Genomic DNA, 142,525 nt, shown 5'->3' with positions numbered 1-142,525 from the left:
TATAATTTAAGAGTCAAAGTTATAATTTTGTAGATTTGGGTTCCATTGGTTTGATCGTAGATGACAATTTTGATTTGAGGAAGGAGATAGTTTCTCTTTTAATTTGATCATATTCATTTTGTAGGCGAGGGCTTACGGATGATCTCGGGGCGGAGACTTTGATGATGGAAGCCTTGGAGAGAGTGGAGAAGGAAATCAAGAAGCCACTTCTGAGGTCCGACAAGAAGGGAATGGCTCTTCTCTCTACCGAATTCGATAAGATTAACAAAAAGTAAGTTCAAGTTAACATGTGCCTCTTTTTTCATGCATTAGATATTTCATGCAATCATGGTCGATGTACTCATGTATGGCAATGGAAAAATAAACGATAACAGGCTGGGGATATCCAAGGCGAAGCTGCCGAAGTACGAGGAAGAACTGGAGCTGAAGATAGCCAAAGAGCAGTTGCAGGAACTGAAGAAGGATGCGGTTGAGGCCATGGAAACCCAGCTTAAAAGGTCTGTTCTATGTTTCTTATAATAATCATCATCATCATCATCTTGGTTTATTCATCTTGATCATGATCAGAAACTTGTTTCTCACGTGTGATTTGCCAGGGAAGAGTTCAAGGACGAGCAGATTGTGGATGCCAAGTCTCTGGACATCCGGAACTTCATCTGATCCCATCACCATTTAACAAAAACCCCAGAGGAACTGGACATCTCCATGTCTCTCTCTTTGATTTTCCATCTCTTATCTCTCTCTCTTCCGGTGCACTGTAATAAAGAAATGACATGTGCATGCCATTTGGATCTTTTTCCACACATGACATGGATTTTCTTTCTGGTTTATTCTCCCCATGCATGATCACTCAGTTATGTACATAAAAGAAGATAATAATAATTAACCAAAGTCGAATCATCTAGATAACTCACTTCAGATCCAAGCGTTGACCGTTGTACCAGGATGGTCAACACTTGAAGCCTTTGCAGGCTATCAGCCATAAGATGATGATCAGAGCAACGGCGGCGGCCGCAAGCATTAGCTTCATTCGAAGGTTCTGTAGCCACATCTTTCGCCGGAGCTGCCTCCCCTGCCTTTGAAAGCTATCTGCCTGCTCATTGTAAAGTAATTAACAACTTCATTAGCTGATTAACTTATTAAATAACCCACAACTTCACTAAAAACCTCATCTTTTGCTTGCTTAATCGCTTAATTTTATAAAGTGAATTTTTTTCTTTAATGAGTTTGCAAATAATTATGATGATTTCTCAAGGATTTTTTGGTGGGGAATTTCAGAAAGAATTCTAACCTGAAACTGAAGACTCTCTGTCTTGTCCACCAGTAACTCTATCTTTTCCCCCCGATCTAGAACCTGAAAATGATAGAAACATGAATTACTGAGACCGCAGAGTATTTTTAAAGAATATAGATTTCCAGTGGCAAACTATATTACCTTCTCAATATTGTCCATCATGATCCCCTTCACCTCCGTGATCTGAGCTTTCAACTTCGATAATTTGTTCATTTCTTCGGGGTGAGAGATGCAGTAGCTCATGTGCTCCTTTAGTCTCGGTCTGTTCCAAAAATACAAATGTCTCATTATCTTCAATACAAAATGAAATAGTTTTGGAACCAACAAGCACAAATTCTAATGTATTTTTCAAAAAAAAAAATTATTCATGTGTTAGGTTGCCATGTACCCGAATTCCCTGTCAAGATTATAGGCAATACTGAATCGATCTTCAAACAGATCGTCATCATCATCTGCAAGTGGGTGAGACTCTTCATCGTTGATACTTGTCCCGTAGCGTTGCATGAAATCCTCCTTGACTCTATCAAGAAACACAAAAGGTATGCTCCTCCCAGCTATTTCTTCCGCCACAACCAAGAAAACTATAGAGAGATACCCAGGAAAAAATAAGAAAAAAATCTTCTCATCAAATTACACAGAACAGGTATCGATGTTGGAAGACGGAAAAAAGGGCGTACCGAATCGATTCTCCACGAGGAAGTTGAAAGTGTATCCATCACAGGAATATGTGAATTTAGAGCTGTTTGATGGTAATTTTTGAAGGCATTGGACAGCCAATGTGCTGAAATTCCCGGAAAATAACGTATGCTCCGCAAGCACAATTGTGCCATTTGCCACAAAGCTGTAGACAAGCGGTTGTTTGCTCATGGCTGTTTCCGAGGAGCAACCTTTCTGATGTTCTTCTCTCAGAATTCTGGACAAATAAAATATTTTCAATATACTTTTGCTCAAGTTAATGTAAAACTGGTTGACATTTCTGATAAAAATAGACAATCAATTTCGATAGAGAGGAATAAACATTCCGCCAAAAGCTAAAAGTGTAGGCCAGCAACGAAACTGGAAAATCAAAATCCTTTTTCTAATACAAAAAAATTCACGCCCTTCCAGTTGAATAGACGACCACAAACATGTAAATCCCCCCAAAAAACAAACCAGAAATGCGAAGAAATGTCAAGGGATCCGAACAACATTAAACGAATTATTTCAGATGAATATTAGCACATCCAAAAAAACGCGCAGGGGATCATGTTCAACCAATTTCTTCAAAAGAGACGAACATGCTTGAATCATCAACATGCGAACAGGAGAGAAGAAATCTGTCAGTAAAACAGACTGAATAGAATCTTAACGAATATCGACAAATATCACAAAATTCATATCCAAATCAAATTAAATATCACAAATCGGAGCCTGAATCATACCTCCTTCGTGGCCAAGGTTCCCCTCCCCAACTTTCTCCACCGTTAACTCGCGAACAATGCCTGTTTTTCTCCCAAATCTAATTCACCACGTAACGGAGAACAACGACCATTCTGGACCGTATTTATTGCAAAGCTTCTGAGACGTTCTCCGTTCCGTTCAGCCCCTTTGACGGGAGCGGAACGTAACTGAAGACTCGCCCCGTCCCGTCCCGTCCGTCTTCGGGCTAACACGAGTGCTAGCCCGTTAGGTAATGGGCCGATTGAGAAAGGGCCCACAAGGATTCTGAAAACCGCTTCCGACGACCCACGGTTTAGCTCGATCGTTATCCGGTTTACCGAGTTCCTATATAAACCGGATGGTTTTCCCCCCGGATTCAGAGAAATTCAAAAACCAGTGCAACAGACAGTTGTCAAGCGAGAGAGATGGCGATGAGATGTGCGATCCGGAGGATGATCGGTCGGTCAACGTCTTCTTCCACGGCGTTGACTTCTGTTCGGCGATGGCTCAGCGGACAGGGGAAGATTCTGAGCGAGGAGGAGATGGCGAAGGAGAACGTTTACATTAAGGTTTGCCGTTTTCGCATCTCCGTAATTCTTCTTTTAATCGGTTTCTAAACTGTCTTTTGCGATGTCTGGATGCTGATCTGATCATTTTTGCCTCTGCGAAATTTCCTGCGAAGAAAATGGAGCGGGAGAGGATGGAGCGGTTGAAGAAAAAATTGGAAATGAATAAGGCGGAGGCGGAGAAGTTGACGGGAAAGTCATCGGCCACTGAGGTATCGGATCATCCGCTCAATATCTCAATTTTTTTGTTCTCTGTCTGTGGAATATTAATCTATCGTTGTCATTTTGTTTCCAACGAAGAAAAATTATCATAGTCTCTGGTATTCTCGCTAGTTTGTTTCGGTAATTCTTTACTTCATAATTTATTCTCTCCGCGATCAGATCTATCCTTTTCTCCCTTACTAGCGTCCGATGACGGATCGTCACTTATGCTATGCCAGAAAACTGGAGCTCGCAATGTCTAAGCGCAAACGAGAAGATCAACTTGTGCGTTGAAGTAGATCTTATGCCTGTACATTTCTGTAGAAGAAGAAATCCTCCTCTATCTGTATGATCTCAACTGTAATTTACGAGAAATAAAAAATCATGTGCTTGCCCGGAATCGTTTGGAAGACTAGTCTGCTAATTTAGAAATTTCTACTTTGACGTTGATTATTCATCGTCCGTTTGTGGGGTGATGTAAAAATTTAAAATTTCAACGTCGTTTTCAAAATGTTTCAACATCTGCGATTATGGTTTTAATCATTTTTTAATGTTTTAATAGTTTAGAAAAGATTTATTCCTATAACCCTCCTCATGTCGCTCTCAATCGGGACTGGTTTCATTACAACTTATAATATAAAATTGTATTGATTATCTTATAATATAGGGATAACGAACTTATCTTCATCGTTATCTTAATATAGGAAGATAACTATCATCGTCGAGGATCGCGATTAGCCGCATCCGGATGATCGTTAATTGGCATCGTCCTATCATGACCGTTGAGACGAAATCGTAGTTGGAGAATTAACCTAATTTAAATAGTCGACTTAATTAACTCGAGTCAATTTAAATACCATTCAAATAGCTAACTAATTTGTCCCCTGAAATTACATTATGGAGGGGGAATGAATGTTGGGAAAAACTCCGATGAAATAGAGAAGCGTTATACCAGCCACTCAAAGACCAGAACACCTGCCACAGAAAGCCAAAAAAATAAAATTTAGACCCTTTAGAATTTTCATCTGATTTCAGAATTTGTTTCTTCTCATGCAATAAAACTTTAGAAAACGCCGACGCTTTTTTAAAAATTCTGGCTAAATTCAAATTTAAATCTAAATTTAATCTAAACAGGGAAAGTTCAGTCCTGACGACGAAAGAAAATATTTTAAAGAGAGAAATTAAATTAATTTTTTTAAAAGAGAAGAAAAAGGAGAAACAGGGGCAAAATCGCAGATGATTGAAAAAAAGTAAGAAAAAGAAAAAGAAATGAATATCTAGAAAAGAAAATCTCACCCATCAGGGTAGCTGCGACCAATAAAAATAGGCTATGACGCAGAGGAAGACCCCGAAGTCTCTCCCATCCTTTTGATAAGGGCTCAATTAGTTTAACAGCAAGTGAAGCAGGTCTCTGATTAAAACAAAATTAAATCGCATATTAGTATGATCTCAATTTTTTTTCTAATTTTGTGTAAAAATTTCAGCCTTTTCCAACAAAGTTTTGGCAGAGCGGCAAATTTAGAAACTAGGAAGAAAACTATTCTGATGATAGCCAATTTGAGCATATCACCAAAAGTATTAAGTGATTTTAAAAAAATTAAATAATGTGACGAGAAAATCTTAGCTTAAACTTTCAATAAATGAAGGATGATAAATATTATGATCATTCAGCAGAGAATGTACCTTTCCTCTGGCGGAGGAATTATCTGCGATTTCACCATCTTTTCTCCTCTTCGTAAATGTTCTTGAATGCATGTATCTCTCCAAATGCCAAATCCTGTTCAACGCTCCTGATAAACACCATGAATTTCCTCCATGACCGGTTGACTTCACACCTTCATGGATGCTTTCCGGAATGCTATCATCTATACCATGATCATCTATCTCTCTCTCATACCCATTTTCCAGGAAAAATAAAGGCCTGGAATCCGTTTCATTCACTTCCAAGAGCGTTTCGACAGGTTCGATCTCTGTGATTTCATCTCCTGACCCTGTTGAACCAAAGAAATTAGCCATGATCTGATTCTGAGGATCATCCCCAGAGAGGAATCTTGCCAACCCTTCGATTGTATCAGATTCATTATGAACCGTCGATTGAAAACTCCTAGCAACTCCTTCTCCAGGCAGATCCTCCACAGCTTTCTGCATGGCTAGAACTTGTTCTCTAAGTGCACTGATGAACTGATAATGACCCCTCGAGGCGGCTTGATCGGTTACGGCGTGGACGGCTCTCTCAAAGTCCTCCAGCTATGAGGAAAGATGGCCTAAGTTGAACCCAAAGTTTATCATTTGGAGAAAGAGTCGATGAATTACCTGCCATTTTGTTGTTTCAAGTGCAGTGACGAGGTTGCGCTTATGAAATTTAAGGGAAATTGGCAATTTATGAACTTTACTGTGATCTTCACTGGCAATATCCAACTCATGAATCAGCAATCGATAGAGTGACTCCATCCTGCCACATGAATGCAGCTAAAGAGAGCTACAAAAAGCAAGAAAATCTTAAAAGTAATGCATCCTCGTATGTTTAAAATTGTGAAACTATGAGAAAAGTGGAGTGAGCTCGTGCTCTGTTAGATGTTCTTCAGAGTTTATCAGTAAACTAAATTGTTTTAAGACGACAATAAAGGGATGGGTTGGAGTATGCTACAGCATCCATCAACGGGGATTAAGAGATTGAAAGAAATTCCAAATAAAATTCAACTATAATGAGCACCTTCTCTTGGTGTGAAATAAGGAAAGGCTGAATCCCAATCTGTCAGGAACGAAGCAAGAAATCTATAATTTCGTAGGTGGAAATGCATAGGATTAAGGGGAATACAAAACACAAAGAACCACATAACTCCAGCTAAAGAGATCTACAAAAACCAAGAAAAACCTACAACTGATGAATCTTTGCACGTCAAAAACTGTGACAATATGAGAAAAGTGGAGCGATCTCATGGTATGTTACATGTTCTTCAGAGTTCATCCACAAACTCTATTAACACATGACAAAATTAAAAGGAGGGATTGGAGTATGCGGCACAAGGGATCAACGGAAATTAAGAGATATAAATAATCATCAAAAGGAATTTAACCATAACCAGCATGAACCGAGGACAAGATGAATTCTTCAATTTCGTGGGAGGAAATTGATTAGATTTTGAGGAAAATAAAACAGAAATAACGACGATTGTAGAGGAGATTTTAAAGCGCGCACCTGTCGGCGGAATCCTGCACGACCTCGGCGGCCGATAACAGCGGATCGGTCTCCCATCTGGACGGCTTCACCGTCATCAAGCTTGATCGAGGAGTCGGGAATCAAGTGCAGGCGAGAATCAAAAGCCGAAATCGATTATAATTGTCGATCTTAGGGCTCGCTCTCTAAGATCGACATCGCAGGCGACTCTGGAAATTCTCCTATCTTGATCCCGAAGATGATCAATCAATCAACCACGTCATATCGGATTTTCAGCTGTATCTGATGAAAAATAAATAAATAATAAATTCAGTGAGGGAGGAAACCAGGGTATATGCTGTCGATTTTGGATTAATATAGAGCTTAGGTTGGATTAATATATTACAATTTTGCTTTTGGTCATATATTTCTTAAGAGTTCAAAAAAGTTCTGACTAGTACTGTGAGTGGTTAACAGTCCTGTCTAGTATGGGGAAGTAGGGCAGTGAAGTCTAGCAGAATTGGGTTAGTAAATGACTCAAAGAGCAGAAGTGAGTTTGGGAAGACAACAAAAAATGTGATAGCATATCTATGGTGCTGCTGCTTGATCTAGAGGGAGAAGCATATCTATGGTGCAAGAATGTGTCAAGTGATTTTTCTTCGTAACCACTGGGTTTGAGAGCTGTGTGACGGGGGGCTATCCTGCACAGATTGGAGAGCACTTGTATGTAGTCTGCACTAGTGAATTGAACTCCTGACAAAAAAGAAACAGCTCTTCCTTTGTTCCATTGACTTTAATTATTTTAGCAAAATGATGTGTCAAGAAGCCAATCTGAGATCAAATTTCAGTTCAAAGTGTCCTCATATTAAAAGATCATCTAACTTTTCTCTTGGTAGATGTATCATTCCATATTTTCCCATAAGGACGTCCATTCATTTATTTCTTCCTCGTCGAGAACTAAGGCTGAAATGACACAAAAAATCAACACCTAGAAAGGGGAGGGGCCCGTGGTGGGCATTTGGGAAAGTCGTCAAAAATACCAGTTCTAAGGTGTGACTTAAGGAGGGGCAGCTTATTAACTATAAGAGATTTTAATATATTGTCTAGAATGAGATTTAACCGTTCTCAAGAAAAGCTCTTATTCACTCTTAGAGAATTTCATAGATATTTAGTTTTGATTGTGTCCTATTAAGAGAATAGGTCCCATGTGGCCCATCATTCTTCATCTATAGCAGCAGCCACACATGGCTCCATAATAACGTTTTATGTGTCCTTAGAAGCATAACACACCATCACCTACAACCCTTTCCTCTGTCGGGGACTTCCACCAAAACATGAGTCATTATAGTACACCTGACATTAGTTGCCCTACTCTCAAAGTACTCCCATATAGCCAATTTATCATCCATCAGGGCTTGGCTTTTTTATTTCATCGATTTGCACCAAGACCATTGTGCTCAAGTCTGAGTGTTTGCTAGTCATTCAGGCTGTTGAGTTACATTTCTGCTCACTGTAGTAATCCATGGGTTCTTCACACTTGGATAGCACCAAGACCCTTGTGCTATGGACTGCACTATCCACCCTATAGAAACAAATCAACATTATGACTGAAGATGGGCATTCCTAATGATGAGGTCCCCTCCTATTGGTTCCCAAGCCGAGTTAGGAGAACATATAGGAGATTGCATTTGTGCATTCAAATGTGCTCACTTGGCTCACAATAAGAGTAAGAGTAATATAAACTTCATAAAATACCATTTGAGCTCCAAATCATAATACTCCTTGAAAGACATATTTTGAAGACTAAGGAGTGAAATTTCTGAAGGTTAAAAAGTAATTCACCAGCCCCTTTTTACACTGCTTGATCGATCTGACAGTGAATTACGATGGGATTATAATACATAAATCGCTTGTTTTTAAGCATGTTTTCTTAATATTCATATTCAATGGATACTCGGGAAGGACATCAAAGTATCTGTATATTATAGCACTATCTATTCTCACTCATATGATGAGTATGGGTGGTTATGTAACCATTCACAAGGAAACAATAAGGAGTTCATTAAATTGATCCATATGAATCCACGAATGGTATTATAAAAAAATTGTCAATCAGGTTGATTCATGTCTTGGTTTTGTAAGCTGTAATTAGACTTGAGACATAAGAGATGTATTGTGGATGGACGATTGTGGTTTTATTATGACCTGTGAATACCTATTTATAAAATTACAAACTGTACTATCTCAAGGGCAACAAGAAGTTAACGAAGATGATTGAGTGGTCAAGATGAGATCATCCGCTCTTGCCATAAGATGAGATGATTAACTCAAATTTAGAGTTATAATTATATCTTTGTTAATTTAAGTTTAATCAATAAAATTTATAATCAATACTCATGAAATAATTCTTGTTAGTGGACGAGCACAGATTGCCCCCACATGGAATGGATATTAGGGATTTTTTTATCGGCAGAAAACACGGTGCCGAGTATGCCCAACCCCTAGTGTTGTGCCCATAGACTGATCCAGCCGTGCCTTGGATGCCACCCATGAAGATTTCATTTATTAAATGTAGAGTTCAACTGTATTCATAGGCGTGGAGCAAGCGTACATGTCCCAATTACACATAGACCCTACTCGCCCACGCCCTTGGTGCAGAAAAGAAAAAATAAATGAGTGGTACCTATAAGTAGCCAAGAGAAGGTTGCTCGTCGTTGTAAGTGTGCTGGAGCCTGCAACATGGTAATGCATGGAGTGTGCGCAGTCCCACCCGCCATCAGTAGATGTCAACTTTGTGGTGCAAAACAGGTAGGCCTATCAGTTGAGAGGGCAAGTTCTCATGCCTCTAGCGCTCCATGCAATACGCTAGTCCCGTGGGCCCTCCTTCAACAGTGTGAGATGTGTACGCAGAGCTGGCAAGCCGAAGCGCTTAACGTGATAGCATCCACGAGCTACCCGAGGGAGTTCTTGCCAAGAGAGGAAAAGAGAGGAAGGAGTTTGTGTGCATACAACATGGTTGGGAAGGGCATCCGCTGTCTAGTTGCCCTCGCGCAGCTGGTGACGAACACTAGTTAGGCAAGGGATGCACATCATAATGTCCTGCCTTATGCGGTGCAGCCATCACTAAGAGCATAAACCTGCATGAAGCATGTCAATTAACACCTATGAGTCCAATTCTACGATGATATTGTGAATGTTTTGTTCCTTGCAAAGGTGTAAACCATTCCGTATCACCATAGCCTTGGCTACCGTATTAGTTTGAATGCCATAAAATGATGAAAAAGGAAAGAGAATGATCCCTATATTGTAACGAAGAATACCACCCCCTACGGCTGGCCCCAGGTTCCCTTTGGCCGCACCATCCACATTCATCTTGAGGATGCGGATTGGCGGTGAATGCCAATGGACAAGCTGTAGCCACATGGTGATGGGGGCGAGGGTTACCGAAGTGCCCCAAGTGTGAAGGAGGTCACATGCGAGGGTTAAGCTTCAAGCGAGAGGCGGTATGAGATGGCGGGTACGCTTTATCCATTGCTTGACGCGGTACAGGATATCGAGTGCTCGCATGTGGGTCTCCGCAAAATGAGAAAAAATTCACCCTTTCCAAATCTCCCATAGTAAGTAAGCTATGGTAGTGTGAAGGAATGGGCTCCCCTTAGAGCGTGCTGGTGAGAGAAAAATATTTCCAAAACACGCTACCGGTGTCATAGTAGCGGGGGTACATAGTAGGGGGCGTCAATGGTGTGTGATTTGATGCCAAAGGTCTAGGGCGATTTCACTATAGAAGAAAAGGTGTTCCATAGTCTCAGCCTAGCAACGCGAACTAAGAGAGTGTCCTATACGGGTCACCCGATCATCAGTTGGGAGGCCACGATGCAAAAGTCTTCATAGGAAGAAGGCGATGTGGGGAAGATTGTCGGATGCCAGATATGGTGACCCCATGGCTGAGGGGGGATCTCTCTCAAACATGCTCCTAAGAGGACCGACAAGAGAAGGACCCATCGAGGGTGGGCATCCAAATTGGTCAGTCATGGGAGGTCACTATGGTAGTACTCAAAGCATGTGGTAAAATGTTTGGTGGGAGGCCATGTTGCTCCCAAAGGTGGCCTGTGTTGTCGTGAGCAGCTGAGCCATGGTCAATCGTAGTTGATGAGGGGTGAAGTGGGGGTGGTGGGCTAAAGGCTCATCAGCAGGCCAAGTATCATTGGCATTATATTAATATAATGGACAAGGGGTCAATCGCGCCTCGGCCGACATGCCAACGAATGACATTGACATTATCTTAATATAATGGGTGACTGAAAATATCAAATTTAGGGGTCTAATTTGTAGTTGGTAATTGAGATTATTCAATAAACATTTAACTGTACTTAAGAATACTTAGTTAATGATGAGTACGAATCGTCTCCACAGGGAACGATGATTAAGGAATTAATTTCTTATGATAGTGATGATCAACAAAAGAAGAGATGAAGATGAGAGTAGATGATATGAGCTAGTGATATCGAGTAAAAGGATGTAAGTTATATGTTAATTTAACAACAAATGAATAAACGTTAAGGATACAGTGATGGTCGAGCGCATGGACGATGATAGTGGTTGAATGTAAATGGTGTGATGGATACTATAGTGAATGAATGCACAAACAGAATGATGGCAAAGATAGAGATGAGATAATAAGGGTGTAAGTAAGTGAAATGATAAACAAAAAGTTGATAAAAAGTATAATTATGATAACGATGATGTCGAGAGAGAAACAAAGTACGGCGAATACACTTACCTTAGATCCATACGTTTTGCCAGGATCACGGTGATTTGCGAGTGCCGGTAAGCTCCCCCTCTTCTTTTATGCTTCTTCCCACACACCGAAGACACCAAGAACACACTTGATGGATCTCAAAACTCTCTATCTTTCAATCAGCCCACACAAGTAGGAAGCAAGTTCAAGATGAATTTCACAATGATCCAGGCCTCTATTTATTGAGCAGAAGGTATGAAAATAGGAGGGGAAGATGAAGCAATGCTGAAAATTTCAGCTCAATTGGAGTTGTAGATCAAAAGTTATGGTCGTTTGAAGTTTAACCAATCCTAGCCCTTGATTTCTTTCTCTCTCCTCGTCAGCGTCCTTGTTTTCCATGCCTGTTAAGATGTCAAAGTGCATGATCTTCTGCACTTTTTGTATTCCATGCGGGCGCTGTTCGTATTTCGCACCATGTGTACCTGACTAAGGATGAAGAAAACAAAAGAAAAAGCATTTAAAAAAGTTCTTTTCGAGTGATGACGTGGAGGCGCGTCAGCGTGCTACCTCACCCACTTCTTTTTTCTTTGTTTTAAATGAGTGGATGTGAGCGTGCCACGTCACCCTTTGCGAAAAAAAACAAAAAATACTTCAAAAATTCATATGAAATAAAAATAAAACCCCAAAAAATACGTATAAATATATATTTTGACTTATAAAAATCATAACTTTCTAAATTTAATGTCATAAAATTCCAGAAAAATCATATTTTGTCTCAAAAGTATATTCTTTTAGAATATATCGTTAGAAAAATCCAAAAAATGCAGAAAATTCAGAAAAGCATTCTAAAAATAGATTCAATCACTTTAAGCTTGATAACATGCAAATTTAGTGATTTAATACAAAAATACATGTAAATATAAACCTTATTAAAGCATTGAACATGCATGTTATCAGTGACGCACTAAAAGAACAACATTATATTAATATAATAATATTAATAAATAGGCGAGGCGTGCGATTTGGCGGCAAGTTAGAGCATACCACATCATCACACTTTCTTAAGATCTGTAATTAATGAGTGACCTCGCTGCCGCGTGTACATGTGGCACCACGTGTCCCCTAACATGTCATAAGGCACAACTATTGTTTACCAGTTAGAGATACTTGTAATAAAATAATAAATATTTAAGTACATGCTTCCTCAGTCTCCACGTTGCATCTGTTACAAAAAACCACCTTTTTTAATTAAGCCACACCATCATCTGCAGTAAACAATCATTAGCAAGAAATGGCATTATGGCATCCGTAATCGCAATGACATAACTGTTTCATTCTAATGATTGGCTGATGCCAATGATTAACATGATTTAATGATTGGTTTTTGCCAATCATTTGTAGTGATCATATACTAATCATGTGTTGTTGTTGCACGAATCAAATGACTGACAAAAATAACCCCGAATTACATGAACTATTTATTTAAAATAAAATACAAAGCAAAAAATATACATAAATTTATATTTCAACGTAGAAAAATATATCTTTATGAATCAAAATTTAAGAAAAATCATATCCTACTCAAAAATCAGTTTTTTCATAAAATGATGTCAGAAAAATCCCTAAAAAGCATAAAAATTCACAAAATTCAAAAAATCATTCTAAAAATGCATTTATTCATTTTGGCTTGATAACATCCATTTATAACCAAATTAATTTGAATAAACATGTAAATATTAGCATATTAACCTATTAATGATGTTTGTTATCAAGAGACAAGTCAAATAGGACGATACAATGAACTTCTTGGCCAAGTTATTGGAATATTGAAAAAGAGTTATCAGATTTCCAAACACATCAATACTAACTTGGTCACCTGATTAGGGTTTATCAATTGAATGTAACCTAATTCATCATAGTAGCATCAAGTGGATGAGGGATGACACAAAAACAGTAGCCAAAGATGGAAAGGTTCTAGGAGTGACTCAATACACTCATTTGTATCTTCCAGAGCACGGGTGTAGCTTGGAGCTCCACTGGCTAGAAACTCGGCCAATCAATTGTGTTAAATCTATTGGTGATTAAATAATATGTATGATAATATAGAAATACAATTTATTGGACAATTAGAGTCATGAACTAGATTGATACATAGGCCTAGAGGGTTATATGTAAATGGTATTTTGGATGCTCAATTTATACATAAGTTTAGGGGCTTTATGAAAAATTCCAACTAAGTATAAATAGGGAAAACCCTGATTTTCCTTGTCCAGAATTGTTCAGGTGCCTCACCCTTCTTCTCCCTTCTCCACTTTGCTGCTCTCCACTCCTGATGGAATAGGGACAATGTAACAATGAACCGTGGAGTAATAACGGGGCTTCCCAGGATGAATAAGGAGATTTAACATGCCCAAGATCATGTTAATCCATTAAATCCTGGACATGAAAATAAATAAATCTGTCTCACTTGAGGATCTGAAAAATCATAATTTGATCCATACACAGCTGAGAAATCGCAGATCAATCCGCTATGTTTTCGTTCATAGTCGTTCACAGATCAAGTCCCAAGAAACTAAAAATAAGAAAATAAAAAATGATCTTAATCTAAGATCTAATAAAAGAGAATACCTTGAATTAGAGAATCAGAATAGTATGACAAAAAGCCAAAGAGATATTGGATGAGATAAACAATAAGATATACAAAAACACAGTAAAAAATATGTTAAAAATAAAATGCATAATCAAACATTAAAAATAGAAAGTGAAAAAAATTAAAGAGGAAGAAGGAAGTCATAAAGTGTTTATTAGTAGTAAAAAGATACACATTTTAGAGTTAGTATAAGCATCCTTTTATTAATTTTATTTTTATTTTACTTTAGATTTTCCCTCCATGCATTAATTCTTGAAAAGCTTCAATATCACTATCCTCATTAAAATTCTATCTAATGTTCGAAGGCCATTTTATTTATTCCATTTAGGAAATATTTAGAAATAAAAGGGAGTTTATAAGTGGCCAGCTGAAGGGGGACCTGGCGGCACTCAAGACAGCCACCAGCCAGTGAGCGCACAGAGCTCAATCCAGATAGTAGCTGACAAGCACCGCCATACAAGGAGCCCAATCGCTGGCCAGCTAAGCACACAAGATAGACCGCAAGAGGCCCAACAATAGGCCCACATCGGCCAATGAGAAGTCCTCGCACACACGCGAGAGAGGTCAAGTAATTAAAAGTGTAAGAGAAAATAGATTTATATAGTATTTTTTTTTCTCTGATATGGGATAATGGATGGTTTGTAGTTTTCAGATCCGTATCAGGCCGGGCCTAGAAATAATAAAAATGATCGCAGCCGGGCAATGATCTTAAGAAATGAAAGGAGAAATTGTAATGGGGCTTTAAGCCAACCCCGCCTGCACTCTGTGTAATTTTGGGCCAATTATAAGTGGAGGGACATGATCTCAACCGTTCGATTTTCTTAAGGACGATCAAATGGTTGAATCTTTTTGCAATATCTAATTATTTTCTTATTTCTTTTTCAGGCCTTTCGATTGGCTGTCGTGAGTGACAAGGACAAAGGGTGAATTAGAGCATGGCTGGCTGGCAGGGCAGTTGAAGAGGCAGATGACGAGGCTGAGAAAGTGTACACCATTAAGAATGGGCCCACGACTATGATTTACTCATAGTCGTTGAACCCATTCTAATGGCGGATCGGACGGCGAGGGCAATTCCATCCTTCTTCACCCCCCGCCTTCATCCTCGTCGCCTGGGCGGCCTAGGCCATCTAGGAGGGGACCATGGGCTGATCCAACGACCCCTGGAGAAGCGTTGGACCAATCCTAACTTCTTGAGGGGTCGAGAGAACCTCTGTCGACCCCTTAAAAGAGGGAAATTGAAGGCTTAATAGGTGTCTCTTGTCGCAGGAAGAAACACAGCTGGTGGAGATTCCTTTTGAGGTTGGAAGCATGCAGCGGCATCGTGAAAGCTCTGGCAGCTTGTACACAGCTCAGGGGGTTCAGTGAAGGTGAGGAAGCAAGGATTCTGTGCCAACAAGGAAGATATGAAAGGGGGAAGAAGCACATTGAAGTTCGGCAGTGGTGATCGGCACCCTACCCCCGTTCCTTGATTCAGGGTGGAATCTGGTAACTCTTATGTACTTTATTGTTGCAATTGAGTAAAACAACATATATTTGATTCGAGTGTGTTCAATCACCAAACTAGTTTGATTTGATTAAAAGCCAATATAGTGATTATTTTCAAGCATTTCATCAAGATATTTGAAGATCTTAATCAATTTATAATGATAAAACATTTAAATATATATATATATATAAATATAAAATATATATACCTCCTATTTTGGTTTATTTCGGGCATTCTGTGGAAGACCCTTCGGGTGTGGATAGAACTACCCTTATTTCTCTGATTTTATGCAATATTAAATCTATAAAAAATATAAATACATACATAGCTATATAATAACTAGAATATCTATATATATCTTAGCCTACTATATAATCACATTATTAATCATATATAATCCTTATTACTCTTCTTAGTTTCTTAATTTGCTCTTAATTTCTCTCTCTTCCTGTGTAGCTACTTAGGTATATTATAAATTAGATAATTCCTTCTTCTCTCCCTATATCTCTTAAACTTAATCTTAAATTCTTAGCATATAAAAATACTTATTTAGCTCACTTATCTACTCCTACTTAAATACTTTCTCTCCCTATGTATCAAAATCCTTATGGTATTCTTCAATTTTCTCCTCTCACCTCTGATTACAATAACTATTCTTATTCATTGAGTACTTACATCTCATTACTATAACTCCTTATTATTTATCTGACTAAGGTATTAATATCATTATCTTTATATTCACTTCCTATTCTCATATATCTCATCACTAATTACTTAAATAACCTCTTAGTCTCAATTCATAATATTTTACTATTCTATCTATCTTATTAGTCTTCTCTACCTTTTCCACTACCTACACTATTATCGTCCTTCACTATAATTCTACTAATTCATCTTAATATCCTACTTTAATACTATCTTTAAGATCTATAAAACCTCTAAATAATATCTTATATTTTCTGTATTTGTCTTGTTGTCTTTCTTATCACTTACTATAATCACTATCCTTAATAACTCAACTATTAAATTCACATCTAAAGGCCAGTCCACGTTGAGACAACCTTGCTCTAACTATACGTCTGAGTGAGTTTTATATATTTATCAAATTTATTTGATTTAAAAAAATTAAAATTACAACGATATTATAAATTAGCACACAATTTGCCTTCACTAAGAAGCACACCAAGATTTTGTTTTCTAGAATTTTTTAAATTAAAATGGGATGGCTCTTTGAATAAAGATTGATCAACAATATCAAGGTTTATTGTATGATAATTAATCTAATAAATCCCAAGGACACATCTCTTACATAATTGATAAAAGGGGAGTATTTATTATTGAGACGATATGTATTTCTATATATGGGATTAAGTATTTATTATATAGCAAAATATTGGTATTTGATTGGTCAATATGAGTTAACAACAATCTGAAACTGATAGAAGATATATTAAAAAATATCTTGATAATAATTGTTTTGAGAAATCTGTTTTTACGGTAAGTCTAGTCACATTGGCTATTATACCCTTTGAACATGCTATGGTATTGTTACATCTGAACAAAACGCTACATTATTTGTTTGTCATATAATTTTTAGATGTTTATGGAATTATTAAAACACTTCTGATTCAAAGGTACAAATAGAGGTACACCCTTTGTTTTCCAATCAGGAATGGTTAATGTTTTTCTTAAAGTAGTTGATGATGGGATGTAAAGAGAAGTCATGATAAAAGGTCCCGGTCCTAGATGGGATGTTGCATTATGAGATATTCATAGTAAACATATTCATTTTGGGGCTTTTTTTCTATCCTCACTTTTTTGAAAGGTTAAAGTGATACAATAGGTATATCTATGCAATGAGCTTTACTTGAAAAGATGGAAGGATCATAAATAACATGAGAAAAATTTGAAAAATTACTATGCAAATATTCTACTATAGTATGTGCTGAAGAATCAGTGAGTGAAATTTAAAGAAATTTTATTCAGAAGTAATATGTTAGGCACTATCGTTGACTTTCTTTAGAATGTTTATTTGCTTCGTCCCTTCACTCAGAAGCGCCATTGATTCTGCTCCTAAATTTCTCATAAATTTATCGTTGGAAATTTTAATAGATTTCTAAACTTCTGGAAGATTAATTCATGCATTTTTTATTTGAAAATACAGCATAAATTCAGCCACGCGTATCTGTTGTCCTGCTTTTTTCTCAGTCTGTATCCTATTCTTCTGGTAAAGTTTTGTTGGATCAAAGATCAACATGTGATCTGTCCCTTCTCCTATGTCATGGTTCATTACTTTGTACCTCCCTAGGAGTAGACGTTCCAATGATACAGTTACATTACATTGTTGCCCCCTCATAAAGTTGGCCCTTTGGATAATTTCTTTTCAATAAAAGTTATCTTGAAGATACCATTTAATCTTGAAGTGGCACCTTCAGATAAAATTACCTTCTTTAGGTAACCACTACTGCACCAATCAGGTGGTGATAGAGAAAGAATATCATTCGTAGCCGCAAGTGTCTGCCTCCTCACTTCCACACACACCATGCATTTTTTTCTGAACAGTTTTGATAAGCCAAAGTAGAGGTGAATTTTTCTATATTTTAATCCCTTGTCGTTGTCAATTTCAGCTTATACAATAAAATTTATAAAAAAAAACCTACTGAAGATGTGTAGTGACAAGTAAAGGTATCGTCCAAGGGAAGATAGTAATGAATCCAATTTGATGCTTTGCTTGAGTAATTCAACCCTAATTAGAGTTAATTTGATCATCAATGAAGATCAAATCAACCTGAGAGGTTAGAAAGGGGGGTAGAAGATATGAGAGGAACAGAAGAAATAAGGGGCTCTAGATTGGCTTCTTTGATCCAAAGAGAAGGGTGAAAGGGGTCAATTAGAGAGGTTGAGAGGGAAATTTTGATTTGGTTTGGTTGGTTTTGTAGGTTTGATAATTCAGAAATAACTACACTATTAGATAATAAAAATGGGGAAATTTAATCTCATAGAAATTGAAAATTTTTTATCATTTTTTTAATGTGCACTTGGAATAGCTAGGTAAATCTCTCAATCTCTCCTCTCAATCTCAGTAAGGGCTGGTACATTTCGCTCAAGCCTAGCGATTTAGAAGTTCAGACCAAGATCAAGAAGAACGAAGAAGAAATTTAACTAAAACATCATCCAAAATACACTAAAAGTTCAAATACAAAGAAGAAAAAAGGTACCAAATAGGTTGATCCAAGCTGGATCTCCTCTCTGTCTTGCAGCAGTGATAGAGCACCATCTAGAATGAGCTTCTCCTCTCGAAATTCAGCTTTTACACTTAGGTTACATGGCAAAAATTGTCATTTTACCCCTAGTTAGTAATTAATTTTTATCCATCAATGTAGGCTTAATCTGATTGATTCAACATAAAGTTAGAAAGAGGAGGTCAAGAAGAGAAAATCCATAAAAAATCATATCAGTCAGACTTCAGGATCCGAAGTTATGAATAAATGGATTTAAACCAATTTTAGCCATTGGATTTAAATCCATTTATTTATTAATTCTCGTTTTACACACGCAATGATGTGTCGCGTTTTGATTGGCTGGTGCGGTTTAAATATCTTTTTTTGGGTTGAATTTGCGAACGTCATGTACCCTTAGCGAAAATAAAATCCAAAAGAAAAGATAAAAAATGTGAGTGGTACTTATAACACGCATCTAAAAGTGTGTTCTTCACTGCATGGACGAGTAAGAAAATGCCATGTCACTTCCAGTGCGCGCAAATGGTATGCTCTGCGCGGGCGGTGAACTTACCTCCTTGTGGCCCCCCTCTTCAAGCACCGTCGGATTCTCATCCGACGGCCGAGATGAGGCCACATCGATCACGCGAAAACAACTCTGGTGGTTTTGCGTTAAAGACCTTAAAATGTGAAATTGTGGCCTAACGCCGCCCAAAAATAATTGGGTATATGCCCCTTTTGCGCTCTCTCTTCTCTGATTTTTCCTGAAATTATAAAACATACCATGAAAATTTTCAATTAAATCCCTGCAACTTTTACATAATTGTATATATGGCCCTGCCGAAACGACTGAGAGCCGTTTTTAGAGGTATAATTGCAACACTTATTTCCGAAAATCCCATTGAAGTTTGAAAATTACTTTAACACTCATTTTCCCCTTATAAATATATCCATTTCCTCTTTAAAAATTCATTTCTTCCTCTTATAAATCCCAGAAAAATCCAATAAAATCCTTTAAAATTCCAGAAAATTCTATACAATTCAAATAATCCATCCCCACACTAATTAACCTCAAAAATAAAATTTAAACCTGTCATTTTCATTTAAAAATAATTATTTCAAGCTTAAATAAATCCCAGAAAATTCATAAAATTAACAGAAAATTAGAGAAAATCAGAAATTACTTGGAAACATTAATTACATGTAGATATATGATAACAACCCCATTTTAATCCCGTTAAATGCATAAAATTTTGCCAAATTTCTTGAAATAGAGACCAAATATAGGGTGTTATCAAGTTTCCGTTCCATCCCCCCTTCTTTAAGGAGGGTTAACTCTGCTTCCACTTAGATGGTACAATAGATACTTTTGATGCAACTTAAGGAACATGGTTTTTTTCATCTTCAATAAGAAAAATTGGAGGGGGGCTGATAGCTTATACAAGATAAATATTGACTGTCACAAAATAAAGTGTTATTCGCCAAGCCTCTTGGTCATCTATAGGAAGGAAGATAGGTTCTGAAATAAGGCCTTCACCATCTCCAAAGGATATCATGGCCAATTGTTATTTAGCATGGGGCACCTATATTAAAAGAGCAAGTAATGAAATGGGCGCAACACTTCTTTTTATCTCCATGCCTGCCACTTCATTCAGAAAATCAGAAGTTCCAATCAAAGTCATTAGTTTTATTATTTTAGGATGGGCACTTTATTTTCTCACTTTCTCTCTTCAAAGGCCTGAAACGCTTCACACCCAACATATAAGCTTCACAAAATAACTTTATTTCAATCAAGAAAAAGACGATAATGTGCTCATTAGACACCACTTCCAAGATAAGACACTTCTATTTATACTTTAAAATAGATATTGCAAACTAGCTTCTTGGTGCCAAGAAGCCCATTGCCCCAGAATAATAAGCAAAAATCAACTAAGCTTTATACTTGTTTAGCTACCACTTTCTTTTTTAACACAGAACTGCAAGGATAAATCACTAAGATGGAATGCGTGTACACTATTCTGTGAGGCTGGTCCAGGTGATGGAGGCATTTTAAACTCATATATCTTGTGATATATTATAAGAGATAAGCAATAAATGTGATGGGAGTCCAATACTTTCTTCCATAAGATTGACATACTAATGTATCAATAATTGTGACACATTCTTTGACTTTCGAAAGATCGGAAATAGATGAGGCATGAATTAAGAAGCAAAAGTAGAGAGAGGATTAAATAATGGGTTTCATGTGCAAGGTGGTGCAGCTATAGTGCAGGGACGCGGACGGACAAATTTTTCGTCTTGTAGGACGAAAATCATCCACTGGCTGTGGGACGGGACGATATTCGTCCTATGGGACGAAAAATTTGTCCGTCCGATAGGCTTGGACGGTTGATGGACGAATTTGGACGGTAAAAATTTGAAAAAATGATTATTTAATCCCCGACGAAATGTAAGGTTTATGAATTAAACTAAAATTCCTACTACAGGGTAACTAATTTTTTATTAGAATTGAGTTCATTTCCATTTTATTTAATCAAATTTATTTGGGTAATTTATTAAATCAACATTAATTATAGATATGGAGAAATATTATGTGTATAGGTTCAATTTTAATTGCTTAACTATATATACGGTGAAATTAATTGCAGCATTGCTGAAAAAAATAAGAAATTGCACTATTACTTATTATTGTATTGCTCGACCTGTTAAAATATTATGTTCATGGGTTCAATTTTGATTACTTAAATCAACTAATATTGAAAACCGATACCTAAAAGGGTGGTTCCCTAATAATTTTTATATTGCTCTTTCTTGAGGTTAATCACTCGATCTGAGTATGTAAAACAAAATAAAAATGGCGAACTTTTAATTTTTCAAATTCAAATAAGTTGTAGACATCAACTTAAATGTTCAACAAGAATTTAAAGTATTTTCAGTACGAAGGAAGTAGACGAACAATACAACGCAGTAGGGAACAGAACAATACGCCGCAGAAGGCCGGTAAGCACCAGAGCCGCACCATAGCCACACTGTAGACGCACCGTAGCCACACCATAGCCGCCTCCCCACGACCAAAGGCCAGCCACTTCCTGAAGGTTAATAGAGTGATTGATGTGAGTTATAATTGACTGTTCAATAAGAACCAAAATATATGACAAAATAATTCTCAACCAAAATATATCTCAACGGTTCGGAATGTGTTCATCGGAGGGAAGCACATCGATGGATGCGACAGTAAGCACCATTGGCCCCCCATGTTCTTACGTGCTCGGATCGTTGACTTTGACTCATCTTATTGCATTGCCTTTGACTTGTCTGTAGCTTTGACCACCATACACGGTGGAGGGAAACTTGTGTCCTTCTTGATTGAATCTAGCGCCCCTATCAGTCCACCAGCTTGGGGAAACAAGAACAATATCTTGTTCTCGTTATATTTATATGAATATTGCATGATGATGTGTTCTTTCTATAGATTTTCTGTATTTATGTTGGAGGTCGTTCATTGCAAGGAAAACTGGGTAATTTATTTGAGTGATAAATTCATGCTGGAATATCTCAACGAAAACTCACAGGTCATGGAGTCATGCTGAAAAATATCAACTTTGAGCAATAAGACACATCAACATATCTCAACTAATTGTTCAGAAAAAATTAAACGAAACCTGATTCAATTTTTTCTTAGTCTCCATTTTTTGCCAAGAAATACAGCATTTATCATGATCAATACATTAACGGAAGGAAATTCCACTACTATACACCGTAAGAGCTCAAGAATAATCAGAACATGTCATTGGCAAATTTCGTAGAGCAAAATTTGAGTCAAGTTTATCTTAGTATTTGTTTTTAACCAAAATTGAAATAATAATTGGAGTAGAGAGAGAGAGAGTAAAGAGGAAACAGAACTTACAATGAACGTATGAGTGGATGAGTGAATGGGACAGCGTGATCATATCGTCTCCCCGTTACTCTGTAACATGAAATGTAGAGAGAGTTAGAAAAAGAGAAACCTGTTTCTGAAAAATGGAAAGCGATAGAGCATAACCCACCAGAACCCGAGTTGTCATCATCGTTGGAGTCATCATTGGAGTCGTCGAAGTCCCGCTTACACGACGGAACCATGCGCGAAGCATCATCAACATCTCAATGCTCTCCGCATCGAGCCGTGATCTTCGGTACGTTGTGATGCCTCGGCCGACTAAAAAAGGCCGCTCCACCGGCGTGCTGGTCGGACTCATGGCGAGGAATTGGCAAGCAATTACTGTCAAATTCGGCAAGTACTGCATCCTGATAAGCCAAAAAATCACGTAAAATTACGTGGTCGTTGCGCTTTTTAGACTTATGCAATAAATTTATAATCCCCTTAATTACTAAATAAGAATATAGAGCAAGCAAGGGGTCGATCCGCAAGGAGGCAACAATTCAGAATTTTCAAACAATTTTTATGAATCAAGTCAAGTAATTTTGAATTTTGCAATATTTAATTCAATTAATATTAAATAATATTCTTAAAATAATCAAAATTAAGTAAAACTTAATTTTGATTTCGGTCAGATAATTCCAGATAAGAATATTATTATTATTTTAAGCTCATAAAAATATAAATTATTAATTTCCCAATTTAATAAAATTTATAATAATTTTCAGAATTAAAATTGGGAATTTAATAATCAAGAAAGTGATTTTTGAATTGGAGTTCAAAATGGATGAATTTTCGGTTCAAATTTTATTTTTGGGATTTTATATATTAAATTAAATTCCTAAACAATAAAAACCGAAATCTAGAGAGAGAAACAAATCAAATTAACCTAGAGAGAGAAAGTGAAGATATTGGGAAAGCCCCAATTTGACCCTAAATTAAAAATGTAATGAAGCAGAAATGTCCTAAAATGATTAAGAATTAATTATCAAAAGTCCGATCTCTAATCCAAATCAACAAGAAGTGATGCCGCATTCAAAACATGACTCCAGGGCACGTACATTTCGCCCATGCCACGGCGTTTCCGACTCGTCCTAGAAGATGATCACATACAATTCAGAAACTTACAAATTTGATAAAGAGATCCAGATCTGACGACTTCCAGAATGCCTCCTGTGTCCTTCCTGGCCAATTGCTTGGGGAGAGCCTCCAAAAGTGATTTTCGCCCTTTTCCAGACCTCCATTTAAAGATCCAACCGTCTGGATTGTAGAGGGGGAAAAGACGAACCTACCCTCAAAATTTCAGCCCAATCGGACATGTAGATCTCAAGATATCAAGGTTTTAGTGAGAAAAAATCTGAGCCGTTGGATTTATTTATCTCTCCTCCAATAAGCTTGGGAGTGGCGTTTTGATTGGCTAGCATGATTATTTCTCGTTTTCCGCTTTCTCGGATCACGCCCTGACACGTTGTTGTGCGCGTCGTCCGCCCGCAATCATTGGCAAGTGATTTCGTCATTTGAACGGCTAGGAATTCTCCACGTCACCCTGAAATAATAAAAACAAAAGAAAAGGACAAAAGGTTTTTTTTTTTTTTTAAAAAAATATTTTTTATTCTCTTAGCCGTAATCTTTGACCATTCTTCTCTCTTTTATTTTAAATCATAAGCCGCTATTCTTCTCTCTCTTCTCTCTTTAAATATTTTAAATCATAGCCACTTATGTTGACTATTCTTCTCTCTCTCTTTATTCTTATTTAAATAAATATATCCATTTATTCGCCCGGGCGAATGACGTGGATACTCCTTAGTAAATATTTAAATATATTATAAATGCCAAATAAATAATATATGTGTTATTTAAATATGTAAAAATCATTTCTTGGCTATATAATGGTCAAAAAATTATATAAAAATATGGAAAATTCCAGAAAAATCATGGAAACACTTACCAACCTCTAGCCAAGTATTTAAAACCCTGTAAAAAATATTTCTTCACTGAAATGAAGTTAAATTCCATAAAAAATGATAAAAAATCAGAATTAATAATAAAATGAAAGGTTAAATGATCTATCTTTATTTTAATATGATAACATGGAAATATAGTCATTAAAACACATAAATATAATATAAAATTCATTAATTAATCATGTTAATTTGCAAGTTATCACATCCCAACATCCTTCCACCAACCTAGAGGGTTGTCCTCCTCCTCATTGCATGGGATGTTAAGATACGTATATAGCTCTTGCCTCGGCGTTGAATGTGGTCGTTGACGAGTACACGGACGCGTATATTGCCGCTTGGACGAATATTGCTTTGGACGCCGACTTACCGACAACATTCCCCGCTCTGAGTCACATTCATCTGCTTTAGTCGTAGCTACAGAATCCAATAGACTGCCAAGATAGGAAAGCACACTCTGTCTACATGACGGATCAACCACATCTAATTTTGAGAACGGATCTAATGTCACTACTATAGCGATGGTATTATTGCCCCAAAGTACCGTTGCATACTGCATCAATTTGCTATGCATAGAACCACACGCTGACCGTAGGGCACTCCGTCGATCGGCATCCAATGCTGCCCCTATATTGTTCGTAGCATGCTCAATGTGATTCGTCAGCTCCGTGACTAATGACGTTACTTTAGTTGTTGGCAATTTCTTCGCCGAGCACGCAAAGTCAGTTCCCTGTCATAGTGGCCCAAGGACGCCTTGGTATTCGTCTATCAACTCCCAGTCCTCTTGACATAGGCCGTAATCTCTGGTGGTCATGGAAAGGAACCACATAGCCATTTGGTCCAGGACATCTTTCTTATCAAGAGCACACTCCAACATCGTGAAAGTGGAGTTCCAGCGTGTTGGGCAGTCGATCTTTATCTTGTTCGAATCCGGTAAATCAAACATCTTGCACATATCAACATATTTTTCCATACGCTGTGCGGAGCACTGAATGGCATTCGCGATGGCTCTCACGCGTGAAACAGCTTCCCCCAAAGGTGCATTTAGTGCCGCAATATCTTCCTCGACATTTGAATCAGTTGGGTCTTCCGTGTCCAACGGTGTTACTGGGCGAAGATCTCAGACACGTAGCAAATTTGTTGTATGGGGTTTTGGATTGCAAATGACTTTGAGTCCGGCTTGGACTACGAGGTTCAGTACATTGGCAAAACACGGTACATGTCGGTCCATGGTGAATTGGGGGTTTAGTGTCTTCAATTGATCCACAATGGAAGCAATCATTGTTCTGTTGTTGGACGCATTGTCTGTGGTGATGGCAAGTATCTTCGACTCAATGCCGTAATGATATGCAACTTCCATGATGATCATCGTTAAGTTCGAGCTGCTATGGGGTCCCTTGATCTATCACAGTCCTAGAAGAAGCTCACATAGCTTCCAGTCATTGTCGATCCAGTGGGCTGTGATTCCTAAAAGGGCGATGTTGTTTTGGGATGTCCAAGCATCCATGGTAAGTGATATGCTGGAGACGTCTGCAAACATCTCCACCAGCTTCCCTTGGACATCAGTGTACATCCTTTTAGCCGTCGCCTTGACCGCATCCGAACCAGGGATGTCCCCCACAACCTGTGTCCCATAGAACCACAGTCTTCGGAAAGACTTCTTCTTCACAAGACGCCAAGGAAGATCGTTGTCGTAGATGAACCTAACAAACTCTTCTTTTGTCTGCTCCATGGTGATGCCATGTAAGTATAACTTACATGAGAGTAGTTCGTAGCGAAGAATGGTTCTCTGCTTCAGCTTGTGTCCCCTAATTTTGTCGTGAAATTTGTGGTGCACCTTCTCCAAATGTCTCCAAAATACATTTGTGCTCTTGTCTTTATTCCTCCTGATGACGACCTTACGGATGGGGTTCTCTGCTTGACATAGCGTGCACTGATACTCGTCTGGGCCAGCTTCAACAAAATGATCTAAAACTTTTGACCGATTACGTCTTCTGCTAAGAGTTGATAGGTTGTCATCAACCTCGATTGCGATGTAATCTGTGAACATTGACGGCGTAGCCTTAGCCGTCGATTTTGGGGTAGTAGCAGAAGTGGAATCCGTTACTCTACCTGGCAGTTAACAAGATGCAATCATTTATAAAATACGTGTCAGTGACATTAACGATTAAATTCAGTCGATCAGGAAATTCAGTAAATAATTTCAATCACATGAAATCTTGCAGATATTTTCCTCATACAGAATTACATTTGCAATTTTCATGGTTGCTTCATCAACATTTACAGAAATCCCTACAAATCCTTAACCAAATTCAAACACCGCAATCAATAAAGTCAAATAATATATTCAAGTAAAAAATTCATACAGCCGCAATCCATCAAAGGCAGTAAAGGACCAAAAATACTTGAACAAATTAATCATTATATCATTATCCCAAGAGGTAACTTAATTTAAAACAAACAAAACTCGCCCCACATACAAACCACCATACACCATACGGACCAACAAAGAACGCAAAGAAGAATGCGTATACCTGATTACAAATCAATGTCAATCCTATTGAGGCCCCAAGGATGTGGGGGAAATGAGACTCAGCTTGCTGAAGAGCGTGACCAAGCCCCGGCCATACATGCGAGGGGGTAAGACTGCATGAGACAAAATGAATTGATATATTGAATTGCCACGTGAAGTTTGATATCAATTGAATAGGTCTCTAGAGGATCAAAATCTGAGCTGTCCTCACCTTCAACTCTCCATTCACAGAAAGAAGAAATAGAAAGATAAACCATATGTAGAGAGAGGTCACCCCTTACAGAAACTTGGGATGTAGAAAGAAGGTTGATCAATCGAGTCAGTCTCTCTCTCAATGGAACATTTTAAAAACATTTCAAAGATACAAAATGGGTAGTTAGACAAACGTAATATACGTAACTATTAATGAATGAGAGAGAGAGAGAAACATCACGTCCCAAACACATTTTAGACACAGTTGGACAGAGAAAATTTGATCAGTTTAGTAAGCTACATTATTAATCAGGAAAAATCCATAGAGGATAAAATCCCGGTTCGCCAGTGTGTCCAACATTCCACCCACAGAAAGAGGAGAGAGAGAGAGATGTAGATAGAGACGGAAAGATATAAAGATAGAGAGAAGAGAGAGTGCTAGAGAAGGAGAGGAGAAACGCTAGACAGAAAAAAACCCATTCACTTCAACAACAACTGTGTTCTTCCCCGTTACTGGAGATATTTAAAGAAACAGGATCAGTAAATGTTTTAACCAACTAAGCATGGGGGCTTACAAACGGTTAAGGCCCCCATGGAGAGTCGTAACTCTCGCCGTATGGGACGTATGCGTCACACGCAATACGTCAACTCCCACGGGGTTCAGAAGATTCAACTCCGTTGAAGAAGAGAGTGGCTTTAGTACAGCTTGGTTCTGAACATGTCATGGTCGTTACTCGACTAGCCACCCATTGCCACCGCTATCCGCCAAGGGGGCTGTAGTTGAACGTGAACCCGTGATGACGTGGTCGTCGTGAAAAGGTTGGGCTACCATAGCTCGTACTTGGCTAATCATCTCCTGAGAAAAGTTATGGACTTCCCAAAAAGCTGTATCCTTGAAACAATTTTGGGGTACCTTCTAAGGGGGATCCGGAGCCCCAAAAAGGAAGGGCCGTAAGTGGGAGAGAAGGCGGTGTGCACTTTCAATGATTACCGCGTGCTGCCAGGGCGTGCAATGTGGAAGCAGGACTGTTGGGGACGTAAGGAAAAGTTCAGCCGGTGGCTTCGAGGAAGGCTTCGGGGTGTCAGAGTTCAAATTCGAGGTAATGTCGATGACGTCTTCATTTGGGTGATGATAGGCCAGGCGTTGGAGGAGCAAACGAACACTACGGCATGGAATGCGTTGACTACGACGCAGGGTATCCTCACATGACTCGGCGTGATGCTAGGGTGTCAATGATGATCGAGGCATAGCTGTTGGTGTAGCCCGCGACTCCCGTGTACCTGCAAAGTACTCGTCCCACAAATGGGGAGCAAGTGTTAAAACATCGGCCGTAAACGGTGTGGAGAGACTGGATGCGTTCTGCTAACGATTCCACCGTAAACGATGGCCTGCCCAGTGGCTCAAAATAAATAGTGGGCTACTCCGAGCTCCATACTTACCTGGACGGGGTCTACTGGTGATCAAGAAGGCCTGTGGCCTAGCCGCGTGACCTCCATTGCACTTGGGCGGGGCGCTCGGCTACCATCTCCCCAAGTGGGAGAGTGGACATCATAATTTGTGGTAGCGGGGGCCTGCGTGCGCGTGGCCCCCACCCAACTCAAAACGAAATTGTTGAAGTGTAATTCAGAAATTTAAAATTTATGGGTTTACTGTGGTCTATTCATATGACGGAGAGTTAATACTTTGGAGAGAAGAGGCAATTGGGAGGGAGAGAGTAGTTAGATACTTCTTCTACCACTGGGAATCTAAATATAGTTTCCCTGTTCGATCGGAGAGATAGAAGGTATTGATACTTTCTTTTGTAGGGGAAATAATATTTTATTACCCGGACATATATATAAAAAGATATGTCTTTCTCGTCTGACGTCTCTTTCCACATGACGGTGTTTAAGGCTGGCCTCATATTGTTTCTCATATTTGGCAATGGATTTGCTAAATGAGAGCCCGGCTTCTGGTAAATGAATGCGTTACACAACAGAAAGGCGTTACGCACGACACAAAGGCGATGATGACGACACAAATGCACTTAATGGCGCAAAGGAATGGAATCAATCAAACTAAGAAAAAACGGGATGCAACACAGAAACATTAAAATAAAGCCGTTGAAAGAGAAAGAGATGCGAAGATACCTCGACGTCAAAGAAGCGGCGGAGGAGCGCCCTGCGCCTGGTGGGAGACTTCACGTTTCAATCAGAGTTCCAGAGTTCCCGAGTTCAGACTTCAGAGTTCTTCCTTCTTCCTTCAGAGTTCCACAGGATGCCCTCAATCTGTCGGGCGCGGGAAACTTCAAAGGAAAGCCCTCAATCTTCCGGGCGCGGGAGACTTCTTATTTTAGACTAAAATACTTTCCTACATTATATTTTTTCGTCCGGGACGAAGGTCAGGACGATTTTGGGCCTGGACGGGACAAAAAACTGTCCCGACATTACTGGACGGGACGGTTTTTTTGTCGGCAGACGAAAAACCGTCCCGTCCTTCGTCCTTGCGCGAACAAATGATGTATGACGGGACAAAATTCGTCCTGAACCATCCTCGTCCCGTCCCGTCCACGTCCCTGAACTATAGGTGCAGCTAAGCAAGCATCAAACCTATAACCAAAAGATCAAACCTGGAAAATTCTACTCACAATACATTGATTAATAAGAAGCTCAAAAAGAAGCTCTTTCATCATCAACATCCATTTCATACTAAGGAAAGTCTCGTTTCTTTCAATAGGTTCCAAAGGCATGACTCCAGGAGTGAAGCCAAGAAAGTTTCAAAGATGCAAATTTATGAGCAGAAGCAACAAAGTGAAGGAGCAAACAAAATGCATACTAGAATGCTAGCACCCTATTTTCATGTTTTTTATCTTACTAATTCCTATCAAAGTTTCTCTACTCTAATTTGGGTCTATCCCCTGAAAGATAAGGTTAACTGATTGAGCTAGCTGTAGTCATTTATTAATTCTTTCTTTGAAACCTTAACAAAAGCAGATGAACTTAAATATTTAGAGGTTCAATCAAAACCTTTATTGTTGCTTTGACATATTTACTGATAGAATCTCTATTTCCTCAGTTTTACTTTCTCATACTATGTCGATGGCTAGCTGCCATTGATACCATGTGTACCGTTCACTTTCTGTAACAAAAATTTTCAATGCCCCATTTCTAGCCATGTTAACATAAAAGACTTATTTTTTCACATCTTGCATTCCAATTCTGATGGCAATGCTGATGCTGCCACCTCTAGTCCTCCAAAACCTGCACCTCTGGCCATGGTGTCCTACAATGTTCGCCAATCACATTCCCGATATCGGATGCAAGATCAGGATGGATGCCTTAACAGAAATTGGAAATAGGGAAATCTAATACTCGACTATACTAATATTTGATTCCCTTATCCATCCAGATGTTGGCATCCATCCTCCTCGAAGCCTGATACCCGACTTTACTGATATCTGATACTGTCATCCATCCTTATCGAAGGGGTTGTCGGTATTGGAAATCGGTTTTTTCAGTATCTGACTTATAAATTGAAATATCATTTTAATCATTTATTATATAATTAAGCTATGTCACATTCCTCTACTATTTTTGAATAATTTTAATCATTGTTAAGTTAATTGATCAATGTTCAATTAATTTGATAGGTTCAACTAGTAGGGTCAAGATTCAACAGGAAATTTAATTGCCGGGACCTATAAAATGTTCATTTCCGTGAGTTTTGACTTTTGGTTAGCTGGTTAATAATGCTATCCTCATGTTTCTCAAAGCCAAAGCATTTTAACACCAAGTATTGAGAACAAATTATTTATACCACTCTTTTCCTTCCATTTTTTTCCACATGAAATAATGCCACCCAAAAGAAATTAACCGATATCCAGTACTGTCATCTGCCACCAGCCTTACCCATTCAGTATCTGTCCAATTATCCATTAGGGGCATCTGAAACTGTCTAGATTTCATCCGGGTATCTGATAAAGGACGGGCCTGCCCAATTCAGACAGAAAGGGAGTGGAGCCTTAAACACTGTGACAGACGACTGACCAAAATGCCGTTCCTTCCTGGTCGTATTATTACTACCTTCAACTCAATACAGCCGAGAACGGAAAACCCCCAAAAGATGGTAATTTGCGCTGATACTCCCCAGAAATTGCACATATGCCCCTTAGAGAGACGATCAGGATGATAACATCATGAAGAAGAAGAAGATGATGATGATAACATTAGTCTGATGCCCATTTGCTCACAACATTACCCTTGGCAGAGGGGAGAGAAGACGCAACTGGAGAGGTGGTCTCCATGGAAGAGGACATCGAGCTCGGAGACGAAGTCCTGAGGACTCTGTAGGAGATGAAGTTCATGGCGAGCTCCGCTTGGGTCCGCACTCCTCTCAGCACGAACAGAAGCGAGTTGCAAACCACGGCAAACATCACACTCCCCTTGGCCAGAAGAAGAATCTGAGTTGAAACATTCAAACCTCATCAATTTAAACGAACTGGGCAAAGCCCAGAACAACGGAGCAATCTATAAAATTCTGAACCGAAGAAAGGGAAGAAGCATTTGCAAAAAAAATTTCAAAAACCCAGCCAAACTTCCTGCTTCTTCTCCCTCTCTGCGGCAATGAGTCGAACAGGGGGAAGCCGAGAAAAGAGGAGGAAGAAAAATCTAAAAGAAGAAGCTACGACAATTATTTAAACCCTTTCAATCCGCACCAATTTGACGACCAGGACGAAGTCGAGAACAGAAGAGGAGGAAGAAGTGGATCAATTTGGAAGAATCTAGATGATTCTAGAAGAGGAAACGAGCTGAATGCAACGAAGATTCAAACCTGGCAATCAATATGCTCGTTTTTGGAGAAAATAAAAAAAACAGAGGAAGAAAAAAAAATTTAGAACAATCTTTAAGGGAGTTGAAGAGGAGGAAGATGAAGATTTAAACCCTGTCAAACACTCTGCTGGTTTTGGAGAAAAAAAAAAAGTTGAGGAAGAAGAAAAAGAACACAGAAGAATTTAGAACAATCTTTAAGGGAGTTGAAGGGGAGGAAGAAGAAGAAGATTCAAACCCTGTCAATCACTCTGCAGGTTTTTCGAGAAAATAACAAAACTGAGCAAGAAGAAAAAGAACCCAGAATAATTTAGAACAATCTATAGGAATAGACGAAGAATAAAAACAACCCAGAAGAATTTAGAACAATCTACAAGGGAGTTGAAGAGGAAGAAGAGGAAGACGCACCAATAGCACAATCGCTCCGACGGTTATTCCAGCCTGCTTAGCATCGTCCCAGAAGCGCTCATCACTGGACCAGCCGAACCACCCGCCGCCGCCGCCGAACCATCCTCCCCGGCCCGAATCGCCGCCGCCAGCGGCGGCGCTGCTCTCGCGCTTCTCGATCTCCTTGTTCCACTTCTCGAAATCCGTCTTCTTGCCATCGAGAGCGCTCTCCAGGGCCTTCCTGGCCCGCTCCTACAATCCAGAAAACGAATCCTTTCAGAATTTTATTCCAAAAAACGAATTCTTTCAGAATCCGAGCTCGTCCGAGACGAAAACGAAGAAAGATACCTGCTTTCCGCCATCGAAAAAGAAGCAAGAGTGGCGCCCAAACCCAGAAACCTTTCTCTGCAGCTTTGCCCACTCCTCTCGAGTGCTCTTCGTCGGCGTCGACGCTGGCAAAGCGCAAGAGTTGAAGTTGAGAAGCTGCGCCATCGCCGTTTGCTGGTTAGGAATTCATTGTTTCTTCTCTCAACCCTTCTTGAAGGGGAGTTCACTGGGCCGAATTAAAACAGGCCCATACGTCCTTCATAGCCCTTTCTGTACAAGCAGGAGATGGATGGGTGTTTTATTCAGTAATACATGATTATGATACAAGAGGATAATGACTTGAATAAGCATTTTGTACATGATAGCCACATGGTCTGTGTGAGAAAGAAATGATTTAATATGAATGATCAGATTACTTGTTTACTATGCAAAAGTTTTGTGAACATATCTTGGTTCCTCAATTAGTATAGTATAGTAGACAAATCAAGCCAACGATGAGAGGGAAAAAAGGAGCAAAATTAAACCATGTAAGTATGGAAGTAGAATGCATGTTCATCTCTTTATATTATCTTAAGGGCAAACACATGCATCCATGCAGTATTAGCTTTTCCATAATCAAACAGAACTTTCCAATGAACATGTCACATTATTGACCATTTTATTTTTTTCATCCATCTGTGTTCCCCTTCTTATGATGCCCATTTTATTTCAGGTTCCAAACAATGTACAAGAAGCCCTGATCAAACCACTCTCAAGAACTGGTTTGAGGAGATCAAAATACAACTTAAACTGAGCGTAAGGAGGAGTTTGACGGGGATTGTCACATAACAAATTAAACCTACCAAATTTCAAAACTGAACATCATTAATATTACATATCCAAACCTAATCAGATCCTCACTACCACCTGCTGATGAAAAATTAAAGGCTATATTAGTATGTTTTTTCGTAGAATTGAAGACAGCCAGAATCACAATATGTAGCTCTAATTGTCCCACTATAGCATAGATGGAAGATGAACCTTTTTCTCAGTTATTGGAAAAACAATCTTAACCAAATGATCTATGTAATGGCATATTAAATGGCCTTTTATTCTGTTTCAATGTTGCATGGCACCAAATTTTGTTGTGTGCTTGAACTATAAGAGATGAGGGCTTTCTTAAAGACATAAGATAACCAATTGTGTATCTTGAACTATAAGAGATGAGGGCACCGATGATAGTTTTGTATTTTGTTGGATCAATGGTGTCTATGGCATTCTCAATTGATGATGAACTACTCCAAGGTGTTGACTCTGGTTTTCAGCCCATAGTATTTATTTTTTATTTTTAGATATTATGATGTGATAAAGAAACACTTTCATACACTATATTTAAATAAAAATTCAAACAGAAAAAGAAAAAAATGAATTTTCTGACCAAGTTAAGTCTTAATTGGTCATAATAATCAGGAATCTTGGGTCCTTTATAGGCAACCCACCAACATTTACGAATTTTATAAATTCCCAAATACAACAAGGTGGAATCATAAGTACCCATCATTAATGGAAAGTACAATAAGATATAAAATTTATTGTCAGAACTAACTCATGAATAGGGTAGAAGACATGAGAAAGAAGAGGCAAAGAGAATTTGAAGAAGTGGTTAAAGTTAGAATTATATGTGGCCTACAAGCCAATCACATATTCCACATATCATTCAATGTTCATTTATACAAAATATTTTCTAGTTTAAGTGGCTAAGGAATAACTTAATAAGGGAGCAATTTGGTTCTCTATCTAGATTATTTTTTAGTTTTAGTTAACCTAGGAATTTTATACCTAAGAAATGAGGTAGAGGAAATGGGAAACAGACTTTTTTTAGACAGCTTAGGCTAATCCTTGATGCGGTTTGGGGGTATCTGTCCCCAGTTGATGATGTGCCCTAATCCTGTTTGAGTGAATGCCCCCCCAAGTGAATCACCTGGAAATAGGGCTTAAGACGGTTACCAAAGAAAGAAAAAAAAGTCGATGAAGCTCTATCATCCTCAACCCCCAAAGTCTTCCACGGAATGACGTCACTTGACCTACTTCAACTTGGCCCCCACAGCCTTCTTCTTATGAGCTCAAAAGCCTTAACCTGACTGCACACAAAGATCTAGCTAGAAAAATATATTTCTCAACAATATTTTCTCATCAACAACACTCAGTATGACAACTCCTTAAATAGTATTCAAGACAAGGACCAATTTCATGTATTTCAACAGGAATATTTTTAGATCAGAAATTTATTAATTCAGAGACAAAATTCATAAATGTAACGATGACTTCCCTACAGCAATACCTCCCTGTGGTTTTTCAAAATCAAATCACATAAATCTCCAGAGATTAATCTTTCAACGTTCTTAGTTTGCCGCCCGATTTCTCTATGTCTAACTACAAACCCCTGAAACTCTTTCAAAACCAAATGATGCGATTCTAAGTTCTTTGGTTTTGTATGGTTGCTAGAAGCTATTAATATCATTATGTTGAACAAAATCTTAAAATCATTATAAAAATTATGCTAAGGATTTCAAATTAATCACCAGGTCGAGGATGTGCAAATTTCAGAGGCCAGACTTCTTTCCTTGAATCTTGAAGCACCCTGCATCAAAAACCACGATTCCAAGTTCTATGGAATTAGATGGATGTTAGCAACAAATGTTATGTTCAAAGAATATTCAAAAAATGTTTGAAAATTGCTTTAGGGATTGAAAGATCTCTCTAACTTTTGGACTTTGATTTTCAAAGGACAAGGAGAAGGAGTTTGAAAATAGGGCTCAAAATTGTATATATGAACTTAGAACTCCGAAAAGGGCATAATAGTATTTTTCATCAGTCCAACAGTCGTATGTATTGATTATGATTAAGCAATATTAAAAAACAATCATTTTAATTTTAAATTTTTTATATATATTATTTTTCCATAAGTTCAAAACACCTTTCAAGAGTTAAGAGCAAACACTAGCTGTTATGCCAAGGATTTCAGCTTTAAAATAATCTGAAACTTTTAGGTAGAATTAACATATCATTTTAATCAAGATATCCCCATTGGATAGCAAAATATTTATCTAATTAATTTTCATTAAATCATTAGTAATTTTGGCTGTTAGGAATTTGAAGCAGTTATTAAAGCAACCAACTGAAGTCAAATTCAGACAAATGTGTTTATCTTCATGTCATAGAAAATACAAGTCCTAAATACATGATTTGACTTGTTCACCATATGGTCAAATTAAGTAGTCTTCTAAGATAACTAAGGGTGCTATTTTATCTTCACTTACAATAAGTCAACTAGTTGACTAAGGACCTTTTGTGCTAGATCACAACCCCTAATGAAGCACGCATTACTTTGAACAATAATCAAAACACATATTAATAAATTTTACTAAACTGCCCTTAAAGCTTAATCTCCAATATTAATTATAATGCATGTGTGATGCTCAAAATGTGACGATAAATAGAATTTAAGCATTCCTCTTTGAAGGATGCTTGAGATAGACATTGAAATATCTGTGTAGAATACCCACAGTCTAATCAAAGTCATATAATGAGTATGGCCAGTCCTATGGCCATTAGTTTGGAGACACTATGGATAGATGTTGGATGCAATTTTTGAAAATAGTTCAGTGAATTGATCTGTACGAATACATGAACGATAATATACCTAACATCAATCAAATTGATTCATATCACAATTATGTGGATCATCCTCAAACTTGAGACACCAATGACACCTTGTATATGGATGGTTCTGTTTTGACTATGAGCTATGAGTCTCGAACCATGAGATTCCAAAAAATTATATCTTGGAGGAAACTATTCCACAAATGTGATTGCGTGGTCAAGATGGGATTTACCTCCCTTGGTATAAGAGGAAATATACTAAAGCGATAAAATGTAGCTAAATCCCTAGTAATGGTAATGGAAATGTTAGAGAAGATCTTCTTCGATGATTTCCCCATGCATCAGTAGTAATTAGATTGAACAATTATTGTTTAATGACTAATCATACCTAAAGTCATTTAAAGAGTCTTATGCATATGGAGTATATGTATACACTTGATGTACTAGAAATCATGGCTAATTAATTTTTTCAAACTTCTGATTCATAACAAAATACTTGTAGTTTTTCTTACAAGTTCAGCACAAGGGTCAGATCCATAAAGAGAAACTATTGAATAATATAATTTCAAATTTAATTTATATTTTCATGATTTAATATGTTTAAATATTTAAATATAATTTCATGAAGATAATGAAATTTATTTCAAAATAATTATAAATGGCAAGAAAGTAATTTTTGTAATCAACCAAATTTCTTCATAATCTATAAAATAAAGAGAGTTTTAATATAATTTTACAATAGAAAATACTTATGAATTTTAAATAAATACATTTTTCTAATGCTTTGTCAGTGCTAATTAACATTCAATGGAGGTGGTAGGAATGGACCAAGAGGATACATTTCAAGTGCCAAAAATTATAGTGGAGATGGTTGTAGATAAACATCAATAGTGGAGATGATGGGCCCTTATGGATGTGACCCTCTAGGTCTGTGTATCATTCTAGTTAGTAACTAAAACTCCTCAATAGAAATTATTTGCTAACTTATAAATTAACTATATCGACAAATATATTAATTAAATAATGTCAAATTTAACCTAATTGATAGGTTAACTATTCAACAAACCACACTTCATGCTCTAAAAGATATGTAGTAGTGTTCTAACTCTCTAATGTAACCTTTACTGTCATTAATTTCCTTCCTCTACGTGGGACTCTCGAATGACTTAAGAGTATGGTGAATCGACAAAGCCTTATCCATCATTCGGTTAGTAGTGCCATATAACAAGGATCATTAGAGAATGCCTTGTTTATTATCCTCACTACACTAGTCAAGGATTTAGCTACATCATCTTCCTTAAGCCAATCTCCTCCTGTACCGAGGGTGGACAATTTCCGCTTGACCGCTCAATTAACTCAGTGTACTTCTTACTCAATCTAAGCTAAGACTTGTAAGGGTCCCATGCTTAAAGAGTCATAAGCCATGTTCAGAAAATAGGTGTCTCAGGTCAACATATCAATTATAAAATCATGACATGAATCAACTTGATTGACTTTTAGGTCTAATAACATTGAAAAATTCATGAGGATAAATTCAGTGAACTCTTTCTCCAAAGAGCAATCACCCTACGTCCTTAGTGTCTCAATATTTACAGCCATATGATCAACCATAGTGCTATTCTATTTGGATAATTGATGTCCATCTCAATCATTTATTGAGTATGAATATTTAGAATACATGTTTAAATAGGAATTTAAAGAGTAATAATCATTGTATTATGATATTATTATAATTTACCATGTCTCTGCACATCTACGTGGAATTTATTGAACTTAAATAAAACATGGCGACGTGATTGGCTTGATGGCCACATAATATCCATCAATTTGTGAGTGCAGGTAATATCTCACTATTCTTTGTTGCATCTTCTCACATACCCAATACACCAAGGATCTAAAAAACTCTCTTTTAATCATCCCACACATGTAAGAATAAAGTTTAAGGATGATTTTTAAAACTATATATAATTTAGTTTATAGATACAAGGGCATGGATAGAAAGATGGGGTAAAAATGAAACCACCTTAAAAATGTCAGCTCAGTCTGCCTTCAGGATCTTTAGATATCCAACTCTGAAGTTGGATAAATCAAGGCCGTCTTTTTGCTCTCTCTCTCTCTCCTCACTATTAGTGCTATCACTTCCTATTTTCCAATTATCGGTTGAAAATACCTGAGTATTCATCTTTTAATGCTTGGCGTAGTGTCCTCATGTTCCGTCAATGGCAACTCCATGGGTGTCACATCTCCACACATAGAGCAAGAAGACAAAAAATACTTTTTCCTGTTATTGAATGGCAAACATACTCATGTTTATCTTTTCATAAACGACATAAATGGAAATGATAATGTAATGTGGTGACAAAAAAACTGACAAAAAAGACTGTGATGCCACATAAATGCTTTTCCTTTTTTGGCCAATCATATAATGCCATGTCACCACACCACTATTTTTAACTTTTCAACTTTAAAAACTATCAAAACTAATGATTTTTTTCTTGATCTCGATAGGCATTTATTGCAATTTGAATCTCTTCTTTTTTTCTTTCAGTCAATGTCACCAGCAGGTTTTTTAAAAAAGATGTTAGTCAATGATTGGCCATCATGTCGTTGCAATTTGCCATGTCATGATGTCGTCCTTTTGCAATTATTATCTCTGCTCATCATTGTGGAAATCACTGGTTGGTCGCGAAGCAGTGAACTAAATGGTGGCACATGGGATGGTGGTTTAAAACCGTAAAAAAATCAAGAATACTTGAACACTAAATTCAAAACCAAATAAATAAATAAACTTATCAACATAGAAACATTATATATTTGAGAATATAATGTCAAAAAATTCTGGATAAAATAATTTTGGTTTCAAAATATAATGTAAAAAATTCTCCATAAAGAACCAAATAATCCACAAAGACAAGAATATCACTTTACTATTGGATTAAATCATTTTAAGCCAGATAATACACACTTGTCATTATCTTAATGAATGAAAAAGTAAATTTCAAAGAATTATCTCAATATTTTGTGCGTTAGGAGCCACAACCCATGGATGCCTATTTAGTTCATGGGCGCCAACAGCTGCCTGCTCATAATAAAATATTTTTTAATTTGATGATTGCCCAAAAAATCCCAAAAGCTCTAAAAATATGAAACAATTAGTATAATTTATTTTAAATAAAATAAGTATTTATTTTTAATATCAGTTTTATGCAGGTTTAGTTTGTTTTATTGAAATAAAACCATATAAACCATAAAAATACACACACACACATATATATATAAATTATAAAAATGTTAAAATCTATTTTATACTACAAATTCCTTTTTCAATAGCTGGTCTCTATGCATTCGATCCTTGCTCACTTGTTGGATAATATTGAAATTATTGTAAAATTTGTTGCATAAAACAAAAACTTGAAATGGCATAGCAAGCTTTGTTTATTTTTATTAACAATATTATACTTTTTCTATGACCTCTATATTTTTGTCATCACTTTACATTACAATGAGTGTCCATCCAGCTACATATGCAGCCTCAATAAGGAAGACAACTCTCACAATTATGACAAAAACTTCCCCTGTTGGGACCACTATGGGAAGAGAAAATATTCACCAATGGTCCCAAATTTCTCCTTATGAAGAATGTGCAGCATGGAAGATGTAATGGAGGCACATGCATATAGAGTTCATGTAAAAACTCATGCTTCCACGTCATGTACATTACATATCATTAATACGGGGTAATCCACACATAATTATACCATTTCCTCTTGTCTAACCTTCAAGAGAACTTCTCCCAAACAATTGTTACTATGGCTGATGGTTGTTGTTAACACCACTTATTAGACTCACATAATGAATTATAATGTTTATTTGCATTAAAATGATAATATTCACGTCTTCACACTTGAAACGACTCTCTATTTTTTTATAATGGTATTCTATTTTTAATGGATTTTAGATATATTTATAGAATTTTCCAACATAATTTTTTCAAATAAAATAAAATTTAAGTTATATTTTTCAAAAAATTCAATGATTATATATTTTTCTAGAATTATTTAAGGTTTTTATGAATTTTTCGAAAATAAAATAAATTCAATGATTATCAATTTTGCAAATGAAAAAAAAAAATTTAAGGTGTAATATATTTTTCAAAAAATTCAATGATTATATAATTTTATAGAATTATTTAAGGTTTTTATGATTTTTTTATTTTATTTATAGTCCACCTCGTTTCTCAATTTAATTTATTTGAGTAGCAAAAATTCATTGAGAAAAGGTGAACTTATGGCACTACAAACTTTGATGCAATAATGATCAAATCATAATTGGGCATTTACTTTGTTTTAATCCACAGGGGTATCTGGCAGTTGGAGAAAAACTACTATTTTATTCCCATGAAATAATATTGAATTCATGGCATATGTTAGCAAAAAAAATCACTGGTCATCATTAATGCAACTTAGAGACAAAAAATGCTTGGAGACATGGCATTTTATCATTTTCAGAAGGAGAATTAATGCAGATCACAAGGTGAACATTTTGGACAGTTAAAGGTCTCACTTTTCATCAATTGATACACATCAGATCAATATTTAAATGCAGAAATTTATGTGTAATCTATGGGGACCTTTATGGAGGAATACTTCATTAACTCCAATAAATATTTTCTCATCGCTACCTAATCATACTTTTCATAGTCAACTTGTTATATAAAATTTATTAAAAATATTATTATCCATGAAAAATTAAACTCCTAGCTTTGATTTCATCAATAGCCCCTATCCTAGTAAAGGGCAATGAATGACCTACCTAACACATTCCATCTCTCTTCAAGAGTTCTTTCATGTTGTTGAGTTTCCTGTCAACCTATTTTCCATTAGTGCCATCAACTATTCCCTTAATTTTTATTTCGCATTTTCCAAGATCATTTCACCGTTTCAGAATTGCATGCAAGGTAGAGAATTAGTTTAGGCCATGGGAATGTGCACCACATATAAGAAATTTAGTCGAATTGAGCTTCTTTCTTACTCCACTCGTTTTTTTTCTTCAAACTCAAAATATTATTTTTTGTGGCATAGATAGACAATCCCCCATGTCTTTAAAGAGTTCATATTAGGCTCTCCTCAAGTAAAATTTTCAAACCCATACATTGTGATATCTAGGTTCCCTCACAAATACATCATTTTTTGGTTATTGCTACTATACGATATTTGCGTATGATAACACTTGAGTTACTTGGGTTTATCTCTTGAAGAATTTATCTCAACTTTTCACCATCATCCAAAAGATTCTATTTGAAATCACCACACAATTTTCTACTATTCTTGAAATCCTTAACACAAATAATGCTCTAAAATTTTCAAGATTCCCTTTTCACTTTTCACACCAGTCATGGATTTATTCACCATACCAATTGTCAAAAAACTTCCCAAAATAATGGGTTTTCTGAACACAAACACCACCAGTTTTTTAGACACCTCAAACTCTTCTTCTTCTTCAGATGACTACATTTATTATTTCTTAACCATTCCTCTCCTAATTGGAAATTATATCATTAGCCATATTGCTTGTTCTCTTTGAAGTAATTTAGTTACCATACATTAGGTCTCACCTGATGCCATTCTATTAGATCTGCCTCTTCGTTTCTTTGCTTTTATTGCACCTCTCCATTGATTATGCACCATTGCTCTCTAAACTCTCCACTTATTTACTGAAGGGTATCTTTGTTTTAGAAACTTTAAGACACAAAATGTAACATACATAGATCTATTTTTATGAGATGTATATGTGACCCCTGATTCAATCACTCACTTAATATCTATTTCCGTATTCATTCTTAGAATACATACATTATAATACACAAGAAATAATTATAAATCAAGCCCATAAACACCTGTAATGAACAAGTCAATTAATAATATCATAATAAAAAAATCACCTGTCTTAAAAATGTGTTAAAAATATTCCTATTCTAAGGATACTCTAGATGCACATCAAAATATCTTGATAAAATAATACTATATGATCCCTCTCATATGATGAAGATGTCCTATCTCAAGATCATTAGTGTGGATATAGTAAGGATAAATAATGTATGCTCTTTGGAGAAATAATATGTACAAATCCCTGAATGGTATTTTACCTAGATTGATTCATATCATGGCTATGTAACTGGTACTTAGACCTAAGAATTCAAAGACACCCTATGGATTTGGAGGGGGGAGGGGAGGGGGAGTGTTTGTGTTTTGACAATGAATTCTGAGTCTTTAATCAAGGTATTCTGACCATTCATAGATCATGTGAAAAAATAATTCTAAAAAAATGATTTTTGGTCAAGATGGGACTTTCTCTCATTAGCACAATAGAATATTCACACACGTAAGATGTTGTTAAATACCCTTCTTGGTTGTTGGAAATATCGAAGAAGGTTTGTCCGATGATTTTTCCACCATGCATCACTAATAAGTATAATGTCCCATTAGGGTTTGACGGTTGATCATAAAAAAGTGATCCTAGAAGCATCAAGTGGGTGGAGGGATTATGCCCTCATAACAATTAATGACAATTGGGTTCTATGAGAGAGTTATCATACTTCATATATTCTAGGGCATTCAGTGTCTATTGTTATACCACAGTCTGGCAACTTAAATAAAGGTTATATTAAAACTTTCTTAATTAATATTTGTGTTGATAAATTTAAATGAAAAGGTTGTCCGATAAAGGTTATTGGGACATTAGTGTTATTAACTACACTTATACATGCCCTTGGACGGTCACACAAAAACGGTCTATTGGACATCAGAGGATATGATTAAAATTTAGGAATTTTAGTGAAAAAAATAAAATAAGCATAATTAGGAGAAATTCCTGGACGAAAATTCCCTTTTAAGAGTTCTTTATGTCCCCATCTTTTTTATAATCTTCCCTTCTGTCCCTAGGTGTCCTTTCCTCTTTGGTCGAGTATAGTGGAGTTTCCTTACAAAAGTGTTATGTCGCTTTGGGTTCACTGATGCATTCATCGATCTTGTGGATGCCTGCATTAGAGAGAATCATTTCTCTTTTTTGGTGGACGGAAACTCCCCAGGCTTTTTCATGGTCACGAGACGTCTACGGCAAGGCGATCCCATCTCACCCACCCTTCTTATATTGATGGAGGAGGTCTTTAGCCTATTGCTCACACGAGCGATCTCCCACGAAATGCCCGATCCTCTTGCACTCTCTATTTGCAGACAATGCCATCCTTTTCCTCAATGGATCTAAAAATCCATTAAGGAACTTATGAGTGTCCTCACTACGTACGCACAGACTTTTGACCAGCTCGTCAATACCTTGAAGAGCAGCTTTATGGTCGGCCCGTCCACCACTGTAATGTGCTCTCAGATTATCCAACACTATACCGAGTACTCACAAGGATACCTCCCTTTTGATTATCTCAGATGGCCTATCTTTTTCAGACTCACTAGGTATCATTATTTTGATACTTTGTTGGGCAACTCGAGAAAGAAACTAGATGGATGGAAACTTCATTTTCTATCCCTTGGGGGACGCATCTAGCTTATTCTACATGTCCTCATGAGCATCCCACTACATACCCTCGCGGTCCACTCACTATTGCTCACAGTCCTCCACTCGATGGAGTGAATGTGCACACTTTTCTTATGGTCCAGTCACCTTAAGTGAGAGAGTCGCCACTATTGGGTTTCTTGGGAGAAAGCTTGTCAGCCGATGGACGAGGGGGATCTAGGGATCAGAAGCCTTCACGATGTCCAAGAAATGCGTCAGAAGAAGCTCGTTTGGCGTATGTTTACAATGCACTCCCCATTGGGGAGTTTCATCTCAGCCAAGTACGACGAATGGGCACGTAGAGAGATGGATATCTAGGGCCATCGCAAATGGCGGACTTGGCAGCGACATTGGCTAGTGATAGCCAAAGTCACACTTGGCATGTCGGCTGCGGCGAGATGAGCGCTTGGTATGATACATGGCTTGGCAATGAGCCTTTAGCCTGCCAGCCCCACTTTGCACCCCATCGATTGCGATTGATCATGGCACAACTGGTCACGGTGACACACGCCACCTTTGGGAGCAACATGGCATCCCCTTAGACACGTTATCCTCAACTCGAAGTACTCTCATCGGGTCTGCTCACAACCATCCAATTTGGATGCTTACCCTCGATGGGTCCTTTTCTTGCTGATCTTCTTGGGAGCATTTCTACAAGAAATCCCCCATCCAACACTAGGGTCACCGTATCTGGCATCTGACAATCATCACTCACATCTCTTTCTTCCTCTGGAGACTCATGCATTGTGGCCTCCCGATTGATGATTGGGTGACTCGTATTGGTCACTCCCTCAGTTTGCGTCGCCATTCTTGTCCTACATCTCCCCAAGTTGAGACTATGGAGTACCTTTTCTTCCATAGTGAGACTACCCTAAACTGTTGGTCCCAAATTACACATCATTGGCGGCCACTACTATGTACCCCTTGAACTCTAACACCGTTAGATATTTTTGGCAAGATTTTTCTCTTGCCAATATGCTATAAGTGGAGCCCATTCTTTCACGTCACCATATCTTACTATGGGAGATCTGGAAAGGGAAAAATTCTTCTCATTTTTTAGGGACCCCATGAGAGCACTGGATATCGTGCAATGAGTCCAGTAGTGGATAAGACACACTCACCATCTCATACCGTCCCTCGCCCGCTGCTCAGCCCTCACATGCGATCTCCTTGGCACTTGGGGCATTTCGGTGACCCTTGCCCCCATCACCATTAGGCTACAACTTGTCCATTGGCACCCACCGCCAATTGGCATCCTCAAGTTGAATGTGAATGGTGTGGTCAAAAGGAACCCGAGACCTGCCAAAGGGGGTGGTATCCTCCACGATCACAGAGGGAGTATTCTCTTTATCTTTTCGTCTTTTTATGGTATCCAAACTAACACAGCATCTAAGGCTATGGAAATTTGTGATGGTTTGCTTCTCTGCGAGGTGCAAAAGCTTCACAATGTCGTCATAGAATTGGAGTCACAAGTATTAGTAAACATACTCCGTGCATGTACCTGCTCCTAGTGGCGACTGCAATAAGCATGGCAAGACATCATACGGTGCCACCCCTGCTTGATCAGCATCCGTCACCACTTGTGCAAGAGCAACTAGACTACGGATACCCTTGCCAACAATGCGGTATTCGCTTGAGCCCCTTCTACTATTTACTCCTTCTTGCAGGAGCTCCCTCAGGTAGCTCATGGTAGCCATCGTGTTGAGTGCCTTGGCTTGCCGGCTCTTCGCACGCGTCGCACCCTAGCAAAGGATAATCCCGCGATTGGCGTATTGCATGGAGCACCAGATGCAAGAGCGCTCACCCTCTCGCCTAACCGATGTACACTCCATGCACCTCAACACTAACAACTATTGAAGGCAGGAAAAGCTCTAGACACTCCATGCACCATCACCACTGGGGGGATCCAACACAACACCGCCAAGAGCGACCTTTTCTGAGCATCTCCAAGGTACACTCATGTATGTTTTATTTTACTATACCATGGGTGTGGACGAGTAGGATCTGAGTGTAATTGGGATATTTATGCTCGCTCCATGCCTATAAACGCTGATAAACAATTCACTTCATATATAAAGTTCCCCCTGGGTGGCGTCCAGGGCACGACTGAATCGGTCCACGCATACAATCGCAAGGTTGGAGATACCCGACACTATGTATTTTGCCAATATTGTTAAAAAATACAATAATGGTGGATCAATAATGGCGTTCAATGAGATTAAGAGGATACTCAAAATGGTGAAGATCATATGGATATCGACAAGTAGACATTCTGAAATCTCAACATGACTATCTTTAAAATTTGAAAAATCACTGATGCTATATGTGTAAAGCTGATTCAATAATCACTTTTTAAATTTTTTTAAAGGCCGTTATGATTCTGTTTATCTTCCACTACATGGATCATCTGTGGATCATATGAATCACAGCCTCAAACCCAACAAAGATTCAAAATGATTTGGAATTAAATACATTAGAGTTTGGAAGATGGTGATGCCACAGCTTGATTCCAAGACACTAACAATGGGATTGGTGAGGTGTCAAGACTCAATTTAGATTTATCATATCTATGAAAGAATCCCATGGTTATTGAGGTATTTTATAGTATATATTTACTACATTAGCCAGTGATAGTGATTGTGTGATTAGATTATTCAAAATAAGCTTATATTCATCATACCTTCTTGACTCAACCTACAAGATCAAAATATCTTTGATCACTGTGATAATTATTATTATTTCTCTCTATGTGTTCAACTTTTGTTATACTTAATCCACATCATATTTGAACATGTTCACTCAGATCGTTTGTCTCCTGTGGGTAGGTCCCTCTCTCACTGATATTGGTGTAAGTGTCTCATTCATGTCTATGTAAGGTTTATAAATGTTTTTACTCACTAATTTCACACTAAAATATCATATTCAAAATTTTAGTCCATCACACCATAAAACTAGTTCATCATATGAAGTTCTGGTAACCTTATATGCAATGAATGCACAAAGCACATAAAAAATGATTCTGGAGCATAGATTTGTGGATTGTTATGTTATATTGGTGATGGAAATTTTATTTAACAAAAGGAAAGGACTAAAAAATGAATAATCTCAAAGTAAAACCAAATTATCAGATGATCCTACCACCCTTAATAGAACATATTATGAGATCATTAGGTTATTCGACGCATATCTTCAAGCTATTTAGTTATCCTTCCTTTTAGATGTATCCACATGATCCCTAAAATGTTAGATAGCATAATTTTTTCCTCCAAAAGTGCTTTTTAAAATCCAAGATGATATCATCACCATCCAGCCTCACTAGAAGGTAGCCTTGATAGAATAAGAGAACGATGGAAAGGGTGCTCAAGTCATGCTTCCATGGGTGCCCAAAATTAGGGGCCTTCCCTTAATTATACTCTCTAGGTAATTTTCATTGAATTCTTTAACATTGACATTATATTCACCAAGGTCCAAACATCTCACTCGTATCACCCTCTAGACCCATGTATCAATCTAGTTAGTAACTGTAAAAACAGTATAGGGTTTATTGACCAACCTTATTCATTACCTTTATCGAAATATAGATTAATTCATCAAGTAATCCTTTGACCTAATTAATAGGTTTATTTGATGACCTGTAGGATGTCATGATAACCTCATATTTAAGAAAATAAATTGGAGTATACCAGCTATTTAATGGAATATTTATTGTCATTAATTGTCATATATTCATAATCGTTCATCCATTGCATGGTCATGGAATGCCTTAGGATATGGTCACTATCAAAAATTAATTGGCCATTCTACTTATTAATGATGCATGGTTAAAATCATCAGAGAACACATTCTCCAATATTTACACCCCCTAAGTTGAGCTTCAACGATATCTTCGTACTCGAAAAAATATCATCTGATAATAATAGGAGAAAATCTTATATTTACCAAAAATTAAATTTGTAGACTTCTTCCTGCATCTGAGCTAAGAATGGTGGGAATCCCATGATTAGAGATTCATAATTCATAGTCAAAATACAACCACTGATCCATTGGGTGTTTTTGGTTTCTCAGGCTAAATGATCATTTAGATTTCTGTCACATGAATCAACCTGATTCGCATTTAGTTGATCTCTTTTGTAGGAAGAGATACCCACTATCTATCATGTCTATCCACACTAATGGCCATAAGATCATCCATATTCATGTGAGTGAGACATTATAGTGTTCTTAGATAAGGAATTTTTTTTCATAAATTTAATCAATGTTTTAGTAAAGCTTGATAAGCCAAAAATAGGGGTGAATTTTACTAAATTTTATCCTCAGTCGTTGTCAATTTTGGCTTATACAATAAAATTTATATAAACCCTTAAGATGTGTAGTGATAAGTACGAGTGTCGTCCAAGGGAAGCTAATAAGGAATCCAATTGATGTTATTCTTTAATAATTTGAACCTAATTGGGGTTAATTTAATCTTCAATAGAGATCAAATTACCCTAATTAGAAGAGAAATTTAGAAAGGGGGGTAGAATAGATGAGAGAAGTAGAAGAAATAAGGGGCTCTAAGTTGAATTAATTGATCCAATTGAAAGGATCAAAGAAGTCAATTAGATTTGTTTTGATTGATTCTGTAGATTTGATAATTCAGGAACAACTACTCTATTGAATAATGGAATGGGAAATTCAATCTCCTGCAAAGTTAACCCTTTTGTGTTTTTTTATAGTTTTCTTGAAATTCACTTGAATAGCCAGGTAATCTCTCGATTTCTCCTCTCAATCCTAGTCAAGGCTTGTACATGCCACTTAAGCCAAGTGATTAGAAGTTCAGACAGAAATTATGAAGAACGATTAAGAGATTCAACTAACAACATCCAAAATACACCAAAAAATTCAAATACAATGAAGGAAAAAGTACCAAACAAGTGGATCCAAGCTGGAGCTCCTCTCTGTTTTGCAGCTGTGATAGAGCACCAGGAAGAATGACCCCGTCCTCTCAAAATTTGGCTTTTGTACTTAGGTTAAATGGTAAAAATTACCATTTTACCCCTCATTAGTAATTATTTTTTGTCCCTCAATGTCGGCCTGATCTGAATCATCTCAATCGGACTTCAGGATCAAAAGTTATCAATAAATGAATTTAAACCAATTTTAGCCATTGGATTTAAATTTATTTATTTATTAATTTCTTTTTTAACATGCCATAATGTGTCGTCTTCTCATTGGCAGACGCATTTCGAATTCATTTTGTTGGGTTTGATCTCTGAGCGCCACGTACCCCCTGGTGAAAAAAGAAAACAAAGAGAAAAGGTCAGAAAAATAAGGTTGGTACGCATTGTCATGCACCTAAGATGCATTCTTCTCACTGCATTAACCATTCCCAGATCGCCACGTCACTGTCTGTGCACGCGCGTCGTACACGCAGCGCAGGCGGTGAACTTACCTCCCATAGTGCCCAATCATCAAGCGCCATCGAATTCGCATCCGACAGTTGAGATGAGGCCACATCGAGTCCCAAAAAATCAATGGGACATTTTGAGTAAAAGGCCTTTTTAAAATATGAAATTGACGTCTGATGCCGCCCAAAAGTAATTGTGTATATGCCCCTTGCGCATTCTCTCTCCTCTGATTTCTCATAAAAACCATTAAAAATGCCAAGTAATTGCAATAAAACCCTGTAACTATTTAAATAACAGCTTTGCGCCTGCATACATGACTGAGAGCTGTTTTTTAGGGCATAATTGCAACTGAAATTTATGAAAAGCCCCTCAAAATTTGAAAATAACTTTAATACTCATTTTCGCCTTATAAATATATCCTTTTCCTGTTTAAAAATCCATTTCTTCCTTAATAAAATCCAAGAAAAATCCAATAAAATCCTAAAAAATCCTAGAAAATTATAGAAATTTCAGTAATTCATCTCCACACTGATTAACCGCAAAATTAAAATTTAAACCTGCCATTTTCCTTTAAAAATAATTATTTCCAGGTCAAATAAATCCCTTAAAACTCATAAAATTAACAGAAAATTAGGGGAAATCAGAAATCACTTGAAAACAGTAATTTCATGTAAATATATGATAAAAAACCCTTTTAATCTCTTTAAATGCATAAAATGGTGCTAAATTACTTGAAATAAAGACCAAAATTAGGGTGTTATCAAAGCTCAAATGATTTTAATCATTATTCAAATCATTGAGATACCAGGATGTTGTTATGTACATTTTATCGGGAGAAGATGTGCCTTCCATCAGGACTTGTTCTTGTTGCCATGTATTTTGGGTTGGCTGGGTAGACTTTAATGTTATGATGATATTAGTCTCTAAAAACATTTAAAAACTTGAAATATTATAATTTTAAATTTACCTATTGTCATGGAATCTATGTCCAAATTGACTAAGTTATTTTTGTGTGGTGTGTATGGGTTCTCCTTTCCTCTACATCTACCATTCAATAATTGAGTGCATATTTTGTCATTTTATAATACATTAGATTTAAATTGATTGATGGTGATAGTGCATATTCTTCTAGTCAAGCTCCCTGGAAAATAACATAGAAACTGACTTATCATTGTAAATTTTGTCTAAAGGCTCATTTCAAATATTTATTTTCGTCTTTTGCACTCATATAGTGTTTCATCATACTATACAACTAATAAAGATTTTCATGACTCTTGATTTTGTTTTAGCTGCATGATTCTTTTACATTAAATGAAACACTTATTTTTATGTCATTAATCCAATAAAATTAGACATCATTGATTTGGAGAGACATGGGGATTAAATAGAATAAACAACAGTATATTGATACATGTGATGAATTATCATGGTGATTATTTTTTATTCTTTTTATTGGTGTTCCTGATCGAGATCAAATGAAGATAATACCTTTTTATCCACTTGTCATCCCAAAGCTTTTTATCACAATTATAAACTTAATTTTCTGCAATGGAAAAGTATCTCGAATGTTTTTAGAAAAATACACATACATGAGGGTACCTGGAATGTAGTTTTTAATTCCAGAATTACTATACATTTAATGTCCTCAAAAAATGCTTTGGTGAAGTTGGATAGATGTATAAACATGATTTACTATCAGAAATGATGGTGTAAAACCATGAAAATAAATGAAACAGCATGAGTTATAATAGATGCGAAGGAATAGTAAGTGAAGGGAGAAGGAATGTGACTATTTAAATGCATATTTAATATCATCATATAAATAATGAACTTAGAAATATTTAGGTTGACATTATTGTCATCATATTAGGATTTCTTTTACCTTAAAATTTTTTATTATATTTAAATGGTTTTGATTTTTTTACATTTTCTTTATATTTATAAATATTTGTTGGACTATGGGTTATTTTGACCATTTAACAATGATATTTAAATAGTTTTGGATCAAATAAGTTAAAATGACTTTTGATCTGGATTTATATATATATTCATTATTTTCTAATATAAAATATAACAGAAATTGATTATTTATTCTACAAAATAATCCATATAATGTTATTAGTTCTATTTTAAAATGTATGAATTATTAATATTTCAATAAATAAAAACTATAATTAAATTAGTTCACGGTATTTACTTAAATATTTCCTTTTCCTGTTTTTCATTCATGATATTAAGAGATAGCTCTCATTTGGGTTATATAATTAATCTACTAATTTTTTTAAAAAAGTAGTAGATTAATTTTGAAATATGATAACACAATTAAAAAATGAGAAAACTTATGGTTTATAGGACAAGGGATGGCCAAATTGATGGTTCATGTTTTATTGAAATTTATTATTTATCTTAAATAATAAGAAAATTATTAATTTTGATGAACTTATACCATGAAAATAAAATCTGAAATTAAAAAACCTTTTAAATATTACAACTTTTTATTATGATTTACCATGAAGTCCATTTTTTATATTTGATTGGAGATTTTCTCGTGTACTTATATTCTTTAATAATTCCCTATTTAATTTTCTTAAAGTTCTGAAGTTCTTCATGAAAAATTGACCTTCCAAGTTTTATAAATAACTAACTTTAAGTATTTCTCTTTATGATCCTTGTTCTTTGAAACATTATCAGATATTAGGTTTAATAAATGAGTATTCCTCATCTTCTTCTTATTAATTTTTATTTAAACATTATTAAAAATATATTTTTTACTTATATTTTTAGTCAAATTATTTATAATATTTTCTTATGGGAATCCAAATTTTCAAACATCAACTGATTTATAAGTATTTCTATTGCTTTTGGTATCACTCTATAAGTTCTTTTTGCATGAAATTTAAAATTTTATTATAGAATATTTTTAAAATAAATTTCTGAGATTTATTTCGTAATTATAAAGTTTTTGAAAAAGCATTTGAAAAATTATGTAACAAATGTCTGCTGCATAAAATTTCAAGTCCTTTTTATTATGTGCCTTTACTGATTAATATATTGTGTTCTATTATTAATCATAGATTCAGATTTTTGAAAAATGAATAATTTAATAGAAGTCATTTGATTCCATATTTCTGAGTACACTATAAATCATTGGATTGATAAGTATATTAGTTTTTTAAATTAATAAATATTTGATGGATTGTGATGAAAATTAATTTCATATTTCTAATTATTGATCTCTTTCATTTGATTACAAAATTTTAACTAATTCTTAAGTGTATAATATATATTTTTTAAGCTTTAATTATTTAACATGATTTTTCATATGGTATTTCTTTATTATCTTTATAGTTTAATATACTCATTAGCTTTTTTAGTGTTTTTTTATCAATATCAAAAGTATGTGACAGGTAGAGAGCAATATAAATGTATCCAAATTAATTATTTGAAGATAAATATTTTTCAGGAGATTGATCTTATCATAAACACTAGTGGAATTCAGATTTTGTAGATTTTAAAAAGTGATCACGAGTAGAATTGAGATCTCGTAAACATTATATTATTTAATATTCAATCTTGAATCTTATTCAAGAATTTTGATATTGAGGAAATCTTATTGATAAGTCCATATACAGGTATCAAATAAGAGTTCACTAAGGCACATTTTATTCACATTTCATATAAAATCCTAACTTGGAGTATGTGAATTTAGTGAAATATCATGTTAGAACTCTCCACATATATTCATCTTTTAAATAGTATAAAAGTATAGTTTTTTGTATTTAATGTAACCTGGTTGGCCAATAAGCCATGTAGGCTGAATCTAACATCTTCTTCGGAGAATTTTGGACCTTTTTCAGGACTAGGAAATTGCTCTTATGAAAGGACCAAGGGGCTCTTCATAAAGTCAGTCAAAGGAGAGCTCATTCGGCTAATGGGCCCCCCTCTTGACAGAAGACCCAAGAAGGAACTCCTAGAGACCCTTTAAAAGGATTTAGATATTCTGGAAGGGCCACTAATGGGCCTATGGGCTTGGCCCAAATCTCACCCATCAAATTGATCCATTATATAAGGGATGCCTATAACTGCTTTAGACTCCGTTGTAAAAGATATCCTGAATTTTCATTTGGAATTTTAGTGAAGGGTGAGAAGATTCTTTGCTTGCTCTCTCTCTAGAGTTCTTAGAGTTAGTGAGGGCCAAGTGGACGGTGAGCTGACAAGGCCTAGGTGGGAAAGAAAAGTCCTCTCTCTACTCCCTCTCCCAAGGGTTTACTCCCCTCTCTCTCTCTCTACATTGGAATTGCCAAAAGATCCAAGAAGTGAGAAGCATCCAGGGCTTTTGAAGGTGGAAGAAGAGGCATACCAGCCAGGTAAGTCAATTCCTCTTTTATCTACCCTTCCCCTTCTCGACTAATATTGATTTCTTGAGATAGAAAACAATATTAGTGGTTCTTTCTCTCTCTAGACCACCTGCCCTCTAGGAGTTGGATGTTCTTGGCCCAAGAACACACCCAATTCGATTCACAACACTTGGCAGATTCCAAAAGTGTGGGGTGAAACAAAATCTTTCAAATCTTGGTCGAAATTCATTTTTGACCAAGATTTGTTCAAGAAAAATTCATTTTCTTCTGAATTTCTTCTCGATTTAATTCAGACAAATTAAATAGGGTAAAAAATATATAAAAATACCTAAAAATCACTAAAAATTATTATAAACATACATGAATTTATTTACATTCTTTCAAAATCATCTAAATGTATAAATTCATAATTCACTGTCATTTATACTCCATTCAATCAAAAGAAAATTGCATATAGTTACTAAAATTCTTACACCTCTGTTTTTAGCTTTAATCCAATCAGATTTGGTCTAGTGCTCTCTCTGGTTTGAAACCCACTCCCCTATCCATGACTAATACAAATTTATTGCTTAATCAAGGGAACTCTTCACTCGACCTAGGTTAGTGATACTGATAAGCTTAAAAAATGATGTGTAAATAAGTCGTTGATTGTGCTTTTAGACTTATGCAAAAAAAATTATAAAATACCCTTAATCACTAAATACAGTGTATAGAGCAAGCAAGGGGTCGAACCACAGGGAGGCAACAAGCAAGAATTTTTATCCAATTTTTAATAAATTAATCCAAGAATGAAATAATTTTGCAATTGATAAACCTTAATAATACTTAATGATGTTTTTAATTAATCAAAATTAAGTAAAATTTAATTTTGATAATAAATATTTTTGGTCATAAAGCTCAAGATAGTATAATTTTAATTATAAGATCAGATTAATTCGAATTATTAATTTCCCAACTATTATAAAATTTAAGACAATTTTTATGAATTAAAATTGGGAATTTAATAATCAAGAAAGGGGTTTTAACATTGGACTTCAAGATGGAAGAATTTTTGGATGAAATTTTACATTCAGGTTTTTTATATATTGAATTAAATTTCCAAACAATCAATTTTGAAATCTAGAGAGAGAAAATAGACGAATTAACCTATATAGAGAAATTGAAGAATTTAGGGAAAAGGTGAAATCCGATCCTAATTTAAAATTATAAAAATGCAGAAATGTTCCAAATCTATTTAAAACTAAAGATTAAAAATCATATCGCAAATCAGACTCAAATTGCAATGCTAATTTCATTCAAAAGAACTTCTAGGGCATGTACATTTCGCCCATGCCAAGGCCTTTTAGAATCTCTCAAGAAGAAGTTCAAAATACAAATCAGAAACTTACAACATTGAATGTAGAATCAAGATCTGTCAACTTCCAAAGCAACTCCTGTGTCCTTCCTGGCCAAATCCTGGGGAGAGCTTCAAAAAAGTGAATTACGTCTTTTTCCAGACCTTTATTTAAAGATCCAACCATAGGGATTGTATAGGGGGAAAAGACAAACATGCCCTCAAAATTTCAGCTCAATCGGACATCTAGATCTCAAGATATCATCGTTTTACTGAGGATTAATCTAGGCCGTTGGATTTTTATCTCTCCTCCACTCAGATAGAAAAATGCCCTTTTTAATTGGTTGCATTGTTTTTCTCCTTCTCGGATCGCCCGCTGCGACGTTGCTGTGCACAGAAAAAAAATGAAATCATTAGCGTTAAAGAAGGAGAGAGACTATACCTTTTAACTGCTGACAATGCACCACGTCGTCCATCCATTTTTATTTTGACTAAACAAAACAAAAGAAAGGTGAGCTTACCACATCTTTTTAAATGCACGTGTGTCAGTTAGCGCGTGCATTAAATGCATGCGGCTAACCAACTGGGCGTACGAGGAATATTCCTGTTTAATAAACGCACGCGGAGATCGTTTCTCCCCGTGCATTTATTACACGAAAAAGTAAAAGTAAAAAAAATCGTACCTTTCTCTCTCCTTCCGCGCCACGTAGTTCCATACGATCTAATGATTTTCTCATTATGGCATCGAGATTTGCGATGCCATAATGAGACAATAACGCTCTCTATCTCTCTATCATTATTATTTAAATAATATGCATCCACTTATTCGCCTGAATTTTGGGCAAATGACGTGGATCCACTTGATATATAGATAAATATATTAAAAATGTGTTCTAAAATGCCAAATAAATAAAATATGTATTATTTAAATATGAAAAAATCATTTCTTGGCTATAGATTGGTCAGAAAATGATATAAAAATATGGGAAAAATTCTAGAAAAATAGGAAAACCGTCACCAACCTCTGGCCAAGTATTTAATGCCTGTAAAAATCATTTCTTCAATGAAATGAGGTAAAATACCATGTAAACAATATTATAAATTTAGAAATAACAAGAAAATGAAAATGTATATAATTTATCTCCATTTATATATGATAACATGCAAATATGGTCATTAAAACACATAAATATAATGTAGTATTCATCAATTAAACATGTTAATTTGCAAGTTATCAGATACTTAGTACTAAAAACCTAGACACCTAGTTCCGAGATTATCAAATGTAAAACAATGTAATGTAATTATGTGATAGAGTTATTTTCTATTATTATTGAGGTTGCCACTTGAGAAGATTTCAGTGATATCATATTAAGGGGTATTTATGCTGAATAGAACATTAATTATCATATGAGTGAAGTGGTTAGCTATTACACTCAGAGATAGTATGACACTCAATGTCAGTAAGTATTACTAAATACTGTAGTTTTTCAGAAGAGTCTTGAGTGACACATGTAGGATTGGTAAGTGAATTATTGAGACTCAAGGCACAGCTCATTGAATGTCAAATAGTGACTGGTGGAGATTCATAGGTTAACTTGAGAGGTGTCAGGCTGACTTGGAGAATATAACTATGTTGGATTTGAGATTTATGGGTTTCAAGGAGAGAAGTGAGGTGAGAGACGAAACTCAAGGAATCTAAAATAATTATATAATTTACCCCATCCTAGAGAAATCACCAGCACATTGTTGGAATTACTCCCACACTGTCACACAAAGATCAATGTCATGGTTGTCACATCAAGGACAAAAAATAAACTAGTATGGAGAGATGGCAAAGGGAAGAGAGAGATGGAACACAATTCTGAAATACATATTTGTTAACGATCATACATTTATAATAATTAACTGAAGAATAAAAATGAAAGAAAAAACGTAACTGAAGAAACTGAAAATAAACTGCAAACTTTTCAGTTTCTAGACTCTTATAAATGTGACAATTTTAACTCTTACGAGTTGAAAATTTCCAACACACATCTGTTACTACATAACTAATGGAATTTTTTTTACACTTGGAGTCTATTAAGTGGCCAAGGAATAACCTTAGAGAGGGGAGGGTGAATTAGGTTTTTTCAACTAAGAAATGACGTAGAGGAAATGGGAGACACATATTTTTTTGACAGCTTAGGCTAATCCTTAATGTTGTTCAGGGGTATCCTTCCCAAGGTGATGATGTGCCCTAACCATATTTTTGTGAACTCCCCCCAAGAAGATCACTAGGAAATATGGCTGAACAAGGATACCTAACCATGTTTGTGTGAACTCCCCTCAAGAAAATCACTTGGAAATAGGGCTGAACAAAGATTCCGAAAAAAGATAAAAAGGTCCATGAAGCTCTGTTGTCCTCGACCCCTAAAGTCTTCACTGGAGTGACGCCGCATGACCTACTTCAACATGGCCCCCAAAGCCTTCTTCTTATGGCCCCCAAATCCTTAATCTGAATGACCACAAAGTTCTAGAAAGAAAAATATATTTCTGAACAATATGTATTTTTCCTTAACAACACTTAGTGTATATAAACCCTCCTCAGTTCCTATTCAAGCCAAGACCTAACTTCATGTATTTCATCAGGAATAGTTTTGGATGAGAAATTTACTACTTCAGAAATAACATTTTACAAATGCAATAATGCCTTCCCCACCGCAATACCTCCCTGTTTGTAGTCACTGTTTCATCTAGTCCTCCTCCCCTCCAAGTTTCTCTTTGGATATAATTTTTTTTATTCATGTTAGATATTTGGTGCATAAAATTAAAATGAGAAAATTCTAACTCATATAGTTTAGTAACACGATTTCGGAAAAATATTATCTCAGAAAAATTCAAAACTGAATGAAATCAATCTCCAAAGGTCAATCTTTTCACATCCTTAGTCAACCATTTGATTCCTCCGCAACCAAGTTCAAACCTTCATAACTCTTTCAAAACTCAACCCAAAGATGTAATTACAAGTTCTATAAATTTTTATGAATATTAGAAACTAGTCATAAGCTGAACAAAATCTCAAAATCAACCTAAAACTTATGTTAAAGATGTCAAACTTATCACAAGGTCGGGGATATGCAAAATTCAGAGGTCAGCCTTCTTTCTTTTAAATATTGAATCACCCTGCACTAAAAAATATGATTCCAAGTTCAGTGGACTCAGATTGATGTCAGCAACAAATATCCTCTAGAAGAAATTCTGAAAAACTGCTTGAAACTTGCTTTAGGAAAGAAAGAAGGCTAGTTTTAGCTATATCTTCATTAGTGTCTATTGGATTTCTTTCTAGTGAATGCCATGGATCACTTCCACGAACACCAGCCTGTTTGGATCTGTTAAATAATGCCATTATAGATCCATTTTGAAACCTCTGTTTGGTCCACTTCTTAATCCTTCAATATTAAATACTAGTTTAACCAAGAAATAATATGAGAGAGAATGTTGCATCATTAAATTTGAAATTAATAATACGAGAGAGAATGAGAAGTACTATCTAATTATTTGTTGCATTATTATATTCACATGATGAAAGTTTTGGTCGTAGAGAGAAGTTTGAGAATCCATTATTGTTTGACTGAGGATCAAATGTATTTTGAATCATATTATTTTTCGTATTTTTTTAACACCAAGTGATTAATGAAATTCTATCCTAATCTATTTCATGTTTTTTTGGGGATGCATTTTAGACTTGGAAATCACTGCATTTATGTCAGCTGGAGAAATTTAATTTTCATTCTTAAAAATATATATATATTTCATTCTTAAAAATAAATGTATGGGTGTTTCTTAAAATTTAAATAAACAAAGAACTGTATTTCTCTTTGATTTTTGCTCCACAAAATCTGGAATAAACAAGTAGACAGTAAATAATTAATATGTGATTGACCAACTTGTATACTTGTGTACTACCTATGCCATTTGATTTCCCAAATGGTCTTTTATCTGAATGATTAGACTTAGGTGGAGAATATGTGAACATATCAGGATAAACATTTTGAATCCTAAACCAATGGCTTGACCCTTTGATACCATGATCAGATTTCATCTACCTGTATCATATGTATGAACATACTGGTTATCTTTATAAAGAAAATTGAGATTTAAATCCCTAGTCATGTTGAAACTTCTTTTTCAAAGTGGGACACATTCTTATGTTGAATGATATTTACCTATGTCAAAATATTCTGACTTACAATTGAGTAAGGCATTTAAAGCCTTATAAAAAATAGGCATTCATCAAAACATTTGGTTGCCAGTGTTTTTGTTCGTATCACAAAATGAATTCGGGAAAGATTCAGAGGGAATTTGGTGACATTGGTTATGGCGGTCTCCTACATCAAATGGGGTCAAGATGATTTGGACCTCAATGGAGAAGTCGTAAAATTTTGCATATATTGATTTTGTGTCGTGAAACCTAGAGAAAATACAAAATTACCCCTTGGACCAGATCAGAAATTGGGGCTCTGAATGAGCAGAACATCTTGTTGCCCATATGGCATAAGAATGAGGCTTACGTATAGAAAAAAATTGGATCAATAATCTACACACAAGTGTAGCTATTGTTAATACACCTGTTTCTCTCGTCCCCCTCAAATAATAAATCAATGATAGGATTAAAAAATTCTCCGTATTAGCTAGAGATTATACCATGGATTTTGTTTCATATTGGTGTACCTATATCCCTCTCTCTCACAAATTGAAGAAGCTTTCGATAGCTTTTGTCCAAATGGTTGCCTTTTTAGCTTATAGCTTCTCACTATGTTAGTGTGATTTCATGGTTATTACTCCCTTGAGAATGGGGTTTGACGTAACATAGTGGATCCTAAAAATCTCATGGGTCAACTTTTTAAAATATATTATTTCCTTCTCCACACTTTGATTTGTCGTTTTCCTATTATTATATTTACTCATTGTTTTCCTCCAACGCTTGTGCGTCGACAGTAGAAACTTCTGTCCAGAGGATGATCAGAGCACAGAAGTAGCCCTTGCTCTCTTTTAACCCCATTGCATTAAAGATCTCCGAGGAGTGCAGACGGCCGGGATAGTGGGTCCGGCAGCTAAAGTTCTGCTTCAAGCTAAAGTCCTGCCCCAACTCTCTCTCTCTCTCTCTCTCTCTCTCTCTCTCTCTCTCTCTCTCTCTCTCTCTCTCTCTCTCTCTCTCTCTCTCTCTCTCTCTCTCTCTCTCTCTCTCTCTCTATCTCTCTCTCTCTCTATCTCTCTCTCTCTCTCTCTCTCTATCTCTCTATCTCTGTCTGTCTATCTACCTATCTCTCTCTCCGACAGATGCATGAATGCCGCACTGCAAGTCTGCAACTACTGTACCCCGGTTTCGTGAGAACAGAGAAAACATAATGGATGTTCAAGGACAAGATCACCCGTCACAGCGACCGTCAACTCCCCCATAAAACGTCACCTGTTCCATCTCTCTCTCTCTCTCTCTATCTCTCTTTTATCGCCTTTCTCCTGCTTGATCGAACGTCTTCGCGGTACACTGCTCTTCTTTGTCGTTCTTCTTTCTCTTCGATTATCCCTTTTGTCTGCCTCCGCCACTGATTTAGAGACATATTTGTGAGTATTTCTACTCCTTTGAACCAATCGACGAGGATCTCATTCAAGATGTTTTTCCCATGAGATCTCAAACGATAACGGAAAATGTATGCATCTCTTTTCTATGTCTCTTTCTCTAAGATTACATGCAATAAAGATGCAATCGTAACGCTCTGTAATGTCTCTCCCTTCTCCTTGTAACAGTTATTCCCTCTTCCGTTTGCAGCTTTCTTCGCCGCGAAACCGTATCCTCGAACGACGACTTTGGAGATGCTTCCCTCGTGGCAAAACGGGCTTCCACTCGTGGTACGTTCATCCCTCCTCTCTCTCTCTCTGTCACTGTCTTTCTCCCTCTCCCTTTCTCTCTCTCCTTTCTCTCCAACTCTCCTCTCATCTCTCTCTCTTTCTCTCCTTCTCTCTCTCTCTGTCACTGTCTTTCTCCCTCTCCCTTTCTCTCTCTCCTTTCTCTCCAACTCTCCTCTCATCTCTCTCTCTTTCTCTCCTTCTCTCTCTCTCTCTCTCCATGTCTCTCTTTCTCTCTCTTCGTGTCTCTCCTTCTCGCTCTCTCCATGTCTCTCTTTCTCTCTCTTCGTGTCTCTCCTTCTCTCTCTGTGTGTGTCTCTCCTTCTCGCTCTCTCTGTGTCTCTCTTTCTCTCTCTCTCTCTCGCATTCTCTCTCTCTCTCTGTCTCTCGTTCTCTGTCTCTAAGCTCTCTCTCTCTGTCTCTCGTTCTCTGTCTCTCCGTCTCTAAGCTCTCTCTCTCTGTCTCTCGTTCTCTGTCTCTCCGTCTCTAAGCTCTCTCTCTCTGTCTCTCGTTCTCTCTCTCTATCTCTCCTCTCTCTCTTCCTCTCCTTGTCTCTCTCTGTCTCTCCTCTCTAACTCTGTCTCTCCTCTCTCTTTCTCTTTCTTTCCTCTATCTCTGTCTCTCCTCTCTCTCTGTCTCTCGTTATCTTTCTCTCTATCTCTCGTTCTCTCTCTCTCTCTCTTCTCTCTCTTCCTCTCCTTGTCTCCCTCTGTCTCTCCTTCTCTCTTACTCTGTCTCTCCTCTCTCTTTCTCTTTCTCTCCTCTATCTCTGTCTCTCCTCTCTCTCCGTCTCTCCTCTCTTTCGCACCTTTTCTCTCTCCCTCTCTCCTCTCTCTCTCTCTCTCTCTCATCTCTTTCTCGCGCATTCTCTTCTCTCTCTCTCTCTGTCTCTCATCTCTTTCTCGCGCATTCTCTTCTCTCTCTCTCTCTGTCTGTCTCTCCTCGCTCTGTCCCTGTTTCTCCTCTCTCTCTCTCTCAGTCTCTCGTCTCTCTTCTGTCCCTCCTCTCTCTCTGTCCCTGTTTCTCCTCTCTCTCTCAGTCTCTCGTCTCTCTTTCTGTCCCTCCTCTCTCTCTCTTAGTCTCTGGTCTCTCTTTCCTATCCTCCCTCTCTCTCTCTCTCCCTGTTTCTCCTCTCTCTCTCTTTGTCTATCTTCTCTCTTTTGTCCCTCCTCTCTCTCTCTCTCCCTGTTTCTCCTCTCTCTCTCTTTGTCTATCTTCTCTCTTTTGTCCCTCCTCTCTCTCTCTCTCCCTGTTTCTCCTCTCTCTTTGTCTCTCTTCTCTCTTTCTGTCCCCCCTCTCTCGCTCTCTGTGTCTCTCCCGATCTCTCCCTGTTTTTCCTCTCTCTCTCTCTGTCTCTCCTCTCTCTATCCCTGTTTTTCCTCTCTCTCTCTCATTGCTCTGTCTCGCCTCTCTCTGTCTCTCCTCTCTCCGTCCCTTTTTCTCCTCTTTCTCGAGCTGTCTCTCATCACTCTGTCTCTCCTCTCTCTCCCTGTTTCTCCTCTCGCTGTCTCTCTTTGTCTCTCCTTCTCTCTCACGCTCCTTTTCTTTCGGTCTCTCTCGCTCCTTCTCTCACTCTCTCCTCTCTCTGTCTCTGTCTCTCCTCTCTCTCTCTCTCTCGTCTTTCTCTGCCTGTTTCTTCTCTCGCTCTCTCTCTTTGTCTCTCCTCTCTCTCGCTCCTTTTCTCTCTGTCTCTCTCCCTCCTCTTTCACTCTCTCCTCTCTCTCCTCTCTCTCTGTCTTTTCTCTCTCTCTTTGTATCTCCGCTCTATCTCTCTTTGTCTCTCCTCTCTCTCTCTGTGTCTCTCCTGCTCTCGCTCTCTCCTTCTATCTCTCTGTCTCTCCTGTCTCTCCTTCTGTCTCTTTCTCTCTCTCTCTCTCTCTCTCTCTCTCTCTCTCTCTCTTCTGCTATCTCCCTGTCTCTCCTTCTCGCTCTCCCTTTCCTTCTCTCTCTATCTCTCTCTGTTTCTCCTTCTCTCTCTCTCCCTTTCATTCTCTCTCTGTTTGTCCTTTCTCTCTGTCTCTCCTTCTCTCTCTCCCTTTCCTTCTCTCTCTATCTCTCTCTGTTTGTCCTTTCTCTCTGTCTCTCCTTCTCTCTCTCCCTTTCCTTCTCTCTCTATCTCTCTCTGTCTCTCCTTCTCTCTCTCTCCCTTTCCTTCTCTCTCTATCTCTCTCTGTCTCTCCTCTCTCTCTCCCTTTCCTTCTCTCTCTATCTCTCTCTGTCTCTCCTCTCTCTCTCCCTTTCCTTCTCTCTCTATCTCTCTCTGTGTCATTGTCTCTCTCTCTCTATACTATTATCCCTCCGTCGTTCTCACCTCCGTTCTCTCAAAGAAGAAAAATATCAAAGAAAGATGACGCCATGTTCGTATTAGCGGGATCTTAAATAGCTTGAAAGTTTTCTCTCAGAAAGAGTGCGACCAAAAATTATCTGCTCTGGACAGTAGGATGGCGTCGCCAATACAGATACCTGAGCAGGACCGACGAGACATGGCCGAAGAGCCTCCCAAAGCTGCACCTCTCCGACAAGAAAGTCGCACCTGGAGGCCCCAGGACAAGGTTCCACACCTGTCTTTCTCCCTTTCAATGTATGAAGCATTTCATAGAAACTAATAACTTTCGTATACATTAAAATCGTGTTTGAAAAAAAAACCCTCAGTGTCTTCGTTAGAGAATTTTCATCTCATTTCTCTATAGTTACTCCCCTACTCTGTATGTACTTATCTATGTATCGATCTATCTATGTATCATCTATTTATCTATCTATCTCTCAATCTGTTTATTTATCAATCAATCTTTTTATCTATCCATCTATTTCTCATTTATATATTTATATATCCACCTATATATCCATCTATATAGCTAAGTATCTATCTATGTAACAATCAATCCAAATGTCTATCTATCTAGTTATACATCTATCTGTTTATCTCTCTGTCAGTCTGTCTCTATATTTCTCACTTATCTATCTATCTATTTCTCATTTATCTATTTATATATCTATGTATATGTGCATATATGTATCTATGCATCTACCTATATCTGAATCAATTTTTCATCTATATTTCTATCTTTCTATCGACCTATCTGTCTATCTTTTTTCTTAACCACATCCTAAAAATGCCATGTGAAAACTCTTGTCCTAGGTAGCCAATCTAGAACTGGGCCTTCGTATTGGAGTAGTATCTTGTCTCTCCTTACAGGGATTTCAGATGTCACATTTGTTTTGAGGTTGGCGCTGTTAGATTTTTGAACCCTTGGCCTCCTTGTAACCAATTTTTGTTGTCCACCTGGTTTCTCTGTGATACTACCCATATACCTCTAGCCAGGGGAGCTATTTAAGCATTGGAAACTAACTTCATCTATTGAGAGCTATTCAAACCCTCGATCTTCTTGTGCCAATTGGTTTATCCATTGAAAAATTTCTGACCTCAACAACTCAGTTCCAAAATCAGAGAGCCTTGAGCCCTCCTCAAGCCATGCCTTCTATAGTTTTTTGGACTTCGTCCCTCCACGGTGATGCCAATCTACCTGCTCAATGCATTTAGAGTCCAATTGGCTCGGACCACAACGTATATTCTTATTCTGGATATCCACTTAGTCAAGCACTACTCGTTTTTGGCGTCAGACCAGTCAAAGATGCTGGCTAACATGCACCATACATGCTACAATGAGACTTCCCATCATGCTTAATTTTGAAGTTCCCTTCACAAATATCTCTATCTCTATCTCCATTACTATCACTATTTCTATCTCTATGTGTATCTCAATCTCTATCGCTATCCCTATCTCTATCTCTATCTCTATTTCTATCCCTATCCCTATCTCTATCTCTATCCCTATCCCTATCTCTATCTCTATCCCTATCCCTATCTCTATCTCTATTACTACTACTATCTATATGTTTATGTCCTTGTGTATCTCTATCTCTATATCTATTCCTATCTATATCGTTATCTTTATCCCTATCTCTATATCTTTGTCTATCTTTATCTCTAGCCCTATTTTTATCACTATTTCTATCTCTATGTTTATGTACATGTTTTTCTCTATCTCTATCTCTATCTCTATCTCTATCCCTATCCCTATCCCTATCTTTATCACTGTATCTATCCCTATCCCTATCTCTATCTCTATCTCTATTTCTATCCATATCTCTTTCTCTATCTGTATTTCTATCTCTATTTCTATCCATGTCTCTTTCTCTATATATATTTCTATCTCTATGTCTATCTCTTTCTCTTTTCTATCTCTACTTTATCTTTATTTCTCAATATCTGTCTATTTATTTCTTATCCATCAATGTATTCCTCATTTATGTTCCTATCTATATCTCTATCCTTTTTTCATTTGTTTTGGAGGATACGAGTGAGCAAACCCTACACCTGCCATAGAAGGACGGGTGAGGCACAACTACCCAACACACCCTTTTATGTATGTATCGATGTATATATGTATCTATGTATCCTCTAATATAGCGGCTTCTGAATGGGGAAAGAACTTGACGAGAACCCAACTGGTGTACTATGTTTACTTGGTTCAGACATTTAGAAGGCTAGCTCAGAACAGAGAAGCCGCGAGGAAGAGCCGTCTCAGAAAGAAGGTCTTCTCTCTCTTCTTCCCCCCACCCTCTACATCAAAAACATCAAAAACAAAGCCCTCTTCCTTCCCTCGTTCAAAAAACAGGCCTACGTGCAGGAGCTGGAGACGTGCAAGCAGAAGCTCGCCGAGATGGAACAATACTTGCAGACGGCGAGATCTCAGGTTGAATCTCCGCCGTCGGATTCCCCCCATCGCTCTCTGATCTTCTTTCTCTCTCTAGGCCGTCGCCCGCGGAGCAGGCGCGGAGCTGTTCGACTTCGAGTACAGACGGTGGCTAGACGAGGACCGCCAGCTGGCGGCTGAGCTGGCAAGCGGGCAGCTGCCCGGCCACGACCTCCGTGCCACCGTGGACGAGTGCCTTGCCCACTACGACGAGATCTTCCAGCTCAGAGCCACCGCTGCCAGCTCGGACGTCTTCCACGTCATCACCGGCGCGTGGGCGGCGCCGCCGGAGAGGTGCTTCCTCTGGATCGGCGGCTTCCGTCCCTCTCAAATCCTCAAGGTCTCTCTCTCTCTTTCTCTCTCCTCTTTCTCGGGGTGTTGACGTGGAAGACACGTGGACAGATGTTGACGCGTCAGCTGGACCCGTTGACTGAGCTGCAGCTGACGTGGGTTCGCAGCCTGTGGGAGTCGTCCCAGCTGGCGGAGGCGGCGCTATCGGGAAGGCTGGTGGAGGTCCAGCTGTCGCTGAGCCACGTCATCGCCGGCGGCTCCGCTGACGTGGCCGTCGCTCTCGATAAGCTCTCGGACCTTCGAGGATTACTCCTCCAGGTCCGCCTCCTCCTCCATCTCTCGCTCTACCATCCATCCATCCCTCCATCCATCCATCTATCTCTCTCTCTGTCCGCAGGCAGATAATCTGAGACAGCAGACACTGCACGAGGTGAGAGAGATACTGACGGTGCGGCAGGCGGCCCGGTGCTTCATGGCCATATCCGAGTATCATGACCGCATCCGCTCTCTCGGCTCTCTCTGGGCTACCCATTCTCGACAGTACGCCCCACTCATCTCTCTCTCTTCATTCCTCGATATCTTATATCTTATCCTTATCTCTCTCTCTAAACCAGGTAAGACGAGACGGGGCAACTGGACTGGGACAGCTGCGCATCTCAACATTCCCCATCCACCATTTAAGAGAAAGAGAGATAGAGATAGAGAGACGCGCGTGTCAACTTCGAAAAAAAAAATCACGTTAAAATTTAAATGACGCAAATGCCCCTCCCCGGAGGTCTACGGACAGGGTGGAGAGAGATTTCAACGGATGAGGGCCTAACTGAAATTACGTCAGCGATCGTGGCCATTTGGAAATATCTCGCGGCGCGGCGTCCGACGTGGCGGGTTGGACGGTCTGTTGGGATTGCGGGAAGAGAGCCTGATATTTAGCCTCGTCTTTGTCGTCTTCGTTGTCGCAGGGTCATCCTGTAGGAATTGGGGCGGAGGTTTCGACAGGCTCAGACGCGCGAGCAATTTCTCTCTCCTCTTCGGCTATGGCTGCAGCGAGCACCTTCCTAGCCTCTCAGTCCTCGGCAAGCGCGTTCGTCGTTCGGCGTTCCAGCAGCTCAGAAGGCGGCGCCGTCTGTCGGCTCCGCCGTGTCGATTTCGCTGGTCGGATCGGAGTTTCTCCGAGGCCGCAAAGGTGAAAACATCTGAATTCTCAAGTTGTGTTACCTCGTTTTCATTGATGCTGTTTCCTTGTGCGATTAATTATTATGTCCAATTGCTGCGATTGATGTTCGATCCGAAGAGGAGGAGAGTTTTGGAGACTGCGTTTTTATGATCCGATCAAGAATCAGTGTTTTTTTTTTGTTCCGGTGACTTTAGATTTTCTTCAAGAAGGGGGCTCGACCTTCAACAACTGCTCATCATGTTTTTTTAGAAGGTGGCTTTGTTTTAGAAAAGAGCCTTGAATTAATCGAATTAGCTTATAATGTCGCATTTACATCATAGAGCTTTCCATTTTTTTACTGAACCTCTGTCTTTTCAATTTTCTTGCACGGAAAGGGGGTTCACATTCTGTCGTTTTAGAGCCTTAAGAAAGTGAGAATGATTGTAGCGCGGAGGATCCGCCGAATTTGAAGAGGAGGTTGCTTCAATTCAGCCTTAACTGCTTTTCAACCTAGGATAGATTTTTGGTCCTCGACGATGATAAATCTTCAATCATATGGTCTGATTGGCCAGTTGCTGCCTTAATTCTTAACAAGGATTGCGCAGATTCTGTTCCACTGTCGAACAGAATCTCATGGAAGCGTCTGGTTAATGATATCTGCGGATTGATGGGAGCAGAATGTGTGAAAGATTTTTGCCACCTTATTCTCAAGCCCATCCTGTTCAATCCCTGTTTTTCATCATTTTTTTTCCTTTCGTTCTTCTAATTTGGTGTTCTTCTTGGATTTTTTTATTTGTTGAGATGGATAGCATGTATTTATTTTCAACCCTTATGTCAAATGTGCAATTGTCTGATACGATCCCTAGCCCATCTTAGGGGCAGTTCCCTTCTGCATGTTCCCTTTAAATAGGGTGCCCTCCCTTAAGGAGGGCAGCTAGAAAGTATCTTGTTATTGGAAGCACTCGTCCCTTCTCCCCTCTACGTCCGAATCTCATTTCTTCCTCTGCAATCCCTATCCTTGTGATCGTCTCCTCTTCACCGCGTCTTCTGGCAGCTCATCCCTACCCCCCTCTGATCAGTCTCTCCCTTGATCATTCTTGTTTTCTTCATCGTCCCGGAAACTCTCTTTCATCATCGAAATTATATTGAAGATGATACATCCCAAGAGGAATGTATCGTTGTCATTTTATTTTTTGAAAGATAAATGCATTCCGATTTCTCAGAGAAGTGGCATTTCTTGGGCGGCAGTTTTTTGGCTCTTAATTCTTAGGAAGTTGGTAATTTCATCAGACTGAGGTCAATTCAAATCATTTCCTGGCTGATTTTGTTCATGATTGTTCTTCCTATTCAGAAGAACTATCGAATGCATTGCATTGAAAATTCTTCAACTATATTTATTGTTGACATCTTCCTATGCTGGAATTGTAGGAACTTGTATCTTTCTTCAATAAATGCTGCAGATGTCAGAGGCGCTTCTCCCACAGTTTGTTCCTCTCCCTTTCAAATTCATTTCTATTTTTTCGGCATGCTCTCCTCTTTGGACATTTTTTTTCATCGCCAAATTAATGATCTGGTGAAACTTATTTTTCCTTTGGATACTATTGCAAATGTCTCTTTTCGTCAGTTTCTAATTTTTCAAAGAAATATAGCTGGAACATTGCTTTGGTTTTTTTTTCTCTTTGACATCTAGGATGTCTAGATTTAGATTTTAAATATGTCAATATTAAACTATATTCAACTATTATGTACCATATGTTTCCCGGTGAATATATTTTTTTCTTCTATTCTGTGTTTGAGGAGATCTAATACAGGTAACACTTCTGTTGCAGACATCTGATCCTGAGACCTCAGTTCCTATGCCTATTGTGCACATCGATCAGGACTCCGATCCAAGTGCAACACTCGTTGAATTGAGTTTCGGCGATCGTTTGGGTGCTCTTATTGATACAGTTAAGTCCTTAATCTTTTGAAATCTTAATTTTTGCAATTTAATTTATTTTCTCACTGTTTTGAGTGATCATCATAACATGTTAGGAAAAACTTTTACATCATAAGTGAGATAATTGTACTTTTGTTCAAACTTCTGAAAAAGTTATACACTGATAAACTATAAGAATTTAGGAATCTTTGGTTGAACATTAAGGATGATTTTTTCCCGATGTTAATTAGCATGGATTTTAGACAACAGCTGATGCTTTCTTATAATTTGTTTACTCAGATGAGGGCGCTGAAAGACCTGGGCTTGGACGTGACTAAGGGAACTGTAACAACCGAATCTTCAGTTAAGCGGACGAGGTTCTTCATTGCAAGATCGTAAGGAAAAACCTAGCCTCGCTGCAGCAATGAATTATAATTTTAGCGTAATTATGAAAAATGATCTACATTTCTTTCTAATGTAATGTTCCCATTCGAGATGCAGAGGACGCAAGATAGAGAATCCTGACGTGCTTGAGAGAATTCGTCTGACTATCATCAACAACCTGCTCAAATACCACCCGGTACTTGTTCCTGACTGTCATCAAGAGCATCTGACTTTGCATTGACTTTGCATCCTCGCTTCTTCTTGTTTTTCCATTAACTCTGTGTCCTCCCTTCTTTCAGGAGTCCAGTGTGAAGCTTGCCATGGGGGAGGCTTTTGGAGTCAAACCCCCTCCTCACAAGGTCTCTCTCTCTGTCTATCTATTTATCTATCTATACGTCTAACCATCAATCTACATCTCTCTCTTTCCTCTATATATCGATCTCTCCATCCATCTGTCTATATCTCTCTCTTTATTTCTATATATCTATCTATTTTTTCATCCATCCATCTCTCTCTCTCACTGTCTTAGTGTCAAAGGAGCTCAAAGGGGATTCTCTCTCTTTTTCTTTATCACTATGTATGGCAGGTTGATGCTGACGTCGCTACTCATGTCCATGTTGAGGCGGATGGGCCGAAGAGAAGGTGGGATGTTTTGGATTGTCAGCCCTTATGGCTAGTTTCTTATCTGTCGTGGGTGTGTCTTCACAGCTTGTTGTTCATTGAGACGGCTGATCGTCCTGGGCTTCTCCTGGAGGTTGTCCAGATCATGGCTGACATTAGCATCGATGTCGAGTCTGCGGAAATAGACACTGTGGTTTGTCCTTCTCCTTGGCCAACCCTGTTTCAATTATCATCATCTTCACCATCATCGTCGGTAGTCATCATTCTTATTGTTGTATTGGTATGGAGGAGTCTGCAAAGTAGACATTGTACTTCATCCCTCTCCACCGACCATTTCTATTATCGTCATATATCCATATTGAATGTTAATGATCATCATTGTCAGTAATTATCACTGTGTCACTGTATGGTTGGGAGGAGTCTACAGAAATAGGCATTTGTTCGTCCCCGTTCCATGCAATCCTCTTTTCAATTATCATCAGCATCATCTTCATCTTTGATGATGATCATCATCATCGTCAATGATGATCACTCCTGCTATTGTATTAGGGTTTTGTTGCAATGTTTGATGATCCTTATTTTCATACCTTTTCTTCAAAAAAAAAAATTTCATACCATATGATCATTATCATTATCATTATCATTTTTATTGGAGTGCCATGATCATCTTCAAAAAAGTCATCAGTAATCATCATTCCTTTTATTATATTGCGGTGTTGTCGTGGTGTTTGATAATCCTTATTTTGACCTTTGATGACCATTATCTTTTTTAACATTGACGATCATGACCATTATCGTCGTCATCATCAGTAATCATCATTCTTGGTTACTGTATAATGGCCTGATCACGAAGTTCATTCCTCATTGAACTTGGTCACTGATGATCATCATTTGCGTCCTCGACTATCATCATCTTTGCCTTTGATCACCATCATCAGCATCATTTTCATATTCATCTTCAATGATATTCATCATCATCTTTAATTTCAATCATCCTCATCCTGAAGAACTTCATTCTAGAATACTGAATCGGGGCCTGGTCCCATGTTCAATCATTATTATTTTAATCTTGAATGAGCAATATCATTGTTTATGGTCAATGTCATCATCAGTTTCCAACAATGCTGATCAGCATAATCCTCGGTATTATTATCGCCGACATTGAGCTACAACTATATAATCAGCTAAATCATCATCATTTTTTTTGGTATTAGGGCCTGGTGGCCAAGGACAAATTCCACGTCAGCTACAGAGGGGCAGCACTGAACAGCTCGTTGTCTCAGGTACACTGTTCTCTCCCATCATCTTCCCTCCGAAGAACTGCCCATTAACTATCTCTTGCAGGTGTTGACCAACTGCCTGCGGTACCATCTCCGCAAGCCCGACGCGGAGGAAGACAGCTACTGATGGAAATCCTACATTTTTCTCTCCCCCTCGCTCTTTTTTTCTCTAAAAAACCCTGTAGAACATGCACTGCATGCTTCTCTCCATTGTTTCACTCATCTCCATCACCACATGTATCAAGGTTTCCCCCTCATCTATATTCCTCTCTCAAAAGAGCCCACAAGAACAAGGGCTCCATCCTCAGTCTTCATGATTTCACTCACTCTTCGTCATCATCATTATCATCATCATCATCAAGAATACAGGCTAGCATATGTCCTGGCTGATGGTCAACTTATGCAGATTCTACCATCACTCTCCGGGATGAGCATGCTCTGCATCCCTAATTCCGGGATGTCTCCTGCAAGTCCAGACTCCTGATCTATGGCCGTGTTATCATCTCTCTAGAAAACCCACACGTGGTCCTGATCTATCAAGTCCATGCACATTGCATCCTTTATTTACATGCTTTATCATCATAATCATCATCATCATTGTTTAGACATCTCCAGCATGCTCCAAGCCAAAGATCAACAGATATCTGTCACTGACTACTTTATTTCAATGGATCATCATCATCATCCTCATCCTTGTGATATACATGCCATGTCACCAGTGGCAGCTGCGGCATAGGCGAAGGCCAACCATGGGCTTGACCTCTCTGAGGTTGGCCCTGGACTGCTCTGCCATGGCCGCCTCCAACTGTGAATAACACTATTAATAGTCACTTACCCATGAAAGCAAAGCCTTTTGGAGCATAGCCATTAGCCAATCATAACAAGCCACGTACCATTTTCCGTCTCTGCTCCGTTGACCTCTTCTGCCCAAACCAACTAAGGCCATCAAATCCCCAAGAAAAATAGGGAAAATGGAAAAAAGAAAAAAAGAACCTGTTCTTCCTTGAGCTTTGCATTCTCGACCTTGAGCATTCCTAGCTCCTTCTCCAGCTCCACAGTGTAGGCCTGCGCGGCGGTGGGCAAGGAAGATGGATAAGATGGTACAGGGTCTGGGGCCCAAAAGGCAACAGCAGACGTCATCTGTCATGTCACACGTCACGGTGATGGCACCGTGACGGGTGACGAAATTCTTCACCCGGTGACTTGACGGTGACGGAGGTCCTTGGACGGGTGACGTGACGGGACGGACGTCACAGATGACGTCGGTGTCGGATTCGTAAAAACATTGAAAAATTGCAAAAAAAACTTTAAATTTTATCTCCTTAAGAGAGGGAAAGAACTGAGCTTTGAATTTTCGTCACCTGCGACGCCGTCCGGTGACGATACGGTGTCGTGACGACACGTGCGGTGACACCTGACGGGAATGTGACGGATTTTTTCAAAAACCTTGGACGTGTGACGGGACATGGACGTTACAAAATACTCATCACGTCCCAGTCCTTCACCGTTGGTCATCCGTCACGTCAAGTTTGGGCCGTCACGTCCCGGACCTGCAGTTCCCTAGGGTCTAATACTGTGTGGGTTGAAGAACAACATCCTGCTTAAAGATGAAAAGTAGCCCCCTTGTTATCAGCTATAGCTTTTAGCACAGTGGGCACCTGCTTGCGGGCCCGGGACCGCGCGGCAGACTCACGGTTCTTCATCATCCGGTGCTGGCGCCGCTCCACCACTTTGGCTGGGGGGCGTTTTCTGGCCCAGGCCATGTCCGGGCTGGCCGACGAGCCCGGGCCCGGGGAGGCTGGGTTGAGTGGGCCCTCCCCCACCACCCCGGCATTGACCAGAAAGTCCTCCAGGCTCATCTCCCCAGTGGGCCGGGGGTTACTGGGCCGCGCCCACTGGATCCCCGACCAGGCCTCCCCCCCCGTTTTTCCTTCTTCGGAGGTCCACAGGTTAGTCAGGAACTCGTCCATGCTCACCTTGCCCAACTTTCTACCGGCCCAGAGTGACCAGGACAGCTCCGGAGTCAAAAGTCAACGTGCATGGGAAGAGAGAGAAAGAGTAAGAGATAGATAGATAAAAATATTTATATATATACTGGGATAGAGAGAGAAAGAGAGATAAAGAGTGAGAGATAGATAGATAAAGATATTTATATTGAGAGAGAGAGAGAAACGAGTCAGAGAGAGATTGAAGGGGAGAGAGAAGGAGAGAAACAGGGCACAGATAGATAGACAGACAGAAAGAGAAAGAGAAATGGGCTAGAGCGAGAGAAACGGGCCAGAGAGAGAGATACAAGGAGAAAAACAGGGCAGAGATAGATTGACAGACTGAGGGAGAGAGAAATGGGCTAGAGAGAGAGATGGATGGAGAGAAAGAAAGGAGAGAAACAGGCCAGAGATAGATAGAGAGAGGTAGAAAGAGAAATGGGCTAGAGAGAGAGAGAGAGAGAGAGAGAGAGGTAGAGAAACGGTGATGGGCTTGTTGACGAGATTGTTATTGCAAGGGAAATGGAGACGATGATGAACGGAAAGGCTGGAGGAGGAGGTGGATCATGGGGGGCCACGGGCGGAGGTGGCGGGGACAAGATTGCCGCCTTTCCTCTCCTTGTCACGTTTAATTATTCTGCAATCAGGGAACGAGAGAGAGAAGCTTCATAGAGAATAATAAATAATTGGTATACTGATAATAAGAAGACGAGCAAGAGGAGGAAACTGGAAGAAGAATTTAGAGCAAACGACTAGAATCATGAGGAGAGAAAGAAGAAGAAGAAGAAGAAGAAGAAGAAGAAGAAGATGATGATGATGATGATGATATGCTTATGATGAGCATCAGCAGACCCAGAAGCTATTTGAGTCACCTTCGACGAGGACACGGAGGAAACACCATCAACTTCAGTCCTCATTGGAGAGGGAGAGAGATAGAGACCCAGAGAGAGAAGGAGAGAAAGAAAGATAGATAGAAAGATAGATAGATACATAGATACATAGATACATAGATACAAAGATACATAGATAGATAGATAGATAGATAGAGAGAGAGAGAGAGAGAGCACCTTAAGATGGGGGCCAAGGAGAAGAAAGAAACTTCGAATCTGGGCTTGTTGCATGCGCTGCTATCTGTCCATGGATGAAGATATTCTTCGCCTCCAGCGTTAACTCCGCCCGTGGTCTCACTCCTGGAGAAAATAAACCGAATTCTCTCTCTCTCTCTCTCTCTCTCTCTCTCTCTCTCTCTCTCTCTCTCTCTCTCTCTCTAAGCACTCCAAAACGTCAGAGAGAGAGAGGGGAAATATGGAGCATTTTAACACTCGGCATATGATGAAGAGATTGTGGGAGCCAAGTGTGCTGGCACAAAAGCGTAGTTCGGCACTGCTTCGCGTCGTAGACTTTGTGGGATCGCGGCGACGCCTGTCAGCGAGCAGCAGACGCGTGTCGTTGAACTGTGGCCGAGCTCAAGAAAACAATATTCTTCGAATGCAGCTGTTTACTTGAGCTTTACCACCAGCTGAGATACCTCAAATGCAGGCAACCGTAATGATGACCCGGACCCAACGGCCTCAAAAAAAGATGAGAGAGAGAGTGTGTGAACAGTAGTTTTCTGTCCATCGAAGAGAAAAACTCATGTGACATCTAACAGTATATTGCTTGTGAACTTCCTGTGAAGAGCTGCTGTTTTTCATCTATCTATAGACCGACTAAAGACAGCTGAGTGATCTTTCATCTATTTTTCATCTGTCTTGTCAGTGAGCCGAGCACTTCTTGTGATCATATACCTCAGACAAATGATTGAGTTATACAACTTAATGTTTAAATGTAACTTTGAGAAACCTTTTATTGAGGAAGTGTATTGGAATCCGTCAAGTTAGATGGAAGGAGTTGATCTCCTGAATTTTCACATAGGAAACTTTTCCTCTTGCAGATGGGTGCATTTGAGGGTCTCATGAACTGCGTGATTAGGGACCGCAACCCTTTTATACAGGCCCCAGGTGTCTGTCCCCAGTAAAATGCGAATAACATAACTTTGATTAAAATAGGTATACATCCCTAAAGTATAATCTCCCTAAGCCTTATGGGAGACTCAACAATTTCATACGAATCAGATTATCAGAAAATTATGATGGGATTAAATAGTTTTTTCAGTATCAGTTTCAAGCAACTCTCGATTCATCAATCCATATATGATTTTTCAAAATCGAACACTCAATATATTCAACTAAATAGGATTCTAAAATTCATTAGAATTCAAAAGCTTCCAATTCACGCTCAACTGGATCAAAGTACATCAATCTCGATTTCAGAAATATCGTCTTCAATTAAACTCCCTATCTGTATCCCTCAACAACATCCCATTTTCAATTCTAAAAATTCAGTCAGCTCGATTTTGGAGAACAAGTATCCAACCCAAATAATTCAATCCAAAAAATTTCTCAATAAACTCTCCAATCACATAAAAAATTCAATTAATACATCTCTTCAGTACTGATATATTTAATCCAAACTAAAATGGTTCAACAAGAAAAATATATTGGTCGGTTGAATTATGATTTCAAGATAATTCAAAGTTTTTCCAATACCAAACCTGTCAAAATAATCTCTCTCAATTTAAGTACATGAAATTCCTGATCCAATTTTGAGGATTCTAATCCAACTTTAAATTGTAAATTTTACAAATGTACTCATGTCAAAAATGTAGATATCAATTAATCTATTTTTATATCTTTCTAAAGTGAATATAAATTTAAGAAATTTAATGACAAAATATATTTATATTATGAATCCTAAAATTAATTTTATTTTCTTAACTCTATACCATCAACTAGTTATAACATGAATTAAATATTCAAATAAATTCTCAAATGATATGTTTATCTTCCATAGCTACTTTTGATTCAGCTAATTACTAATTAGAAAATAATTTTTAATTTTAAACTAATTTCTTCGGTTTTGATCTCATCTAATTAATATTTATCTCATATCACTTCATTTTATCTAGATTTTGGATTACGGATGGAGGAAATATATCAAAAAATATTGAAAAAAAGTTAAAACATATATCAAGTAATCAGCAACAAAGATTATTTAAGTCATTGTCAATATTTTTGCATTTTTATAATTATCATCCCATCCCGCATAAAATATTTCGAACCAGGTTCCATAATTAGCATAACGATGTTAGGGGAAAGTTATTCTCCCTAAGAATCAGTATTATTCTATATTTATTCTGCAGTAATTGCACAAACATTTCTAAAAAGAATCTCATGACTGGAGAGAGAAACTTAAAACATAAAAGCATAAGATTTCTTTTCAAGCTTTATAGAACTAAAATGATTCATCCATTTAAGGATGTGATAAAACATCTTAACGCTAATGGTTGTCTCTCATTGCCCTTCATATCAGACTTAGGGATGATTTTGAAATAGTTAGATTTATGTTTCCTTTTTAATTTAACTCAGTAATTATATTTTTCCCTTTGACACAATTTCATACTTTATTTTGTGTACATACATTTCAATGAATAAGCCTAAATTAAATAAATGAAAGTGACTTTAAGATTTTAAAGCGTAATTATTGAATTATTCATTTCAAACCTTATAAGAAAAACTAATAAATTTCAAAACAAATTTCACTCAAAAACAGACTCTTTAATTGACACATAAAATAGAAACGATGCTCTCCACTGCAAATTAAAATTTGAAAATGTATCATTGAATATTTTCTCCTCTATAAGAAATATTAAATAATTTAGTTAATGGTGATAACATCATTGATACCACTGTTAACATTGGTGTTTCACCATTCAACTGAAGTCCCATCAATCTGAAAAGTTAGAACATTAAATGATAGAAAAAATCCATTTCCTAAAAGTCAATGTCCCAGTTGAAGGTTTGACCTGTTGACTATTGATGTATTCAATATAATTTTTATAGTGAATTAGAATATACCAATAAATGAAAATTTTTAGTCCTCAAATCACTTTCAAAGATTCATAATTGTCCATGTAAATCAGTCAAATGTGGTCCTCTAAGATTTTAATTTAAAATAATTGATTTTTTACAGTTTTATTTATAAATGTGTGTGGATAAAGTGGGAGAGGTCCAAATAAAAAAAGCTTGAATTGGGTTAATAAAATTCTTTTAATCAACTAAAGGACTAGTCGGTGGAAAATTTATTATATTTTTATGGATAAAATTTCATTTAATATATTAATTCAAATATTTATTTGAACATGATGCCAAGTGATCTCTAAATAAAAAATTAATTATTATGTTTATGAAACACATATGGATCAATGTTGTATCTGAATTTTCCACCAAATTCTATCCGTAGGAGATCCCTCAATTTAAACTTAATTTGAAGCTGCATTAAAAAGAAAATTCTGGATTCCACTTTCCATCAAATACAAGTGCACACACCAATGTGATCTAAATGTTTCAAAAGGTTGTCTCAAGTCAGAGGCTATAACTGAGGCAAAAATTAAGGGTCAGACATTCATATAAGTATCCAGCCATGTGATAAGAATCTGACATCTTGGATTAATTGTGATCTTGAGCCCTCAGCATCAACATGGTCCTCTCACCTCTCACTACATGCCCCTTTTTTACTAAAATCAGTGGGATTCAATCCAAGCTGAGCCAACATACTCTAATTCAGTTCCTTATAGCATGAGAAAATTTACTAATGAAATTTTATTATCAATAAAATGGTGGAAACAAATATTTACTTATTAACTTAATTTATTCATAATTTATAAAATATTTTATGGGAATTTTAATAGAAATTCATGTACAAAAGTACCAATTAATTCAATATAAATACTTTTGTCAAGGCTTTTACCGTGTTGGCTGATGGTTGACGGTGGTGGACTTGACTGAACTGGGATGGATGAAAGAGATGGCGTGGCTGAATGTGATAGAGATGATGAAGGATAGACAGTGATGAGTGACGGAGCAGGGGGTGAGTGATGGTGATTTTAATACCACCGGTGGCGACAGAGATGGAGACAGATATGGGCCAATGAGCAGCAAAGTTGGATGAAGTATCTGTGATGGTGAAAGCTTAGGCTATTGGCAAAAATAATCTAGAAAAAGACAAAGACGATAGTAAAAAAAAGGCAAATGCCACACTAACCTCTTCGTCAGGGGCCCAATACGCAGAGTGGTACTTTCTTCATGTGTCTTGATCTGAACATTAGTCTTTTAATCCTTCACTTTTGGAATGAAAGTATGAATCAAAATGATATTTTGAATGAGAAAATAATTCTGCTAATGTTAATAAATAACAAAATCCAAGGATGCATTTTTTACAACAATAGAATATTATATTTATATATCCAAGATGGAAGTGCCCTCAAACTTTTTACTGAAACCTCCATATGGGTTGTTTGATATTGATGTTTAAAGTTGGAGCAATCTGAGCCATCTGATTTTCTCCTTCAACCTATTTTCTCCTCTGATTGCCAATGTGGCATGAAACTGTAGTAAAAGTTGAAGAAGTAAAAAAACTCATTAAAATATTCAAATAAATTTAACTTATATTTTCTGACATAAAGATATTTTCTTGATCAATTTAATGTCATAAAGAAACCCAAGAATCCATAAAAATCAGAATTACATTCCAAAAATATTAATAACCCTTATAAAATTTTATATAAATGTAAATGTACATTTTCTGACTCATAAAAATATTTTCTGGATGAAATTTATGTTAGAATTTAAAAAAAACCAAAAATTAGAGAAAATATCAGTTTCATATTAAAAATGTAATAAACACATAAAATACATGCAATTACTATCAAAATTATCATGTTGTTTGTGATTATCTAATATTCAAATAGTAAGCCACTTTATTTTTCACAGAATAATGTATCCATATCAGGTTATGATCTTGTTATTTTATAAACTACTCATTGATTTCATATAATTCTAGTATTTATTTGATTAATCAGAATTTGGTGAGTGTCATAAGTGAAAGAAATTGCAAGAAAATATATCAAGATTTATTGTTGGGTTGGGCCAGTCCATTGGGCCTTAGGAGGGATCATTTATGCCCACGTGGAATTCTGAAGTGCTGGTACAAATAGGAGGAAGCCCAAGGGTTCCACCCCTTCATGCAAGGGCAGCATGATTTTTATCTAAATCCAAGAGGCAACAATTTCAAGGATATTCTTTCCACTAATGGGAGACCAGGAAAAAAATCGAGGGATAATTTTGGTATTAGAGAAATACATTTCGGATATTTTGACTCGTATAAATGGGGACTTTTGTTATCTTTATCCACATTTTGAATTCATACTATCATTTTATACCATGAGGTAGAATGCATTTTCCAGTGTCGGGGTCATTCAACCTGATTGAAAAAAGAGCAAGAAGTGTTTTTTCTTTGATCTCAAAGGTCCCTTTACCAGAGAATGCCTTGATCTCAAAAAATTGGAATATCCATGGTCAGCTTCATGACCATTCAAAGCTCTTGTTTCATATTAAAAAATATAAAAAAGTACGAGAAATAATTTCCACAGCCCTCAACCTATTCACCATTCATCCATTCCATATAATTTATCTATCATTTCCTCAATATCTACGACATTTTCTCTATTCTCAATCTACTTTCTATCTTTACGAACCACATTATATTTACCAAAAAATGGCTCCCTCATTCTCAACATAAAAAACTGTCCTCTGCTTTTGTTTTCTAACACCCATCGTTGACCGCACAAAAATGTGTGTGGCTATTCATATCACAAGGCCACGGTACATGCTTAGCATCGATACTCGCAGAATGGTCTCCTCTGACACCATAAGCCACCAATTGTTGGCCAAGGTAATACTTAAAAATTTTATTTACTTTAAATATGCAAAATCAGTATACCTACTAAAATCCAAAACCTAATTATTTTTTTCTCATATGCTTATTGGAAAATATTCCAAAATACAAAAAAAGACATTGTTGGGGAATACAAATCCAAAATGTTCAGAAATTAAATTCCCAATGCAATGTGGATAGAAGCATTTCTTACCCTATATGTATTACGCATTGACTAAGGTGAAATTTAAAGTAAATATTTTTTGGACAAGTCTGAAATAAAAATGATAAATACAGATTTTGGACTTAGGAACTTTAAATACTCCCCCCTGGCTTTGAATGGAATCTATGGAGACTAATTATTATGCTCATGAACCAAAATATTTATAGTGATAAAACATGTGGAGTTTTAATACATGAAATAGAATGATATAATTATCTAGAGATGTCTACAAAAGATGGAGATCTGGCAATTATTTATGATTTTTACCATGTCCAAAATTTGTAAAATCCATTAAATTTTCATGTCTGTACCACTGTATGTGATATAAAAAAGCCAAATACTATTCATATAATGAGCATCATGTTTTTACCTTTCACTTTCACCTATTGGATATCTCAATATTAATTATTATTTTTCCATTTTCTGATGGCAACTTGATCCCAAATGGTTGGGATATTTGAAGAATAATGATAGAACTGATCTTGTAAAGAAAAATACTTCAGAAAAATATATGGTTATATAGTGAAAGGGATGAAAAGAATTTTAATTCATAATCCAATTTTCTTTATATGTTATATTTCTGAAAAGGTAGCCACTTTGATTCTCATCCTCCTCTGTACATAGTAAATTCTGATTTTTTTAATTTATATCTACATACTACTTACTGCCTATGGTCTTCCCAAGTTGATTTTATTATAACATATTTTACCATCTAAATTTAAGTTATCCAATGGCTAAAATTATGTTATGGCATTTCGTGTGGTTTTCCTTCTTTGACCACAGTATACTATTTTCATTAAACCATATGACTCTTTAATTATTTTTCCATCCATTTTATAAGCTTTTAGGAATATATTAAAGTATATTATTATAATATTTTATGGTAAATCATTCACTGAACTACCAAAAAGGTCATTAAATAAATAATTATTTCATTTTAGTTGTTTGTGATGGGATGGATGGCTATTAACTCATAGAAATAGGTGTCATGACTCATTTCAGGAGTTCCTTTCACCCAAAAAAAGAATTATTTATGTTGGAGGAATGGTTAGAGGAAAAAAAATTAAAAAAAAATGAAGGAATGAATAATAGAAAGGTGAAATTCATCCATAATTTTTGAAAAAAAATATTGAAACATTATTATTAAATAATTTAACCAATGGTAGGGATTGTCTCCTTATGTTGTGAGTAAATCAACAAGAAAAGTTAGCTATTCAAATTAAAATTGTTAGAATTTTATTTTTTTTATATATATAGAGATATATTTTACAAAGTAGTCCAGCTTCTTAATCGGCATTAACCCTAGATTCGTCATCCCGATATGATAAATCAATCATTATTTTATACACAAGCTTCATCGCGTACTATTTACTTCTAACCCCCGAAATTGGGTCCCTAGTAAATCAGAACAAACCATGTGAGACAAGAACATATAATAAATACATAAAAGGTGTGCATGATAATGTAATAAAATGAATATTTTAGTAACATTCTCCCTGTAAATTTTTAAAAAACACTTGTATTATTTCTATGTGTCGTGTAATACATCCTCACATTCTATTTCAGGAAAAAAATGTAAATTCTCAAAGAAATGATTCATTTAATTTAGGATTAGATCCAATGCATTGCCTAAAAAAAATTTTAAAATAGAAACTATAAACACATGTTACTTACACGTGGACTTAGAGTTTTATGGATCATTTGGAACATATTTTTTTAAGATAAAAAGAAAGATAATATGAGTCTTTTCTGAGATTTCATATTGTTCTAGACAGAATTTATATGAACTATATGAATAAAATAAAAGTAAAATAAATTCAAGTTGAGAATGGTAGAAATGATCATTGGTGATGGAAATATATGTGGCCAGCAAGCCAATAACATGTTCCATGTCTCATGCTATGTTCATTAATAGAATATATTCATTATAATTTATGTTTAGAGTGAAGTCCATAAATACATGATCGGACTTAGTAAATTATGATGAGATCATAATACAGAGATAACTAGTCTTTAAGGATGTCTTATAAATATTCATATACGAAGGGTACTATAGAAGGACCTTTGATGTGGGACACAAAAATAGATTCGTGGATAAAACAAAATAGCACAAATATGTTGTTAGTTATGTATCCTTGAGGGTGATACGAAGTCAGTCTAATATTCTAGGAAGGGATTATGTAAATGGAGCAGGATCATTACAAGGCACTTTGCTAATACAATAACGTGATTACTATGGGAATATAGTATTTGAAATGGTCGTCTAAAGCTTAACACAGAAATTCTAAGCAACTCTCACTTGAGCAAATTAATAATTATTATGAACCATATATATCTCAAAAGTTAAGGTGTCTCAAGGTATCTAAGAGATGGGAGCCAATAGCTTGAGTATCTTGATGTTGAATGGCCTTGAATTACGTTGAACTGCAGCTCCACGAGTGATGCAAACAGAGAGAGGGGAAGGTGTGGAAATACAGGTAAAAGGAAATGTGTAATTTGATCAGCACAAGAGAAGATTGATGGGAAAGATGCTAGGAGTGGAGGTGAAGTGTGAGGTTGGAGGAATTGGATGGGACACGGTGTGGGAATTGGTGAAATGAAGAAGTAGGATGGCAAGTTGAACTAGGTGAAGATGGTGGGATAGTTTGAAGGAAAGTGTTCAATGATGGGGAATGGTGGGGATAAGTGGATAGGTAAATTATGGAGAGGGAAGTACGGAAAAAGAGGAAGAAGAAACCCAAGAGGAGTTAAGAATGTTGATGTAGACAAGCTACGAGCTCGTTCCATTGTCGATCCATCGCCCGTTGCCATTATTGCCGAAGGAAATCACCAAGAATCACTATTTTATCATAAAATAACTTCACAATAATTCTTCAGCAAAAGATGTCCATACAAGCAGGCTCATGGCCCTTTTAAAGAGAAGGAAACATGCAGTTACAAGGAAAATAAACTATCAAATTTGGAATGGTGGTTGAAGAGAAATGGTATAGAGAAGGGTGGTTCCACGTAGAGAAAATAGTGGAGAAAGGTGAGGGGGAGCGGTTATGAGAAAAGTCAAATTGGAAGTTATGAGAGAAAATAGAAAGAGAGAAAATTAGAGAGAAAAAGAAAGATGGAATAGTCAATAATTGTAGGCGGTTAAGAAGGAGAGAAGAAGGATAGAAAGAAAGAGAAGAAGTGGAGAAGAAAAAGTCAAAAAAAGGAGTTGAGGAAGGAGAGATAAAAAGAAACGTGTGAGAGAAGAAAAGAAAAGAAAAAGGTAAAGAGAGAGGAAGAGAGAGAAGAAAGAGGGAACCGTTTACCATCAACCTTGAAGTATCCATAAAAATAACATTATCTAGCCTTACTCCTATGATGAGTGGACACTCTTAAATGGAAAGAGTGCACTGAATTGATCTCTATCAATTCCTAAATGGTATAATACCAATGTGTCAATCAAGTTGATTCATGCCATGGTTGTGTAAGTGGTCCTTAGACTTAAGACACTAGAGATGTGTTGAGGATCAAGAAGTGTAGTTTGAGTATAACCTACGAGTCTCTAATGATGGGATTCCAAACCGTCTTAGTTCAGGTGCAGCAAAAATTTTACAAAGATGATTTAGTGGTCAAGACGGGATCATCCACCCTTGGTATAGAGGGAGACATCTAAAGGAAGAGGATGCGAAGAAGTCCTTAGCCAAGGCAATGAAATATCATAGAGGAGTTCTTCGATGATTCTCTAATGCATCAGTATTAACTCAAATCAATGATTAGATTTTGATAGTTGACCATACCCTAAGTCATCCTAGGAACATCAAGGGGATGAGGGGCAATACCTACACGATAACCAATGACGGACAAATTCTATGAGTGAGATTAATACACACTCCATTGTGTCTTCCTAAGCAAGAGGTATAGCTTCCCACCCTGTGGCTTGGAGACCCAACCTATCAATTGGGTTAAATTGATCTCACATTGATTGATATATATATATATATATGATGGTATAGTAAATAAATTTGGAACGCCAATAAAGGTTATGGGGCTACTATAGTTGTTAACTAGATTGATACATGGGCCTAGAGAGTCGCACACAAATGGTCTTTAAGACGTCAGGAGATATACTTAAGTTTAGGGAGTTTTATGAAAAATACCCACTTAGTATAAGTAGGGGAAGGCCTTGAACAAAATTAACCCAGGACAAAAAATTTCCGGGGCCTTCCCTTTCTCCTTCCTTCTCTCCATGGCTCATCTCCATTCACAATGCAATCGTGATGGCGTAATGATGGCGGGAGAGGTTGAACGGAGCTTGCCAAGGCAAAGGAGGAGATTATGTAGAGGATTGTGTATATATATGTAGAGGCTGCACACATGAGAAACTCAATTCACCTTACTCCAGGATCCAAGAAATCATAGATGCAATCAATGCATAGGTGATTTGTTTTTAAAGTTTTTTTTATGTCATTAAGATTCTATTATAAGTCTTCTGTTGCATGGAATAATTATGTTCATCCAGATCAAGGCCTCCAGAACCCAATATAGAGAAGGGAGAGAAAGAGAAAAAGAGATAGAAAAGGATAGAACACATGAGCAAAGAGAGAGAGAGAGAGAGTAACACTGAAAGAGAGGGGTGGAGATAAATAGAGTGTGAGAGATGTGTAGATAGAGTGTGAGTAAGAGAGAGAAAGGGAGGGAGAACGAGAAAGATGCAGATAGAGAGGTAGAGAGAGCAACAATGAGAGAGATGCAAGGACATACAAAGAGAGAGAGAGAGAGAAGAGACAATAAGCAAGTAAGATATAAAGAGAGAGAAAATAATGTGAATAAATTGGTCTGATGATGGTCATCATTTCCATCGACAACCATCTAAACCTCTGTCAATGACAGTCCTTGTCCCCATTTACGTGTGTCATCACCCTAATTCACAATGGTCACTAGGATTGTTGGACGGATGGCAAACGTCATCCGTCCGTCTGAAAAATGTCATCAGTCATTGTACATAGTGATAGACAAATGATTGAACACATTGTATTCAGTCATTTGTTATCGGTCATCCATCATTTGTGATGGATGACTGATGATGGGAATGACAAAAAAGATGAAGATTATGATTAATGACATTTCTGGATGAATGAAATGTGAAGAAATGTCTTTTAAAAATATAGAAAGTATTATAGATGGACATAATCATCATGGATGACAGGAACCACTACTACTAAGAATGGGGACAACGACCCGTGAGAACAGGGATGGCAGTGAACCATAACTCCCAATGATGGGTATGACAACTGCTGAGATTAGGGACGACAGCTTCTAAGGACAGGATGATGACCATCGAGGACAAGGATGACAACCACTGAGGGTGAACACGACAACTACTAAGGACAGAGATGATGACCATTGAGGATGGGTATGATGACCATCGAGGATGGAGATGATGAGGGGGAACAACGATAGCCCATGAGGGGGAACAACAACCACCAATACGGGGGAACAAGGACCATCAATTGTAGGATAATTGTTATGGAGCTTAAATTTTGACATAAGAGTTATGAAAGTGTTATTCCTGAAAACTTGTCTTACACTAAAAAATAAGTAAAAAGGTCAAATTACAGAGGATCTACTGCTTATATGACTGCCTGTAGAGTATCGATATTTTGGCTTGGATCATAGAAGGATGTTGCAATAACCAAGATAAGTGGAGTTAGAATCGAATTAAAATGTTGAAAATTATTTAAGTTTTAACCACCTTGCGCATGTTTTTGGATGTAGAGACGCCATTTTCATTGCTCGACGAGTTTGCAGATGGATATTTTAGATTTGATTTTTTTTATATGTGGACTTAGTTACTAAAACAAGGCTCAAAGTGAATACCTTAAAATATCATTCTGGGAAGTATCTCTTGTGAAATCCTTGGAAACTGGAGTCAAAATGTGGACCTTAAATTCAGCATTGGAGCCTTTTGCATCAAATGGATCATAGTGTATTATTTTATGCAAATGGGTGCCCAATGTACGTTTGTCTATGTGCCTCCCAATTAATGTCACATAGACCTGACACTACTCAACGATGAATAGCCTACTTTGTCGAAGAGAGTATTTAGGAAATAATGAGCAGTTGGAGGAATGGATTGAAAGTCAAGAGGCCAAACATTTTGATAAATCTAACTTTTTTTCATTTGTTTGCACTCCAGTGGCACCTCTAGCTGCTTGCAAACTTGAAATTCCTCATCCCCCAACAATTTATGCTTTATTTATCCTTTAGTTTTCATGCATATTGGTTTAACATAACAGAATAATGTCTAAATAACAGAGTAATCACACTAGTTGAATCACTCATGCATTAAAACTTTAAACATGCATGTTGTCCCATTCTTTGAAACTTTAGTGAGTTGTGAAACAAATCTTAGTTTGAATATCAGATACTCGAGTCACCGGTCGAACAATGCTCTTTTTGTGTTGAAGTGCAATCCTTCTCTAAAGCCAATCATCACAACTCTAAGAAATTGCCACATCTTGCCATAGATGAACACAGATAGAAACAGAACGGGACATGTTGAAAAGAAAATCTAGGGTAAAAAAGTAAACAAGAGAGAGAGAGAGAGGGATGAGAGACTGAGGGAGAGTGTGAAAGAGAAGCAAGCGAGAATTCACGATGAATGGGAGGAACAATGAGGAAGGGTGAAAGTGGGTATATGTGTGACATGTGGTAGGCAATAGGCAACAGATAATTTTAGCAGGCAGCGGGGGGCAAGCGTCAAGCAGCTTGTGGCAGGCAGCAAGTACTAAGTAGGGAGGGTGGCGAGGATGGGAACAAAATAAATTTCCATTTGGTAAATTATATGTTTAAGCAAAAATGATGTATTTCATCATCCATCCATGTGTCAACAGTTCCTTTCCATGACAGATGAATGACAGAATGAAACTGATGATGCAATGGTGACGATGTCAAAACATAGACAGATATGAAATAGATGAACTGAAATGTTGTGGAAAGATGATGAAATAGATGAACTGAAATGTTGTGGACAGATGACTGGGCTTAAGTCCGTCCGAGAATGTCTTTTGATATTCCTCCAATAAGCCTAATGGGCACTATCTGTGTCAACCATGGTGGTCATCATCATAGTTGAACATAGTATTGTCCCCATCCACAATGGGCTCATCCACATCGTCATCAATATTTATCATCCCTATTAACGGCAGTTATTTCCCCTATCATCAACAGCCATCATCCATGTCTTCATACTTGTCATCCACAGTCATCATCCCCAATGTTGATGAGCATCCTCTCCCTCATTCATAGTCATCGTTCCCATCAACCATGATCATTTTCCCCATGTATAATGGTTGGTATTCCAGTTGAGAATGTTCCTCATCCTCATTGGCAATGGCCATCGTCCCCTTTGACAATGGTCATCATCACCTTCAAACAGAGTGTTGTCCTCATCAATGATGATCTTGTCCTAGTTCACGAAGTCAGTCATCCCTGTCATTGATGGTCATTACGTTATATATATTTGTCACCACTCTCATCAAAGGTCATCATCCTAGTTACCACAATAAACATTTCCCCCCCCCCCCCAAATTGTTATCCTCATCATTGGTGGTCATCATTCCCACTAATGGTGATTTTCATCTTGACGTTCAACGATTGTTGTCTCTCTCGCCAACCGAGGTGTTTGTCCCCACCATCCATCTTCATCATCCCTATTGGTGATGGTCTTTGTCTACTTCATTGAGGATCCTCATCCTAGCTGTTGACGGTTGTTGGCCTTGTCATCTGTGGGCATTGTCCCTTTGTTAGTGGTTGTTGTCCCATCATTCCCAATATGGATGATGTTTAACAGTCATTCCCCTCCGTGACAGTCGGCGTTCCCATTGTTGATAGTCCGTACCCCCCGCATCAGTTGTTGTCATTCCCGTCATCAGTTGCAATCATCCCTAGCTTTGATAGTTATCATCCCCATTGACGATTGTCAACATCATTGTCATTCAGAATTATTCTCGTTTCTCTCAATGGTCATCATCCACCATATCAAAGATTATCATCCCCGTCGTGAATGATCATCATTCCCACCGTTGATAGTGGTCATTAACTTGCATTCTTCCAATCACCGATGGTGGTCATCTCCGACCATCATCCCATCATCGATATTGTTGCCTCCCTTGTCCATGGTTTTAATCTGATAATGTGCTATCATGACATTCATTCTCAAAATCATTAACTAATTTTAATTAGTGTGAATTAAGTGCACATCATCGTCAATTTATGTATTTTCACATTTACCCTATTCGGTTATAAAGGGATTAAATTTGCTCCTTTGGTATTTTTTGATGTAACACGACGGATGCCGGGATCGAATGGCTCGTGTTACACCATAGGGAGGGCGATGACAATCATTTAATGTAGTGGATACGACTAATATAAAAGTAATGCAAGTGATGATGCTACGATAAAATCACTGAGAAGTATTAATCCGGCGTCGACGTACACCAACGTCCACTAGGCTACGACAAGCAAGACCTGAAAATGCCACTAGGCTTCTGATGATCCAAAGGTCCGGTTGAAGGCTGACGATGCGAGCTCGGCTACTGATGTTAATGCACACGCCCTCGACGGTCCAAACCAAGAACGTACCGATTGAAATCCTAACCCTCGGAACGTGAATCCTATCTATCACTAATCTAACCCCAACGGTGGAGAAAATGTACGGAGGCAGTGGTAGGCACAGGTAGGTGCAGCGAGGGCGCAACAAAGGGTGCAGTAGTGGTTGCGGCACTAGGGTAGGAATGGGCGAGACTACAGGGCGCGGAGGCGTCAAGGCATGGAGGTGTGATAACTTGCAAATTAACATGATTAATTAATAAATTTTATATTATATTTATGTGTTTTAATGACTATATTTCCATGTTATCATATTAAAATAAAGATAGATCATTTAACCTTTCATTTTATTATTAATTCTGATTTTTTATCATTTTTTATGGAATTTAACTTCATTTCAGTGAAGAAATATTTTTTACAGGGTTTTAAATACTTGGCTAAAGGTTGGTAAGTGTTTCCATGATTTTTCTGGAATTTTCCATATTTTTATATAATTTTTTGACCATTATATAGCCAAGAAATGATTTTTACATATTTAAATAACACATATATTATTTATTTGGCATTTATAATATATTTAAATATTTACTAAGGAGTATCCACGTCATTCGCCCGGGCAAATAAATGGATATATTTATTTAAATAAGAATAAAGAGAGAGAGAGAATGAGTGGTTATTATTATATAATAAATAGAGAGAAGAGAGAGAGAAGAATAGTCAACATAAGCGGCTATGATTTAAAATATATAAAAGAGAGAAGAGAGAGAGAAGAATAGTCAACATAAGTGGCTATGATTTAAAATATTTAAAGAGAGAAGAGAGAGAAGAATAGCGGCTTATGATTTAAAATAAAAGAGAGAAGAATGGTGAAAGATTACGGCTAAGAGAATAAACAAATATATATATTTTTTTTAAAAAGACCTTTTGTCCTTTTCTTTTGTTTTTATTATTTCAGGGTGACGTGGAGAATTCCTAGCCGTTCAAATGACGAAATCACTTGCCAATGATTGCGGGCGGACGACGCGCACAACAACGTGTCAGGGCGTGATCCGAGAAAGCGGAAAACGAGAAATAATCATGCTAGCCAATCAAAACGCGCCATTTCCAAGCTTATTGGAGGAGAGATAAATAAATCCAACGGCTCAGATTTTTTTCTCACTAAAACCTTGATATCTTGAGATCTACATGTCCGATTGGGCTGAAATTATGAGGGTAGGTTCGTCTTTTCCCCCTCTACAATCCAGACGGTTGGATCTTTAAATGGAGGTCTGGAAAAGGGCGAAAATCACTTTTGGAGGCTCTCCCCAAGCAATTGGCCAGGAAGGACACAGGAGGCATTCTGGAAGTCGTCAGATCTGGATCTCTTTATCAAATTTGTAAGTTTCTGAATTGTATTTGATCATCTTTTAGAACGATTCGAAAACGCCTTGGCATGGGCGAAATGTACATGCCCTAGATTCATGTTTTGAATGCATCAGCACTTCTTTTTGATTTGGATTCGAAATCTGACTTTTGATAATTAATTCTTAATCATTTTAGGACATTTCTGCTTCATTACATTTTTAATTTAGGGTCGAAATTGGGGCTTTCCCCAATTTCTTCACTTTCTCTCTCTAGGTTAATTTGATTTTTTTCTCTCTCTATATTTCGGTTTTTATTGTTTAGGAATTTAATTTAATATATAAAAAATCCAAAAATAAAATTTGAACCGAAAATTCATCCATTTTGAACTCCAATTCAAAAATCACTTTCTTGATTATTAAATTCCCAATTTTAATTCTGAAAATTATTATAAATTTTATTAAATTGGGAAGTTAATAATTTATATTTTTATGAGCTTAAAATAATAATAATATTCTTATCTGGAATTATCTGACCGAAATCAAAATTAAGTTTTACTTAATTTTGATTATTTTAAGAATATTATTTAATATTAATTGAATTAAATATTGCAAAATTCAAAATTACTTGACTTGATTCATAAAAATTGTTTGAAAATTCTTAATTGTTGCCTCCTTGCGGATCGACCCCTTGCTTGCTCTATATTCTTATTTAGTAATTAAGGGAATTATAAATTTATTGCATAAGTCTAAAAAGCGCAACGACCACGTAATTTTACGTGATTTTTCGGCTTATCAATTGGCGCCACTGCCGGGGACGCACGGTTTGAATTTTTAAATTATTCTGTGTGGATTCATTACTCTTTATTTTTTATATTAAGTCTTAGATTGAGCTGAATTTTGCAATTATTTTGTGAATTTTGATGAAATAGTGAAATTGAAAAAAAAAATCATCATTGCATAATTATAATTTTTCTTGTTCATCAAAACTGATTATTTTTTATATTGATGTGTTTATTATTGCATGTTCGGTAGGAGATCTTTAAAACCTCATCTCGTGAATCTTGAAACAGTTAGTAGAACTCCTAGTTTTGATTGTATTTTTGAAAGCTCCGAAGGTGAAAATCAGCATTTTGTGACTTAATGGAGAATAATCAAAATTTTGGGGTTGAACAGGGTGTTAGAAGAATGAGGTTGAGAGAATTTTCTGACCCTATAGAGAGTGAAACCTACACTAAAATATCTGCTCCTTTACCAGAAAATGTTAATTTTAGAATTGACCCGAATATGATTAATCAATTGCCTACATTTTATGGAAGATTTAATGAGGAGCCTTATGAGTTTTTGGAAGAGTATAACCAGATTTGTTCTGCTTATAGTTATGCAGGTGTTCCTCAGGAAATTCTCAAACTAAGGTTATTTCAGTTTGCTTTGAAAGATAGGGCAAAAGATTGGTTTAAAGGGGTAGGTCAACAATTTCAATCTTGGAGTGAAATGCAAGCTTGCTTTTTAAAGAGATTCTTTTCTTATGGAAAGACATCTTCAATTAAGAAACATATAAGAGATTTTTGTCAAGGAACTGACACTCTAGGAGAAGCATGGGAGAGATTCATGTCACTCACTAGGAAGTGCCCACATCATGGCATACCATCTCATGAATTCGTTGAATTTTTTTATGGTGGATTGAATGATCAGGAAAGGCATCTAGTGGATATATCTAGTGGAGGAATGTTCCTTGATACCCATGCAGATGAATCCATGAAATTGATGGAAAAATTAGTAGAAGATTGGACATACCGTCAAAGTTTTTCGTACACTAACCGAAGTGCAGGTCCCAAGCGTGGAGGAATCATTGACGTCAAGGCAGTTGAACCGGAGATCAGGATTGATAAGCTAGAAAGAGAAATGAGCAATATTGGTAAAACAGTTAAAGATATGAGCAATGATATTAAATATTTTTTGCAGGAGTCTAAAGGAAAGGCGAATGCAAACGAGGGCAACAATTCCACTAACAACCCTTGTTGTTTTTGTTCTAGTGAAGAACATTCTGATGAGGCTTGTCCTATGGTTGAACAGGTTAATGTATTTGGGAGACAAGATGCAGGTCAAAACCAATGGAATGCACGACCTAATCAAAATTGGAGCAAAGGAGGAAACAACAATTTCGCCTCAAAGCAATTCGCCCCGCAACCATATCAGCAAAATTTTCAAAATTTTTCTAAGCCCTTTTACTCTCGTCCTAACAACGATAATGACAACACTAACTCTACTTTAATGGATTTTATCAGGGAAATGCAGGAAGAGAGAAAAAGCATGCATGAGGAAAGGAAGATGTTGATGCAAACTTTAGAAGAGCACAAGAAGGAAATTGAGATGCTCAAGCGAGGTCAAGGGATTCAAGCACAACAACCTGCTCTCAGGATGAAAGGTAAATCAGAAGAAATCCTTCTAAGAGAAGGACATCCAGGTCAACTCCCTACCCAACCTAATATAAATCCTAGAAATATCATGTTGTGTGTAGATAGAAATTTAGAATCATCATGTTGTGTGTCTTCCGAAATGAATCTTGCATTGGTGAAAATAATAATGTTGCATCATGTCATGATTTTACAAATAATATTTTACATGGCTTTGAAGAAGATATGATTAATGATGAACATGTGAGTGTGATTTCAAAATTACGAAGTGGGAAGGTTTTGTTAGATACTCATAAAAAAAATGTAGGATTGTCGGAGCATCAAGATAAAGAAAATGGAGAGATGGAAAATGATCAACAAGATAAGGGTGGTCAGGATGAGGAAAGGCATCCACGAATGGCAGACCCTAATCCAATTGATTATAGACCACCCATTCCATTTCCTAGTGCTTTAAATATATCCAAGCAAAAACCTGAAAATTCTCATTTTCTTGAAATATTTAAAAATGCAACCATCACTATTCCACTGACTGAGGCAATACAAAATATTCCTTCTTATGCAAAATATGTGAAGGAACTATGTACACCTTCTAGAAAGCAGAAAAGGGTACAACTTTCTGAAAACATCAGTTCAATTTTATTGAATGATATTCCTAGGAAAAGAAGAGATCCGGGTGCTCCTCTCATTAAATGTGAAATTGGAGGCATGGTTTTTAGTAAATCACTTCTTGATTCAGGAGCTAGTGTAAACATAATGCCTAAAGCTTTGTATGATAAATTTAAATTTGGTGAGCTTGAACCTATTTTTCTTGAATTACAATTAGTCGATGGTTCAATTAGGCAACCTTATGGAAAATTAGAAGATGTCATAGTAAAAGTGGAGAATTGTAAATTTCCTGTTGATTTCATAGTTGCAGATATGAAAATAACAGGAAATTTGAGCCATGCCCCTATCATTTTAGGTCGACCATTCCTAGCTACGGCGAAAGCCACAACGGATTGGGATAAGGGTACAGTGGAACTTAAAGTAGGAGATGAAAAAATTGAACTATCTATCTCCAAATTAATGAAATACCCTAAAGACACAAGTGAAGATGTTTGCTTTCTAGGGTTGGTAGAAGAAGATGATTTTGATTTTGATCCATGCTCTTATGATTTATTTTCTTGTGAATCCAATGAATGTTTGAATGAAAAATCTTCCATACCAACAAATATTTATTTGCATTCTGAAATTGAACTTAAGCCTTTACCATCATCTCTGAAATATGCTTATTTAGGACCATGCAAGTCTTTTCCTGTAATCATATCATCATTGTTATCATCTGAACAAGAATTAGAGCTTTTGAATGTCTTATGTACTTATAAATCTGCTATAAGATGGACAATTGATGACATTAAAGGCATCAGTCCAAATATTTGTGAGCACAGAATTTTTCTAGAAGAAAATTCTAGGGCAACAAGGCAACCCCAAAGGCGACTTAACCCGCACATGTTGGAGGTTGTTAAAAAGGAAATCATGAAATGGCTAAAAGCTGATTTTATTTATGCCATTTCAGATAGCCAATGGGTAAGTCCTATTCATGTAGTACCTAAGAAAACAGGAATAACAGTGACTAAAGATGAAAATGGTAATGAGGTACAAACTCGAGTAGCTTCTAGTTGGAGAGTATGCATTGATTATAGGAAGCTTAATTCTGTGACTAAGAAAGATCATTATCCATTACCATTTATTGATCAGATTCTTGAAAGACTTTCAGGTCAAAATTTTTATTGTTTTTTAGATGGATATTCAGGTTATAATCAAATTGAAATTAACAAAAGTGATCAAGAGAAAACAACATTTACATGTCCAGTAGGTACTTTTGCATTTAAAAGAATACCTTTTGGGTTATGTAATGCTCCAGCTACTTTTCAAAGGTGTATGACTGTCATGTTTTCTGAATTAGTAGGGGATTGCTTGGAAATTTTTATGGATGATTTTTCAGTGTTTGGTTCCTCATTCGATATTTGTCTATCTAATTTAACTAAGGTTTTGCAGATATGTGTACAGAACAATCTGGTTCTAAGTTGGGAGAAATCCCACTTTATGGTGGAGGAGGGAATTGTCCTCGGCCACCATATCAGCAAGGATGGGCTAAGGGTGGACATGGCCAAAGTCGAGGTTATTAAGAACCTCCCCCTACCCACAACCCTAAAGCAACTTAGGGGATTTCTAGGGCATGCTGGCTTCTACAGAAGATTTATAAAAGATTTTGCTAAAATTTCTAAACCCTTAACTAATTTACTTTCTAAAGATACACTATTTGTTTTTGATGAAAATGCTAAAGCATCCTTTTTGCAGATTAAAGAAGCTCTAATTCAAGCACCTATTTTGCAAGCTCCATATTGGGGTAAGCCTTTTGAAATTATGTGTGATGCTTCTAACAATGCAGTGGGAGCAATTTTAGGACAAAGAATGGATAAGAAGCCAGTTGCCATCTACTATGCAAGCAAGACTCTAGGAGGAGCACAAGTAAATTACTCAACTACTGAAAAAGAATTGCTTGCTATTATTTTTGCCCTAGAAAAATTTCGTTCTTATCTTTTAGGTAGTAAAATAATTGTGTTTTCAGATCATGCAGCTTTAAAGTTTTTACTGAATAAAAAAGAAACCAAACCTAGATTAATTCGGTGGATTTTACTTTTGCAAGAATTTGATTTGGAAATAAAAGATAAACGAGGGATAGATAATACTGTTGCAGATCATCTTTCTAGATTATCTACAGAATTATCTATTCCTATTCATGATGGTTTTCCCGACGAATATATTTTAAAAATTCAAAGTAAAAGGCTTCCATGGTACGCTCATATTGTGAATTTTCTTGTCACAGGATTAATACCTAATGATTGGGATATGAATGATAGAAAGAAATTTTATAAATATATTAATTACTATTATTATGATGAACCTGAGCTTTTTAAATTAGGTGTTGATCATGTGTTTATAAGGTGTGTACCGGAGGAAGAACAATGGAGCATTTTAGATGCTTGCCATTCTTCTTTATGTGCTGGACATTATGCTCCTAAATTGACTGCATTTAAAGTTTTAAACTGTGGATTTTTCTGGCCAACTCTATTTTCTGATGCTTTTAAGTTTTGCTCTAGTTGTTTAAAATGTCAAGCAGCGCTGAATATCAAAAAGAATGATAGAATGCCACTACAGCCTATCATTGAAGTAGAAATATTTGACCTATGGGGGATTGATTTTATGGGACCATTTCCTAATTCAGATGGGCATGAGTACATCTTAATGGGAGTGGATTATCTTTCCAGATGGGTTGAGGCAATCCCCACTAGGTCAAATGATCATAAATTAGTGCTTAAATTCATTCAACAACATATATTTTGCAGGTTTGATTGTCCTAGAGCAATCATAAGTGATGGAGGAAGCCATTTTAATAATTCTCAATTCAGGACCATGCTTAAAAGATATGGGGTTCAACATAGAATCACTACCCCATATCATCCACAAGCAAATGGTCAAATTGAGAATTCAAATAGGGAGATTAAAAAGATTATATAGAAGATCATTAGGCCTGATGGAAAAGATTGGTCTAGCAGATTATATGATGCTCTATGGGCTTATAGAACTGCTTACAAAACACCTTTAGGGATGTCTCCTTACAGGGTTGTTTTTGGTAAAGCATGTCATCTTCCGGTTGAAATAAAGCATGTCATCTCTCTTTAGATGCAGCGGGAAAACAGCGTTTATTGCAGATGCATGAACTCCAGGAGCTAAGGAACGAAGCTTATGAAAATTCAAGAATCTATAAAGCCAGGATGAAGCACTTCCACGACAAGAATATTAACCGTAAGCATTTTCAGAAACAACAAAAGGTTTGGCTTTATAATTCAAGGTTGAAAATTTTTCCAGGAAAATTAAAATCAAGATGGGATGGGCCATTTACAATTTCTGACATATATGATAATGGAGCTGTTTTGATTTTTGATCCTAAGAAAGGGAAGGAGTTCACAGTTAATGGTATGCGACTTAAGCCATATGTGGAGGCAGAAGATATATCGCAACCTACGGCAACAATAACGCTAAATCTGATCGAAACCACCATACAGGAAGCATAAATCTAGGATTTTGATTTCACTACTTTTCTCTTTTTATTATTGAATTTTGATTTTACAAATAAAGGGGAATTAACCTAATTCCCTAGCTCGTAATTTTTCTTTGATTTTGTTTTCAGTTTATAGCTTTTCCAGAATAAAGAAGATGATCAAGTACAATTCAGAAACAACACGAGATGTCGACTCATCATTAGTAAGTCCTTCAAAGATCACGCCAAGCAGGTTTGCAATTCTGAACTTCTGAATTTCAATTTTGATCTTTTTTCCATGCATTGAGGACATTGCATAATTTAGTGGGGGGGAGAGAACATTTCATGTGTTTACATTGCATAATGCAAACCTTTACTTTTCTTTATGTCGTATAAATTCCATGTATAAATGAAACCCACCTTTAGGAGATATTCTTCATCCATGAATTCAAATTACATGTGTAGGGAAGTTTGGCTTTATATAGTGGATCATGATCATGCAAAGATGGGACAAACTTTGATTTTGGATGATATGAGAGTTGATTTCCAAATGGCTAGGTTATCTAGTGGGTGTGTGGGGGATAGGAAAATCAAAGGATTGAAGCACTATGGTTCAATATGCTAGAGAGTTGAGTGAATTGAGGACCCCCATCGCGCCACCAATAAATGAGCCGATCCTACTTGATTGTTTTCATTCTTCCATTGAGTCAATCTTACTGTAGGCTGGAAGATAGGCATTTCTCCAAGTCCTTAAGCACAGAACTCCCTTTTCTTGATCTACCTTATGCCATTTGCCATACCATTCTACTTATCATGCTATCCACATTATCATCTATTTATTCAACCATGAGCCAATTTTTCCTATCCACTTGTTGAATTTTTTTTTCTAACCTAACAGCCTTTCATGGATGGTAGCCATCTCCCAAGCCACTCTATCTCTCTTTCCATGGGATCACTTTTATCCCACCTCTATCTCCAATTCTGTCTAAATTTCACTCTTCATATTCTTATTAACTCTTCTTCTCTCAAATGATTTTTCCAGACAAAAAAAAAATCATCCCCTTATTAGAGTCAATGATAAATATGTTTGTATTTCCTTCTTCAAAATATTTAGTAGTTTTTTTTTACCCCTTTCAAAAAAAAAAAAAAAAGTGGAAGTCCTCAAGCTCAAGAAAAAAATATGAGGAAAATTTTTTTTAAAAAAAATTCATTCAAAGAAAACAAATGGGGTTTTTTGTGATAGGGATTATTGGTAGATTGATTTTTGCTTTGAATTATTGATTCTAGTAAGGGCATTTTTCACTATATCTTTTTCTATTTCTTTCTCACTTCGTCTAAGTCTTGGGAGAAGGCAACTTGAAATGAGACATCTTTGATATACCCTCCATTCGCGACCCATCTCTTCACCTTTGAGCCTACGTTTTTCATTCATTCTTATGCTCTTACCCATGCCATCACACCACTTGATATTCTGTGCTAACTGGGAGGCGGAGAATGTTTAAATTTCATCTTATAGTGGGAGGAAACGTAGTGGAGAATTTGAACACAAGTAGCCGTTACCCGTGAGAGAGTGATCTTGTTATGAGAGGGAAAGGCCCACCACTTGATGAGTGCAGTGAGGAGCATTATGGATCATAGTGTAATATCTAGAGAGAAGTACATCTTTCTACTCATTTCATTATCTCTATCCAAACCATGAGGACGGCACTCATATTCCTCACAAGGTGGAATCCGAATTGTCGAAGAGAGTTTCGTTTAAGCATGTTATTGATAATTCTAACACTTCATACAGATGAATGAGTATTGATGGATGAAGAAGTCATCTAAAGAAATAATGGTACATTGCTAAGGGACTAGCAATAATTTAAGTGGGGGGGTATGATAACTTGCAAATTAACATGATTAATTAATAAATTTTATATTATATTTATGTGTTTTAATGACTATATTTCCATGTTATCATATTAAAATAAAGATAGATCATTTAACCTTTCATTTTATTATTAATTCTGATTTTTTATCATTTTTTATGGAATTTAACTTCATTTCAGTGAAGAAATATTTTTTACAGGGTTTTAAATACTTGGCTAAAGGTTGGTAAGTGTTTCCATGATTTTTCTGGAATTTTCCATATTTTTATATAATTTTTTGACCATTATATAGCCAAGAAATGATTTTTACATATTTAAATAACACATATATTATTTATTTGGCATTTATAATATATTTAAATATTTACTAAGGAGTATCCACGTCATTCGCCCGGGCAAATAAATGGATATATTTATTTAAATAAGAATAAAGAGAGAGAGAGAATGAGTGGTTATTATTATATAATAAATAGAGAGAAGAGAGAGAGAAGAATAGTCAACATAAGCGGCTATGATTTAAAATATATAAAAGAGAGAAGAGAGAGAGAAGAATAGTCAACATAAGTGGCTATGATTTAAAATATTTAAAGAGAGAAGAGAGAGAAGAATAGCGGCTTATGATTTAAAATAAAAGAGAGAAGAATGGTCAAAGATTACGGCTAAGAGAATAAAAAAAATATATATATATTTTTTTAAAAGACCTTTTGTCCTTTTCTTTTGTTTTTATTATTTCAGGGTGACGTGGAGAATTCCTAGCCGTTCAAATGACGAAATCACTTGCCAATGATTGCGGGCGGACGACGCGCACAACAACGTGTCAGGGCGTGATCCGAGAAAGCGGAAAACGAGAAATAATCATGCTAGCCAATCAAAACGCGCCATTTCCAAGCTTATTGGAGGAGAGATAAATAAATCCAACGGCTCAGATTTTTTTCTCACTAAAACCTTGATATCTTGAGATCTACATGTCCGATTGGGCTGAAATTATGAGGGTAGGTTCGTCTTTTCCCCCTCTACAATCCAGACGGTTGGATCTTTAAATGGAGGTCTGGAAAAGGGCGAAAATCACTTTTGGAGGCTCTCCCCAAGCAATTGGCCAGGAAGGACACAGGAGGCATTCTGGAAGTCGTCAGATCTGGATCTCTTTATCAAATTTGTAAGTTTCTGAATTGTATTTGATCATCTTTTAGAACGATTCGAAAACGCCTTGGCATGGGCGAAATGTACATGCCCTAGATTCATGTTTTGAATGCATCAGCACTTCTTTTTGATTTGGATTCAAAATCTGACTTTTGATAATTAATTCTTAATCATTTTAGGACATTTCTGCTTCATTACATTTTTAATTTAGGGTCGAAATTGGGGCTTTCCCCAATTTCTTCACTTTCTCTCTCTAGGTTAATTTGATTTTTTTCTCTCTATATTTCGGTTTTTATTGTTTAGGAATTTAATTTAATATAAAAAATCCAAAAATAAAATTTGAAACGAAAATTCATCCATTTTGAACTCCAATTCAAAAATCACTTTCTTGATTATTAAATTCCCAATTTTAATTCTGAAAATTATTATAAATTTTATTAAATTGGGAAGTTAATAATTTATATTTTTATGAGCTTGAAATAATAATAATATTCTTATCTGGAATTATCTGACCGAAATCAAAATTAAGTTTTACTTAATTTTGATTATTTTAAGAATATTATTTAATATTAATTGAATTAAATATTGCAAAATTCAAAATTACTTGACTTGATTCATAAAAATTGTTTGAAAATTCTTAATTGTTGCCTCCTTGCGGATCGACCCCTTGCTTGCTCTATATTCTTATTTAGTAATTAAGGGAATTATAAATTTATTGCATAAGTCTAAAAAGCGCAACGACCACGTAATTTTACGTGATTTTTCGGCTTATCAAGGTGCGACGGGCAAGATGGTCAGTTGAGGCTGGATGCTGGGGACGGCCGTGGAGCGGCCACGTAGGCGGGCGAGGAGCGACCGCAGGGCAGCTGAGGGGCAGCCTAAGAGGTGACAGCAGGGGCGAGCGCGAGGCGGCCGAATGAGGCGACCGAAGGGCGGCTGCGTGGGCGGCCTAGGCGCGGCCGCGGGGACGGCCGCGAGGGCGTCCAAAGGGAGACCGTAGGGCAGCTGTAGGATTGGCCGACGGCGACCAAAAGAGAGGCCACAAGACGGCTGATGGGCGGCCTCGAGGAGGGCGGCCTCAGGTTGGTCGTGGGGCGGCAGCCTTTGGTCTGCGGCAGGGCGGCGGTCTCCGGGAAGTGGCTTTTGGACGGCCGCGGGTCGCGACGGCCTTCGATCAGCCGTGGGGCGCAGCAGCCTCTGGTCGACCAAGGGGCGCGACAGCCTGAGATTGACCGTGGGGGCGGCGACCTGACATCGGCCGCGGGGGCAGTGGCCTTAGGTCGGTCGCGGGGGCGGCGGCCTTGGGTCGGAAGTTGTGGGCGCATGCAGCAGCCTCTAATCGACGGTCGTGGGTGACCGCGAGCTGCCCGTGTGACCGCGGGAAGCCTGGGCGGCCGCTTGCGGCGCTGAACAGCGTTGTGCTTTCATCCGACGAAGATGGCAATGATTTCTGGCGAACTCTAGGGTTTCCTTTCTCTCTCCTAACTTCACATTGGCATTTTCATAAGTATGACGAAAACTTAAAAAACGCTAAAAATTTTAGGAAAAAAGCACCTTCATGGACAATGTTTTTTATATTCATTCATCTATGTCCTACATCGTTTGCTATATGAAGGATTATGAGTTGGTATTCATGCCTACACACATGACTCATCTTCATTCACAATGAAGGAGCCAAATTTTATCATCCTATCAGAACTCTTATTTCAACTTAGGGAAGTTTGCTTCAATCCACAAGTAAAACCTCACTATGCACACACCTGTTATGTATAAAAGTTTAATCCCCTTCCACTTTGGGTGTGATTGGACTAGTCATAAGATCTTGTATGATAATTGGTGACATTGAAAAAAGAAGATGAGTAAAGTTCATGTGTCATGCACCACATGGTTACATGTAGAGGCTGGACACTTGTGCAACTTGAGATGAGATGATCCACTTAAGGAAACAAAAATTAGATTTGACTCCACATAATGTGATTTGGTCATAAAATGGTTTCAGCTTTAGATTTGAAGTTTTGAATTCCAGTCGTACAGCTTTACTTAGCAAGTCTCCTCTCTGACTATCAATCATTATTTTACTATACATGATTAGGGAAAAATATGACGAACTCTTTCCAAAAGAGCAGTAACTATCTCTTCCCAGGTCTCCATAATTTAGTGAACTCTATCTAGAAAAAGCACCAAATATCTTTCCTCACTGTCTCCACATTAACTGTAAGGGGACCTATCATGCTCATATGAACGATAGAAGAGCGTGACATAGTATATGTATAGTTTGATGTACTTCTCAAATATCCTAAGAATAATAATATTTAGCTTCTGTGTGTAAATACAAGTAATCATCATATTATGATTTCATACAAATTCATTTATTATTCTCGAAATCTTGGGACTTAGGTATAAACATCACATGTGCATAATGCTGACTATAATTCATTCATAAATGTTGAATGAGACATGGAATATAAAATTCACTATCATACTATCTATATAATTCCAACAGACTATCTTGTTAAATCTGTTTTTGATACCAACCCTAACAATAGCAAAATATTATTATTCCTATGCTGAAAAGGTGATGGCTCTGACATTTTCATTATTGCAGAGAATGTCAACATGAGTACAATATCAAATGCCTATACCTGATATCTGATACAGGCATAGGCTAACAATATATCTTAGTATAAGCTTTCTATTTCATTGGTACCAAAAGTACCCTTCAATAAGAACATTAAATAACATACTACTAATATTTTGAAAATGTGATTAAATATTTTGTTGCTTTATTTCAACAATTACTGGTTAAGAGGTACCCTCGTGACATAGTTTCCAAACAAGGATATGGATGTAAAGGGCACATGAACAGATGCTCTTTTAGCACGTACATTTCAAGTACAATAATATTGTTTAAAAATAGTAAATTAAAAGTTTCTATAAGATGCTTGGAGATGCCGACTATGGTTCATATGCCAATATCAAAATATGACAGATCTTAGATTTCAGAGAAAATGGATCCCATTATTGTGCTTAATAAAATTCCAATTTGATATGAATTTTGACACTGATATCCTTTGATCATTGGTATTGGTATTTCAACGATATATGTACTCATTTATGTTGACAATACAAATTATATTTCTGATCTTTAATTCATGCAAGGGTTCCATGGATAAAAAACTTACCTACTAAATAAGGAATAACTACAGTGTTTTATCAAACATGATTTAAAAAAGAGTATTTAGGATACTATCTATTCCCAAACTTTCAAAGTGGCAATTGAAGTATCTTTCTAATGTGAGAAGTAATTTTTGTTCACATGATAAACTCAATGTATCCATGAAAACTATGACAAATCATAAATCTAGGATCAATATTAACCTAGGCAAAAGGAGGAGAACTTTATGCGAAACAAAATACTGATTCACCCCATTCCAGTCTCACATATCTACCATAGGAATCCAAATAGTCATGTTTTGTGACTAATCATTTAATAAATAAAGAGATTAGATATTTAAGAGCCTAGGTCAAAAATACTCTTCAAAATATTCAGAATACGGTGGTTCAGAAAAAAACTTAGGAAAAATGCTTTAGATTTTGGTAATTTGAAGGGATGGAAGTGAGAATGCCTCAATATCCAACTGAAATTATGCTTCTGTTTTCGTTGAATACCATTGACACAAAAGATTTTTTCATGCAAGAAGATAAATGGGTATCCCTTGATAATTGAAGAGTAAGTGCACTTAACCCTCACAATTCTAGTCTCAACACTGCTCAGTAAAAATGGGACAAACCTTAATCTAGGTTTGTATCGGAGAAGATGGAAAGGAGAAGGGTTAATATTCCGGGAGTTAGAGATTTGAATAGGAATGATCTCAGGGAGATCAAACGGAGGAGGTACGAAAGACCAAGGATGAGCAACCTGAAGACATAAAGTAGTGACTATCACGAGGGATGAGGATAATAGAGGAAGAAATGGGACTTTATTCAAGGGGATACATTCCTAAAGATAGTCTTGCTCTATTCAAGGGGAAATACGTATAAAGGTAAAATGACAGATAAGCCCCAAGTGGGCAGAATGACTAGAATGCCCCTAAGGGGCTCAGATTGCTGAAGATAGTCTTGGGGATATAGGTATGTGAAATATTTCTGATTTCATGATATTTTGTAGCACAGACCAAAACAGAAAACTGATTTCCAATGAAGAGTAACAAAAACATATTTCTGCAGCACAAAATTTCAATATCGTTGGAAAAAATAATGAACAGTACAAACATTGCCAAAAATATAAAGCAACGATGGACTTTGTTAGTAGGTGTGCTAATAACTATACTATATGATGCAACGATTGATACCACAATCTATGTCCATACATGACTTTGGATACGATATATCATTGGATGATATTTCATGACAAGGTGGAACTTAATGAAGTTTGAAACCCAAATGAGTGCTTCAATAAAGAAGAAATAAGAAACAAATTATGTAGAACAAGGCGGCAAATTAGAAAATGTTGCCACATCTTTTTTACATGCTACTATACAAGTACACTCCAACACTTGTCCTCTATAGGTAGGACTAAACATATCACATAAGTATAAAATTATGGGTAAATAAAAGGATCAACAATGATCAATTCGAATAATAAATTGTTTACAGCCCAAGTACCTGAAATGGTTCTGTAGTGGTACAAGTCATGCCGCCAAATGGGAGGCGACATCATCAGTTAGTGGTTCATACTCAGGCTCTGCTTCAATTGAACTTTTATCACTGCTCCGAAGAAAGAACGAGTAAGTTCCCATAGTCATGTAGAAAATTACAGAGAGATAGGCCACAGGGCCCGTACTTGAACGAGTAGATGACTAGCCCTGCTGCTTCTACTCCAAATGCCAAGTAGTAGAGCCAATCCACCTGACGATGATAATAATGATGATGATGGAGATGATCATGATAACTGCCATGGCGTAGCACGTGCCATCATAGATTTGCACACACTCTATGGTTAATGTAGCCATAAAAAATAGCCATTGTAACATCACATTTGGGCCCACAACTAATCTGGCCAATATGGCAAATACCTCGATTGTATACAACTTATTTCTGTTAATGAAAACACTAGCTGTTTTATTTTCTTTTACCTTGTACTTATTCTTCCTCCAATCTCAATCTTATGATCAAAGGCCTCCAAGGTACTAGATGCACATTGACATGATATTAGAGCATACGGGGATATTGGGAAGAAGATGACCCTGTGGCTAGCTGGACATTACAAGCCTGTCTAACTGGGGGTCAACACTCCTGCTTTTGCAACGACCTTTAAGCTCTGCCCTTGCTAAAAACCAGGTGTGACCACTCTAGTTACCCCCTTTTTTCGTTTTTTGTCCTTTTTTCTTCTCTTATCCTACCACGTGGAAAAGGAGGAAGTGACACCCAGGGCAGCAGCTGGTCAAGAAGTGATATACACATCTACTCCATGTGGCTCCATGAAGTCTGTTCACCAGATATCTCCATCGTAAGGGTAAATATATCAAGATCACTTTTCAACCTACAAGGTCTATCATTTAACCTTTTAACCCGCCAGCCAAGAGGTCTAGGATACAAAGAAAGGTGTTGTGAGAAGGATTTTGCAGTTGCCAGAGTTTTTTATTCTAAGGTACCAAATAAATTTAGTCATATATGGATAACAATTCAGTTAAAGAATTTTTTATTGGTAGGGGAGGCCCAAATCTCACTTCTTCATTGCCAGCTCAGACATCCATCCTTTCATTTGATAAAAAAATTCATTCCCGATGTACGCCAGGAATTACTTCAGGAAACTAATTTACCAAGTCTGTCACTTGACTGAACATAAACACACCACTTATCCTTCTCATACTTTTACCACAATTGAATTTGAGCTAATCTGTTGTGATGTATAAGGTCCTGCTCTATTTCCGAATTCACATGGATTATAATGGTTCTTAACACAAACAAACGATACATGACGGTTTACTTGGATTCATTCAATGTAACATAAATCAGAGGTGTCTAGCAAAATTTGGGAATTTATTGCGATGATTCATCGCTAGTATAACATACCCATCAAAAGATTTCGAACAGAAATTGGGAAATAATTTATGAACTTAGACACTGACGATTTATTTAAAGTTCATGACTTATACACGAGTCGTATTGTCCTCATAACCCTCAGCAGAATGGGTGGTAGAATAAAATTTTGGTGTTACCGTGGAAAAGACTGGAGCATGGGCCATCCAAAGTGCGGTGACTAAGACCATCTAAGGTGAAGTATCCATGTCATCAGTTCATTTGATTAACATATAACCTCTTCCAATTATATGCAGCCACACACCTATGGAGGAGGACACTGCAGCTCTTCAGACTGCTCAGTTTGATATTAACTAAGAACTTGAGAACTTTTGGGTGTTGGTGACATGTTCACTTGCATCCACATGATAAACAAGTTGGCTCCTTGTGTCTTTGTTGGGTACTCTACATGAAGAGTTCCTATCTCTAAGGATGTATTGTTCTAGAAATGGAACTTTTCTACCCAGTCATTTCCTAGAAATAGAAACATTCACCGTGGGTCCCTCTTATCTTCCGACTCCCCAAGTCAGGAACAAGGCTGAAGAAAATGCTGCACCCTCTGCCATAGCTCCTTCATTCTTACCTCAGGAAAATACCGAATTGGGCACTAAAGCATCTCCGAGGACACCCTCGGGGAGACAGATCCATCTCTGCCTCTTAAGCTTTGGAGACTTCCGTCGTATCCTCAATACTTTATACAAACATGGGTTAGAGTTATCCTAATATCCAATCAGTACTGGTGGATCCTACTCTTCCCTTTGGTCCAGATCCTAGACATCTGGATGGTCATGACACTTCAACCCTTTCCCTAGGAGATGGTAACCAGATTTGCTTGAATACTGCTCCATTACATTGAGCAGTCTTTTGACATATCCCCACGTTTCACCTTAGCACAAAGCTTTTTTAATTCATCTTCAACAGGTGTCTATCCCACGCTCTATCTAGGAAGTACTATCCGAGCCTCAATAGAAGCACATTATGGATGACAAAATGGGTGATGCGAATGCCAATTCAACTTGGGAGTTGGCAACTCTTGCCTCAGCTAAGCAGCCCATCGAGTGCCAAAGTATAAAGCAGATGGACAACTGGACCAACAATAAAGCCTGATTGTTTGTCCAAGGATACACCCAAACATATGAGGTAGATTATGTGGAACCTTTTGTCCCCGTCAAAAAGATGAACAATACCAGATATTTTTCTCCTTTGCTGCAAATAGTGATTGAGAGACCTTTACCAGTCCATCATAAACAAGAAAATTTTCATTGATCCTTAAATGAAGAAATTTATATGAAGCTCCCTCAGGATATTCTCTTCCTCTGAATGAAGTATTCCAACTTACCAAGGCCCTCTATGGACTTGAGAAATTTACTCAAGCCATGAAACATCTTGATATCAACATATGCCTTCTGGGATTGCTATTATTGTTATTCCAACTAACAGGGCGCCCTACCCTGTTAGTTCAACAACTTGGTATTCAATTTGACTTCAAGAATCTTGGCATTCAAATGTCTCACTCATCAAGAGGTATAATTTCCTAGATGGTTATCTTCAGTTTCAACCTATATCAACTGTTTTCGAGGTCAACCTGGAAATTAAATTACGATAATTCACCCACACAGGATACTTAGCCTACTGGTAAACTTAGTTATCTGGCTCATACCTTGTTAATATCCTCTATCAATTTATTTACCACCCTAATGTCTCTTATTTTCAGGATGCCTACTGTAGCCTATGCTACATAACGGGTTTAATTGGCCTTAGTCTTACCTTTTAACGAAGTAAGCCTTTTCATCTAGAAACATATACCGACTCGAACCTCGCTGGTTCACAGGAGGATCAAAAATCTACATCAGGTACTCCTCAATCTTGAATGGCAAGATGGTCACCTAGCACAGCAAGAAGCAAACGGTTCTCTCCTGATCCAGCACTTAGGCTGAACTTTGGAGTCTTGATCAAGCCATATGTGAAGTCTTTTGAATGCAAGGGATCCTTCACAAATTAGCCCAGTCCCCTACCATGCCTATCACATTCTACTGTGATAAGAATCCGCTATTCGTGTTGCCCATGATCTTGTTCAACACGACATGACGAAGCATGTGGAGATCAACTGTCACTTTCTCAAAGACAAACTGGAAATGATGGATTTGGATATTGACTACGTCCCCATCAAGCAACAAACACGTGGAGATCAACTGTCCCTTTTGTGAAGCACATGTGAGCCTTAATCCTAAGGTTAGAAGGACGGACCTCCAGGAGAAGAAGCTCAAGGAGAGAAATAAACAAAAAGGTCACTTATGTTTTCTGATACAACCGCGCCCTAGGGTTAAGTACCCTGCGCGATTGCAAAAAAGAGGGGTTCCAGGCTATCGTGGACCCAATAGCCTGGATCCATTTACTTATGTCCAATAAAGACATAAAAGAAGAAAAATAATAAAGAGATTGGCCCGGCCCAACAACCAGCGTCCAATATACAACACATCATCTAAAGTAACTAAGGATCGCTGGCTGACACCTTTCTCAAAGACAAACTGGAAACCAAGACTGGATATAGTCTACATCCCACCAAGCAACAACCGGCCAATATCCTGACTAAAGCCCTCGACAAAATTATACCTCAAACCCTAGCCTCTTCATTTTATTCTACCTTGTGCTTCCTCTTCCTCTCCTCTTGATCCTGTGATCACAAGTCTTCCACAAGTCTCGATGCGCATGACAATTACAATTATGATGAAGATGGCAATAACGAAGGTGATGACAATGAGAATGACGACGACTATGATGGTGACAATGATGATGATGCAGGTCTGACCTTCTGATGGTAGTAGAAGACGCGGATGATGATGGCCCACATGTCTGAGGTGAGGAGAGAGAGATTGAACAAGGTGGCGCCACTAAACTGCATTTGACACAGATGAGAGAAGACGAAGACAATGACGGCAATAATCAAACTTGGGGTCTGTGTTGACCTTGAGTACAAAGGGCACCACTGCGTAGAACAGAGCCGTGGAAAAGGCATAACCGACGAAGAGCCATATCTACAAGAAAACCATGAATTAACTCTACCAAAAATAATGACACATCTCAGTAATACAATTTCCCACAGCGATATATCTTTTTGAAAAAAAATCCCACATCAATATAACATAAATTTTGAATCAGCACTCGCCGTGGTTGCCGACCACTGAATAGCCTGAAGCTCCTTCCTCTCAAAAACAGATCTGCAATCCCATTGACATGGAATAGACCAAGAGATTAGAGATGGGTTTCTAATTAGTTCAGCTAAATTGGCACAGCCGCATAATTACTGACATATATGTGGTTAAGGTACTTTTCTAAAGTCAATGAAAGAAATAACTACAAAGAAGAAGAGGCATGAGAAAGTGAAAGCAATCCTCTGATTAATGAATGTCAAATTGAGATATCGTTCCTAATACTCATAATGAACATTTCGGCAGAGAAGAATACATTTCGGCAGCGCTAACAATCATGCCGAAGAAACCAAGCATCGCGAGCAATTCCACTCGATCTTTTTTCTTCACGAAAAATTCCTGCAAGGAATCATTTCTCCAGGAAAAAAAACCGGGATATCAGAGAGACCCAGAGAATCATACACTCCTGTACACTCTTAATTGATACCATTTCGGCAGGATAAATGGATTCAAGCCATGTGAATCTGTGAACGATTAAATTTCGAGGAAAGTAGCAGCTCTGACCTCTCCCACGTTGCTGAGCGCGTAGAACAGCGTCCCGGCGATGACCAGCGCATCTCCTAGAAGAGGTCTCTTCCCACCTGGCGCACAAGATCAGCGGAAAAGGCCAAACAGATCAATGAGAACTATAAGAGAAGAGATTCTCCGGGGATCGAGAATCGTAGCGGGTATCAATATGCAGACAAGGGTCTCAGACATCGGGTTTTTCTTCAGGAAAAAAGATGAAAGAAAACAGAAAATATAAGATGAAGATCTGACCACCCGTAGAGTCCCACGCATCAGAGAGAAGCACCAGCCCGAGGCCAGCCACACAGGTAGCAGCTCCCATGAACTGAGGAATGGAGTAGCGCGTCCCCAGAACCAGCCAGGTCAGGACGATGACCCAAGGGATGGTCCAGCAATCCAAAAGCGTCGCACTCGTGATAGAAGTGTACTGATAAGCCTTCACGACTGCAGAGGTAGAGAACAAAACACGATAAGACAGTAATTAAAAACAAAAGAGAATCAGAAGAACCGATTAGAAATGAACAAGCGACAAGAAGCAATACGCCGACGATTTATAGGCACACGAAAAATTAAGTGAAGAAGAATCGAGATCACAGATTTGAGATCAATAAAGATGGATCAGAAAATCACCGAGGTAGTTTCCCTGAACGTCGACGATCGCCAAGGCCAGGTACCAATGCCAGGGAGCCTGCGAGATTCCACCGTCAGATGCGACATCAGATCGAATTTCTTCCCAGAATCGGATTTCCGGAGGATTACCAGAAGCTTGCGGCGTCGGAACAAGGAGACGCCGCCGTAAACGAGCGCGAGGGAGAAGTAGGTGAAAAAGGACTGCGTTAACGGCGCGTCGACGCCTGAAAACACCACGAATTCCCCAAAATCATCGCCGAATCCAAAGAAAACGCCGAGCGAAAGCGAGATTACCGCGTCGAGCGATCTGAGACGAGGAGAAGCTCGTCGCCGCGAGGAGAAGCGACACGATCTGCCCCAGCAGCAGCACCCGAGCTACTCTCTCCGCCACTCCAACCGCTTCCGCCATTGACGAGGACGGGAGAGGAAAAAAAGGCGAGGAAGGGGGTATTTATACTGGTCAATCAGCCGGTCAAACTCGCTTAGTGGGCCCGGCCCATATGCAGAGCCGAGCGGGCTCCGTTCGCCGAAGAAGAACGTTCTACGGATAAGCCTCTTAAGGTGGGCCCCGCCCCGGCTGGGGCAAAGCTTATCGGGTGGGTTGGGCGGCGCGCTAGGCCCGGAGTCCACGATATCGACGGACAGGATGGTCAGCCTGTGAGAAAACGGGTTCAGCAAGTGGACGTCCCAGATTCGACGGATACGACTGCCTGCGACTACGCGTCGCCCGCCTGAAGTCATCGCGCCCGTCAAGCCCTGAACGGACGGCGGGTAAGAAGCCACGTCGCCGAGATGATATATATATTTTTTTGGAGTAGTGGGGGTTAGAAATTGTAAGTGGGTGAGAACGACGGGGTGGGGGCCACGGGGGGCGCGTTAAGGAAAAACCGCCTCGGCGGCAGCAGATTCCACGTCTTCGCGGCTTCCGGAATAGAAAAATAAAATATAAAAAAAAGGAAAAATGGCGGAAAAGGAATAAATAAAAGGGGAGCGTCGTCGCTTTATATACGAGTCTGCGACCGAGAAGGGTCGCCCGTGTCAGCCTTGTCGCAGTTCGCAGTTTTCCAGCCTGTAAAATCAGACCGACCTTTTTAGCCTCCATCCCTCTCCTCTCCTCGCAACCTCCGCTGCCGTGCGCCATCCTCTTCCTCGGCTCCTCTCCTCTCCTCTCCTCTCTCGGCCTCCTGATCTCGTTCGTTCCTCGCGCTACGCGGAGAAGACTCGCTTCTCGCCTCAATCTCGTCCTGTAAGTTTCTCCCTCGACGATTTCTTATCGTCGTGATTGTCTTTTGCCCTAAGTTTCTCTCGACGATCGGGCTCCGGATCTTCGGTTCTCCGCCTAGATCTTCGATTTCCCCCTGCTTTCCCGCCTCCGATCGTTCGGTTTTCGTTCTCGCCTGTCTCAGATCTCCTTTTTTGCGTGTTCCGCAAGATTTCTTCCCCTTCCAGCGGTTACTCTTCCGATTCGGGAGGTTAAATCCGTCGAGAAGAGTCATTTCATCTAATTAGATGATAAATCCGTCGATTGAGCTGACGATTCCGATTTTTCCTGCAGATTCGTGACAGCGATGGCGGAAGAGCATCGATGCGAGGCTCAGGCGGAGGCGCCGCGCCTCTGCGCCAACAACTGCGGCTTCTTCGGCAGCCCCGCGACCCTCGGTCTCTGCTCCAAGTGCTACCGCGACCACCGCCTCAAGGAAGAACAATCCGCTTCCGCCAAGAAGGCCGTCTCCAAATCCCTCTCCGCCGCCGCCGCCGCCTCCTCCTCGGCCTCCACGGCGAAGGTCGAGCCCGCTCCGCCGCCCCCGCTGCCGGCCCGGCGGCTGGAAACCGCCACGGCGGCGCCCGTGCTGGCGCCCATCGCGGCGGAGCCTGCCGTGGCAGCGGCGCCGGGGCGGTGCGTGGCGTGCCGGAAGAAGGTGGGGCTGACCGGGTTCCGCTGCCGCTGCGGCGAGGTGTTCTGCGGATCCCACCGGTACCCCGAGCAGCACCGCTGCACCTTCGACTTCAAATCCGCCGGGCGGCAAGCCATCGCCAAGGCCAACCCCGTCGTCAAGGCCGATAAGCTCGAGAAGATCTGATCTGAATCAATCCACCATTAAGATGAAGATGAAGATGATGCATTGAGGCATAGCCTATGCTGCTTGCTGCTATTCACCCACCGCCATCCATGGCGCTGTCTCTGGTTTCTCCTCTAGCAGAAAAAAAAGTGTGAGTGTTCTTTCTACCCGACTTCTCCCTCGTCGGCGTCCAGCTCCTGCTCCACGCCTCGAATCTGCCCCATTGATCACCGATTTCATCAGTTTGCAGTAAAATTAGACCTCGTCTGATCGAATTGTGCAAAACCCACCTCCGGAATGTAGTGTATGAGCATGTTCTCGATGCCCGACTTGAGCGTGACGGAGGAGCTCGGGCAGCCGCTGCAGGCCCCCTGCATCTTCAGCTTCACTATCCCCGTTTCTCTAAAACCAACGACCAAAAAAAAAACCCAAAAAACTAAAATTAAAATCATTCTAGGGGCGCCGCGTGGATGACGAGAGCGATGACGAACCTTCATCGCATCATCACCTCCGTCAGCGCTACCGTTTTATTTAATTCTAGAAAATAACAGCGCCGACAGCAACTGAGACGGTTGACGTCTTCACCGGAGGGAACATGCGTCAACGAGAACCGTCATCGTTAACGGTGACGGTTGACGATGACGAAAGGGAGGTGGAGGACGGCGTACGGGTCGTATCCGCGGTACTCGATGTCGCCGCCGTCATCCTGGACGGAAGGACGGATGCGCGTCTCGAGAAGCTCCTTGATCATGGCGACGGTCTCGGAGTCGTCGTCGCGGATGGCGGTGTCCATGGCAGAAGCGGCCTGCGAATCGAGGAAGAGGGGCTGCCCGGAAGAGTAGAAATCCATGATCGCGGCGAAGATCTCTGGTTTGAGCAGATCCCACGCCGCGTCATCCGATTTCGTCACCGTCACGAAGTCCGCCCCGAAGAACACCCGCGTCACCCCTGAAATGGATCGTTTAATCGATCTTCTCAACATGTTTTGATCTCTGGTATAAGATGATGATGATGATTTTGGAGGTTTGCGTACCGTCAATGGCGAAGAGCGCCTTGGCGAGGGGAGAGGACATGGCGGAACGAGGGTTGGGGAAGTCCGCGCTTCCCACTTGCATGACCGATTTCCCCGGATGAAACATCAGCGACGAAGGATTCGGCGTCGCCTGCGTCTGGATGAACAGACTTCTCCTCTGTCCTGAGCCAGATTCAAACTTCAGATGATGATCCGTCTTGATCGAGGGAAAAACTCGGCTACAATCAGGCGCCCATTTCTTCAATTTGAAAATGAAAAAGAAAAAGAAAAACGAAATGCTTGACTGCTTGCTCTTAGGAAGCTTGGATTTGATCCCAAAGTGGAAAGAACGAGAAAAAACGGAGAACTCGAATACAATCAATCCTGAGTGAGATGAAAAATTGCAGATACTTGTACTTGGAAATGTTGGATTTGATCCCATTAACGGCACCCAAAGAGGAAATAACAAGGATGAAAAAGTAGAGGAAGAATACAATCCTGAGAGTGATGAGTAATCGCAGATACTTGTCCTTCATTTCTTTTAGAGTAGTCTTAAATCATTCGCTCTCGGATTTCTGAGAATTGGTATTTTTGCCGGTAAATCTAGACCTCATCTTGATCTTTCTTCTTTCAGAAAAGTTGTCCCTCCACTGAACCAAGCAGTATATTCGAGTCTGTGATCTTTCAATCCATTAATCTGCGCACCGGAAGAAGAACGAGCGCTCATGAAACAAGGCATTGATCGACAGACAACTTCTCGCCCTAATTTTCGCCGACCTCGGAAGATATGTAAATTGAAGAACACGAAAAAATAGAAAAATTAAACCGGAAAACGACAGATCAACGGAATCACAAACCTAATGAAGCGCACAACAAACTCGTCGAACTCAAAGGCAACAGATTCTGCACCGAATTGCGCCGTAGAAACGACGATTCGGAGAAGAAATGGCGTTCATGGATGGGCGAAATCGATCGATCCCCATTCTCCGGAGAAGCAAACCTCGCGAGAAGGATTAGCCGCTTGCCCTGCCCCCCCAAGATACTCCCCCTCCTCATCATCATCATCCTCATCATCATCGTCATCATCCCTTCAAGATCGCCAGACCTCGAGCCCTCCACTCCGCCTCCGCAAAAGCGCCGATGAAATTCGAAACAAGAACTGATAACCTTCGCCAACGGTCGAGATTCGAGATCCCATGATCACATCCGACGGCCACGAAAATAAAAAATATATATTCCACCGAAACCCACGCTCGGAGAAAATAAGTTTTATAATTAGGAACTAATCCTGATTATTTTATAATCACGCAAGCTCGTTGACTATCGCACGTGCGGTGCGTTAATGCCACGTCAGAGCATCGAAGAATGCGAGAAAGATCTCCTGTTTATGCTAGAGAGAGAAACAGAGGTCTAGATTCTAGAGAGAGAGATGCGGATGAGATTAGGAGATATATAGAGAAAAAAAGGCTGCTTCTGGTGTTTTCTGACGGGCGGCTGGTCGGCCGGATTGGGATCTGGTTCGGTGGAAATGTTCTTCCATCAGGAAGAAGCCAAGTCATGTATGTTGTCAGAGGAGAGAGAGATGGAGAGAATGATGGTGGCAGAAGAGAGAGATGATTCCTCTGCCGAGCTAATCATGGTGGATGTACAACCATGAGTGGGCAAGACTATCATTTCAGCTCTCAGTAGACCCCCCCCCACCAGGAGTCATGCTATCATTTCTTCCTTCAAACATTCAAGGCCCCGTTATTTAATCCATCTCTCTCTCTTCGAGCTAGCCCGGATGAAGAGAGAGAGATGTATCTATAGTTTTAGAGGGAGAAAGATGGTGCGCAGTTTGAACAACACATGAGAGATTGGTCGATGGAAAGATGGCCTTGGAACTTTACCACTGATCAAGTGGGATCAATATGATGGAGAGATAGATACATAAATAAAGTTAGAGAGACAGACTTGGAAGAGGGAGGTAGAGAGAGAGACTAGGAAGAGAGCCACCCAATTAGAACGCAAGAGAAAGGATTAATCGAATTAGCTACCGAGGCCTAAGAGATATAGAGAAATAGATGGCTTGATAGATAGGCATCGAGAGATAAATGGGACTTTTTAAGAGAAAGCACGTAGGCAATAAGAAAAAAATAGACGAGATTTAATTGCTGAAAGGCATTTACTGTTCAAATTTTCACACTTACGACTGAGCTTGTAGAGTCCAAGTCTCCCAGATAGAGATAGATAGATAGATAGATACATAGATTCATAGATAGATAGATAGATTCATAGATAGATAGATAGATTCATAGATAGATAGATAGATAGGTACATAGATAGATACATAGATAGATACATAGATAGATTGATAGATAGATAGATGGATAGATACATACATACATACATAGGTACATAGATAGATACATAGATAGATAGATTAGATAGATAGATAGATAGATAGATAGATAGATAGATAGATAGATAGATAGATAGATAGATAAATAGATAGATAGATAAATCGACTGATGCAGGGCATTTTAACTGTGCGGATGAGCGAGTGGGGTACAGAGTTCGAGAGAAACAGCAAACTAGATAGAACCGAAAGGAGCAGCCGACCCGGCAATGAAAACTCAGTAGAATAGAGTCATCACACCGGGGGCCTTTAAACTCTACTACTAAGCAAATGGCTAATAGGGTCTCAGACATAGATAGAGATACAGATATCAATTGATAGCTAATAAGCTGGAGAGAGAACGAGGCCGACAAACATAGAGATGGTAAGAGCGGGGAAGAGATTGAATAAGCTAGTAGTTGTAGGTTCACATAGATAGAGACGGAGAGAGAGATAGGAGAAGATGTAGAGAGAGGAGAGAGGAGAGAGAGATGAGGGTCACGAAGAGCAGCCGGCAGCGACCGCGATGGGTGGGTGTCCCCCCTGGCACGTCTACCGACCGGGTGGCTCAAGGAGAACGAGGTCCTCGAGGTCGCCTCCTCCCCTCTCTTCAAGCTGACGCCCGACGAGGAAGGCGCCCGGCCGTCCGATCCTCCGCAGATGGAACAGATGAGGTCCACGTCGTCACCCCGGGAGGTGGGAACAAAACACCATCGATGGGTCGTGATGATGGGCCGACCGTGCGCCATCATTGCGAATCTTGGGCCGACCAACCCATCATCATGGGAGAACAGCATCTCTCTCTCTACTTTCTCTCTTTCTCTCTCTACCCTGTTCCACTGTGAGTGTGTTCTGGTGTGACGATATCTAGAGAGAGAGAGAGAGAGAGAATATGCTCTCTGCCCCTATAAATACACGGCTCTGCGCTCCGCGGATGCTCAAGTCCAGCTCTCTCTTTCAATCTCTCTTGTATCTCGTGTATATCTCTCCTTCTCTCTGTATTGTGAAGTTTGGGTGTAGCGGGGGAGAGAGAATGTCGTCGAGCAGGGGGGCGACGGTGGCGGCGATGGAGAGAATGAACTCGAAGCTGTACTTGCAGAACTGCTTCATGATGAAGGAGAACGAGAGGCTGAGGAAGAAGGCGGCGATGCTGAGCGAGGAGAACCAGGCCCTGCTCTCGCAACTCAGGCAGCGCCGTCCCAAGCCCTCCCCTCTCCCCCTCCCCGACCTCAACTCTCCCCCTCCTCCCCCCATCGGCGACCTATGATGACTCTCTCTCTCTCTCTCTCTCTCTCTCTCTCTCTCTCTCTCTCTCTCTCTCTCTCTCTCTCTCTCTCTCTCTCTCTCTCTCTCTCTCTCTCTCTCTCTCTCTCTCTCTCTCTCTCTCTCCTCTCCCTCCCTCGCTCTGTCTCTCTCCTCTCCCTCTCTGTCTCTCTGTCTCTCTCTCCCTCTCTCTCTTTGTCTCTCTCCCGCTCTCTCTTTATCTCTCTCCCTCTCACTCTTTGTCTCTCTCCCTCTCTCTCTTTATCACTCTCCCTCTCTCTCTTTATCACTCTCCCTCTCACTCTTTGTCTCTCTCCCTCTCTATCTTTGTCTCTCTCCCTCTCACTCTTTGTCTCTCACCCTCTCTCTCTGTCTTTCTCACTCTTTGTCTCTCTATCTATCCCTCTGCCTCTGTCTGTCTCTCTATCTATCCCTCTGCCTCTGTCTGTCTCTCTCTCCCTCTCTCTCTCTGCCTTTCTCTCTCTCTCTCTCTCTCTCTTTCTCTCCCCTCTCTCTCTCTGTATTTCCTTCCTTTCTCTCTCTCTCTCTCTCTCTCTCTCCCTCTCTCTCTCTTTCACTCTCTCTCTCTCTCTCTCTCTCTCTCTCTCTCTCTCTCTCTCTCTCTCTCTCTCTCTCTCTCTCTCTCTCTCTCCCTCTCTCTCTCTGTCATTCTCTCTCTCTCTCTCTCTCTCTCTCTCTCTCTCTCTCTCTCTCTCTCTCTCTCTCTCTCTCTCTCTCTCTCTCTCTCTCTATGTATTTCTATCCTCTCTCTCTCTGTCTCTCTCCCTCTCTCTCTCTCTCTGTCTTTCTCTCTTTGTCTCTCTATCTATCGTCTCCCTCTCTTTGCCTCTCTGTCTCTGTCTCTCTCGTCCTCTCTCTCTTTGTCTCTCTTCCTCTCTCTCTCTCTCTCTCTATGTATTTCTATCCTCTCTCTCTCTCTCTCTATGTGTTTCTCTCCTCTCTCTCCCTCTCTCTGAATTTCTATCCTCTCTCTCTATGTATTTCTCTCCTCTCTCTCCCTCTCTCTGTATTTCTATCCTCTCTCTCTCTATGTATTTCTCTCCTCTCTCTCCCTATCTCTCTCTCCAGAAGATGGGGGACCCATTTCCTGTATCCCACTTTCCTTTTTGAAGAGGGAATCTAGACCCACTGAACCGACTAAGATTCCACCCCCAAATTCTGGTCAACGCTGGTGGAAGCCCGAAGAGTGCACGTAGACGATGTCCCCATCACCCTTCATATCTTTCTCTCTCTAGATAAATGTGAAACCCGCTAGCTGTAACCCTCTTCAGCAACGGAAATCTAGGCGTTCAGACGGCCACGTCACCCTGAACGCTTCTCTCTCTGGAATATGTAAGACCCGCTTCTTGTATTTCTTAGATGACGGAAATTTCTGCCCACTTCCCGTATGAAAGTCAACGCTGGGAGGCCTAAAAGTCCACCTTCAGCCTCCGGTCAACGCTGGAAAAACTACGGTAGAAGGCCGAGAAGTGCTTGTAAGCGATGTCCACGTCATCCTTGGCGCAAATCTCGCGCACGCTGCACCCGCAAAAAGAATTGTCTCAGAGTCAGAGTGGGGGCCACAAAAGTCAACAAGTTGACTTTAATTAGACAGAACCTGTGCATGGACAGCTGGGGGATGCCGCAGTCAACGGTCCTTATTCCAACTGCAGCAGCGAGAATAGGCCCAATCGTTGACCCGCATCCCATGTCGTTCCTCACAACGAAATCCTGCACCCGGGCATACCCAACTCAGTCTATCTATCTATCTATCCATCTCTAGGGCAGTGCATCTCTCTCTCTAGACAGTTAGAGATTGGTAGATGAACCTGGGTGGGGATGTTGTGCATGACGGCGACTTCCCGGAAGAGAAAGGCGGTGACGGCGCTGGTGGCGTATCTCTGGTTGGCGTTGTGCTTGATGACGAGCCCTTTCTGCAGCGCCGGCCGGTGGTGCTCTTCGTGCTTCTCCGGGAAGTTCGGGTGCGTCCCATGCGCCATGTCAGCAGACACTAACCCACATCAAGAGAGAAATAAGAACAAGCCTTTCAGAACATGACACATGTTTAATGCACCACACTCTCTCTCTCTAGAATGAACGCAGAAGATAGAGAGAATTAAGGAAATGGACCGAGGAAAGAGCGGCGGATCGCCCGTTCGAAGGTGTTCTCAGATCCTTGCCCCTTGGACAATGAGTCAACTATTCTCCGAATGCCATGAAACATGGTCGGCGCGCCGGCACCCTGTGCCGAATCTGACCCAACCTGCCACGCATTTATAAGAACACGAATTTCTCATTAAGACTATGATAGGAACCTTAATGTAGGTTAGGATTGAGTAATGTAATTGAGTCCTGCAAGTGACTTATCATAGAAGGCCCACACAGGCCTCATAAGGGGCCCGTTCAATGACTGGGTGTGAAAATTTATAACCCTCAGGCACCACCAGGCAGTTATAAATATGAATAATGTATAGACATCAGATGAATCATCAGTTTAGTCTCTTCTGGGAACGCATTAGCTCTGTGTCAAGGAAGGGAAACGTTCAAGAGAGGGTGGGATTTTGGGGATCATATATAAAAATTAAATTTTAAGGAGGTTATACAATAATACCTCTTCATTGTCGAAGAGTGCCACCATTCTGATGGAATTTTCATCTTGCAAATCTTGAGGAGAGCTGCACGAGTCAATAAGCGCTCGAAGCGCGCAGTAACTCGATGCGAGATTGTCCAATCTTCCTGAGAATATGAACTCATTGTTCCCGCCTCCAAGACAGCTCGGTTGGACATCGCAGATGTTTAATTCGAGGCTGGCAATTTCATCTGCCTCAAATCCAAGCTCCGACGATAATATCTGGAGCAGAAAATGACAGAATGAATTATTTCAAGTGTTTTATTTTCTGAAAAACTTGAAAGTATGTCAGGAACAATGGAAACAAAAGGGAAGAAGATGAACTTGGAGTAGTAGAGGATGATGAGGCCTTTTCTGAGCTTGGGGCTGCTTTTTACTGTTTTCTGGCTCCACCCCCCCGTCATCTGTTTTGATGGCGAGAAGTGGAACAAGGTGGTTTTCTAAATTTGGCTTGAATCCATCGGTGTTCACCGACCTAAGTAAAATCAAACCAACGGCTTTAGTGTATCTAAAATTGGACTTTTACCAAAATATTCTACCACCTTCAATTATTCATTCCTTTGTATTTGATGTAGTTGTAATGAGATTATTTTCTTCAATTGTCCGTATCTTCATATCCATTTAATAAAATCAAATCTTTCCCCTTGAACTCTTCGTTAGATAGTCAAAAGAAAAAGCAAAAATGACAAATTAATTTATGACCAAAAATAAATAATTAAAAAATAAATTAAGTTATTACTAAAAATCAAAAATATCTCCTAACCATGCAGCAACGTATATGCAGTTTTTTGTACAAAAATATCTCCTAACCACGTGATTTTAAAAATGTTGAACGTCATTTAGATTATTAGTCATCAGCCATAAAATATTGGGAAAAAACTTCGTCACAAGCGAATAAAATAACATTCTGCACGTCATGGAATATAGAGAATCTAAATAAGATGAATTTTATTTCAGCCAAATGAAAGACTGAGGAATGTAAGCAGCAACCGGTCAAGATGAATGGCGAGAGTCGGAACCCGCAGCAGAGGTCTTTTCACTTTAACAAGCTTATGCAAGTAGTCCCCTTCCTTAGTTTTCAGTATGACTCGTCCTGCAACACTCAAATCTCTATCGAACCAAGTATGCCATAAACCGCCTCCGTAAGTTTGCACATTAACCATGAGATACCCAGACTTTGCTGATGCAGAAAAAGGCTTCAATTTGAGGCAGGGGCTGTCTGTATGCGCTCCAATGACGTGAAAACCACTTTCTGAATTATACCTGCCACATAGAAAACTATCATTAAATGACCCCTCCAATTAAATGAAGATGCTTAACTCCATGTATAAGTCCATACGGAGTTTGAGTTGAGAGAGCGAAATGGAAGAGAAGATAGCATAGACTTCGGATGTTCCTAGTCATTTAAGAGAAAACTAACTAGAAAACAAATAAAAAATAACCAATTCCATTAAAAAAACATCATGGATTACACCACAAAAACTGCCCGTTATAGTTTAAAAGCAGAAGAAACCGGAATTTCTGCCTTTGATATAAAGCTGGAGAAATATAACTCACTTTTCTCCGACAGCAAATGCAATAAGGCAGGACATATTTCGAGTGAAGAAGTAACGCCCGCCTGGCTTAAGGTCCCAATTATCGTTCTCATTTAGCAAAATGAATCCAGAAGCCAATAGTTGTCTCTTTGCTTCAGCTAAACGGAAAAAAAAATCTACTGTTAAAAACATTGCTGCACGTAAAACTTGCCTCGGAAGTGTTTTGAAGTGAATGAGAAAGTAAACGATAGAACAACCAAACATCCAAAGCTACGTCCAGTACCAGTGGCGTGGAATTGCGTCCAGGACTCGTTCAAATAATCCAACAAATCCGTCACAATTGACGGTGAATCATCGTATTTTGCGTTCTGCCGACAATTAAAATGACTATAAACATCAAGAAAAAGAAAACAATAATCATCGGAAAAAAAATCGTAAGAAATGTTGGACCCATCTCGGGAAATCAACCTGAGGCAACTTTGGCTGAGGTAGATCGGCTGAAGAATTCGTGCAAAAAGTCCGGAACGAAGGCCATCTACGAACGAGGCCGATGCCGCGTAGAGACGAGGGGTATGATGATTTTAAGGAATTTGGGAGCCTCGAACAAGATAGTGAGGGAAGAACAGCGGCGACGCCGTCGTGAACTGCGGTGCAATGAGCGAAGAGCAGTGCCCGATGGGTCATGGCCGCAGCCTCCACTGAGAGCAACAGAAGAAAAAGGTGAAGAGATAGACAAACTGAAAGGATTTAGTGGACTGATGAGTCATCCAATATCTCATAAAAGGGCTCGCTTTTCTTGCTAACTATACTGTAAACTAGTTTGTTGTGTAGTCTATAAACTAGTTTGTTGTGTTTTTTCTTATGTTTTTCTTAAATGATATGATTGCATCCGAGGGGAGTGTAATATGTTTGCATGTGGGTACACATTGATCCAGTGTATGGTCATTCATGTAAAAAAATTATTAATAAGAAATATTAATAGGTGACAAAAGTACCAAGAAATCCCATTAGAAAAAATGAAAACCCTAGAAAACATCAGTAATTTCTGTGAGCCTCTAAACTCATGATCCAATTCTGCCCGAGGATCGAGTTGAAACAGGGAGATACCAATATGAACACACGTGGGAAAGTAGAAAAATAGAGAAGAGGGAACATAATATAGGAAAATGATGGGTACATATACAAGCTGGGATACAATTCTAGTTATCTCGATTTTATTGTATTGTTATGGGACTTTGCGCCTTTAAATTCATACAGAAAATAATTTTATGAGTTAGAAAATATATACTTGGATTAATTCAAATATTTATATTTCATAAACTATAAGTTTGAATTTATTTGAATATTTCGAGGAGTTTTTTTTTACTTTTTTTGGCAATCCATGGATCAAGGATGAGAGAGAAAATTGGATGGCTCATAGTGATCCACGTTCAAATGGAGATATCTCATGATCTAGAAGGATTTTTTAGCTGAAATTTTCAGGGTTTTTATGTCTTTACATCCTCTATCCATCTACCATCTCGTATCTCTAAATAGATTGCCTATCCATGTAAAGAAGTTACCCTTAGATTTAGTTCCTAATCACGAGTAGAAGAGTGATTTCCTCATTCAAAATATTTTCTGGGTCTGTTCTTGCATTCCAAGAGGAAAGGAGTGACGTTCAGATGGAGACTTACAAAGAGAAAGCACCACTTGTCCCTTTGGGCACAAGACGATGAGGATAGAGAAATCTTATATTTTTCATTCATTTTCCTGGATTACTGTCATCGATAGCCTATGTTTCACCATTACATAGTCCCCCTCCATCTCCACCACTAGTCGCTTATCCACACGTATCTGGCTCCATCTTCATCACCCTTGGAGATGTGAAAATATATGTCCCCCTCCACACTCTGCTGCTCCTTTGTGCGTACCCACTGCCATCTTGATTGAAATCTACAACAATAAAACTCATATGCTACCACATTCACACCACCACTATCATCCATCACCTGGCATTACCAAAGTGTTGGCTAAGGCAATCATAGATAATTAAGATTTATCATTAAAAATCCTAGAAAATTCATTAAATTATTCTCTGGTTGTTTATAAATTAGGTTAGTTAGGACACCTATTTTCCCTTCTTCCTATAATTATTTTGAATTAATTCCAATACTGTTGTAATTAAATTATAATTAGTTATTAAAATGAATATAAAATACAAAATTATATTAATTTGGGTTGAATTCACTTGTCGAATACTTGCTCCATGTGGATTTGTCCCTTACTCACTCTATGCTTATGAGGAAAACTAATTTTTTATAAATAGAATACTTAAACGACATAAATTATCATAAATTCTGGCTTATCAATCGAATGTGTTGCTAAGCTACACCTCGTGCTCTAAAAGATACATAGTGATTGGACTTTTTTATTAAATATTTACCATCATAGGTTATTGTAAACATTAATCCTTCTTCCATATGAGGCTCATAAATGACTTAGGTTATGGTTATCCAATCCACCTGAATCTATCATTTTAGTTAGTACTAATGTATAATAAGGATCATTGGAGAATATCTTCTCCAATATTCCCACTATGCTCGTGAAGTATTGAATGCATCTTCTTTCTCGAGTCAATCTCCTCATATACTACGGGATGATCATCCCATCTTGACCACTCTTAGTATACATGAGCTAATAATTATTTTAATCCCATGATTAGGGACTTCTATGTTGACATCAAAATATAGTTGTCCATGCGCGAGATGTCTATGGTCTCTCAAGTCAACAAACCACTCATACGATTGTGACATGAATCAACTTTAGTGGTGGTTACATATAAAATCATTCAGGGATTCATACAGACAAATTCAGTGAACTCATGCCCTAAAGAACACCCACCATATGTCCTTATTGTCTCTACACTAATGGCCGCAAGATCAACCATACTTATCGCATGTATGAGATCATACTGTGTTATACTTAGCACTGTTTGTCTATCTAGTATCAAATAGGAATAATTATAAAAAAATATTTTAGATATTAGTAATCATTGTATTATAATCTCATCATAATTCACTTAGTATTTTCAATTATTACATGCACTTCATTATAAACATCACACACTAATAATAATTAGCCAATATGTATTTCAATGAACTTAAAATAACATTGAAGTGTGATTGTCTTTACAACCACATTACATCCATCATCATTATACATTAAAAAAGCAAGGGAATTTTACTTCATGATTATTTATTATGGCATCATGATTTGTGATGACATGGTGGCACATTTTCTTAATGATTGGCACATCTTATCAATAGCAAAGTCCAATGATTGGTCGTTATCTGATAAATCAGATGACGATACTTTGTGAAATCAAAACAAGTTTAAAAAATGTTAACTAATTTTCAAATAATATATGTTAAAATTCATAAAATATTTAAAATATACTTAAAATTATTTCTCTGTATTAAGTCAGAAAAATATTTTTAAAAATATTTTCTGACTTAAAACTATTTTTTATGAATATGATGCCAAAAAATTGGATTATCTTTACTACATTAACACTCATATATGACCGTTTTAGTTCAAATTGACATATAAATTCATTGATTGATTTTTTATCACCCACAAAGCACAAAAATTGGCACACACTCAAAATGAGAATTTCTCCCAGCCAGGCTAATGTCTAGGGATATGAAACACTCATTCAGTGACAATTTGGATGAGCTGTTGTGAGGAGTTGAGATTCAAGATATGTTCAATGCATGGGGCATATAATTTGTTTCTCAATTGAGGATTCACGACCACAATTTTATAAGAAATAAAAGACTTCATCATCTTACTAGTTGATAGAACATATGTCATCATGATGGTTACATTTAGTGGGATACAAAAAAGTTCCACAAGCACTTTAGTAAAAAAAAAAACAACGATCACATGACTTAACCTTGAGCGCTAGCTTATATTCTCTGGGCACCTAGAGGATAACCTCAATCATGGCCTCCATTTCGTGGGGGCCAACAAAATAGTGTACACCAATCACTCACTCACATAAGCACCATTAGGCATCCTCCCAACATATTATGGGGCTAAGGTTTGGAGTTTGAAAAACACTTTTCAATGTATCTTATGTTGGGTTCTACAGCCTTGACATGGATGAATAAATCAAAACATTCTGCAGCAGAAGACTCAAACAGAATTGAACAGCATCATAAAAAGTATTAAACGAAGAATCGATGCACGGATCGCATCCGTGATTTCTTGGATCCTGGAGCGAGAAGAGTTGAGCTACTCAAGTGTGGAACCTCTAGGCGTATCCACGCAGCCTCGACATGCTGGATCTCCTCCGTCTCATTGACGATCCCCATTCAACCTTTGTCGACGTCGTTACGCCATCCTGATCGAATTGGGAGTGGAGAGGAGTCATCGGGAGAAGGGACAAGAAGAGGAAGGCCCCTGAACAATTCTGTCCTGGGTGAATTTCTTTTAGGGCCTTCCCCTATTTATACTAAGTGGGTATTTTTCACAAAAAAACCCAAAATTTAAGTATATCTTTCGACGTCCAAAAAGGCCTTTTGCATGTGATCCTCTAGGCCCATGTATCAATTTAATTAACGACTCGAGCGGCCCAATAACCTTTACTGGACTTACAAATTAATTAACTATATCATTATATAGATTAATTAATGTCTGATCAATTTAGCCCAATTAATAGATCGAGTCTCCAACACGAGGTGCTAAGCTATGCCTCGTGCTCTATAAGATACAAAGGAGTGTGTATCGACCAGATCATGGAACCTGTTTGTTATTAGTTACCGTGTACATATAGTCCTTCATCCACTTGACGCTCCTTGGACAACTTAGGGCATGGTCAACTGTCAAACCCTAATCGGTCATCCGAGTTAGTACTGATGCGTTCGAAAATCATCAAAGAACTCTTCTTTCAATATTTCGTTGCCTTGGCCAAGGACTTCATGGCAACACTTTCCTTGAGCTGTCACCTCTTATACCGAGGGTGGATGAACCCATCTTGGCCATTGAATCATCTTCATGAACTTCTTGATGTACCCTAACTAAGACTATTCAGAATCCCATGATTAGGGACACGTAAGTCATAGTCAAAGTACAATTGTCTATCCACAAGACGTCTTTGGTGTATCAGGTCTAAAGACACTTACACAATCGTGACGTGAATCAACCTGATTGACAATTCGGTATAATACCATTCAGGGATTCATATGAATCAATTTAGTAAACTCTTTCCACTAAAGAGCACCCACTATCATCCTAAGTGTCTCCACACTAATGGCTACGGGATCAGCCATACTCATCATATGAGTGAGGCTAGATAGTGTTATTCTATGTGGATCCTTTGATGTCCTTCTCGCGTATCCTTCAAATAAAAATATTTAGAACACATGCTTAAAAACTAGTGATCTCTGTATTACAATCTTATCATAATTCACTAAGTCTGATCATGTAATAATGGACTTCATTATAAGCATCGCACGTGCACTATAATGAATATGTTCTATTAATGAACATAGAACAAGACATGGAATGTGTGATTTGATTGCCAGCCACATATATTTCTATCAACCTAATGTGAAGTTGAATTATGAAATGATCATTAAAAATTAATATTATGTAACTTGTGGGGAACCTTTTCTACCCTTCAATTTCTCCCTGGGAGAGTCATTTCAATCCGTTCACGTGCCAAACCTCTAGATATATCCACACGATCAAGGGGCTATGGGATCTGATCTTCTTTCTATCCAACTCTTCTTGGAGATCTTGCTGATCTTCTCACCATCAAGAATCTTTCGTGGAATGAGTGGAGAGTGAAACTGAGAATATGGGGGAAAGCCTAGATTGAGCTGGCATGGGCACCTAAAATGGGTGCCCCCCAATTTATTCTTCTTTGGAACTTTTCACAAAATTCCTTATTAAAAAAGGTATATCTTCCAAATTCCTTTAGTCTTATGTGTGTGATCCTCTAGGCCCATCTATCAGTCTAGTTAATAACTTTAAATCTCAATAATATTTATTAATCAACCTTATTAATTAACTATACCAACATATAGATTAATTTTTGAAGGATTGATCTCACCTACTCAAAGGATTACGTTTCCATTACATGGGGGGCTAAGCTAAACCTCGCGCTCTAAAAGATATATAGTATTGTTCAAACTCTTCCATGGAACCCTTACCACCATTGGTTACCATATATGTATAATATTTCGTCCTCGTGATATGCCCCAATGACATAAGAGCGTGGTTAGTAGTCAAACCCCTATCCGTCATTTAGTTAGAACAAATGCGTAACATGTATCATTGGAGAACAACTTATCCAATATCCCTAATACCCTAGCTAGGGATTTTATGTATCTTCTTCTTCTATTTAGTATCTTCTTAAATTGAGGGTAGATGATCCCATCTTGACCACTCAATCACTTTTGTTTATTTATTTTTATGTCTAAGCTAATACATTTTTGAATCCCATGGTTATGGAGTCGTGTGTCTTAGTCAAAACACTGGTGTGCATAGCCAAGATGCCCTAGCTGTCTCAGGTCAACAGACCACTTAAACAATTGTGCCATGAATCAACCTGATTGAGGATTTGGTATACGACCATTAAGGATCAGTTGAGAAAAATCTTTCTCTAAAGAGCACCAACCGTTTGTCCTTATTGTCTCTACTCTAATGGCCATACGATCAGCCATACTTATCATATGAGTGGGACATAATGTGCTTTTCTATCTAGATAACTCTATGTCCATCTACATAATCTACTGAAAGGGAATATTTAGAATGCATGATTGAAGACTAGTCTTGTTATCTCATCATGATTTACTAAGTCACTGCATGTATGTAAGGACTTTATTATAAACATCACATGAGAATAATAATGAATAAATATTTATTTTAATAAGTTTAAATAAATCATGGAAGTGAGATTGTCTTGACGGTCACATTATATCCAGTATTGACAATCAATCTCATCATGCTTGGTCCACTCGTGAAATATTGTATTTTTGTCAATGAATATGGAATCTTGATTATCACAGTATATAGGCATAGCTATTAGAAGCGTGACATCCAAGGTCTCAAAAAGAGAGTCCAACCATACCATCTCACAAACCATATTAGCCATGGCATAGTATTTGGTTTCAATGCCAGAATACTAGACTACCTTCTACGTCCAAGATAGCCAAATGCCGAGATTTCCCCCAATACAAGTGCCCTAGCTAATGGTCAATTTTTGGCTGTCCTTATCTCCAACATATCCAACATTGGATTAGAAACCCAAACATAGATGATTGTGGTTCTTTTTGAGAAGTCCCTTTCCTAGGCCACGACTTATAGTGGCCCCACCGGGTGGGACCAATGAGGTGCTTGCATAAACTGTCTAATTACACTAACAATATGCACAATGTCGGTATGAGCAATAGTAGGATATATTAATTTGCCTGATAACTGCTGATAGAAGCTATCATCGTACAAGAGTGGTGATTCGTCATCCTAAAACTTTGAGTGAGCTTCCATTCTGTATGATTCAGTTTTGTATCCTAGGATCCATGTTTCCTGGAGGAGATCAGAGCATATACCCACTGGGATCGAGCTAGCTTTCTTGGTTAGTAAGCAAACTCTATCTCTAAGGAAGTATTGCAATGTCCCTGATCGTGTGTGACAAATTATTGTTAAAGATGGGCCTTGTTTGAAGAGATACAACTCTCATCACCATTAGTAGCAAAAATATAGTCAACATAAACTATGAGAAGTACTCTCTCAGCTAGTTGGTTCTTAGTCATGACCTTAGGACCTAAAGCGCAGGAGGTTAAGCCAAAAGTAGTGAGAAGCTTTTTGAAATTTAGAAACCAAAAATTATGATTTTCCTTCAAACAAACCTGAGAAGACTCCGCGATATCAATATACGGAGGAGGTTACTCCAAGAAACACTTTAAAATGGATGACTGAATCATCTTGATGCAGATTGGATTCATGCTTTTTTTATTCCTCAAGTGAGACATGCTGGGATGTTTATGTATCCAGCCTCTATGCATATCCACACAATATCTAGAATGTCAAACTGTGATAATGAGAACATATAAGTAAGAGAATGAGTAAACATGTATGCATGATGTGGTGATGCATCACCGCATGCCACATCAATGTGCTGTCCAATTTTGTCAAACCATGACAATACACGTGTGTGCCATATGTATTGGATGCACTTTTTGACTTCCACCAAAAACTTCAAAAAGTGAGTAAATCAAAGCCACACATTTTTTTTTGTTCACTATGACTACACTTATTATAATTTTAATCCCATATTTTTCTATTTATCGATGTCACCCTATAAAATAAAAAATTAAAACCACATTAGTTAATAATTGGCCAACTTGCATGTTTTTTTGTTCGGTCCAATAGTGTGGCCACGTGGAACTGTGATAGTAAGACAAAATAAGAAAGAGAATAGAGAAAAAAATACTAGTGTATTATCAATTGAATTCTCCCACCTAACTTAACTTTTCTCTCCATTTCTCATTTCCTCTCTTATGATTGCCTTTATCCCACCTCCATACTTTTCCCCCTCACGTACTTAGCATCTTATTTTTCCTCTCTTTCTTATGATATCGATCATTCCACCCTTCATTATCGTTGCCGTCTCTGCTTTTGAGGTGATTCCAAGGACCTATGTTGAAGCTCTTGAGGCCCGCACATGAAAAGCCACAATATACTTGGAGTTGATGCTAGCATTATGATGTGAAAGTGTGTCTTCACCTTACATTAAAACCTTGATGGTTCTAACACTCATCATAACGTTTGTCTTTTGGATTGTGACTTTATTCAAGTCTATGTACATTAAGACTTTCTCTGTTGTGGTTTGGTTGAATTCCATCCACATGCTTCTCTTCTTGGTCATCAATCACAATTGATCCCTTCATCAACTAGATGTCTCTGATGCCTTGCTCTATGATGACTCAAAATAGCATGTTTTTTATGTAAATATATGTGGCTGGCAAGCCAATAATACATTACATGTCTCACTCCATGTTCATTACTACAATATTTTACTTCTAATGCACGCGTGATGCTTATGATGAAGTCTATCAATAAATTATCCAAATTAGTTAATTATGATGATATAGTAATATACAGAATACTAGTCTTAAAGCATGAGTTCTAAATATTCCTATACAAAGGATACTCGAGAGGACATTGAAATATCTAGATAAAATAACACTATCTAGTCCCACCTATTGGATATGTTTGATCTTGTGGTCATCAACATGGAGACACTCAAGACAGACGGTGGCTGCTCTTTAGCATAAAGAATTCACTGAATTCATTCATACGAATCCATAAATGGTACTATACCAAAATATCAATTAGATTGATTCAGATCGCGGTTTTGTAAGTGGTCCTTATACATAAGACACCAAAGATTCCTTGTGGATGGACAGTTGTACTTTGACTATGACCTTCGAGTTACTAATTATGGGACTCCAAACAATTTTAGCTTGATTTTAACAATAAGTTCATGAAGATGATTGAATGGTTAATACGGCATTGTTACTCCTTAGTATAACAAGAGGCATCTCAAGGAAGGCAGCACAATGAAGTCCTTAACCAAGGTAGTAGAATATCATATTAGAGTTATCTGATGACTTTTCAATGCATCAATACCAACTCAGATGACCAATTAGAGTTCGATAGTTGACTATAACTAAGTCATCTTAGGAGCATAACATGGATGTGGGGTTATTCATATATGGTAATCGATGGCAAAAAGGTTTCATGAGAGAGTTATTACACTCCTCTATATCTACTAGAGGTAGAGGTGTAGCTTGGTACCCCATGGCTAGTAAATCCACCTATTGATGGGGTTAAATCGATCATTGATTAATTAATCTATATGTTGATAAAGCTAGTTGATTTAGAATGAAAATAAATGTTATTGAGCCATTAGACTCATTAAATACTGATACATGGGCCTAGTGGGCGACATCTAAATGGTTTATGGGTGTGGACATCAAAGATATAATCAAAGTTTAGGGTTTTTATTAAAAACTCATATTAGGTATAAATAAGGGAAGATAATGAATGAAAATCACCCACAATAGAAATCTACAGATGCATGCCCTTCTTCTCCCATCTCCCTTTGGCTCCCTATTGATAACATTCATATATCCAATTAAGTATCACACATATTACATGAAACTTTGCATGAAAATGTCCATATTTGGAAGTTATCATGGATTAAACTGATTAATATAGTCTTTTGTGTAATTTTTTATTTTTATAGATTTTTAGTATTTTTTATTAATCATTGATTATTTTACATTTTCCTGATATTAACTCCCTTACGAAATCATCTTTTTTTGGTCTGGGAAATATTTTCTTGTAAAGGCATTAATTAAAGGCATTACTAATGTAAATGCATTAATTACCTTTTCATGAGTAATTATCAAAGGCATCTTTTCAGAATTTTTGGACGCCTATATCATTGGGTTATGAATTTAGAAGCCAGCAATGTATTAAATCCATTTAATTCATTTCTTTTTTGATTTTAATGTCAGCCCACCACCTAACACCTTTTGTTGGGACAAACTGCACCATTGGGGTGCTGACATCAGTGCCACAAGGGTTTTTTCATTATTTTTTTTATTTTTTTTATTATTTTTTCTCTTTGAATGGTAAGGATACATTGCAGCCCATCATTGAATGGCAAAGAAAACAATGAAATAATTGTTAATGAATCAAATTGCAGATCTCGATGTAGGTGGCACCCAGGTGGATGAGAGAGAATACAGATCCAACCGTGGAGATTAAATGAAATTAAAATGATGATACCTTGATATCTGAATGTCAAACATTTTTACGGCAGTTTCCTATTTTTCCCCTCTATCCATCTATATGGTTTGATTCTAAAACTGATGATGCGAAGCTAGAGAAAAACACCAAGGAAGCTCACCCAAATTTCTCTCCACTTTCTCTTTATATTTTCTCTCTAGATCAGGATCCATGCTTTATCTCTCTAGATTTGGGATTTAATTGTCTTAAATTTTGACTCCCTATCTAGCGTATCTCTCCCTAAAATTTCACAATAGAATTCGTTAAGTTCCATCCTCTATTTGAATTTTCATTTTTTCCTTTTAATTCTTCATCAAATACAAAAAATTAAGAGTTAAATCTTATTAAAAAAATATTTGATATTTGAAAACTGATTTCCATTTTTCTTGAAATATTTGACCCCAAATTTCAGATTCTGAAACCTTATAACCAAAATTTTAAAATCTATAAATTCTTATAACACTCTGAAAATCATAAAACAAGAATCCTATAAGTAATTTCTGAATTCTACCATCGCTAATCATTTTAATCAGGTGATAAAATCAGAATCTCATATACATTATCCTTATTGAAGCCACCTCCTATGGAGTGATCTCCGTCGATGACCAACCAGAGTCAGAGCAGCCTCAACGGCTCTGATTACATGCAAACTAGCCATTAGCAAGAGTTTTAAGGTATAGATTAATTGGCCTTCCACCCAAATGGATGGATCCAATTAATCAGGAACTAGCCGTTATAAAAGGCTAGTTATATCCATGCTTAATCTACTCTATATAATTGTAACCTCTCCACTGATCAATTTCAAGGGGAAACTTCCTCCCATACACTACGTTGTGGTCACTCTTCTCTCTCTTCTTCTATCTATATTCTTCTTCCTATTCTCATATACTTCTCAAGTCCATGGACGAGTCTCAACATGGAATTAGAGCCATGACCTCAACGGCGGCTGGGAATCCCATCTTCATGCCATTCAGCCCGCTTAGGCTGCTCTAACTCTGGTTGGTCATCGGCGGAGATCGCTCTAGAGGAGATGGCTTCAATAATCCTCACGGTGGATTGACCTTTATTTCATCCTATATTTTTAATACTTTGAAAAAGAGAATAATAAATTTTATTGCATAAGCTTAATTACCAACAGCAATGACACCTTTACTTATCACTACACATCTTAAGTAGGGTTTTTATAAATTTGTGTTTAATGCACACTGATTATAGGCTTATTGATAAGCCAAAAATAAGGGTAAATTATATGCAATTTTATAATCCCTTGTCGTTGTCAATTTCAGCTTATACAATAAAATTTATAAAAATCCTACTTAAGATTTGTAGTGATAAGTAAAGGTACCGTCCAAAGGAAGCTAGTAAGGAATGCAATTTGATGGTCTGCTTGAGTATTTGACCCTGATTAGAGTTAATGTGATCTTCAATGAAGATCAAATCAACCTAATTAGACAAGGAAGTTAGAAAGGGAGGTAGAAGAGATGAGAGGAATAGAAGAAATAAGGGGCTCTAGATTGGCTTCTTTGATCCAAAGAGTAGGGTCAAAGGGGTCAATTAGAGAGGTTGGGAGAGAAATTTTGATTTGGTTTGATTGGTTTTGTAGATTTGATAATTCAGAAATAACTACGCTATTAGATAATGAAAAGGAAATTTTAATCTCCTAGAAATTGAAGTTTTTTATAGTTTTTTTTAATGTGCACTTGGAATAGCTAGGTAAATCTCTCAATCTCTCCTCCCAATCTCGGTAAGGGCTAGTACATTTCGCTTAAGACTAGCAATTTAGAAGTTCAGACAAAGATCAAGAAGAACGAAGAACAAATTTAACTAAAACATCATCCAAAATACACTAAAAGTTCAAATACAAAGAATAAAAAGGTACCGAATAGGTTGATCCAAACTGGAGCTCCTCTCTGTCTTGTAGCTGTGATAGAGCACCATCCAGAATGAGCTCCCCCTCTCTAAATTCAGCTTTTATACATAGGTTATATGGTACAAATTACCATTTTACCCCCATTTAGTAATTAATTTTTATCCATCAATATAGGCTTGATCTGAATGATCCAACCATATAATAGACAGAGGAGGTCAAGACGAGAAAATCCATAAAAAATCATCTCAATCGGAATTCACGATCAAAAGTTATGAATAAATGAATTAAATCAATTTTAGCCATTAGCTTTAAATCCATTTATTTATTAATTCTATTTTTAAACACGCCATGATGTGTCATTTTCTGATTGGCTAACGACTCTTGACTTCAAATGGTGGGTTCGTTCTCGTTGCCCCACGTACCCCCTGGCCTGGAATAAAAAATAAAGAGAAAACAATAAAAACCAACATGATACAAAGCGATTTGCACGTATCTGTACACTCTTTATAATATAAGCCAGTCATAAGGTGCCACGTCACCTCCCATGCATGCACTTTGCATGCACAGCACGAGAGGTGAACTTACCTCCTAGAGAGAGACTGGCCTGTAATTTTGCAATCAAGTCCCTGATAAAACCGGCGCATGCAAACGGACGCCGCTCGGAAAATATTTGTGTATATATTCTTTTTACTTTCTCTCTCCTCCTTCTTTTCATAAAAACCATTAAAAAATTGCTGATTAATTGCAATAACACCCTACAACTATTTCCATAATATTTTTACGCCTGAACACACAAGCGAGAGCTGTTTTTAAGGGCATCATTGCAACAAAAATTTAAGAAAAACCCTTTTGACTTTAGAAATTGCTTAAAAACTCATATTTTTCATATAAATACGTCCTTTTCCTATTTAAAAATCCATTTCTTCCTCAAATAAAACCCCAGAAAATCCAAGAAAATCCTAGAAAATTCCAAAAAATTCTAGAAAATTCAGTAACTCATCCCCACACTAATTAACTTCAAAATTAAAATTTAAACCTGCCATTTTTATTTAAAAATAATTATTTCAAGCTGAAAGAAATACCAGAAAATTCATAAAATTAACATAAAATTAGGGAAAAATTATAAATCACTTGGAAGCATTAATTACATGTAAATATATGATAGCAACCCCAATTTAATGTCGTTAAATGTATTAAATTATGCTAAATTGCTTTAAATAAAGACCGAATTTAGGGTGTTATCACTTATCCCCTATCACTCCCAATGTAATCAAATTTATGTAATGATGATGATGGATTGATAATTGGGGCCATCACATGGAGGAATAGGATCACCATGCCTGATGTTGCGTGGATATGCCTAGAGGTTGGACACATGAACAGCTCAACATGTGTCACTTAAGGAATTGAGAAATCATAGATCCTCTCTGTGCTGAGGTAATTTGATCATTGATTTTAGAGTGTTGTTACATTTTTTCTTTCCTCCTTCCACTGCATGAATTTTTTAATTTTTGTTTCAATCAAGGTCCTACAACATAATGGTTAAAACCTTTCCCTTTGGAGCATCGATCACCATTAGGCCCTAGGCAATGGTTTCCCTCCCAAGCATGAGGTTTATAGGCAACAAGAGCAAAGTAAGTAGTTAGGCCCACATTTGTTGGTGTGGATGCAGGAGCACTGGAGATGTTAGCACTTAAATGGAGGGCATTAGAAAAATTAGATAAGAAGGCTATAACATGATCACCAAAGAGTACATTGTCACAAGTATGAGAGGAGATTGTCAGATGTACAACAATAAGATAGATGCAAGCTTAGAATTCTTGGAGATAGCGTTCAAGAGTCTTGATCAATGGTAAAATTCATGCAGTGAGATGAGTCTTGGATGATCATCTAGAGTCATCCAAAGTGACCCTAAAGAAAGAGGTCATATGACATGTAGGTGATGAGGGATTTCAAGAGCTCCATAGCTCTTGAAATCAGTCTTGTTAGCGTTCAGGTGCAAATAACAGATAACGGATATCATTTTTCAGATAATGATATTAGTTACCAGCATTGTGAAGCTCACTAACAATTACAATATGATAATGATTCTGATAACCAATATCATTAAGCTTCTCTCCCTCCACTCCTCTTTCTCTTCTGCACTCTCCCTCTATCTATATCCTTCCATCTCTCATCGCTCACTCTCACCTTCTCTCTGACTCTCTTTGAGTCTCTCTCTCTCTCTCTCTCTCTCTCTCTCTCTCTCTCTCTCTCACCCGCGCGCGTTCGCTATCAATCTATCACTCTTCCTCTCTGTCGCTCTCTCTCTCTCTCCTGCTCTTGGTCTGGCCCTCATTTCTCTATCACTGTCTGTCCTACCTTTGGTCTGACTCTCCCCGCCCTTTATCGCTCTGTCTTCTGCTCTTGGTCGGGCTCTCCTTCTCCCTCTACCGCTCTCTCTCTCTCCTCCCCACCCCTTTATATCTCATTCTCCAAATCTTTCTCTCTCTCAACCTCCCCCTCCCCCTCTCTAGTTCTCCCACTATCTATTTGGCTCTTTCTCTCTCTTTTGCTCATATGACTTTCTCTAATTGTCACTTGTTCTCCCATTCTTTCACTCAGTTGTGATAGAGAGATGAATACTAGTATGTTATATTATTAACATGTTTTTATATCGGATATACATTCACAATACATGATATCAAAACATTAAAATCTCAGAATTTGAGATACGCATTTGGATAAAAGATACAATTACAGATAATGTATGTAAAATTTTCACTACCATTTATTTATACACATAATATATAATAGATAAGGATAACATAACTCTTGATGATGAATGAAAGAAAAAAAACCTGTTTCTGTTTTGATTATCAAATATCCATCTTTGTATTCTTTACTAAAAATAAGGACGAGGGACATGGTTCGTGTCACGTCAAGGGACAGTTGTTGATCTGCCTTTGGTGACGTGTCATGATGCGAGAAGGGGCGTGTGTGCGTGGAGACATGCGTGGAGATGCGCGTGGAGATGGCGACATGTCTTCGGCGGTCGTGTTGACTTCAGATGACGGTGGTGGCATGTCCGTAGCGGAGGCATTGACTTCGGTTGACGGCGGTGAAGCGTCCAGTGTCGTTACGTTGGAGTCGTCGCCACCAATTCCCCCGGGGTGCAAAGAACTCAACTCCGTCAAGTAAGCGTCAGAAGATTCCAACGGGAACACCAAGTCAGGGCACAGGCGAGTCAGGTCCTCTTCCGTGATCCACGTGTCGTCTGTCAATGCTTTGCCCTGCCAAGGAACAAGAAACTTCTGCACCTTCCCACCTTTGGTGAAGGTGATTACTTCGTCTAGTATAGCCTCGATGTTCTCTTCCCAATCAGAAGGTAGCGAAGGGGGAGTGGACAAGTCAAACTCACTCACCGAGAAGTCCGAGGGTAGAGGAGGGCCATTAGATGAAAGAGGTGGGGCTTTAAATGCGACTAAATCCGAAATATTGAAAGTGGTGCTTATCCCCCAAGTGGAGGGTATGTCGATGACATAGGCATTTTCCCCTACTCGTTTGAGGATTGGGAACGGGCTGGCACTACGAGCATGAAGCGTAGTAGCCCGCTTTGGAAGAGAATCTCTCCGGCCTAACCCTCACCATCACCATTTCACCTTCTTTAAATTCGAGGTGTTGCTATTTATGATGCGTATATGAATTTCCACCTGCAGACTTCTAATATGACTAGCGAACTCATGACCATCATCTGAGACTCTAGCATGCGGTAACATGGGTATAAGGTTAGTGGGTTTATGAGGTGGATGACCATGTACTATCTCAAATGGACTCATGCCAGTAGTACGGTTGATTGACGCGTTGTAGGCAAACTCGACACGCGGAATGACAGAATCCCAAGACTTAAGGTTGTCCCCAACCAATGATCGTAATAGATTGCCAAGGCTTCTATTAACGACCTCAGTCTGACCATCCGTTTGGGGGTGAAAAGCAGTGGAAAACTTGAGCTTTGTCCCTAAGAGATGCCAAAGAGTCTTCCAAAAGTAGCTAGTGAATCTGACATCTTTGTACGATACTATGCTTTTTGGAAGCCCATGGAGACGGACAACTTCATCGAAATAAAGCTGAGCGACATGAGAGGCATCAGAGGTTTTAAAGCATGGAATGAAATGGCCATCTTTGAAAAACGATCTACAACCACCATGATAGAATCATAACGCTTGTTCGTTCTCGGAACCCCTAACACAAAGTCGATGCTCACATCATCCAAAGGTTTGTGAGGGACCGGTAGAGGGGTATATAGGCCAGTGTTCTTTTTAACCTGCTTGGCGAGAGCACATACACGACATTGGGAAATAATATTAGCTACATCTCACTTGAGGGATGGCCAAAAGAATCTATGTTCTACCATAGAGATGGTTTTGTCTCTCCCAAAATGACCACTAAGGCCTCCGACATGCGTTTCCCACACAAGAAAATCACTAAGAGAAGACTGTGGAATACATAGGCGGCGGTCATAAAATAAAAACCCATTTTCTAAGATATAATTTTGGGTTTCAGGATCGCGTAATTGCCTAAGGTCTGTAGAATGGGAGCAAAGTCCGGGAAATCAGGATATAGATCCTTCATCTGTTCAAATTCAATAACCTCTACCTTCATTACGTTCAAGAGGTGGATACGTCTACTAAGGGCATCGGCCAGTCGGTTCTCGACTCCCCTCTTATGTTTAAGGACGAAGGTATATGACTGGATGAATTCAACCCATTTAACATGTCTAGAATTTAATTTCTGCTGAGAAGGGAGATACTTCAAAGCTTCATGATCGGAGTAGAGAACGAATTCCCTAGAGAGCAAGTAGTGACACCAATGACGTAAAGATTGAACAATTGCGTAGAACTCTTTGTCATAGGTGGAATATTTGAGTGTAGCATCATTCAACTTCTCACGAAAGAAAACTATGGGATGATTCTCTTGACTCAGGACTCCACCAATTCCTAATCCCGAAGCATCACAAGCGACCTCAAACACTTTATCAAAATTGGGTAAACGGAGAGTAGGGGCATGAGTCATCCTAAGTTTGATCTCATCAAAGGACTTTTGCATTGCTGCCGTCCATTCAAAATGATTTCCTTTAAGACATTCGGTTAGGGGTGCCATGATGGTACTAAAGTTGGATATGCATCGCCTATAGAAAGCTGCTAAACCGTGAAAACTACGAACATCATGGACATTTTTGGGAGTCAGCCATTGGGTTATGGTGCCAATTTTGGCCGGATCAACAGATACACTTTGGGCAGATAAGATGAAACCTAGGAACGAGACATGATCAACAAGAAAGGAGCATTTTTTTGGGTGAGCATATAATTGCTCCGTTTTTAGTACTTTGCAAACTAGACGTAGGTGATGAATATGATCAGGTTTAGATTTGTTGTAAATAAGAATGTCATCAAATTAAACTACGACAAAGTTTCCTATGAATGGCCTAAGAATGTGGTTCGTCAACCGCTAGAAAGTGCTGGGTGCGTTCGATAAACCAAAGGGCATGACCTTCCATTCATATAATCCATCCTTGATTTTGAAGGCAGTTTTCCACTCATCTCCCGGACGGATACGGACGTGGTGATATCCACTCTTAAGATCGATTTTGGAGAAAATCCTCGAACCAGCCATCATATCAAACATATCATCAATGCGAGGAATAGGAAACCTATATTTGACGGTAATCTTATTGATGGCTCTACTATCAATGCACATGCGCCAACTCCCATCCTTTTTGGGAGCTAGTAGTGCAGGGACGGCACATGGACTAAGACTCTCCTGAATGAGTCCCTTGTCCAAGAGCTCTTGGACTTGGCGCTGAAGTTCTTTGTATTGCGTAGGATCCATTCGATAATGGGGAAGGTTCAGCAAGGAAGATCCGGGAATGAAATCAATGGCATGCTGGATTTGACACATAGGAGGTAATTCATTTGGTAAGTCCTCGGGGAAGATGCTCTCGAATTCAGCTAGTAGTTTGGAAACCTCCGGCGGTGTTGATGGGGAATCCTCAGAGGAATGATCGGGAATCATGGATAAACAAATAGACATTTCACTCTCTACCTCCTTCTAAAATTGACGACCGCTAAGAATACATAGACCTAAGGAAGGAGATTTTGGTGAGGATCTTTGAGGGATTTGAGTATAAGGATGCCACGTAATTTTCTTGCCCTGATGGATGAACGAACAGGTATTGCTCCTACCATAAAGATGTACATCATTATCAAACAGCCAATGGCTGCCAAGGATAATGCTGCCCACCTTCATGGGTAAAATATCACACAATATCTCGTCTTCGTATGATTGAACCTTCAAAGGAAGACGACATTGATTTTTCACGGATATGGAAGTAGCATCGATCCAAGATACAAAATACGGGTGAGGATGATCAATCAAAGGTAATCCCAAACGTGACGTCATGACATAAGATACGGCATTGATACAACTACCGTTGTCTACGATTGTCTTACACATCTTATCACCAATCTTAAAATGTGTAAAATATGGATGTCCTCAATGGTAGAGGGTTGGGTAAGAGTACATCGAAATACTCCCCTAACAGATGTGGATGGATCCTGACGAAGAAGGGATGGTGGGCAATCTGTGATGCCAATGAAACCCACCAAATCCTCTTCATGCACGAATTCATCCTCGACATAACTATCTACTCTATACTCTTCCTCGTCGACAGGTTGATTATCTATGATAGGGATGTTATCGGAGGGCTCGTGACCTATATGTAGGGCTCATGACAGGCATTGGGAATCTCTATGTCCACAACTCTGGCATTTAAAACAGGTCAAGCCAGAGGGACCGATTTGTGCGGGATTGGGTTGAGGAGGGGCTCTAGCGGTGGACTCGAGAGAAGGCGATGTACGGGTGTTTGGTGTAGGGGAGGACAGTGTCGTAGCTGGAGGACGGTGATCGGTGGGGGTGTGAGTGGGAATGGGAACTGGTGGTGGTGCCGGGAGAGCTAATGGGGGATTACGCTGGGCTACACAATTGGAATAAGCGGAATTGGACGAGTGAGAACGATCGATAAGAGCAGGGCGATTGTAGACGAGAGTATGGTATAAGTTTTGACAGAGCTCTAGATCTTTTACAATTTGATATGCCTGCTCTAGGGTAGTGGCTTTGCGTACGAGTAATTCTGTCTCCAAATAGGGATTAAGACCGGTTCTAAATCGGGAAATAACGACTCGGGGGTTCTCCTCAACTCGGCACCTCATGTAGAATTCTTCGAATCGGGTAATATATTCTGAGACGGGATGTCTACCCTGCTGTAGTTTGTGCCACTGGTCAAGAAGGTTAGCTAAATAAGCAAGTGGAACATATTTCTCACACAGTTTGCCCTTAATAAGCAAGTAATTTGGGGCCAAATCGAAAATTCTAGATTTTCTCAAAATATTTTCCCGTGCCCTCCTAGCCTCATCTCGGCGTATTGGACGTTCTGCCACTCAAGCATACTATACCATTTGAAATAACTATTCAGTTTAGACTCCCAATCAAGATATTCTTTAGAGTCCCTAGATCCCTCGTAGTACGGAACTTCGACTTTGACGCTACGTTGGATTTGTTGCTGCTGATTGTCATGATCCGCACGGTAGTGATCACGAGGGGGTGCCACATCCTCATGTGGATAAGGATCGTTCCTGTCCGGACGATTCCCGTTCCACCCTCGGAGTCTATCGTCAGGCGGATAGGGATCATTCCGAGGGGGATGATTCCTATCACGCTCTGGGATCCTCCCCTCCGGTAGAGGGTAATGGTCACGTGGTGGACGATTTCCATCGTGCACCAGGCCTCTATCCACAGGTGGATAGGGATCGTTCTGCGATGGACGATTCCTATCGAGGCTTGGGGTTCTAGGCTCAGGCGGATAGTAATCGTCTCGACGATTCATATCATGGACTGGAGTGCGAACCTCCGGAGGAATCAGATCGTCTCGTTTGGGACGATTCTGATTTCGACTTTCGGATCTATTCTCGGGTCGTATAGGATCATTGATAAGCCAAAAATAGGGGTAAATTTTATGCAATTTTAAACCCTTGTCGTTGTCAATTTTAGCTTATACAATAAAATTTATAAAAACTCTACTTAAAATGTGTAGTGATAAGTACGAGTGTCGTCCAAGGGAAGCTAGTAAGGAATCCAATTGATGTTCTTCTTGAATAATTTGAACCTAATTGGGGTTAATTTAATCTTCAACAGAGATTAAATCACCCTAATTATATGAGAAATTTGGAAAGGGGGGTAGAAGAGATGAGAGGTGTAGATGAAATAAGGGGCTCTAAGTTGAATTAATTGATCTAATTGAAAGAATCCAATTAGAGAGATTAAGAAGAAAATTTAGAAGGGTTTTGGTTGGTTCTTTAGGTTTGATAATTCAGTAATAACTACTCTATTGGATAATGAAATGGAAAATTTAATATCCTAAAATGTTAACCCTTTTTATAAGTTTTTTTTATAGTTTTATTTTATATGCACCTGGAATAGCTAGGAAATCTCTCAATTTCTCCTCTAAATCCTAGTCAGGGCTTGTACATTCCGCTCAAGCCAAGCGATTTAGAAGTTCAGACAGGGATCAAGAAGAAAGA

At 38.3% G+C, this 142,525-nt stretch overlaps 12 protein-coding genes, 1 long non-coding RNA gene, 1 other non-coding gene and 1 pseudogene across 20 annotated transcripts in view; 6 read left to right on the top strand and 9 right to left on the bottom strand.

The window, feature by feature from the left end:
- MGP1 (MALE GAMETOPHYTE DEFECTIVE 1) overlaps positions 1-830 on the top strand; it is a 4,700-nt gene extending 3,870 nt beyond the window's left edge. Inside the window, exons 8-10 of the mRNA XM_078578958.1 lie at positions 125-271; positions 375-497; positions 597-830. Of these exons, the coding sequence (XP_078435084.1) occupies positions 125-271; positions 375-497; positions 597-660 (334 nt within the window). The 3' untranslated portion in view covers positions 661-830. The remainder of the gene's footprint in view (positions 1-124; positions 272-374; positions 498-596) is intronic.
- A 24-nt stretch (positions 831-854) lies between these two features.
- Positions 855-2,859, bottom strand: VAMP727 (vesicle-associated membrane protein 727). Its single transcript, XM_078578962.1, has 6 exons — positions 2,716-2,859; positions 1,972-2,207; positions 1,683-1,875; positions 1,436-1,556; positions 1,292-1,354; positions 855-1,093 (listed from the first exon to the last, which is right to left on the bottom strand). The coding sequence occupies exons 2-6, from the start codon at positions 2,159-2,161 to the stop codon at positions 950-952; spliced, it is 711 nt and encodes a 236-aa protein (XP_078435088.1). The 5' UTR covers positions 2,162-2,207; positions 2,716-2,859; the 3' UTR covers positions 855-949.
- A 233-nt stretch (positions 2,860-3,092) lies between these two features.
- On the top strand, positions 3,093-3,880 carry LOC144706078 (F1F0-ATPase inhibitor protein). 3 transcript variants are annotated; one of them, XM_078578965.1, is made up of 3 exons: positions 3,093-3,282; positions 3,396-3,491; positions 3,720-3,880. In XM_078578965.1, exons 1-3 carry the CDS (start codon positions 3,139-3,141, stop codon positions 3,741-3,743), a joined length of 264 nt encoding a protein of 87 aa, XP_078435091.1. In that variant the 5' UTR covers positions 3,093-3,138; the 3' UTR covers positions 3,744-3,880. The 3 variants fall into 3 exon arrangements, with proteins under 3 accessions (XP_078435091.1, XP_078435089.1, XP_078435092.1); XM_078578963.1 differs by having other exon boundaries at positions 3,685-3,880; XM_078578966.1 differs by having other exon boundaries at positions 3,661-3,880.
- Positions 3,881-4,314: 434 nt separating this feature from the next.
- LOC144706075 (uncharacterized) lies at positions 4,315-6,960 on the bottom strand. 3 transcript variants are annotated; one of them, XM_078578959.1, is made up of 6 exons: positions 6,680-6,960; positions 6,194-6,232; positions 5,794-5,932; positions 5,164-5,727; positions 4,777-4,891; positions 4,315-4,455 (listed from the first exon to the last, which is right to left on the bottom strand). In XM_078578959.1, the coding sequence occupies exons 1-6, from the start codon at positions 6,754-6,756 to the stop codon at positions 4,427-4,429; spliced, it is 963 nt and encodes a 320-aa protein (XP_078435085.1). In that variant the 5' UTR covers positions 6,757-6,960; the 3' UTR covers positions 4,315-4,426. The 3 variants fall into 3 exon arrangements, with proteins under 3 accessions (XP_078435085.1, XP_078435087.1, XP_078435086.1); XM_078578961.1 differs by lacking the exon at positions 6,194-6,232 and having other exon boundaries at positions 5,794-5,959; positions 6,680-6,958; XM_078578960.1 differs by lacking the exon at positions 6,194-6,232 and having other exon boundaries at positions 6,680-6,957.
- Positions 6,961-21,686: 14,726 nt separating this feature from the next.
- LOC144706206 (uncharacterized) lies at positions 21,687-22,918 on the bottom strand. Its single transcript, XR_013582190.1, has 3 exons — positions 22,776-22,918; positions 22,637-22,696; positions 21,687-21,818 (listed from the first exon to the last, which is right to left on the bottom strand). It is a non-coding gene; the product is annotated as an uncharacterized LOC144706206 (long non-coding RNA).
- A 5,845-nt stretch (positions 22,919-28,763) lies between these two features.
- On the top strand, positions 28,764-28,924 carry LOC144706222 (U1 spliceosomal RNA). The gene has a single exon (XR_013582195.1). It is a non-coding gene; the product is annotated as a U1 spliceosomal RNA (small nuclear RNA).
- A 2,568-nt stretch (positions 28,925-31,492) lies between these two features.
- Positions 31,493-33,042, bottom strand: LOC144705973 (sulfate adenylyltransferase subunit). The gene is made up of 3 exons (XM_078578853.1): positions 32,873-33,042; positions 32,546-32,776; positions 31,493-31,770 (listed from the first exon to the last, which is right to left on the bottom strand). Exons 1-3 carry the CDS (start codon positions 33,014-33,016, stop codon positions 31,537-31,539), a joined length of 609 nt encoding a protein of 202 aa, XP_078434979.1. The 5' UTR covers positions 33,017-33,042; the 3' UTR covers positions 31,493-31,536.
- Positions 33,043-44,221: 11,179 nt separating this feature from the next.
- LOC144705389 (transcription factor TGA2.1-like) lies at positions 44,222-66,864 on the top strand. Its single transcript, XM_078578023.1, has 11 exons — positions 44,222-44,294; positions 45,446-45,531; positions 45,727-45,880; positions 60,950-61,029; positions 63,429-63,578; positions 65,563-65,622; positions 65,706-65,783; positions 65,842-66,123; positions 66,186-66,392; positions 66,472-66,614; positions 66,689-66,864. The coding sequence occupies exons 1-11, from the start codon at positions 44,222-44,224 to the stop codon at positions 66,690-66,692; spliced, it is 1,317 nt and encodes a 438-aa protein (XP_078434149.1). The 3' UTR covers positions 66,693-66,864.
- Positions 66,865-67,007: 143 nt separating this feature from the next.
- Positions 67,008-71,731, top strand: ACR12 (ACT domain-containing protein). The gene is made up of 10 exons (XM_078577788.1): positions 67,008-67,257; positions 68,656-68,710; positions 69,057-69,176; positions 69,446-69,540; positions 69,647-69,725; positions 69,829-69,888; positions 70,116-70,171; positions 70,238-70,343; positions 71,365-71,433; positions 71,495-71,731. The coding sequence occupies exons 1-10, from the start codon at positions 67,109-67,111 to the stop codon at positions 71,555-71,557; spliced, it is 852 nt and encodes a 283-aa protein (XP_078433914.1). The 5' UTR covers positions 67,008-67,108; the 3' UTR covers positions 71,558-71,731.
- A 239-nt stretch (positions 71,732-71,970) lies between these two features.
- Positions 71,971-74,857, bottom strand: LOC144705212 (bZIP transcription factor ABI5 homolog). Its single transcript, XM_078577789.1, has 5 exons — positions 74,483-74,857; positions 73,089-74,052; positions 72,424-72,495; positions 72,324-72,353; positions 71,971-72,235 (listed from the first exon to the last, which is right to left on the bottom strand). Exons 2-5 carry the CDS (start codon positions 73,398-73,400, stop codon positions 72,143-72,145), a joined length of 507 nt encoding a protein of 168 aa, XP_078433915.1. The 5' UTR covers positions 73,401-74,052; positions 74,483-74,857; the 3' UTR covers positions 71,971-72,142.
- Positions 74,858-91,926: 17,069 nt separating this feature from the next.
- On the bottom strand, positions 91,927-92,023 carry LOC144706258 (small nucleolar RNA R71; annotated as a pseudogene).
- Positions 92,024-100,560: 8,537 nt separating this feature from the next.
- LOC144705828 (uncharacterized) lies at positions 100,561-110,762 on the bottom strand. 3 transcript variants are annotated; one of them, XM_078578656.1, is made up of 12 exons: positions 110,611-110,762; positions 110,446-110,540; positions 110,317-110,374; positions 109,939-110,130; positions 109,684-109,760; positions 109,436-109,518; positions 109,137-109,188; positions 108,937-109,005; positions 108,780-108,866; positions 104,733-104,797; positions 104,555-104,656; positions 100,561-101,374 (listed from the first exon to the last, which is right to left on the bottom strand). In XM_078578656.1, exons 1-11 carry the CDS (start codon positions 110,723-110,725, stop codon positions 104,581-104,583), a joined length of 969 nt encoding a protein of 322 aa, XP_078434782.1. In that variant the 5' UTR covers positions 110,726-110,762; the 3' UTR covers positions 100,561-101,374; positions 104,555-104,580. The 3 variants fall into 3 exon arrangements, with proteins under 3 accessions (XP_078434782.1, XP_078434781.1, XP_078434783.1); XM_078578655.1 differs by lacking the exon at positions 100,561-101,374 and having other exon boundaries at positions 104,357-104,656; XM_078578657.1 differs by lacking the exon at positions 100,561-101,374 and having other exon boundaries at positions 104,357-104,656; positions 108,937-108,956.
- A 571-nt stretch (positions 110,763-111,333) lies between these two features.
- On the top strand, positions 111,334-112,543 carry LOC144705829 (zinc finger A20 and AN1 domain-containing stress-associated protein 3-like). Its single transcript, XM_078578658.1, has 2 exons — positions 111,334-111,562; positions 111,872-112,543. The coding sequence occupies exon 2, from the start codon at positions 111,885-111,887 to the stop codon at positions 112,395-112,397; it is 513 nt and encodes a 170-aa protein (XP_078434784.1). The 5' UTR covers positions 111,334-111,562; positions 111,872-111,884; the 3' UTR covers positions 112,398-112,543.
- LOC144705385 (nifU-like protein 4, mitochondrial) lies at positions 112,393-116,514 on the bottom strand. Its single transcript, XM_078578019.1, has 6 exons — positions 116,326-116,514; positions 114,246-114,555; positions 113,410-113,571; positions 113,045-113,324; positions 112,667-112,778; positions 112,393-112,591 (listed from the first exon to the last, which is right to left on the bottom strand). The coding sequence occupies exons 1-6, from the start codon at positions 116,512-116,514 to the stop codon at positions 112,541-112,543; spliced, it is 1,104 nt and encodes a 367-aa protein (XP_078434145.1). The 3' UTR covers positions 112,393-112,540.
- Positions 116,515-118,281: 1,767 nt separating this feature from the next.
- Positions 118,282-121,944, bottom strand: LOC144705827 (Zn-dependent exopeptidases superfamily protein). Its single transcript, XM_078578654.1, has 10 exons — positions 121,661-121,944; positions 121,476-121,560; positions 121,215-121,350; positions 120,648-120,920; positions 119,982-120,132; positions 119,640-119,879; positions 119,159-119,291; positions 118,858-119,039; positions 118,647-118,759; positions 118,282-118,567 (listed from the first exon to the last, which is right to left on the bottom strand). Exons 1-10 carry the CDS (start codon positions 121,874-121,876, stop codon positions 118,459-118,461), a joined length of 1,638 nt encoding a protein of 545 aa, XP_078434780.1. The 5' UTR covers positions 121,877-121,944; the 3' UTR covers positions 118,282-118,458.
- Positions 121,945-142,525: the final 20,581 nt, after the last annotated feature.

Source organism: Wolffia australiana, chromosome 7, assembly GCF_029677425.1.
Source record: "Wolffia australiana isolate 7733 chromosome 7, ASM2967742v1".
Classification (NCBI taxonomy): domain Eukaryota; kingdom Viridiplantae; phylum Streptophyta; class Magnoliopsida; order Alismatales; family Araceae; genus Wolffia; species Wolffia australiana.
Note: the sequence above shows the minus strand (reverse complement) of the source record. Positions and strands in the feature narration are given on the sequence as shown.

Bases quoted from the DNA above. Each gene is read 5' to 3' on its own strand.
- VAMP727 (XM_078578962.1), bottom strand. From the start codon at position 2,161: ATGAGCAAACAACCGCTTGTCTACAGCTTTGTGGCAAATGGCACAATT. The intron at 1,557-1,682 runs GTACATGGCAAC...TTTTTGGAACAG, and splicing joins AATCTTGACAGGGAATTCGG to ACCGAGACTAAAGGAGCACA. The intron at 1,094-1,291 runs GTTAGAATTCTT...TACAATGAGCAG, and splicing joins CAGAGAGTCTTCAGTTTCAG to GCAGATAGCTTTCAAAGGCA.
- LOC144706078 (XM_078578963.1), top strand. From the start codon at position 3,139: ATGGCGATGAGATGTGCGATCCGGAGGATGATCGGTCGGTCAACGTCT. The intron at 3,283-3,395 runs GTTTGCCGTTTT...TTTCCTGCGAAG, and splicing joins AGGAGAACGTTTACATTAAG to AAAATGGAGCGGGAGAGGAT. The intron at 3,492-3,684 runs GTATCGGATCAT...CTCCCTTACTAG, and splicing joins GAAAGTCATCGGCCACTGAG to CGTCCGATGACGGATCGTCA.
- LOC144706075 (XM_078578959.1), bottom strand. From the start codon at position 6,756: ATGACGGTGAAGCCGTCCAGATGGGAGACCGATCCGCTGTTATCGGCC. The intron at 6,233-6,679 runs GTGCGCGCTTTA...CGTTCCTGACAG, and splicing joins GTGCAGGATTCCGCCGACAG to ATTGGGATTCAGCCTTTCCT. The intron at 4,456-4,776 runs GTGAGATTTTCT...TTTCTGTGGCAG, and splicing joins GGTCGCAGCTACCCTGATGG to GTGTTCTGGTCTTTGAGTGG.
- LOC144705973 (XM_078578853.1), bottom strand. From the start codon at position 33,016: ATGGCGCAGCTTCTCAACTTCAACTCTTGCGCTTTGCCAGCGTCGACG. The intron at 32,777-32,872 runs GTATCTTTCTTC...TCTGGATTGTAG, and splicing joins TTTTCGATGGCGGAAAGCAG to GAGCGGGCCAGGAAGGCCCT. The intron at 31,771-32,545 runs GTGCGTCTTCCT...GTTTCAACTCAG, and splicing joins TCGGAGCGATTGTGCTATTG to ATTCTTCTTCTGGCCAAGGG.
- LOC144705389 (XM_078578023.1), top strand. From the start codon at position 44,222: ATGGACGAGGGGGATCTAGGGATCAGAAGCCTTCACGATGTCCAAGAA. The intron at 44,295-45,445 runs GTATGTTTACAA...AAACTAACACAG, and splicing joins TCAGAAGAAGCTCGTTTGGC to CATCTAAGGCTATGGAAATT. The intron at 45,881-60,949 runs GTACACTCCATG...TTCCGTTTGCAG, and splicing joins CACCCTCTCGCCTAACCGAT to CTTTCTTCGCCGCGAAACCG.
- ACR12 (XM_078577788.1), top strand. From the start codon at position 67,109: ATGGCTGCAGCGAGCACCTTCCTAGCCTCTCAGTCCTCGGCAAGCGCG. The intron at 69,541-69,646 runs GTAAGGAAAAAC...TTCGAGATGCAG, and splicing joins AGGTTCTTCATTGCAAGATC to AGGACGCAAGATAGAGAATC. The intron at 69,889-70,115 runs GTCTCTCTCTCT...TATGTATGGCAG, and splicing joins TCAAACCCCCTCCTCACAAG to GTTGATGCTGACGTCGCTAC.
- LOC144705212 (XM_078577789.1), bottom strand. From the start codon at position 73,400: ATGGACGAGTTCCTGACTAACCTGTGGACCTCCGAAGAAGGAAAAACG. The intron at 72,354-72,423 runs GTTCTTTTTTTC...TGGTTTGGGCAG, and splicing joins CAAAGCTCAAGGAAGAACAG to AAGAGGTCAACGGAGCAGAG. The intron at 72,236-72,323 runs GTACGTGGCTTG...TGTTATTCACAG, and splicing joins CGGAGCAGAGACGGAAAATG to TTGGAGGCGGCCATGGCAGA.
- LOC144705828 (XM_078578656.1), bottom strand. From the start codon at position 110,725: ATGGCGGAAGCGGTTGGAGTGGCGGAGAGAGTAGCTCGGGTGCTGCTG. The intron at 110,131-110,316 runs GTGATTTTCTGA...CTACCTCTGCAG, and splicing joins CGTTCAGGGAAACTACCTCG to TCGTGAAGGCTTATCAGTAC. The intron at 104,798-108,779 runs GTCAGACCTGCA...TATCATCGTCAG, and splicing joins TCTTCTACTACCATCAGAAG to GTGGATTGGCTCTACTACTT.
- LOC144705829 (XM_078578658.1), top strand. From the start codon at position 111,885: ATGGCGGAAGAGCATCGATGCGAGGCTCAGGCGGAGGCGCCGCGCCTC.
- LOC144705385 (XM_078578019.1), bottom strand. From the start codon at position 116,514: ATGGCGCACGGTCGGCCCATCATCACGACCCATCGATGGTGTTTTGTT. The intron at 114,556-116,325 runs GTCGGTAGACGT...CCGTTGGCGAAG, and splicing joins CGTTCTCCTTGAGCCACCCG to GTTATCAGTTCTTGTTTCGA. The intron at 112,779-113,044 runs GTACGCCGTCCT...CGTTGGTTTTAG, and splicing joins GAGTACCGCGGATACGACCC to AGAAACGGGGATAGTGAAGC.
- LOC144705827 (XM_078578654.1), bottom strand. From the start codon at position 121,876: ATGACCCATCGGGCACTGCTCTTCGCTCATTGCACCGCAGTTCACGAC. The intron at 120,921-121,214 runs GTGAGTTATATT...TCTATGTGGCAG, and splicing joins GCATTTGCTGTCGGAGAAAA to GTATAATTCAGAAAGTGGTT. The intron at 119,040-119,158 runs GTCCATTTCCTT...GATGTGGGTTAG, and splicing joins GATCCGCCGCTCTTTCCTCG to TGTCTGCTGACATGGCGCAT.